At 49.8% G+C, this 140567-nt stretch overlaps 5 protein-coding genes across 6 annotated transcripts; 4 read left to right on the forward strand and 1 right to left on the reverse strand.

The window, feature by feature from the left end:
• The first annotated feature begins 27226 nt into the window (after positions 1-27226).
• Positions 27227-55793, forward strand: RAD54L (RAD54 like). Its single transcript, XM_075935909.2, has 18 exons — positions 27227-27331; positions 27422-27508; positions 30096-30215; positions 31286-31346; positions 33249-33384; positions 35379-35448; positions 38867-39155; positions 39728-39852; positions 41312-41462; positions 44966-45092; positions 47630-47704; positions 48189-48319; positions 49493-49603; positions 49983-50106; positions 51132-51210; positions 51304-51483; positions 52793-52956; positions 54605-55793. Exons 1-18 carry the CDS (start codon positions 27329-27331, stop codon positions 54804-54806), a joined length of 2235 nt encoding a protein of 744 aa, XP_075792024.2. The 5' UTR covers positions 27227-27328; the 3' UTR covers positions 54807-55793.
• Positions 55794-57036: 1243 nt separating this feature from the next.
• LRRC41 (leucine rich repeat containing 41) lies at positions 57037-70487 on the reverse strand. 2 transcript variants are annotated; one of them, XM_075935907.2, is made up of 10 exons: positions 70236-70487; positions 69586-69672; positions 68644-68714; positions 64580-65822; positions 62559-62804; positions 61262-61426; positions 60142-60240; positions 59373-59495; positions 58212-58287; positions 57037-57331 (listed from the first exon to the last, which is right to left on the reverse strand). In XM_075935907.2, the coding sequence occupies exons 1-10, from the start codon at positions 70345-70347 to the stop codon at positions 57097-57099; spliced, it is 2457 nt and encodes an 818-aa protein (XP_075792022.2). In that variant the 5' UTR covers positions 70348-70487; the 3' UTR covers positions 57037-57096. The 2 variants fall into 2 exon arrangements, with proteins under 2 accessions (XP_075792022.2, XP_075792023.2); XM_075935908.2 differs by having other exon boundaries at positions 69586-69717; positions 70236-70376.
• A 2-nt stretch (positions 70488-70489) lies between these two features.
• UQCRH (ubiquinol-cytochrome c reductase hinge protein) lies at positions 70490-73764 on the forward strand. The gene is made up of 4 exons (XM_075935910.2): positions 70490-70629; positions 71431-71460; positions 72364-72525; positions 73475-73764. The coding sequence occupies exons 1-4, from the start codon at positions 70579-70581 to the stop codon at positions 73505-73507; spliced, it is 276 nt and encodes a 91-aa protein (XP_075792025.1). The 5' UTR covers positions 70490-70578; the 3' UTR covers positions 73508-73764.
• Positions 73765-78652: 4888 nt separating this feature from the next.
• NSUN4 (NOP2/Sun RNA methyltransferase 4) lies at positions 78653-85934 on the forward strand. The gene is made up of 6 exons (XM_075935911.2): positions 78653-78809; positions 80616-81028; positions 81663-81817; positions 83204-83358; positions 84026-84150; positions 85435-85934. The coding sequence occupies exons 1-6, from the start codon at positions 78714-78716 to the stop codon at positions 85709-85711; spliced, it is 1221 nt and encodes a 406-aa protein (XP_075792026.2). The 5' UTR covers positions 78653-78713; the 3' UTR covers positions 85712-85934.
• Positions 85935-92534: 6600 nt separating this feature from the next.
• Positions 92535-137768, forward strand: FAAH (fatty acid amide hydrolase). The gene is given in 23 exon segments (XM_075935912.2): positions 92535-92743; positions 94828-94941; positions 97366-97509; positions 98836-98969; positions 99932-100138; positions 101403-101443; positions 102668-102792; positions 105376-105501; positions 106966-107063; positions 108185-108284; positions 111577-111617; positions 113429-113468; positions 114026-114134; positions 116895-117040; positions 117120-117245; positions 128178-128311; positions 128478-128567; positions 131915-132014; positions 132886-132929; positions 134741-134879; positions 137445-137550; positions 137553-137700; positions 137702-137768. Coding segments are annotated over 23 exon segments (2556 nt in total). The 5' UTR covers positions 92535-92566.
• Positions 137769-140567: the final 2799 nt, after the last annotated feature.

Raw genomic sequence — 140567 nt, forward strand, 5'->3', positions numbered from 1 at the left:
TTGACTGTGCACTGAGTGAAGAAAAACTTCCTTTTGTTTGTTTGAAACCTGCCGCCTATTCATTTCATTTGGTGGCCCCCTAGTTCTTATATTGTGGGAATAAGTAAATAACTTTTCCTTATTCACTGTTTCCACACCAGTCATGTTTTTCTAGACCTCTATCCTATCCCCTCTTAGACTCCTCTTTTCTAAGCTGAAAAGTCCCAGTCTTTTTAATCTCTCTTCATACGGGACCTGTTCAAAACCCCTGATCATTTTTGTTGCCCTTTTCTGAACCTTTTCCAAAGCCAATATGTCTTTTTTGAGATGAGGCAACCACATCAGTAGGCAGTATTCAAGATGTGGGCGTACCATGGATTTATACAGAGGCAATAAGATATTCTCTGTCTTATTCTCTATCCCTTTTTTAATGATTCCCAACATTCTGTTGGCTTTTGTGACTGCCGCTGCACGCGAAGTGGATGTTTTCAGAGAACTATCCACAATGACTCCAGCTCCTGCAAGCTACTGAGATCCACCTGTGAGCCTTCAGTTTCAACCAGTGAGATGCATCGCTCGGGATCGGGCCCCGAACAATGCCCTTTCAGCTGGTGGCCATTGCCCCTCCGTGCATATTACACCTAGGAATCAAGTGCCCTCAGCGTCTGCAGAAGGCGCAGGGTGGCATGTCAGAGAAGGGTGGCAATTAAAAGGCACGGAGCTCAAGTTGACATGGATTTTGTGCTCTCCTTATGCATAAAAGACACATGGGGGCTACGTCTAGACTGGCATGATTTTCTGGAAATGCTTTTAACGGAAAAGTTTTCCGTTAAAAGCATTTTCGGAAAAGCGCCTCTAGATTGGCAGGACGCTTTTCCGGAAAAGCACTTTTTGTGGAAAAGCGTCCGTGGCCAATCTAGACGCGCTTTTCCGCAAAAAAGCCCCGATCGCCATTTTCGCAATCGGGGCTTTTTTGCGGAAAACAAATCTCAGCTGTCTACACTGGCCCTTTTGCGCAAAAGTTTTTCAGAAAAAGACTTTTGCCCGAACGGGAGCAGCATAGTATTTCTGCAAAAAGCACTGATTTCTTACAGTAGGAAGTCAGTGTTTTTGTGGAAATTCAAGCGGCCAGTGTAGACAGGCCAATGGCGATCGGGGCTTTTTTGTGGAAAAGCGTGTCTAGATTGGCCACGGACGCTTTTCCACAAAAAGTGCTTTTCCGGAAAAGCATCCTGCCAATGTAGACGCGCTTTTTCCGAAAATGCTTATAACGGAAACGTTTTCCGTTATAAGCATTTCCGGAAAATCATGCCAGTGTAGACGTAGCCCAAGAGTGATGTTCAGATGAGGCACCCAACCAAACACACATTCTGTCTCTGTCTCTGTCTCTGTCTGTCTGTCTCTGTCTCTCCCAGCCAGGGGCCGAGCCACCCAGAGGCACATGGATCTGCATTGCAAACACCCACAAGGCCCAGGTGTGTTTGGATCTGGGGTTGACTTTGGAACTAGCTAACCAACCTGGGGACTCTTTGTTTTCCAAAGAAAGGCCTCTCAGGGTGGTCAGGCAAACAGCTCCGGAGAAGCTCCAGGCTTGGGGTCAGGCAGCAGAAGCCCATCAAACTGGTGGGAGGATGATGGGGGGGAGAGCGAGGATGAGAGGAGGGGCATCTTATTGTTAGTGTGTTTGCAAGTGGGGGGTCAGGAGGCAGAAATTGGAGCTGCTGATTGAAGGGAAGGGCTGTTCTGCCACAGCTTTCCTTAGGCGAGTCACTTGGCCGCGCGGTGCCTCAGTTTCCTCTCGGTGAAATGGAGATAACAGCCCTGCCCTTCCTCCCTAGGGCATGGTGAGGATAAACACATTAAAGACTGTGAGGCACTCACATGCTGTCTTAAAAGAGTCTGTATTAATAGGAGAAGCAATACGGAAAATGATTACACACACACACACCCTCCTCATTGTTCTCAGAGTTACGGTTCTTTTCCGAGGAGCCATTAATTTTTAGCATTGGTAATTTTCCCCCTGTCCTTACCATTTGCTACAAAATGCAACTTGTCATTTACAGTAGGTTCTGGCTCTCAGAGGGCTCTGAACCCAAGAACTTGTTCAGTTCAATTACCTCTGGGAGCTATAATACTCTGTGGAGTTTTATCGTCTCCGCGTTCCATATAGATCCATTTCTCCCCAACAGTTGACAGGTTTTTAACCAAGTAATTGAGTTGATTTCAGCTGTACCTGAAAATCATCCAGCCAGCCAGAGATAAGGTCAGAACAATGTAGCAGGTGCCCCACCATTTTTTCTGGCTATGAAAGATGCTAAGGCATTGTGAATAGTTCACTGCTCAATTTGTGAGGACAATAAAAAAATCAGCCAATTAGGGTTTTTTTTCCTCCTCTATAAGCACTTTGGAGCCTGCAGTTGTAATGACTATTAATCTAGTGCTTTTTTTGTAAGAAATCAACAAGAAAAGGACAGATCTTTATTATTATCTTTGGTTACAGAATATTCTTCAGTAGTTAACAGGTAAAGTCCAGGGTCTACTGAGATTAGCTGCAGATCTGGATCTCCCATGTTGCAGATGAAGCAGTATTGATCATGCTGTGCCTTCAGACTCCCTGTCTGAAGGGGTGTGACAGGGTGTGCATACCCAGCACTGGGCCAGAAGGGATTAATATCCTGTGGGCAGAGGAAGTCCCGCCTCCCAGCCATACTGGGCATGCTCCAAGTGTTGGGCTAGTATAAAAGGGAGCAGCTCAGTCTGTGCTGGATGTGGAGAGGAAGGAGCTGCTGCAGGAGTGCCAGAGACCCTGATGATGGCAGTGGGAGACTGGATCGAGCTTCCAGAGCTGGTGGCATGTCAGGGAGTGATTGGTCCTGTGGTGTCTGAGGACCCTGAAACCTTGGGGATCACCCCAATGCCAGAGATGGCAGGAAGTGGCCCGGGGAAGGTGTGTGAGTGACATCTCCCACCTGAGAGAGCTTGGTATGTTGAGGTGGGATTCCCTACTGAGTTAGTGGTGGGTCACTCTCCAATGGATAGGGCCCTGGGACAGGACGTAGTGGAGTCGGGTGGGCCCGGGCCTCCCATTAGTGCTGCTGCCTCAACCTCATAGACTCTGGCCACTAGGCTGTGCTGCCCCATGACCGAGGCACGGTCTCGTAGACTCCAGCCATTAGGTCATGCTGCCTTGGGGAGACAGATTGACTCAGGTCACTGAGGGTATGTCTACACTACCACCCTAGTTCGAACTAGGGTGGTAATGTAGGCAACCGGAGTTGCAAATGAAGCCCGGGATTTGAATTTCCTGGGCTTCATTTGCATATTGCCGGGCGCCGCCATTTTTAAATGTCCGCTTGTGCGGACTCCGTGCTGCGCGGCTACACGTGGCACGGACTAGGTAGCTCGGATTAGGCTTCCTATTCTGAACTACCGTTACGCCTCGTGGAACGAGGAACCTCGTGGACTGAAACGTGGAACAAGAAGTAACGGTAGTTCGGAATAGGAAGCCTAATCCGAACTACCTAGTCCTTGCCGCGTGTAGCTGCGCAGCACGGAGTCCGCACTAGCGGACATTTAAAAATGGCGGCGCCCGGCAATATGCAAATGAAGCCCGGGAAATTCAAATCCCGGGCTTCATTTGCAACTCCGGTTGCCTACATTACCACCCTAGTTCGAACTAGGGTGGTAGTGTAGACATACCCTGACAGACTGGCAGTGGTGAAAGTGTTCACACACACTCCCGTGACCTGTTCTTGGGATGGGGTGTACCTATACCGCGACAAGGGGGATGTACTGGTGTTGTTTGGTTTAAGACTCTCAGGGTATGTGCACACAGCAAAGAAAACCCTCTGGCTAGTCCATGCCAGCTGACTTAGGGTCATGGGGCTGTTGCACTTCTGTGTAGAATCCCGGGCTCAGGCTGTGCTCCTGTGTGGTTGACTCTCATGATCTGAGCCAGAGTAAGATGATAGCTGGTGGCTTTGATAAAGCTCCAGCTCCTGGAGTCAGGTGATCATGGGAGAATCTGAGTTTCCATTTTGTTTTTCCTTTAAACAACTGATTTTTAGCCTTCACTGCTGGGGAGAAAAACTTGACAATCAAACAAAAGAAATAAAATGAACTGCAGATGTATGATGAATTAATTATTATTTAAAAACCCGGGACTTTTTTTTTTAACTCGTAGGTTGTACCCACCTGAGGTGATAATACTGTGGACACAGAGAGCACACGAGATCTTTCACTGAGCTGGGAGAGGGCTCTGCCTTTGAACCAAGAGAGATGCGTCCTAGAGCCGCTGCATGGCTTATTTAATTTTTGGGTTGTCCACACAGCTGTTGCCGGCAAGAGTAATTCTCAGGTCTGACACTGGCTTCTCTAAATACAAAACACACTGCACCAGTATCTGTCAAACATAAGGGCTACGTCTAGACTGGCATGATTTTCCGGAAATGCTTGTAACGGAAAAGTTTTCCGTTAAAAGCATTTTCGGAAAAGAGCATCTAGATTGGCATGGACGCTTTTCCGCAAAAGCACTTTTTACGGAAAAGCATCCGTGGCCAATCTAGACACGCTTTTGCACAAAAAAGCCCCGATCGCCATTTTCGTGATTGGGGCTTTTTTGCGCAAAACAAATCTCAGCTGTCTACACTGGCCCTTTTGCGCAAAAGTTTTGCACAAAAGGGACTTTTGCCCGAACAGGAGCAGCATAGTATTTCCGCAGAAAGCACTGATTTCTTACAGTAGGAAGTCAGTGCTTTTGCGGAAATTCAAGCGGCCAGTGTAGACAGCTGGCAAGTTTTCCCGGAAAAGTGGCTGATTTTCTGGAAAAACTGGCCAGTCTAGACACAGCCACGCAGTTTATTTCCTGACAGATTTCAGCTGTACCCCTTAACTCTGTGGCTCTCAACTGGTGGTCCATGGTGACTTTTTTGGTGGTCCACAGGAACATTGTCCAAAGTCACATGGCGTGGGCAGGCACCAAAAATCTGTTAGTAAGAAATAAATTTCAAACCAAAATGTTCGTTGTCTGCTCTTTTTTATCATGTCTCAAAAAGGAGGTGGGCCACGAACATTTTTTGATTGGCCTGGTGGTCCGTGGACTGAAACGAGTTGAGAACCACTGCCTTAACTAAAAGAACATGATAGGAATGAGTGGGAGGTCGTCTAGGCTTCCGAGACCCCAGTACCAAAGTCCATTGCTGAAGTCCGAATTGCTATATTGTTGTGCAGCTTATATACAGTGTTTTCACCTTGTTTTGCAGTGTGGACATTTCTGGGGGTGTCCTATCACTTGTTAATGTATGGCTTAGCTGTTAACTATCAACCTGGTACTACTTGTCATTTGACCTTGTTTACATGATGGCTGTGTCTAGATTGGCAAGTTTTTCTGCAAAATCATCTGATTTTGCGGGAAAACTTGCCAGCTGTCTACACTGGCCGCTTGAATTTCCGGAAAAGCACTGACCATCTCATGTAAAATCATCAGTGCTTTTCCGGAAAGACTATGCTGCTCCTGTTCGGGCAAAAGTCTTTTTCTGAAAGACTTTTGCACAAAAGGGCCAGTGTAGACAGCATAGTGCTGTTTTCCACAAAAAAGCCCCCATGGCGAAAATGGCGATCAGGGCTTTTTTGCGGAAAACCACGTCTAGATTGGCCATGGATGCTTTTCCGCAAAAAGTGCTTTTGCGGAAAAGCATCCTGCCAATCTAGACGGGATTTTTCCGAAAATGCTTTTAATGGAAAACTTTTCCATTAAAAGCATTTTCGGAAAATCATGCCAGTGTAGACGTAGCCGATCAGTACATCTGGTTAAAAAAGATTGTGATATGTTCCTCCCCTTTTTCCTACCCTTATCTGTAATTTGTTTTCGCCACAATGGCACCACCGCCTGTCTTAAATGGCGTGTGTTCCTAGAGGCTTGCTTCTGGCTCATCAGATATAGGGGATGCAGGCCTCTACACCCCTATACTGTCCCATACAAAGTTCTTCCGCAATTAACCCCTACAACAGTGTGGACCCTTTCCAGAATGCAGGCAGAACATCTCCTTTCCCTTCACGAAAGGCAGCACCCTCCAGCAGTGACAAGAAGTGAGGCCTCTGGGAAGAACACGACGCAACATGGCTTCCCTAGAGGAGACGTCTTCCATACATATTCACACAGCTGCCGCCTCCTCCTTCAAGTCGGAATGCTGCTGCAAAACTCAGGTGTGGTTCAGCAGCTGGTCTGCTGGGGGCTGACCCTGGCCTACGACCACCCCCAGCTGCTCCCCTTTTTCATGACCTGCATGCCAGAGGTGCAATTAGTACATACTGATGTGCTGAGATGTAGGCGACCGGGTCAGAGAGGGGAGCTATACATGGGATTTATAAGACTTCCTTCTATGAATGCCTGGTTCTCGCTTCATAGGGAGCCATCTGGGGTACGTCTAGATTACATGCCTCAGCCGACAGAGGCATGTAAAATAGGCCACCCGACATAGTCAATGAAGCCGGGAGTTAAATATCCCCGGCTTCATTAAAATAAAAATGGCCGCCGCACTGTGCTGGCTCAGCTGATCGTTGGCACAGCACGCGAGTCAATTGGTTGATAAGGGAAGCTTTTGTCAACTGCTCCCTTATGACTCGTGCAATGAGGTTTACAGGATCATCGTGTAGTCTGATCTGCTTACTACATGCACTCAATTTCAGCCAGTCATTCCTGCTGCGAACAAGACTCTTCTTCCTTATTACATGAGCGAATGCGCTTCCGTCCTGTCTCTGACGGATGGCCTGGAGCAGACTTTTCAACGGACATCTGGAGTCATCAGAAGTCACCGGTGCGCCCTGACTGGTTTCTGGCTCCGTCAATGGAGATAACCGTTCGGCTGCGTGCGTTCATGCGTTTGCTCCCCCTGCTCTACAAATGGCATTAAGGCCATTGAGGACCTGCTGGTCCCATGATGAGAGAGGTGAGTAATTACTGAGATCAAGCTTGCAGTCCCCTGGTCTGAGAAGCAACCCTCCTTCTCCAACAGCAGTAAGACTGGGACCATCTCTGCTGATCCTCTTTGAGAGGCAGGCCGACAGCACTTCAAGAGAGCAAAACCGTGAGCTAGATTGCCTCCTGCTCTCAGATCAGCTTGGTAGAGGGGCGTTTGTGGCCCCCTAATTCTCAAGCTGCCCTTTCTAGAAACTTCTTATGTTTCTAGCCCTCCAGGCGGTGGAGAGAGAGTTTAAAAATGTGACCCCTAAAGGCTCAAGTGTCATGAAACAAATACAAAGCACCCCATTTGGGTTATTTACGATCTTGTGATTTTTTTCAGCCAACCTCACTTTTTGTTGAGGATGCCTAACTCATAATCTTTGATCAGTTGGGGCAGATGATTCTGAGCTCTGGACTCTAAGGGGGAATCTAATTCATTCTTCTTTGCTTACTAGTCAGTGGCCTCTGCATTTTGATTCCCTGGGCAATGGGATGTGAAAGGCAGCCAGGCCAGTGTCCCATTGTGGCTTGTAATGCTGGCTTATTTGCTCTGTTTGTGTTCATGCAACAATAATCTACCTTGGTGGGAATCTATAACCCCAAAGATTGCTCTGAAACTTAGAACTACGGCACCATAGCAGGGTTGCCAAGATGTGAAATCCCGGATATGAAATTACTGGGGTCCTTCGCAGCAATTTGTAGTGGATATTTGTGACAGACCCAGACCAGCTGGCTGCTGCAGACTAATGGAGAGAAAACATACTGAGGCTTGGGTGGACAATTTTCTCTTCCCTGAGTAGGCTTGGCCCTGTTTAGTGCAGCATAATCAGGCAGGCACCTGGAGTCAATTAGAGCTTGCTGGAAGCCTCAGGCTAATTAGACACCTGCAGCCAATTAAGGCCTGAGGGGCTGCTTTAAAAGGTCTCCCCCCAGGTAAGGAAGGGGGAAGGAAAAGAGTGAAGGACAGGAAGGAGGGAGTGATGTGTGGAGGAGCTGTGTGGGTGTGAGGTGAGGACTGACCAGCAGGTACCAAAGGAGAGGTACTGGGAGGGATTGTTTGGGGAAGAGGCGCAGGGAAAAGCTGCCAGTTGGAGAGAGGTCCCTGGGCTGGACTCAGAGTAGTGGAAGGGCCTGGGTTCTCCCCACAACATCACAAAGATCTGCCCCTGAGAAGGGAGACCAGGACTCCAGAGGGGATCTCACCCCAAAACGATGAACTGGCCTGAGATGAGTATGGCTCAGTAGAAATTGGCTCCTGCCTCTCGTAAAGAGAAAAGGCCATGTGGCGGTCCAGAGCGGGCCTCTGAGGCTAACATTATCCGCCAGCAGTATGAGCCCCACGGGGAGGCGGCCACAATGTTGCAATCGTGTTTCTTTTTATTGAGCTAAACTAACAAAGTCTCTATTTTTTCAAACTTTCAATGGCCCTAGAAAATGTTATCCAAGTCTGGTCTTTGCAGACAGCTCTCCTGAATAAGCAGCTGTCAGGCCTCCGAGAGGTGGCTCTGAGACTCTTTAATCTTTGGACAGGAGCATTCTCCTTGTCTGTCATGCTACTCGGAGAAATCTTGAGAGACATTATCAAATTAAGTGTGATTGCTTTATAATCTCCTTGCACGTCTCCTCTCCTCCTTTTTGTCAGCGCCGGTTCAAATGCATTCAGCATGGCCTACTTTGAAATAGCCTGATTCATGCAATCACTTTCGGCTGACAGAAGGATCGGCGCTCACCGTGGGGAAGTGGACCCGACTCATGCCAGCAGCCCCGTTTCTATAGCAGCCTGTGAAACCATTGCAAGGGTGCAGTAGGATTGTACCCCTAGACAGATGGAGCTTTTTAGGCTGGCAGCGGGGGATCGACCTAACCAGACTGATGCGCTTCAAAAGGATCTCAAAAAACGAAGTGATTGGGCAACAGAATGGCAAATGAATTTTAATGTTGATAAATGCAAAGTAATGCACATTGGAAAAAATAATCCCAGCCATAGATACAAAATAATGGGGACTAATTTAGCTACAACCATTCAAGAGAGAGACCTTGGAGTCATTGTGGATAGTTCTCTGAAACATCCACTCAGTGTGCAGCAGCAGTCGAAAAAGCAAACAGTATGTTAGGAATCATTAAAACAGGGATAGAGAATAAGACAGAGAATATTTTATTGCCTCTGTGTAAATCCATGGTACGCCCACATCTTGAATACTGCATACAGTGTGGCTGCCTCATCTCAAAAAAGATATATTGACACTAGAAAATGTTAAAAAAAGGGCAACAAAAATGATTAGGGGTTTGGAACAGGTGCCATAAGAGGAAAGATTAAAAAGACTGGGATTTTTCAGCTTAGAGAAGAGGAGACTAAGGGGGGATAGGATAGAGGTCTAGAAAATCATGACAGGTAATGAAGAAAGTGAATAAGGAAAAGTTATGTACTTGTTCCCATAATGTAAGAACTAGGGGCCACCAAGTGAAATGAATAGGTGGCAGGTTTCAAACAAACAAAAGGAAGTTTTTTCTTCACTCAACACACAGTCAACCTGTGGAACTCCTTGCCAGAGGATGTTGTGAAGAGCAGGACTTTAACAGGGTTCAAAAAAGAACTAGATACATTCATGGAGGTCAGGTCCATGAATACTTATTAGCCAGGGTGGGAAGGAATGGTATCCCTAGCCTCTGTTTGTCAGAGGCTGGAAATGGATGACAGAAAAGGGATCACTTGATGATTCCCTATTCTGTTCACTCCTTCAGGGGCACTTGGCATCGGTGACTGTTGGAAAACAGGAGACTGGGCTAGATGGACCTTTGGTGTGACCCAGTTCTTATGTTCTTAAGACCTCTCGATAAGCCTCTCTGCTCTGTTGAACTCCAGAAAGGCCCAGGATCAGTGAGTTGTCCAGGGGAGTGTGATGCGGAGAGAGGAATTGTGAAACACGGCGTGACATCAGAGAGGACAAGAAGCAATAATGTCATGTACTGGTGGGCTGTGCTTACCGCCCACTACTGGAGAGAGTTTGAACTGCAGATTGTGTCTCCATGGTCAAGTACTATTATCCCACCCATAGTATGTTGCTTAAGTAGCACTAGGCATGCTAGGGAGCTGCTCATCTTAGTGAGTGCATCTGGGTGATTTGATGCCCTTTATTTTGAAGCTCTGGTAGTGTATTGCTTTTTAATGACTTCCACTTCTCTGCCACCTCCCAGGAAGGCACACTCTGCTTCCTGATTAGCTCCCTGCTGATCCCTTTGAACTCATCTTTCTTTACTCAAAGCATCCCCACCAAGATCAAACCAGTCTTGGTTTAGGTAAAAGGCAAGCTGGATTTTTCTATGCAGAGCGTGTGCCTGCTTTGCCAGTTACCTTCCAAGACACGTACGGGTATGTCTAGACTACATTGTTTTTTCGGAAAAAAAAAACCCTGCCCTTTTTGAAAAAAAAACTTCACCTGCACCCACACAGCAATCACATTCTTTCTAAATTAAATCAAAAGAATGTAGGGGTTTTTCGGCATTGGTAAACCTCAAATTATGAGGAAGAACGCCTTTTTCAAAAGAGCTTCGAAAAAAGGCATGTGTGGATGCAGAAGAGGGACATTTTTCGAAAGAAGAGGCAATCAGAAAAAGCACAGGTGTCCTGATGGCCATTCTGCGAAGAGTAATCAGGGCTTTCTTTCGAGAGAGCGTCCATCGATCCGGTTTTGAGGTCGTTTGAAAGAAGCTTGCAATCTAGACATACCTGTAGTTTCCACCTTTATGATCAATGTGCCTGGAAAACATAACTGCCAAGACAGGTGAAACAGAAGGTGTGTTTTGGAATAAAAAAGTGCTTTTTCCTAATGCTGTGTGGGGCCTCACTTGGTAAAGGCTATGAATATCCCTGTGGCATCCTAAAGACTAAAAGCCACTTCATCAGATGAGTTAGAGTGGAAATAACAGAATCCAAAGAGATATGTAGCAGCAAAAGTATTTACCTGTAAATTGTAGGACCTGTTTTAATGAGACTAATAAAGTGGGCTGGATGTGTCCCGTTCATAGCTTTTGATGTGAACATGAGGATGTCAAAGGCAGGGGGAATTGGCTTTGTAATGTATTAACCGGTTAATGTCTGTATTCAAAGCCCAGGGTAATAGTATCAAATTTGCAAATGAATTCCAGCTCAGCAGTCTCTCTTCCTCTGTCATTGGTTAGTGAAATTCCTTTGTGGAGAATGGCTACTTTAAAATCCATGAATGATTTGCCCCTGTAAGATTTGCACGCTAGCCCATCCTGGTGTCATCGAGTGCACAAAGGCCTGTTTGTATATGCGAATGGAGAAGTTTGCATGCTCAGCCGAGACTGTTCAAATTTTGAGATCACTACCCAGGAGCCCAGCTTTTATATAGTGCTCTTTGGCCTTGCTCCAACCAGCAACAAGTTTCCATTTACTTCAACAAGAATCGGCTCAGCTAATGCTTAGTTCATGCCTCCACCGTTATATTTTTCTTTTTAATCCTGAATGTTCTTGAAACCTTTTCAGCTGGAACCCACTCTCCTCTCCTTCCCGGCAGTTTCATTCTTTACCCTGTTTAGAAGACAAAGGCTTCAAGGGACCATGGACAGCAGCCAGTGTGCTGTTTGCAATGCAGGACCTGTGCAGTCTAATTGCTGTGCAAATGCCAGCAGAAACGACACACGGATTCTTGACTGGCAGAGCATGCAGTGGCAAATGTAATCCCACCTTTCACGTAGCTCTACAACGGCCTAGAACATCGTTTCACTGCCCCAGAAATGCAATCACTGGAGAAGACAAAAGAGACTTTTTTTTTTGTTGCAGAGGGAGGACCTGGAAGTTTACTGCTGTCATGTACGTAAACTCATGTGGCTACGTCTACACTGGCATGATTTTCCGGAAATGCTTTCAATGGAAAAGTTTTCCGTTAAAAGCATTTTCGGAAAAGCACGTCTAGATTGGAAGGATGCTTTTCCGCAAAAGCACTTTTTGCGGAAAAGCGTCCGTGGCCAATCTAGACGCGGTTTTCCGCAAAAAAGCCCCGATCGCCATTTTCGCGATCGGGGCTTTTTTGCGGAAAACACTACTGTGCTGTCTACACTGGCCCTTTTCCGGAACAGTTTTCCGGAAAAAGGACTTTTGCAGCATAGTATTTCCGGAAAAGCGGCTGATTTCTTACATGAGATCGTCAGTGCTTTTCTGGAAATTCAAGCGGCCAGTGTAGACAGCTGGCAAGTTTTTCCGGAAAAGCTGCTGATTTTCCGGAAAAACTGGCCAGTGTAGACACAGCCATATGAGTTTACTGACGTCAATGGAAAAACTCCCACAGATGTCAATGGATTTTGGATCAGGCCCATACAGTACAAGCTCCCCAAAACTCATGATGGCGGGGCGGGGAGGGGGGATTTAAATATAATCTTGTCGTTAACATGTGGAAAGCGACAGTCTAGGAAGGAGTCCGGCAGAAAGGGATCTAGGGGTTATAGTGGACCAGAAGCTAAATATGAATCAATAGTGCGACACTGTTGCAAAAAAACCAAACATGATCCTGGGAGGCATTGACAGGAGTGTTGTGAACAAGACACGAGCAGTGATTCTTCTGCTCTACTCTGCATTGATTAGGCCTCAGGTGGAGTATTGTGTCCAGTTCTGGGCACCACCTTTCAGGAAAGATGTGGAGAAACTGGAGACAGTCTAAAGAAGAGCAACAAAAATGATGAAAAGTCTAGAAAACTTGCCCTAAGAGGGAAGACTGAAAGAACTGGGCTTGTTTTGTTTGGAAGACAGAAGACAGAGAGGGGACAAAATAGCAGCTTTCAAGTTCCTAAATGGGTATTACAAGGGAGATGGAGAACAATTATTCTCCTTCACCTCTAACGATAGGACAAGAAACAATGGGCTTACACTGCAGCATGGGACATTTAAATTGAACATTAGGAAAATCTTCCTGTCAGGGTCGTTAAGGTCTCAAATAAATTGCTTAGGGAGGTTGTGGAATCTCCTCCATTTGAGATGAGCAGGTTAGACAAACACCTGTCAGGGATGGTCTAGACCAGGCATGTCCAAAGTCCGGCCCGCGGGCCAATTGCGGCCCGTGTTCCGATTTAATACGGCCCCCGCTTCCTCCCCCTCTCCTGGCTCCCCGGCGCTCTTTTGAACTGGCGCACCCAGCGCGCCGCTTCCGGCCGCACCGCTGCCACCGCCCATGGCCTCCGCGGTCCTAGAGCCTGCCCTGTAGGGCACGTCCGCAGCCCCGCTCCCCCACTCGGCTGCGGGTTCGCCCTGCCCCCGGGCCGCCGTGAGGCCGGCGTGCCCTGCGCTCTCCGCCCGCCTCCGACCCTGCGGGCCCTCCGCCTTGGGGCTGAGAGTGCGGGGACGGCCCTCACGCATGTTCACTTCTTCAAATCTGGCCCTCTTTGAAAAAAGTTTGGACACCCCTGGTCTAGACTCTTGGTGTCCAACAGACTAGCCACTAGCACATGTGGCTATTTGGCCGGTTGAATGTGGCTAGTTCACTATAGCAGTAGTGGCTACTGCTTCATAGGGTTGCCAGATACTTTCACTAAAAATTCTGAACATGGTGGGGAAAAAAATTGATTGAGGAAAAAAAAAAAAAGCCACCGTGCCTTTAAATCCCCCAGGTTCCCCCACCAGATGCGACAGGGGAAGAATGTCCCCATCAGCCTTCCGTCTGAGAAAAACAGACAATACCGGACATTTTACATGTTTTGGCATTGGAAAAGGTTCAGAAAAGGGGAAAGAAAAATGATTCGGGGTTTGGAATGGGTGTGTCATGAATAGGAGATGCAAAGGAGAGTGTGACTTACCTGGAGAGTGAGGAAAGGGTTAAGCAACTCTGGAGATGCACCTGAGGGAGGGGGCTTTGGGCATTCAGCCAATGAAATGCAGATAAGGAATTTCAAATTGAGAGAAGGTTGTTTTTTTTTAAATGATGAGGGGTTTGGAACGGGTCCAATATGAAGAGAGATTAAAAAGACATGGACTTTTCAGCTTAGAAAAAATAGACTAAGGCGGGTGGGGGGATATGATAGAGGTCAATAAAATCATGACTGGTGTGGAAAAAGTGAATAAGGAAATGTTATTTACTTGTTCCCATAACATAAGAACTAAGGGTACGTCTAGACTACCGCGTTTTGTCGACGGAAGTTTTGTCGACAGATACTGTCGACAAAACTTCCGTCGACAAAGAGCGTCCAGACACATTGAGTTCTGTCGACAAAGCAAGCTGCTTTGTCGACAGAACTCCGTAGTCTGGACGCAGTGTTACAGGCAATAACACCTTCTGTCGACAGAGTTCTGTCGACAGAAGGTGTTATGCCTCGTAAAATGAGGTTTACCAGCGTCGACAAAACTGCTGAGTTCTGTCGACGTTATGTCGACAGAACTCAGTGGTAGTGTAGACGCTGGTATAGTTTTGTCGACAAAAGTCCACTATGTCGACAAAACTAGGTAGTCTAGACACACCCTAAGGGTCACCAAATAGAATTAATAGGTAGCAGGTTTAAAACAAACAAAAGGAGGTTTTTCTTCACTCAGCGCATGGTCAACCTGTGGAACTCCTTGCCAGAGGATGCGGTGAAGAGCAGGAGTTTAACAGGGTTCAAAAAAGAGCTAGATAAATTCATGAAGGATAGACCCATCAATGGCTATTAGCCAGGATGGGTAGGAATGGTGTCTCTAACCTCTGTTTGTCAGAAGCTGGAAATGTGTGACGGGAAGGGATCACTTGATAATTCCCTGTTCTGTTCACTTCCTCTGGGGCATCTGGCATTGGCCACTGTTGGCAGATGGGACACTGGGCTAGATGGATCGTTGGTCTGGCCCTGACTGGCCGTTCTTATGAGTTGCAGAATGCAGCTACCTTAACAATCCAGTTCATCGCCAACCGGCACGCCACACTTGGGCAGCTCATCTGAGGGATGGGGTGGAACGGGGAGCAGCAGAGCAGGCATGCCGTGATCGCTCACGACTGTCCTGGCCTTTCTAAGGTACACACGTCAGAGATTAGTGGCTGCTGACAGTAGCCCTCCAGGTGCAGAAAGCCCTGTCTGGCAATGATTTTTATACACACACACATGTCAGTTTCTATCAGCACCGCATAGGCTTTAAATCAGAGAGCAGCAGAATGTAATGGATTTTTTCCAATGTCAGATGATTTATTTTTTTAAAAACTCCTCAAACTTGTTTGGGTTTTTTCACCCAAACAACCCAGCAGCTTCTAGTGACCTTGTCAAGGTGGTTGGGTCTGAATTGATTTTTCCTGACAGCAGTCTTACCTTGAAGTCTTGCTAGCTTAGAGGCCTCTTCCGGAGGAGTACTGAACACCTGCAACTCCCGCTGAAGTCCAGGAGTTGCGGCACTTAGTACTTTCCAGGATTAGACCTCCAGAGATTCGGGAAGACTTTTTGATGGGGAAGTCAATCAGACAGCAGCGGTCACAGCAGTGTGAAGTTGTTCCCCCACAATCGCTAAAATTGAAAAAGTTCACGTAGGGTGATATTGTTCCTATAAAGCTTTTTGGAAAGTCTGCTTCGTGCGGGTGAACATGGAGGGTTTGACAGTCACAGAGAGCGGAGTCTTTATCCACAGGCCAGACAAAAGTCTAGCCCATGCCAACCGCTGCTGCGAAAACAAGCTCCCTGGCTCACCAGTCTGACCAAGTCATCTCCCTCTGCTACTTCAGCTCACACAGGTTTCTTGTCTTTACCTTTAAGGACCTTTACCACAGGCCTCTGCCCTACGTAGCTGGTCTACTGCAGTGGCTCTCAACCTTTTTGGCCTGTAGCCCACCCTGCTCAACGCAGACCTTTCTCAGGGCCACCAGCCAACCACCCATGACGACAAAATGGGTGCAGGAGCAGGCTGGGGGCGGAGGGATCTGGGTGGGAGGTAGGGTGCAGGTCCTAGCTGAGCCAATGCGAGCAGAGAGGAAAACCTCCAGGCGAGTGGTTTCCTGCACTGCCCTCCGTTCCCCTCGGCCACTTCTTTCTCCCGTGAGCTGGATCCGACCCACGAGGCTCACTCCGGCTATTCCCACTCCCCGCAGCAGGAAGCCAGCGCTGGCGCGCCAACCTCACACAGAGGAGGAGGGCCTGTGGTGGGAGCGCCGGTGCAGGCTCCGTGCTGCGGGGTTGGGGACGAGTCCCACGCCCGCGGCCCGGCCGCAAGATGGTGGCGAACCACTCGGGGTCCACGAACCACACTGTGAGAACTGATTCATTGCCCTCTTTGCACCCCTTGTGCTCCCAGCCCCTCCCCTTCATTATCGCTGTGCTTTCTCCACTGCCCCCACTTATGCATGAGACAAACTAGGGAACAGCTATACAGCCACCAGTTTCCTATTGCCTCATGAGATTGGGGGGGGGGAGGGCGTGGGGAGGGGGCTAGCCTACAGCACAGGCAACTCAAGTTCTTGCTCTGCTGCAGACTTCCTCGGTGACCTGTGGCAAGTCAGTGAGCGCCGCATGCTGTAAATCAGTGGGAATTAGGTGCCTCGATACCCTGGAGGAGTCTCAAAATCAATCGGGAGCTGGGCGCCTAAATACCTTTGAGGAGCTGGGCCTTAGCCTCTGTGTATGCTAATGACATTGCATGAAAGAGGGAGAGCCGCCCAGCTGCTAGGGGAAGAGGAACTCTATAACCCCGGGCAAGCTAAGCCCACAGATGCGCTCCCCACTTCCCTGTTCCTTCCCTGATTCCATCCAGCTGCCCCTTCTGGTCCCAAACCCAGACTGTAAGCTCTTCGGGGCAGGGACTGTCATTTCGCTTCACGCCTGCACCGCACGATAGGTCCTGATCACTGGCCTGGAGCCTCTACTGCAGGGTTACTCCACACGTGGCCCGTGGCTCATTTGTTTGCGGCCCGCAGGGCGGTTTGGGTTTACGCTCGATCCACGGGTGAGATTCTTTGAACATGGCCTCCACTGGGAACACACTCCACAATGGCGAGGCGTCTTCCAGGCAGGGTAGGCATTTGAAAGACGCAAGCGGACAGGCTGGCTGGAACAAACGGATACAGGATGTCAGTGTTTCTAGCCCCCAGGGAGGAAGTGCCAGGAGTGCCGGGGCTCTGTATGAAAGAAGCTATTTGCATATATTTGCATGTATATTTGCATGAATATGCAACCACACTTACGTTGCGGCCCTCGGCATGTGCTGTGAGTATCATTGTGGCCCCCGGGGCTTCCAAAATTGAGTAGCCCTGGTCTACCGTAATACAGTGTTTCTCAACCTTTTTTTTATAAAGCCCTTTTTAAAAATTTTTTAAGTACCTACAGTTTTCAGACACACAAAATTTTTGTCTACCATTGCCACACATTTGTTTAAACAACTTAATCATAGCAGGCGGGTGATGAAATTTTGGGGTATAAAAAGTACAAAAATAATAAAGTGCTGTAGAACTTAAAACAAAAATTCAGTTTTCTCCAACTTTCAGATGTGTTGACATCGCCCCCCCCCCCCCCAAGACTTCTCTGGAGTAGCCCTGAGGGTACTCATACCACTGGTAGAGAAACACTGCTGTAATTACATTGGGTCTTGTGAGGCTAAGAAGTGCTAATGGATACCAGTGGGGGGCTGGGCTCATGGCTCCAAAGACAATCACGCACCTTGCTAAAGCCAATGGAGTTGCCAAGCATTAGCTCAACAGAAGGAGCAATCAAGATCCTTTCTGGAGCAAGGATCACAGCGAACAGTGGAACTGACTGCCCAAGGACTAGGACACGCAGCTGGGCAAAGAGTAGCCAAGGGGGCTCTGGAGTTTCCCTATTTGCAAATGCAGGGGCTAGGATATCCCGGTGTAGCCCGTGAACGTGTTGGAGGCAGAAAAGCTTGCAGAAGGAATTGTGATTGAGACCCTATGAGGAAGCACAGAACGTCTTGGGCACGTGGGGACTTCTGAATAAGGAAATTGCCGGCTAGTTGTTTCTGCTCCACTCAAGGGCTGTGTCTACACTGGCCACTTATTCCGGAAAAGCAGCTGCTTTTCCGGAATAACTTGCCAGCTGTCTACACTGGCTGCTTGCTTTTCCGGAAAAGCAATGACGATCTAATGTATAATCGTCATTGTTTTTCCGGAAAAACTATGCTGCTCCCATTCAGGCAAAAGTCCTTTTCCGGAAAAACTGTTCCGGAAAAGGGCCAGTGTAGACAGCACAGTAGTCTTTTCCGCAAAAAAGCCCCGATCGCGAAAATGACGATCGGGGCTTTTTTGCGGAAAAGCACGTCTACATTGGCCACGGACGCTTTTCCGGAAAAAGTGCTTTTCCAGAAAAGCATCCTGCCAATGTAGACGCACTTTTTCTGGAAATACTTATAACGGAAAACTGTTCCGTTTTAAGCATTTCCGGAAAAGGGTGCCAGTGTAGACGTAGCCAAGGACTTTGTGAGCATTTCTTTGTAAAGAAACAAGATCACACTAAGCATATTCCTGACTCTGAGCATCCCTTTCACCTCCTTGCCAGACACCAGATATTAACAGACCACTGAGCTCAAAGGGGCAAGAGCAGGACAGGAGTAAGAACTAAATCAACAGAAATCCTGAACTCTGGTAAATCAAAGGATTCCGAAAAGGAAGCCATGTCACTGAATGCCATTCCAGGGCTGCTCTGCTAGCCTGCTCTAGAAAGCTACTGCTTCTCCATCTTGGCTAGTACAAATAACTGCGATATCCATGAGAAAATGTCATTTCCTGCAGCAGCTACAAAGCTGTGAAGTTTTACATTCACAGCAAGTCAGAGTGGTTTTTTTGAATGGCAGCTGAGCCTGTGAAAAGAAGTTTTTTTCTTTTTTCAAGTTCACATGTTGGCTTCTTTCAGCAGTTAATTATTTCTCTCTTCCTATAAGTGGCTTCAAGGGAAGGCCATTTGAGCTCTTTCTGACAGTGATGAAAAGATATTTCAACTCTAACTGACACCAAGGCAATGGGATTGCACTTAGATTCCTCCTGTGGCTTGCCAAGGCATTAACTGGTAACTATATATAATATAAGTAATTACTTTATCACCTGAATATACTCACGCCTTGCTCAGCCTTAATGCATGTCTGTCCTGATCCTGCAGAGATCTGGCTGAAAGGATCCAATTGCAAGACTGGGGCCTTAACGGAAGAAATCTCTCTCTCTTTCTCTCTGTAAGTAGCTTTATTTTTTTAATCGGACAAGGACAAAGATTTATCTCAATCTGGAGGCCTCTTTCTCCTAACATCTCTCCAGCTCTCTTTGTCTGAGTTGTTCTCATAGTGCATCTTGTCTGCCACCTAGATTGTACGCTTTCTGGGAAAGGAGGTCTTTGTTCTTTTTTAGACAGCACCTAGCACAAAAGGGCCCTAATCCTTGAATGGGGTTCCTAGAAGCCACCATAATAGAAAATAACGAGTAGTCGTGTGGCACCTTGGAGACTAACCAGGTCTAGGATCGTGAGCTTTTGTGAGCAAAACCCACTTCCTTGAATGAAATAATCTTGAGTGGAGAAAAAAAGAGGGACCCTCAGAATAAGAGAGGAAAGGTGAAAGAAAAAAAGAGTGCAGTCCTGGAGCTAATGAGGCTGAGGGGTCTGGACATGTCCCATGCTTTGTTTTTATGTTGATAGGATGTTGAATGGGAGGAAAGCTGGTGTTATAATATGCTAACCAATTCAAGTCTTTATTCAGCCCAAAGGAGACAGTTTCAAATTTGCATGTGAAGGTCAATTCTGTATTTCTTTCTCTGTAGCTGGCTTGTGAAAATCTTCTGTTGACTGAGCACGGCGTGAAGAAAGACTTCCTTTGGTTTGTTTTAAACCTATCTACTAACAACATTGGTTATTTACTGGTTCCCATAACATAAGAACTAACTTTTTCTTATTCATTTTCTCCACACCACTCACGGTTCTATAGACCTCTCTTCTATCTGCTCAAAGCCTCCTCTTTTCTAAGCTGAAAAGTCCCCATCTTTTTAATCTCTCTTCATATGGCAGCCGTTCCGAGCGCCCCATCATGTTGGTTGCCCTCTTCTGAACTTTTTCCAATGCTAAGAGATCTTTTTTTGAGATGTACATATTTATGAAGGAACAGGAGTGGAAAATAGAACACGTTGGCAAGGCGGAGGAGTTAATTTTGCAGTCCTTTTGGGTGTTTCCTATTGTGGCAGGGGCCCGTTTTTTCCTATAGCTGCCTCTGCATGTCTCCCCTTGGTGGGAAGGGCCTTGGGTAAAACACCCCCCATTTGCTGTGTCTGGGCAGTCAGCCTTCCCCTTAGCAGGGGGTTAGACATGTCATTTCCCCCTAGAGGTAGGGAGCTCAGCCTCACTTTCTGGAATACCTCACACGCCTGCTGTCTCATAACTTAGCCTTTCTGCATGACTATCTCCCCTCCACTTAACAGGAGAGACTTTTAAAAGGTCTCAGGCAGGCCTGAAGTGGAACCAGCTGACTCTGATTGGTCCAAGGTAGTCCTGTCCCTGCTGAACCTACTCTGCCTGAGAAAACCCCTTGGCAGCTGCTCCTGCTTGTCCTGCAGCAACCCACTTCTAATTAACAGGGGAGTTGGCTCTTTGCCCTTCAAGGGCTGCTTTTCTCCCCACTTGGCTGCACCCCTCGGCTGTGTCTAGACTGGCAAGTTTTTCCGCAAAATCATCTGATTTTGCAGAAAAACTTGCCAGCTGTCTACACTGGCTGCTTGAATTTCCGGAAAAGCACTGACAATCTCATGTAAAATCATCAGTGCTTTTCCGGAAATACTATGCTGCTCCCGTTCGTGCAAAAATCTTTTTCCGAAAGACTTTTGCTCAAAAGGGCCAGTGTAGACAGCACAGTACTGTTTTCCGTGAAACTGGTGATCGGGGTTTTTTTGCAGAAAACCGCATCTAGGTTGTCCACGGACGCTTTTCCGCAAAAAGTGCTTTTGCGGAAAAGCATCCTGCCAATCTAGACGTGCTTTTCCGAAAATGCTTTTAACGGAAAACTTTTCCATTAAAAGCATTTCCGGAAAATCATGCCAGTGTAGATGTAGCCCTCTGGTTTAACTTTGTTGCCCTATTTACAAAAGATGAACTGTACAACCTTGATGGGGCCTGAACTGTATTTTTAACTTAATTCCCTAGATTTAAAAAAACCCTAAATATTCCCCTCCTTCACACTCATAGGAAAAAAGGCGGCCTGCTTCTAAAAGGCACACATGGCTTTCCCACGAGTGCCTTCTTGGAGTGTCTGTGAACATTGCAGCCTTTCTGCTACGCTGTTCACTACGTGGCTTTATCACGGGTGTTGTGGCATGTTCACGAGAACTGTGACGATACTTCCAAATGAGCACGGCACATGGGAATCTGAGAAACTTACACGAGTCAACTTAATCGTAGCCAGGCGGGTGATGAAATTTTGGGGTATAAAAAGTACAAAAATAATAAAATGCTGTAGAACTTAAAACAAAAATTCAGTTTTCTCCAACTTTCAGATGCGTTGACATCCCGCTCCCGCTCCCGCTCCCGCCCCAAGACTTCTCTGGAGTAGTCCTGAGGGTACTCATACCACTGGTAGAGAAACACTGCTGTAATTACATTGGGTCTTGTGAGGCTAAGAAGTGCTAATGGATACCAGCACGGGAGCTCCTGGCTCCAAAGACAATCACGCACCTTGCTAAAGCCAATGGAGTTGCCAAGCATTAGCTCACCGTGATAGTTATGAGGACTTGACAAGAGATGGAAGGCTTCCAAGGTAATTTGACAAAAGTTGTCCCATCTCTTGTAAAGTGTAGATAAAAAGCATTTGTTGGCCTATTCATGCATAAAAATTCTGCTGTTCTGCTGATAAAAACACCCCAGTAACTTCATTGATGGCAGTGGAGTCACTGGGCAGTTATTGAGAGCAGTACAATATTTGGCCCAGTATCTCAGAAATGGAGAAATTTTGCAGTTAACAGAATGCCTGGCCTACAAATAATTTATCATTTGCCCCCTGTGATCCATGGAACAAATAACACACCCTTATTCCCCTCTGAAAAGTAACCATACCTTTACTTACAAGCATAATATATCTGCTCCCAAATCATTGGTGCTATTGGTTTGGTTTTCACCCAAGAAACCACAAATGCCCTTGGCAACGTACCAGAGGGACTGGCTTGTGTCTGTATTTGTACAGAGCCTAACACAATGAGGTCCTCGTCCTTGATTGGGGGAAACAGTGGGGGGAGGGGCTTCTAGGTGCTATCATAATGCAAATAAATAATAACCCCTGGCTATGTCTACACTCGTGGCTTCTTGCGCCAGAAATATGCAAATGAGGCTAAGTGTGGAATATTGCCGAGCCTCATTTGCATACCTAATGAGCATCCATTTTTGTAAGAAGAGGCTCTTGCTCCAGAAGGAGTTGTCTACACTGCCCCTTCTTGCGCAACAAAACCCCTCTTGCGCAATGCCGCTACACCGATTATTTTCAGGAAGAACGGCATTGTGCAAGAGTGTTTTTGTTGCTCAAGAAGAGGCAGTGTAGACAGCTCCTACTGGCAACAAGAGCCTCTTCTGCAAAAATGAATGCTCATTAGGTATGCAAATGAGGCTCGGCGATATGCCACACTTAGCCTCATTTGCATATTTCTGGTGCAAGACCCCGCCAGTGTAGACATAGCCCTTGTGTTTAGTACTCTAAAAAGGCCTCTCCTTACTCCACAGAGGGCCTCCTTGTGGGTATTCAGAGTGAGAGCTGCTTGCCTTTGTGACCAAACCCAGTATTTCAACACCTGTTAATGCTGCAGAGCCAGGACAGAGAATGGGATCTGGATTCAACAGGAATGTTTGCTGCACTGATTTTGAAGCTATAAGCTCCCTCCTCTCCCTGTTGTGGCATCACTCTGGGGAAGCATCAAACCCCCTACGCTCCCCATTTACCCTGTGTAATTTCTTAGTTGCTCCATTAATATCTGAAGGATACCCTGCAGCAGCAGATGTGCCCTGCCCCAGTGCCTGAGAACAGCTACTGGCGGTAGGATAAGAACCCCAGCCCCTTGACTGAATTTAACTCTTCCTCCCAAGTTCAAGCAGGCAGCAGTTTTGAGGGGGTAGCGTTCTAGGCTGGAGCGTTGACTGTCTCACGTTTATTTTCCTGCCGGCACCTGATTCTCGCTATTGACAGACATGCACTTGTGCTTCTTTAGCTGCGTGTGAAATTATATATGACACGGTGCATTACGGTTGCTGTTTCGATGGAAGAGGTTTTTCAGAGGTCATCTCTGCAGAAGGGTTTCTCAGCGTGCAATAAATCTGTCCAGACTTTGTTTTTGTACAGCGCCTAGCACAGTGAAGTCCTGGTCCATGAACGGGGGGAACAGTGGAGTACTCTTAGGTGGAGTGTTCCTGTCAACTGCTTGAAAATTCCAGGGCGAACGGATTTGGAGTAGGATGAAAGTCACACATTAAAGGGTGATAGAAATGTAGCCGTGTTAGTCTGGGGTAGCTGAAGCAAAATGCAGGACAATGTAGCACTTTAAAGACTAACAAGTCATGTGCCGAAAGTGTCCGTCTGCTATGTACATTGGACTAACATCTCAGACACTTCGCCAAAGGATTAATGCCCACAAAACAGATATCAGACAAGATCACAAAGAAAAAACAGTTTCTTGCCATTTTAACCAGAAAGGACACTCTCTCAATGACTTGACCACCTGCATTCTGCTACAAAGACCTTTTACATCTGCACTTGAAAGGGAATCCTCTGAACTGTCATTCATGTTAAAATTCGACACTCTCCGGGAAGGAATGAACAAACACTCAAACTATCTTACCCATTACCAAGATAGCTTCCCCAATTATCACCTCTAACACCATTAGCTCACAGACATCCCACTCTCCCCACCTCTAATATCATCAATTCACAGACACTCACCTTCCTTCCTTCCCCCGCCCCCCTGCATCCCCCTCCTGTTCTGAAATGTGATTTGTCCTTTTCATATGTGTTCATTTTTTTTTAATTGTATCCTTTGGTATAGATGGTTGTGACTATTTTCTTCCACTATTTGATCTGAGGAAGTGGGTCTGGCCCACGAAAGCTCATCATCTAATAAACCGTCTTGTTAGTCTTTAAAGTGCTACATTGTCCTGCATTTTGCTACACACTAAAGGGGGTGTAATTCCTGAGGAAGGTTGAATCAGGTACAGTGAGCCCTCGCTACTTCGCGGTTCGACCATCGCAGATTCACGACTTCGCGGACTTTTTTCATTACAGTACAGTTCTATTATAAAAGAAAATATATCGCGGATTTTCCGGAAATTTCGAAAATAGCCGCGATATATGAAGACCCCAAATACGTAAATATGGTGTCCCTACTTCGCGGATTTTCAGCTATCGCGGTTGGGTTTGGAACCTATCTACCGCGATAAACGAGGGTTCACTGTATTGATCATTGTTTAGGTCTTGTCCTACCCAGTGTACCGGACAGTAAACCAGCAAGCTTCACTCCACTACAGACCCCTGGCAAGACTGCTTGGCTCACAAGTAACATGGCCAGGTAACATGGAGACAGATTACAGAGTCCCAGTTGGGGATTTAACCACAAACCATCCTTCCTCCAGGCTGCTCTGCTGTCAGCGCGACAGGAGCCTGCTTCGGGCTGCAGGGAGTTCCTCGTTGGAGCAGCGCTTGCAGAGCAACTTCAGAGCTCTGCTTCTGAGACAGGCCACGTCTCTGCCCTGCGAGCGACCAGGATACTGGGCACAGCTCAGAACAGCACGTGACCAGGCGTGTGGGTGTGTAAACCTGCGCTAACAGGTACCGACTTGCAGAGGGCTTGGATTGACAGGCTCTGTCATGCAGCCAGGAAAACCCAGGGGGCCTTGCCTCCAGTTTGTTCTCCGATCTGCCCCTAGGGCGGGCTTGGGTGTCAGAGCCCCACTGCTCTCCCTGCTGGTAGTATTGGTTCTCCACCAATCCCCACTTGCCCCCTAGTTATGTCCCCCGGGGAGTGTTTCTCTCTGATGTGCCATGGCTCCAGCGGGCTCTCGCTCCCGGGGGTTGGCTCATTTTTATCCACCCCATTGGCGCAGCTTGGCCTGCTTTATTCCTCTAACAAATCTCCCTTTCCTTGGCCCAGCCCTTGGAGGGGTCCTGTGTCACCTGTCCCCCCGTCAGCCCCCCACCTCTCTGACTCTGCCCCCCACCTCTCTGTCTCTCCCCCCCAGGTCTGTCTGCCCCCCACCTCTCTGTCTCTCCCCCCCAGGTCTGTCTGCCCCCCCACCTCTCTGTCTCTCCCCCCCAGGTCTGTCTGCCCCCCCACCTCTCTGACACTCCCCCCCAGGTCTGTCTGCCCCCCACCTCTCTGTCTCTCCCCCCCAGGCCTGTCTGCCCCCCCACCTCTCTGACACTCCCCCCATGTCTGTCTGCCCCCCCACCTCTCTGACACTCCCCCCCAGGTCTGTCTGCCCCCCCACCTCTCTGACACTCCCCCCCAGGTCTGTCTGCCCCCCACCTCTCTGTCTCTCCCCCCCAGGCCTGTCTGCCCCCCCACCTCTCTGACACTCCCCCCATGTCTGTCTGCCCCCCCACCTCTCTGACACTCCCCCCCAGGTCTGTCTGCCCCCCCACCTCTCTGACACTCCCCCCCAGGTCTGTCTGCCCCCCACCTCTCTGACACTCCCCCCCATGTCTGTCTGCCCCCCCACCTCTCTGACACTCCCCCCCAGGTCTGTCTGCCCCCCACCTCTCTGTCTCTCCCCCCCAGGCCTGTCTGCCCCCCCACCTCTCTGACACTCCCCCCATGTCTGTCTGCCCCCCCACCTCTCTGACACTCCCCCCCAGGTCTGTCTGTCCCCCCACCTCTCTGACACTCCCCCCCATGTCTGTCTGCCCCCCACCTCTCTGACACTCCCCCCATGTCTGTCTGCCCCCCCACCTCTCTGTCTCTCCCCCCAGGTCTGTCTGCCCCCCCACCTCTCTGTCTCTCCCCCCATGTCTGTCTGCCCCCCCACCTCTCTGTCTCTCCCCCCCAGGTCTGTCTGCCCCCCACCTCTCTGACACTCCCCCCCATGTCTGTCTGCCCCCCCACCTCTCTGACACTCCCCCCCAGGTCTGTCTGCCCCCCCACCTCTCTGTCTCTCCCCCCCAGGCCTGTCTGCCCCCCCACCTCTCTGACACTCCCCCCCATGTCTGTCTGCCCCCCCACCTCTCTGACACTCCCCCCCAGGTCTGTCTGCCCCCCCACCTCTCTGACACTCCCCCCATGTCTGTCTGCCCCCCACCTCTCTGACACTCCCCCCCATGTCTGTCTGCCCCCCCACCTCTCTGTCTCTCCCCCCAGGTCTGTCTGCCCCCCCACCTCTCTGTCTCTCCCCCCAGGTCTGTCTGCCCCCCCACCTCTCTGTCTCTCCCCCCCAGGTCTGTCTGCCCCCCACCTCTCTGTCTCTCCCCCCAGGTCTGTCTGCCCCCCACCTCTCTGTCTCTCCCCCCAGGTCTGTCTGCCCCCCCACCTCTCTGTCTCTCCCCCCAGGTCTGTCTGCCCCCCCACCTCTCTGACTCTCCCCCCAGGTCTGTCTGCCCCCACCTCTCTGTCTCTCCCCCCATGTCTGTCTGCCCCCCCACCTCTCTGTCTCTCCCCCCAGGTCTGTCTGCCCCCCCACCTCTCTGTCTCTCCCCCCAGGTCTGTCTGCCCCTAGGTCTGTCTGTTCCCTACCCCTCTTGTCGGTCTGTCTGTATTTGCCCCCCCCCCCTGGCAGGCTGGGGCGGGATCCCGCAGCGGATCGATGGGGGGAGGCGGCTGGTGTCGGCGCTCGATTGGCCGCGCCTGGCGGGAAGCGGGGCCGCTCGGGATAGAGCGGGGAGCCCGGGCGCCAGGCCCCACCCCTTCCCTCGCGCCCAGAGCCCCCGGGGACGGGCCCCGCCGGACCCCCCCGCAGCGCCCGCGTGACCCCCCCGAGCCCCCGCCGGACCCCCCCGCAGCGCCGCCCTCTGCCGACCCCCCAGCCCCTCCCCGCCCGGCCCCCCTAGAACCCCCCCGATCTCCCCGTGACCCCCCCACAGCCCCGCCCCCCACTGATCCCCCCGGGCCCCCGCGTGATCCCCCTAGGGCCCCGCCCCCGCTGATCCCCCGCGTGACCCCCCCACAGCCCCGCCCCCTGCCGACCCGCTGACCCCGCCCGCCCACAGCCCTCCCTCGGGCCCCCGCGTGACCCCCCCAACCCCTCCCCGCCGGGCCCTCTTAGATCCCCGCCCCCCCACAGCCCCTCCCCCCGCCGGGCTGCTCCCCTCCTTCCCGCCCTCGCTGAACCCCCAAATCAGGGGTGACCCCCCCATACAGCCCCGCCTGCCCCGTGCAGCCCCTCCCCCCAAACCTCGCCCCCCCCCTCCCATACAGCCCCCAACTCGCCCACTGATCCTGGCCTTCCCCCCCCCGGGCTGGGGCGGATGGTGCTGCCGCCCTCTGGGAGAAGATGGTAAGAAGGGTCTGCCCCCCCCCGCAATCAGTGGTGCCCCCCCAGGCTGCTGCCCTCCTTCATCGCCATCTCTCTCCTTCCACCCTGCAGAGGAGGAGCCTGGCCCCCAGCCAGCTGGCCAAGAGGAAGCCGGGGGGCGACGGCTCGGAGGACGATGAGGACTGGCACCCCGAGGCGGTGAGCCCTGCACCCTGCCCCTCTGTCACCTGCCTGGGCGATGGTTGTTTCCTGTGCGGCGGCCCCTCTCTCTCCTGGGCTGGGCTGTAGGATCGTGCCCTCCCGTGGCTGGGCTGAGAAGTGCATCGGACCCGCCCTTCCTGCCCCAAACCCTTCCTGCAGCTTTCCCTCTTGGGTGCGGAAGGAATGGCTTGCCCGATTGGATTTCTCACTGAGCGATCACACAGGGGCCAATGCACCGCGTGGCGCGTGCGCCCTGTCTCGTGAACAGGCCTGGTTTGCTCAGTAGCCACCACCTTTGGTGACGCCTTGGCCTGCAGAGTGCAGGGTAGGGACTTCACACTCAGCAGAGCTGTGATTTTGGACTTCTCTCCACCGGGAATCGGGCTGAGGCTGAGACTCACAGCACTTAGACCATGGTCTTAAGTCCCAGTTATCTAGGCAGGTAAAACAAAATACAGGACTATGTAGCACTTTAAAGACTAACAAGACGGTTTATTAGATGATGAGCTTTCGTGGGCCAGACCCACTTCCTCAGATCAAATAGTGGAAGAAAATAGTCACAACCATGTATACCAAAGGATACAATTAAAAAAAAAAAGTGAACACATATGAAAAGGACAAATCACATTTCAGAACAGAACGGGGGGGTGAGGGGGAGGAAGGTAAATGTCTGTGAGTTAATGGTATTAGAGGTGATAATTGGGGAAGCTATCTGTAATGGGTAAGGTAGTTGGTGTCTTTGTTGAGCCCGACACGTAGAGTGTCGAATCTTAGCATGAATGACAGTTCAGAGGATTCCCTTTCAAGTGCAGATTTGAAAGTCTTCTGGAGTAGGATGCATGTAATTAGGTCGTTGAGACAGTGTCCTTTCTGGTTGAAATGGCAAGAAACTGTTTTTTCTTTGTGATCCTGTCTAATGTCTGTTTTGTGGGCATTGATCCTTTGACGAAGTGTTTGAGACGTTTGTCCAATGTACATAGCAGACGGACACTTTCAGCACATGATAGCAGGTGTTATCTAGGCAGGTGTTGCTCTAGACCAATGTTTCTTAACCTGGGGTGCATGCAGGGTGTGAGATGCCCTTTCTGGGGGTGCGAAACATGCCAGATTTTTATGATCTATCTTAGGTTTAAAGAACTGACCTACTTCAACGATTTTTAATAAGGGGTCAGAGAACATATTTTGAGAATCAAAGGGGTGCAGGCTGCAGTAAGGTTAAGAACCACTGCTCTAGACACACCAGCCCTGGGAATTTAGGCATTGGCAGGTGATCGTCATTTTGAGAGAGCATTTAAAAAGTTCCGTGGAATTCACTAGATCCAGGGTGAGATCCAAAGTTTAGATCCACTCACGTTTAGACTGCACGAGGCTTTGGGGCTGTTTGGCTCTGGACCAGACCTGAATAGTCAGTGTATGTGTTCTCTCTCCTTGGGTATAGACAAAACCCTCCACCGTCCAGGAAACCAGTGGATGTGGTTGAGGGAGGTGGAACTGCCAGAAATAAAGAATCACAGATTTTAAACCAGAAGGGACCGTTTAGATCATCTGTTGCAGAGATTCTCAACCTTTTCCTATCAGAGGCCCTCCCAACATTTCATTAAAAATGCCACAGCCCAGCTGTGCCTCAACTGTTTTTCTGCATGTAAATGCCAGGGGTGGCTTTACGAGGTAGCAAGCAGGGTCATTGCCTGCAACCCCTCGCTACTGGGGGCATTGTGCAGCTTAAATGTTTAGGCTTCAACTTCAGCCCCAACTGGTGGGGCTCAGGGCCCCGGGCTGCAGTTTTACATGATGGCTGTGAAGGGTGAGGCTTACTGGTTAAGGTTAACTGGTGAGGCTGGAGCAGGTGGGGAGGGGACTGCGCCAACCCCACGGGGGGCCCACCACAGGCAGGGGCTGCTCTGGCGTCTTGTCCAGAGCAGCTTCTGTCTGCGGCAAACCCAGATGCTCCACAGTCACAGGGACAACTCTGGCCGTGCTGGAGCAGCCTCTGCCTGTAGTGGAGGGGGCAGGGTTGCATTGCACCCCAGCAGCGAGTGGAGGGACCTCTCCAGCCGGTTTGGACCAGACCACCCACTCATCACCCTTTAATAGGTTACTCGGTTAAATATATTTAACCAGTTAGCGAATTAAACGGGATTTTTACATCCCTAGAGCCAGCGGGGATGCTAAAAACATTTATAATCAGTGTGCTAGCCAGCATGGGGATGCTGACTTTTTTCACAAAAGAAGTTTGCTAATTGAAAACAGGCCCAATGCATTTTCGCCCACCCCTGTTTCTGGTAGGTGCACCCAAATATTGCATGTCTTAGCAGCGTGGGCAGCATTAGTTTGGGAGGGGGCTGATGGTTATATTCACAATTAGAAAAGTATCACATTCACTTCTGGGTAAGTACAATTTTGGGGCCCTCAACCTTGGCAGTGTCCTTACAATGACAAGTAATGATGTTCCGTTTTCAGACTCACTCAGTCAGCTGGCTGCACTGTCTGCGTGCTTAGAGGCTTACAGAGCGTGACGGTGATACATTTCTCTTATGCTGAACTCTCCGAACCCCCGACAGCCTGTCCTCCTTCTCTTTCCTAGACTCCGAAGAAGCGGAAACCTGGCAGTGAGAACCAGAGCTGGGAATGTTACAGATCACCTTTCCGGAAACCTTTAGCCCAGTTGACCAATCGACCACACTGCCTGGATAGCAGCAAACATGTGAGTGGATCCCTTGAGGGCATGTTGTCGCACGTGACAATGAGTAGTTGTGCTCTGTTTGCCTGAGATCAGAAGGGCTTGCATGCTACTGTTAGGTATACACCTTGGGCGTGATCTGTACATGTGGCACTTAGGAAAACTTGCGTGGAGTGAACGGGAAAGCCACAGGAGGAGAGCTTTTGTAAGCTACACATCTTCTGGGTGTGGTGCACTGTCCTACCTACTGGCACCTACAACACTTGCAGAGAGAATAATGAGCCCACTCTACAGACTTAGCTGAGAGCCAGCTGGCTTTTAGCTCCTGCATTAATCTCCAGAGGTCCCAAGTTTGATTCTACCTGTCAGCATTCCCTTTGCATCATTATTTACATTATAGTAGCACCTAATAATAATATCATAAATATAGAGAGATATACAGGGCTCACCAGCCGCACGGTTCGGCATGCTGTGCATGCACAGACCGTGCTGCATATGCACTGAGCCGGCTTGTAATCTACTCGCCACGGGCAAGTAGATTACACTAATTGTCAAGCCCTGGAAATATACCATCTCATAGAGCTGGAGGGGACTCTGAAAGATCATCAAGTCCAGTCCCCTGCCCTCAAAGCAGACCCAGGTACCATCCTTGACATATTTGCCCCAGATCCTTTAATGGGCCCCTCAAGGATTGAGTTCACAACCCTGGGTTTAGCAGGCCAATGCTCAAACCACTGAGCTATCCCTCCCCCTCACCTGAATTCAGGGTCTAACTGGGCTAGGCACTTTATTCATGAATGAAGTCACACATAACTTCCTTCTGAAGCATATTCACTGGTGCAGTCAGGTAACATATTTAAACAAGATGTATATGATTCTGAGGTGTCTAATCAGATCAAGCGGTATTAGTCAGTTTCATGCTTTGGAGAGTCCAGTGGGAAAACACATTAAATATAGCTTAAAAAAATCTTGGTTAAAAACACCAGTGTGAATTGTCTTTGCAGGACCAGGGCCTTAACAAATGGCTTCTTTGTTCTGTAGCTGGCTCTGATAGCAAACAACTGTAATGTCTGTTTTTCTTTCTCCGTTCCTAGGAGGCATTTATCCGCAGCATTTTGTCAAAACCCTTCAAAGTACCCATTCCAAATTATCAAGGTAAAATCAAGGGTCTTTAACAGATCTGTATCAAGTCTCTCTCCAGTGAAAAAGATGACATTTTGATTTGGTATTTTCCTCCTTTTGTATATATGTGTTAGATTGAACAGAAAAATATAGCTACGGTAATGAAGCAGTCTTGTTTCTTACTAGCATTCAGTTTGGATAATCCTGCATTTCAGGGCTGGATTCTGGATTCTGACTGGTGCACATTTTACCAAGTGCCCAAAGAGGTTATAGTCTAAATAATACTCCTAGTATCACTAACAGGAGGATCAAGGTGTGTGAAACCAATACATGTGTGCCAGTTTTCTTTATACTTGGTTTGATACTTGAAGTCTCAAGATGATCTTTTTAACAAGCTTAAATACACTTGAACCTCTTTTATCCAGCAACCCTGGGAAATAGGATATGCCGGATTAAGGAAGATTTTGGACCATGGAGGGCTCTGGTGTGAGGCTTGGGAGGGAAGGAGAGATGGGGCTGTGGAGTCAGGGTGTGAGGGGGATGGGGTGCTTACCTGGCACCCCACTCCCAGGGCACATGTGGCTCTGTGTCCCCCTGCCGCTCCCAGGCACTCCCTCCCCTTCCCCTCCTCCTCCTCCCCCCCCATCCCTCCCTGCTATGGGAGTGTCGGGGAAAAGCCTCCAGACCAATGCTTCTCTGTGCTGCAGTTCCCCCAGCTAGGAGGAAAGAGGAGCAATAGTGCGCAAAGCCACTTCCTCCTCCCCCCGCCAAGGTCCAAGCCCTGGTGTTCCTGAATCACGAACACCCAGATTACAGAGATTCAGGTGTATTTGGATCACAGATTTTCTGATTGAAACAAATGGGACAATTTTCCCCCATTGATCCAAAAATAGGTCTCCCATTTTTGCTCAAACACCATTTTAAAAAAAGGCCACATTTGGACTGAGACCAAGAATAGAAATGAAGTTGTTAGCAGCTGAAAAAGTAGGTTTGAAAGGACATTGCAATTTAGCCTTCATTGTATCATGGTCCAAGACTGCAGAGCATATTTTTATGGTGGAATTGCTAGATGGCATTGTTCCACGTAGTTATCTTTTCTTAGTATGCAAGCAACATACTGTTTTTTAAGAAAAGCTGAATTGTTGTTTTGTGGTGAATATTCTTTGGGAGGAGCTGTTGCAAGCAGCAGCAGATTATGCTCCATTTTAATCTCCCTAACTAGAGTCGATCTGTGGAGCAGAATTTTTTCTTGGGAACCAGGCGTTGCTGTTTGGGCAAAGATTTCTGAGGGAGGGGTTTGCCCATGTGCTGTTTGTGCCCTCCTCTGTTCCATGACTGGTGTAGCTGTGTAAAGAAAAGAAACTACACTAAGAAAATGCCAGATTCAATCTCGCTCATTTTATTCTTAACCGGAAGCTAACCTGCATTTAGATCCCCCTCCACCAGCCAGCTCTGAGAGCTGCCCAGAGTGTGCCCCAAAGTGATCTGATGGCGATTTAAAGCCGGGAGCCCCGAGCTCTTCTGCGTCGCAACTGTCAGCTGCCCCCTTTGTCCTTCTCCCCCTGCCCCGCATGGGTGGGCCTGCTTTGCTCCTGCTTGTCCTTATACAAGACTTGGTTATGGCCTGGAGGCACCATGGGACACCTTCACTCAATGCTGTGGAAGTGCCTATAGAAAATTAAATGCATTTGCAGCACTGACAAGGGACGTAGCCAGCACCCCCACAGCCAGCTCGGGCAGTGTTACCCAGCGTGCAGAGAGTTGGGTTGTGACTTTGTACGTGCTCTCCCAGTGCTCCCCATAATCCACACACAGATTACTGCTGCTTCTGTGTGGGTGCAGTGAAGGACAGGAGTATCTGCCTTCCCTCTCAGCCCTTTGCATGACTCCCTTTTCTCTGGGAGTCCTTTGATTCCTGCTTGTGATCGGTTTCAGGGTCGCTGGGCTTGAGGGCCCTGGGCCTCAAACGGACAGGAGTCAGGAATGCGCTCCATGATCCTTTTGAAGAAGGGGCTCTTGTTCTTTATGAGCCCCCGCCGCTGAGTGCGCACGACCAGTTGAAAATAGACAAGTAAGTGACCACAAAGCGGGTACCGTAGCTCCAAGCTCATAATCTAGACTTCCATTCCCAAAAGGCCCTGATCCAAATTTGGATCAGCACTTTGGAGTTTTGGTTTGGTTCCGAGCCCTGTGGCTTTGGAGTGTCTCTGGCTCGTAGCAATAGCAAGGAAAGAACACATCTGCCGTGGATCATTAGTGGTGTTTAGCCAGGGGATGGACTCATGGATAAGCCCAATGTCCATTTTACACATCAGTCCATTCCTAAGAGGGCCTTATCCCTACAGAGGAGCTATTAAGAGAATGTCAGCTGCACATGCTCGGTCAAGGTATGCCACTGTTGAGGTACAAGCCAACAAAAATGATGGACTGCAAACAGGATTAGAATGGGAACCATCAGGCAACCTTGCCTAGTGTGATCACTGATGCTTCCATTGCAGGGATGAGTTTATTTTTGTTAGTCATTGCTTCATTTCCCATAACTGTATGTCAGAGTGGTAGGATGGTGTCACGTTACTGAATTTGAGGGAAGCAGCCAGATCACTGCTGCACTCATAGGTGGGGGTGTTGGCCCCAAAAATGCTATAAAAGGGGCCATGTGGGATGTTGAATAGAAGCTCACTGTCTGCTAATCCTATGTACGCTAGTCATGTGATGGTATAATGTCTGTGTGTATAGTTAGGAATCTGTAATCTGTGTGGATACTGAATATTTCTCTGCATGTGGTTGAGCATTGGGCAGAGCCTGGCCTATGGACATGCTAATTAGCGAGGCCCTGTGGGACAATGGCTCTCAGTGGGCCAAGGACACACTTTTTTTCCGTTAGCAATGAATCTTTAGATGTTAGATGCTAAAGGATTGGCCCAGCGTGATTTGTGGGTAAGATCCGGAGGGTAAATTGACCAGGGATCTGTGGCTGGTTTCTTGGAACCGGACAGAACTTGTTTGGGGTAGGTGGGATTGGGTGCTAAGACCCCCCACCTGTGTATGAGGCCCGGGGTCATCTGGGGCACGGATATTGCTGGGGTGTCGGAGGGGTTTTGCTCGTGAGGCTTCAGGCAGGCTGCTGAAGCGCTCTGTGGGACTGGTATGTGGCCTGTTTGGAAAGGTCACCAGTCTGGGGCTGTAAGGAGCCCTGAATTTGAGCAATTCGCCCTGAGCGGACACCCTCAGCTGTGCCCAGACCGGCCTGGTCCGTCACAGATGGTCCAGTGGTTAAGGCACTAGCCTACCACTGGGGAAACCCTGATTAAGTTCCTGTGGTGCCACAAACTGCTTTTATGACCTTGGGCAAGTCACTTAGCCCCTCTGTACAATGGGAATGATAGCATTACTCTGTCTCATGGAGGTGTTGTGAGGATAACCTGTAGTAAGGATTTGTGAGGTGCTCAAATCCCATGGTAACAAGTAACGAGGAGAGTTGTGTCCTGTGGCCTTCATCTCGGAGTTACAGGATATTTCTGGTTAGCACTGTTACAGAAATACTCAAGTCACAGCGCCTAGTCACAATGTGGCTGCCGCCTGACCTGGTCCCCACACATTTGTGTGTGCTGGTGGATGTGGGAGTCTCTGAATTGTGTTCCTCCTTTGCAGTCAGGGACACAGTTATAACATGGTGCCACCTACATTGCACTGTGGAACTGTGGTGATTGACTGTCAGGGGCAGCTACGTTTAACCAAGTTCCTAACGTGGCTGATTTTTGCAGGGCATTAGTGGGGTGGCCGACTTAGTCTGTACAGGATAAACTTAAACAACAAATACTCTGGTACCACTTTAAAGAGCCCACGAACACTCATGATCCCATCTCCATGTTTTGTTAGTCTTTAAAGTGCGACCAGACTATTTGTTGTTTTTTAAGTTTATTTTGCAGAGCAGATAGGATTGCTGGCAGCTGCCTCCCTGACAGAGTCCTCACAACAGCAGTGAGCCAAAAAAAACCCCCCCAAAAACTAACTGGACCAGGGCATTCATTCTATTCTCTCTCCTTTCTCGTTTGCCTCCTGCAGGGACAAAGTGCCTGTCCATGTTGTGGTGGACCCTGTTCTCAGCCGCGTTTTACGGCCCCATCAGAGAGAAGTGAGTTTCGTGGGAAAGTCCTTTCGACCTGTCCTTAATTCCCACCCCACGGGCTTAAGCTTTGCAGAGAATTCTAGGCAGGCGGGGGATGTACAAGGCTACACAGGACCTTCATGAGGAGGGTCTGTTTCTAACTACAGTAATGGATTTAAGATCATCTTTAAATACGCCAAAGACCTATTCCATCAGAGAGATTGTTCCTCGGTCGTGGCCCATTTCATTCCCCATATACTGGTGCTGAGGTGTAATAGTGATGGGCCCTGTATGAAACAGACAGGTTTAAGGTCATCTGGGTGTTAAAACTGGTATTATGGTAGATCACTATAGGAGATCAATTTAGGTTTGTGATTTCCAAGTAATAATTCATATTAGCTGGCGTTCGGGCCTGCTATACGCACATCTGATGTGTTTAGATTAGACTTGCCCAGCATCGATTTGTCTTTTAGTCAAGATACGTTCTCGCTCACCCACAAGTTAGGGAGTTCGTTTGACTTTCTGGCCAGCACTGTGCAGAAATCACTTGGCTGAATCTCTGGCATGTACGCTTCTGGCCTTAAAAAAAAAATCTGAATCTGTCTGCTTCCTGATGGTGACATTCCCCCCATTTATCTGTTACACCCGAAAAGTTGCCTAAAAACAACGTCATTTCACTCCAGGGTCAGCTCCTGGTGTCAGATCTGCTCGCTTTAGCAACTGATGTTTTCATTACTTCGGTATTGCCCTGCAGAACCATCATAGCTGTTGGGGAATGAACCGGATTCTGCGCCGGCTCGTGTAGCATCAGTAGAACTTTAAGGAACGGCCAGATCCCACAAGGAGCTCAGTGTAGAACAGGGTTTCCCAGGACCCAAATATGGGTCGCCAAGTGTCTTCCCCGGGTGGCTCTGCCCCCCGCCCCTGTTTTTGAATTGCCTTGGGTCACCAAGTCTTGCTGAATTGTCAAAATGGGTCCCCATCTGGAAAAGGCAGGGAACCGCTGGGGTAGAGCATCAACTAAAGCTCCTGGAGCCTTGGGGGACGTCTACACAGCAACATTATTTCAAAACAATAACTAGCGTCATTTCGAAGTAACTTGGTCTGCGTCTACACAGCAGGCAGATATTTTGAAATAATATCGGAATACCGTCAAGCTGGAGGACTTCGTACTCTGACTCCTGTAACCCTCCTTGCACGAGGAGTAAGGGAAGGCGGAGGAAGAGTGCGCTAGTTCGAAATACGTGCTGCGTAAACGCTCCCTATTTCGAAATAAGCGACGTAGCTCCATTTGCAGAGCTTGTTTCGAGTTAAGCCCTGCGGTGTCTTAAGTTCCAAGCTCTGTTTGCCTTGAAGCAGGGCCGGCCTGCAACATTTTGGCACCTGAGGCGGGGAACTCAAATGACGCCCCCATGCCCCCTCGCGTGGGCCAAAACTTTGCAAGGTCTCCATTCTGCCTTCTTCCTGTCCTACTCCTCTCCTGCTACCGCTCTGCTACCGACATAGGCACCAGCAGCAGACACAATTTCTATACTCGGGGTTCTAGTGGCGCCCCCCACAGTCTGGCACCTGAGGCGGCCGCCTCAGTTCACCTCACAGTAGGGCCGGCCCTGCCTTGACGCATACAGAGATGTTCTCCAGGAACACACTGAGGTAGGGTTTGTGTGAATGGCGTAGTGTCCCAGGCAGGAAGAGCCGAGCTTGGTTTACAAAGCCCTCGATGCCATATGTATAGTCCCTGTTCAGGACAGAACCACACCTCCAGGCCTTTTGCCATTGCATGTTAACTGGTTTGACGCTAGCTGTAAATCGGAGTGGGGAACCTCAGGCATGGGGGCCGGATGTAGCCCTGGCTTGCTTGGATCCAGCCCCAGAGGCTCAGAGCTCCCCCCAGCATTAGGGACCCCACACTGGCACTCCAGTCCTCCCCCCACCCCACTGCCCCACCGCAGGGCTAGAGCACACAGAATCTACTAACCTGGGCCCCCCTAGACCCTGGTGTGCAAGGGGAATGTGGGGAGGGCCTTTCTCCTTCTCCGTCGGGGGCCACTTCAATGAGAGGTATTTTTGCTTCTCACTTGTGTGTGCTCCCCCCCCCAACTGATTTTTCAGTGGGTCATTGGCCCCCCAGCCCATCTGCAAAGCTTTGCTCTGAAATCTCTGTTGCGAAATGTCCGCTGTCAGTAATACGTTTGGCTCCTGAGTCAGCAAGGGTAGCTGTGAGTGTGCCTTCCAGTGAAAAACACCTCCTACCCAGAACCAGCAAACCCCAGAGGTAATGTGCTTCAAATAAGCCCCCCCATGCAACAGGCTAGGTGCGTAATATGCCGTTGAGTTTCCAAATGAACACAGGACATGATCAGCAGTTGACTGGGATAACAAGAGGCTGGCTGTGAGCTCTTCCAAGCTAAGCAGGGTCACGGTGGCTGTATGCCCGGCCGCGAGACCAGCAGGAGCTGCGGGGGTTGGGCTAGGCAGTTCAGTAATGTGTGTTGTCCTCTCTGGGTGTGTCTAGACTACATGCCTCCGTCGACGGAGGCATGTAGATTAGCCAGATCGGCAGAGGGAAATGAAGCCGCGATTAAAATAATCGCGGCTTCATTTAAATTTAAATGGCTGCCCCGCTCTGCCGATCAGCTGTTTGTCGGCAGATCGGGGCAGTCTGGACGCGACGCGCCGACAAAGAAGCCTTTCTTGATCGGCACAGGTATGCCTCGTGAAACCAGGTTTACCTGTGCCGATCAAGAAAGGCTTCTTTGTCGACGCGGCACATCCAGACTGCCCCGATCTGCCGACAAACAGCTGATCGGCAGAGCGGGGCAGCCATTTAAATTTAAATGAAGCCGCGATTATTTTAATCGCGGCTTCATTTCCCTCTGCCGATCTGGCTAATCTACATGCCTCCGTCGACGGAGGCATGTAGTTTAGACGTACCCTCTGAGTCAATGCTGGACCAGTGAGGTGTGTCAGCCAGACGGTGCTTGGCTCCAGCTGCGTGTCTGTCAAGCTTTCGCGTGTCAGTAAGATACCATGGCCCTTTCTCTGGGGGAAATGGAGCCTCATTGTCCAGGTCAATCTCTATCTTACCATCGTCGGTATTCCTCATGCACCTCTGAGCAGTCAGATTCGGCCTGTCTAATATCTCTCCCGTGATTTCAGTTGGACACTTCACTTCCGGTCTCACACTGGGTGGAACATTGTTGTGCCTTGTTCAGCTGTTGTATAGTTCCACTCCAGAGGTGGCCGCATTTCAGCCCTAGCGCTCATCGTTCAGCCCTAGCGCTCATGCTTCCTCTGCATCGTTAATGTAGCGCGTGGTATTCCTTGGCGGGTGAATGAGCGACTGCGTGTGATCGCTTCCCTCCCCCAATGCAGTGCAGCTGCGTTACTGCGCGCGGCGGTCGTGCTGCGCTCGCCCGTCTGTTCTCATCAGCTTTTTGCGCAGGGGGTAAAGTTTCTCTGGGAATGCGTCACGAGCCGGCGGATCCCCGGGAGCCACGGCTGCATCATGGCTGACGAGATGGGGCTGGGCAAGACCCTCCAGTGCATCACTCTGATGTGGACGTTGCTGCGGCAGAGCCCCGACTGCAAGCCTGAAATCGACAAGGCCATGGTGGTCTCTCCGTCCAGCCTGGTGAAAAACTGGTACAACGAAGTCGGCAAGTGGCTGGGAGGAAGGATCCATCCGCTGGCCATCGACGGAGGCTCCAAAGACGAGATCGACCGTAAACTAGGTGCGAGGGCTTGTCTGTCTCTAGGCCTGTACGAGATCTTCCAGCCGAAGGAAGAGAGATTTCAACAGCTGGTGTAAAGATCTAGGGTCCGATTCAAAGCCCACTGAACTCATTGGGAGTCCGCTCATTGGCTTATGTGGATTGGGCTCCGGTCCGTGCACCTCTGTCCTCATTCAGTGGCTGCTCTCCTGGTGCAAACTCCCAGTGGGATTCACGTGGTGTGTTGGATTCATTTTGAGCCTTCCCGGGCTAGACAGAAGCCAGGGCAGGAGATGGGAGGCTGAGGGAGGGACCGTAGGGGTGGTGAGTGGGAGATAAAGGGAAGGGAGCAGAAAAGATGTGATGGGAGGAAGCAAAAGGCCAGTAGGGAGGGGCGCCCAGGGACATGAGAGAAGTGTCTGAGTGCTGAAGGGGGAAGTTCAAAGTGGGGGTTTGTGTAGGGCCTGCTCAAAAGCAGTTGGAATACCTGGAACGCCTCCCCTGGACTTCAGAGGACAAAGGATCAGGCTCAGCTGTTTTCTGCCTGGCTTTCAAATACTGTGCCCCTCACGTCTTCCTCTTCCTTCCCATAGCCGGCTTTATGAACCAGCGCGGCTTGCGAGTGCCTTCCCCTATCCTGATCATTTCCTACGAGACGTTCCGCCTTCACGCCGAGGTCCTGCGGAAGGGGAGCGTCGGGCTGGTCATCTGTGACGAGGTACAGAGAAGGCGGCAGGGGCTTCCGGGGTCCCTGCAGAGCCTGTTCTGCTTTCACATGGAGAAAGATCAGGCCTGGCCACATTGGCCTCCCTGTCTTTGAAATGCTCTTGGCTGCTTGCGCCCAGGCCCCGTTCAGCCAGAGATCCCCAGGGGCTGTATGGTCCATAGCACTGTGGGAAGCCGAGTTACAAGTTGGCTAAATGACTTACCCAGCCTCGCGCTGCAAGTCAGGTCTCCCGGCGCCCAGTCCTTTGCTCTGACCGCCGGATCACGCTGCCTCCCCGGAGGTTGCCTACAATCCTCAGGCTGGATCTGCGTTTCCCCACCTGCTATACTGAGGACAGCTCAGAACAGGTTAGGGAGCAAAGGGCCCGCTCCAATGGCCATTGACATCCATGGACGTTAGAGCAGGACCAACAGAGCATTGGATTCTTGTGTGCGTGAAGGGCCCACTTTCCTGAGCGCCGGGCTAGCAGGAGGGGCCGGATCCACGGGGCTGTACGTGCGAATCCTTGCCTGAAGGGGAGCCCCTAAGTGCTTTCCCCGCACTGCTGGGAGGGTCTGGCAGTACCGGGGCGAAGGCAGAACTGGGCAAGGTGAGCGATCCTAGCTAAGGAGGCCGTACTCCCCGGGTGCCGGAGTCCGCTCTGCTAGGCCTGGACTGTCGGGAGCTCCGGTCCCGCCAGTAAAATGTAGTTCCATGCAGACCTTTCCCCTTTTTGCTCTGCAATGCTGTGTCGGTGGCCAGCTGCCGTTTGGGCTAGAGCCTCGTTTCCAAGCAAAGGGAGCCCTTGTGTCCAGCCCCGTGAGAAGTTGTACAGCACCCTGCCCGTGCTCTTCGCGCATCCTCTGCCTCCCTTAGAGCAGCTTCATTGAACGCTGGTAACGCTCGGTGGCTAGATTCTGTATCCGCTGTAATGCAGACTGCCAACGAAGCGCACGGTTATCTGTGTAGGTATTTATACTGAGCCCCTCCCCCTGGTATCTGGGCACCTTGTCTTTCATCCCAGATTTTGCAGCATTACAATAACCATCTCAGTTCCCACTTGGAGGCAGGGGATAGTCTATTGTTCCCATTTTAGGAAAGGAAATGTTTGCTTGATTTGGGCCATATAATAATAATAATCAGGGCTCGACAAATAATGTGGCGAGTAGATTACAACCCAGAAGAGCCAGCGCAGAGTGATCTGCGCATGCGCAGAGCCCAGAACCGCGCAAAACCGCGCGGCTGGAGAGCAGGACTCGCCGCTGCTTGGCAAGCCCTGATGATGATGATGATGAGGCTAGTACCCAGGGGTAGCACTAGTCATAGAGCAGGACCTCTGTACGTGTCCAGAACGGACAGTCCTGTCCCGAGAAATGTCCCGTTAAAATAAATCCCCGCTGAGAGCGCACTCAGACCTGCTCTCCCACCGAGAGCCACAGAGTTCCCTGTTCACTTTCTTTTTCCTTTTTAGGGCCACAGGCTAAAGAACTCAGAAAATCAAACCTACCAGGCTCTGAACAGCTTGAACACCCCTCGGCGAGTTCTCATCTCCGGGACCCCGATCCAGAACGACCTGCTGGAATACTTCAGCCTGGTGCACTTCGTTAACTCGGGTATCCTCGGTAAGGCGCGGGAGAGCGTTAACCCCGTGCAGCGGATAGAACCCTCGAAGTGTAGGGCTGGGAGGGACCGCGAGAGGTCATCGAGTCCAGCCCCACATGCTGAGGCAGGGTGAAGTAACCCTAGCCCAGCCCCGTCGGGTGTTTGTCCAACCTGCTCTTAAAACACCCTCACGGAGGGGAATCCACAACCTTCCTTGGGACCTTATTGCAGAACTTAACTGCTGCTAGAAAGTTTTTCCTACTATCTCTCCTGCTACAGAGGAAGCCCTTTGCCTCTTGGCCTGCCCTCAGTGGACATGATCATTGTCCTCATTATAACAACCCTTAGCATGCTGGAAGACTCTTCTCAGATCCCTGCCCCCGCCCCCCAGTCATCTTTTCTCAGCTTAAGCGGTGACTCAAAAGGCAGGGTGACCTGACTGGCAGGGCCACCCCCACCTCCCTGTGCTGGAGAAGTCAGCAGGACCAGTCGTTGTGATGGGCCTGAACTAGGGATGTAAGCTACTAGTCGACTACCTGATAAGCATAAGCTGATGGGATAATTGAGTAGCCACGCCCACCTTGCTGCCTCTATCAGAGAGTGGAAGTGGGGGGGCGGGGAGAGGGAGGGAGCCCCAGTACCATCTCTGCAGGGGAACAGGGGAGGCAGAAGCATCCTTACTGCGGCGCCTCTCTCTTTGAAATGTACAAGAGCTGCGGGTGGTAGCAGGACAGCGAGCACCCCCTCCCCATCGACTAATTGAGTAGTCATTGGAAATTCTGTTGACTACTCGATTAGTTGATTAATCCACATTTAACATCCCTAGCCTGCACTGCAAAGTTCAAACGTGAATCTGGCCATTATCTTTATTTATCGTTCCTGTATTCCCAACCAGCCTGGGGCCCCTTTTTGTGTTACACACTGCACAATTCGTGGTAAGAAAGAACTTACGAGCTAAATAGAGTAGGCAGATGAAGGAGCATTTCTCCCATTTCACAGATGGGGACTGAGGCAAAGAGAGATGAAGGGACTTGCCCTGGGTCACACAGGGAGTCTGTGTCAGAGCGGGGAACTGAACCCCAATCTGAAGTCCCTGCATACTGCCTTAACAAGACCACCCTTCCTCCTGATTTATTAGTCCTGTGTTGGTGATGTCCCAGGTTTTGATTTGGGATTGTTTCCTTCAAAGATGAGGAAGCCTGTGATTTTGGGTTTCACCTTGTCACCCCATTTATATAAAGGGGAAGAGCGACTTAGAGCCAATTGGCATTGTGAACAGGTGAGTTCTGACATGTTGACCCCTGAAAGCTAAGCCTAGCCTCCTCCCCCATACATCCTTAGAGGGGGGGAAGGAGAAAAGCTTTGGAAACAGAGGCACGGTTTGATCGTTTCTATTTCCTCCTTGCTGGAGGATTGAATTCTTCTGGCTGCCATGTGCAGATTACAAGATTTTGTGTCTGGGTTCTGTCTTGCATTCGCTGCCCTTGTAGTCTGTGATTGAGTTTATTTGAAGAGCACAGCGTATAACTAATCTGTTGGAGTGTTATGTTCTTTGCTGCCTCAAGAGGTTCGGATTGGCTCTGACGCTGTCTGTTAGGAAGGCCAAAACTTATCCCAGGAAGAACTTCAAAGTGAAGAGCTTCAAATCTCATCAAACTCAGTGATTGAGCAACAAAATGGCAAATGAAATTGAATGTGGATAAATGTAAAGTAATGCCCATTGGAAAAAATGACCCCAACTATACGTACAGTATGATGGGGGCTAATTTGGCTACAACTACTCAAGAGAGAGATCGTGGAGTTATTGTGGAGAGTTCTCTGAAAACATCCACTCCGTGTGCAGCAGCAGTGGAAAAGCAAACAGAATGTTGGGAATTATTTAAAAAGGGTTAGAGAATAAGACAGAAAATATCTTACTGCCTCTGTATAAAACCATGGTACGCCCACATCTTGAATACTGCCTACTGATGTGGTTGCCTCACCTCAAAAAAGATATACCGGCATTGGAAAAGGTTCAGAGGGCAACAAAAATGATGAGGGGTTTGGAACAGGTCCCATATGAAGAGAGATTAAAAAGACTGGGACTTTTCATCTGAGAAAAGAGAAGATTAAGGGGGGATATGACAGAGGTCTATAAAATCATGACTGGTGTGGAAAAAGTGAATAAGGAAACGTTACTTACTTATTCCCACACTATAAGAACTAGGGGTCCCCAAATGAAGTTAATAGGTAGCAGGTTTAAAACAAACAAAAGGACATTTTTCTTCACTCAGTGCTCAGTCAACTTGTGGAACTCCTTGCAGAGGATGTGGTGAAGGCTAGGACTTTAACAGGGTTCAAAAAGAGCTAGATAGATTCATGGAGGTTAGGTCCATCAATGGCTATTAGCCAGAATGGGTAGGAATGGTGTCTCTAGCCTCTGTTTCTCTGGAGGTGGGTGACAGGGGAGGGATCACGTAAGGATTACCTGTTGTGTTCCCTCTCTCTGGGGCATCTGGTATTGGCCACTGTCACCAGACAAGATACTGGGCTAGATGGATCGTTGGTCTGACTCAGTATGGCTGTACTTGTAGCTCTGTCCAACAGCAAGGATAAATAAACTAGTTCAGCTTTTGCTGTTATTCCAAGGCCTCTGATCTCTTTGTGGTGAACCCTAATGAGGGGGCATTAAATGGATCCCTACCGGGCGCACAGAACTCTCTCACCAGTCCGAGAGCAGGTGTGGGCCGTGTCTGATTCTGCCCTCGGAATTTCATCAGAGGGAGGGTGGGATGGGATTGTATTTCCTCCTCTTTGTCTCCATGGCTGTGTCCAGACTCAGGGGTTTTTTCGGGAAAAGTAGCCTTTTTTCGAAAAAACTTCACCTGCGTCTAGACTGCAGCCGCGTTCTTTTGAAATTAAATCGAAAGAACGCGGCTTTTCTTTCGACGGCGGTAAACCTCATTGCACGAGGAAGAACGCCTTCTTTCGAAAGAGCCTCTTTCGAAAGAAGGCGTTCTTGAATGTAAATAGGGCTTCTTCGAAAGAGAGCATCCAGACTCACTGGGTGCTTTCTTTCGAAAAAGCAAGCCGCTTTTTTGAAAGTTCCGCGTGCCGTCTAGACGCTCTCTTTCGAAAGAGGCTTGCAGTCTAGACATAGCCCATGAGTTTGGAATTGGCTTGAGAACTTATTACAGGGAGGCAGTATGGTCAGTTGAGCTGTATCTTCAGCAGTTCGTGTAACCTCTTCATGCCTTGGTTTCCCCAGGTATAATAATAAGCGGTTGGGGGGGTTTAGCGTTCAGTATGCTTTGTAAATGTTGTGGAGTTGTGTTGCTCACATTCTCCCGCACTGCTTGAATCATTGCTGCTGAGGCAAACAGGGTGACGCTTGCGAAACTAGGGATCCAGTGTTTCCATCCAGGACCCAAAGCCTTGTGGCAGTGCAAGGGGCAGAGGGGAAATCCACCTTTCTGTCCAAGGCCCACATGCGGGAGACAAGACGCTGTTGTCACATTTGTCCTTTCCCCTCTCTTTGGGACAGGGACAGCGCAGGAGTTTAAGAAGCATTTTGAAATCCCGATCCTAAAAGGCAGGGATGCAGATGCAAGTGAAGGGGAGAGACACAAAGGGGAGGAGCGACTTAAAGAGCTGATCAGTGTCGTGAACAGGTGAGTTCGGACTTTTTCTCCCCTGAAAGCGAAGCCTAGCCCCCTCCCCCGATACGGTGTCAGGAAAAGTTCTGTTGTGAGTTTTACGCGTTGATAACTGACGTGCCAGTAAATCCCTAGTAACGCTGAAACCTAACGATATACTTAATCATAGAACACTAGAACTGGAAGGGACCTTGAGAGGCCATCAAGTCCTCTGCCCTCACAGAAGGAACAAGCGCCATCTAGACCAGTGTTTATCGATTTCATTTGGCCATGGAACCCCTAGGGTTGCCTAAAAAAAAAAAAAGGCCCCCAGCGCGATTTGAGAGGGACGGGGAAGAGTCCCGGCGCAAAAAAGCTTTGTCTTTTTAAGAAGGGCCTAGGAGTGCTGGCGCCTTGTGGAACCCTTACTTTTGCTTCGCTCCGCCGAGCACCAATTGGGAAACACTAATCTAGACCATCCCTGATAGATGTCTGTCTTAACTGCTCTTAAACATCTCCAGAGATGGAGATTCCACAACCTTCCTAGGCAATTTATTCCAGTGTTTAACCATCCTGACAGTTAAGAAGTTTTTCCTAATGCCCAACCTAAACCTCCCTTGCTGCAATTTGAGCCCATTGCTTCTTGTCCAATCATCAGAGGTTAAGGAGAATAATTTTTCTCCTTCCTCCTTGTAACACCCTTTTAGGTACTTGAAAACTGCTGTCATGTCCCCTCTCGGTCGTCTCTTTTCCAAATTAAAAAAACCCAGTTCTTTCAGTCTTAACTCACAGGTCATGTTCTGCAGACCTTTAATCATGTTTGTTGCTCTTCTTTGGACCTTCTCCAGTGTCTCCATATCTTTCCTGAAATGTGGCGCCCAGAACTGGATGCAGTACTCCAGTTGGGGACTGATCAGTGCAGAGTAGAGCGGAAGAATGACTTCTCGTGTCTTGCTCACAACACACCTGTTAATGCCTCCCAGAATCCTGTTTTCTCTTTTTGCTAAACTCTTCCAATGTGCAGTTATACTGTGCAACGGGACTGTCAGACTGACACTCCTGGCTCCCACTAACTCCAGTTCATTCAGATTACAAGTCATATGAAGATTTTTCTAATTGTCCCACGTTTCATATGCCACTTGGTGCCTTAGCATCCTGCTGTTTTTCTTTTATCGGCCTGATGCTAAAGATTGGACAATTAAGACAACTGTCAACTCTGATGATGACACATGAGGCAAACAGAACTCAGCTCATGGCTATGGTGGTTCTGTGGGGCTAAGAGGAATAACCCATGTTTGTGCCAGTTGGGTAAAAAGTTGCAGCCCGAGGAGTATTTTAATACCTAGTCCTTATCAGCCATATTTCATCAGTTGATCTCAAAGCATTTTACAAAGGAGATTGGTAGCACTGTCCTCATTGTACAGATGGGGAAACTGAGGCACAGAGAAGGAGAATAATTTGTGCCAGGTCACCCAGCAGGCCAGTAGCAGAGTTCGTAATAGAATCCAGGACTCCTGAGTCCCCATCAGTACTCTGCCCACTAGGCCACACTCTAAGATGGTGTAATTTTTTTTTCTTTTTTACCCCGTTACTTTTCTGATTATGAACTGTAAGTAACCACGCTAACGAAATCTTTGACAGGTTACTGATTGACAGCCGCAGCGCCTTCCCTAGAGTCTGCTTTGCATTCACAGTCTTGCTGGAGGCTTGGTTCTATCTAAGCTTTTGCAACCATTGCAAATACCATAGAGCAGTTCATAGTCACGGTAAATTGAATTCCACGTTGAACGCCCGCTCTGCAAAATCGGCCATGACCTTGATGCAGCCTGGTGGTAAAGAGACTGTGACACGTGCGTGCCGGAGGGGTAGAAGGTACTCCTCCTGAACCTGCTGGGCCTCTGCTTTGGTTCATGGTGCAGGGGATTTGACACTGCAGCTCTGGACTCTGTTCAGCCTCCATTGCTTAGGGAATTCCTGCCCTGTCCCCCAGGATGTGGACACCCAGGCATCAGCAACTCTGGGGAGAAAAAACAAGTGGTCCTATGGCACTTTAGAGACTAACAAATATATAGAGTGTCGCGAGCGTTCGTGGGTACAACCCACTTCTTCAGATGACTCATCTGAGGAAGTGGGACTTGCCCACGAAAGCTCGCGACTTGTGTATATAGGGACCAAGGATACCCCCAGCTGATCACACCTAGCAAGTTAGCAGGCAAGGCAGTTGCTTAGTTTGGGCATAGATTCTATAGGGACTTACGCTGTAGGGATGTAAAAATGCAGTTTCAAATGTAACCGTGTAACTGCTAAAAATCACAGTGGTTGCAAGCCCTGCATGCTCCCCGAGAGTAGGACTGGCAGGGGGCTGGCAGCCCCCGCTCCAGGGAGCCAGCGTGTAACCTGTGGGTCCCATGGGGCTGGAGCAGCCCCCCACCCAGGAGAAGGCAGAGAGCTGCTCTATCCCCTACCAGTTAAATTAACCTTTGACATCCTTATTACACAGCCATGTTACTCCGCCGCTGGCTTTTTGATTTCCATGTCACCTGTGTTTCTAATCCCTGTTTCCTTCCTTGCAGATGTTTGATCAGGAGAACTTCAGATATCCTGTCCAAATACCTACCTGTGAAAATCGAGCAGGTGGTTTGCTGCAGGTACGGGACAGTCTACCCAAGTCAGGGACAGAAAAGAAAGAACAAAAGTCAAGGCCAAACTCTCAAGGAATAGTTTGGATTTTAGGGTCTTGGGTTGTAGTGGCGTCTCATGACCAGTGTTCCCTGTAAGCTGTGTGCTTGTTCAGTTGTTCAGGAGAGAGTCCAGTGCTGCCCCGGTGATTAGCAGCGCACCTACAGCTAGGTTTGTGTTTCTCATGGTGGTGCACATTCACACATGCCTGGGTGCACAGAACAAAATTAATTCTGCACATAGGTGGGGGAAAAATTGCACATGGATGGAAACGATTAAAGAACATTGTTTGTGAAGGAATCTGTGGAGGACTAAGGCTCTGCCAGTGAGGGATGTGTTTTTGTGGCCCAGAAAATCTCCAGCTGAGATGGAGGAAGAGGACTGAGACTGGCTTGCAGATCTGCCCGCAGCTGTAAAGTTACCACCCTGTGCTAAGTCCTTTTTCTGTTTCAGGCTGACACCTCTGCAGGCTGAGCTGTACAAGCACTTCCTGAAGCAAGCGAAGCCGGCCGAAGAGCTGAAGGAGGGGAAGATCAGCGTGTCGTCTCTCTCCTCCATCACGTCCCTGAAGAAGCTCTGTAACCGTGAGTGAGGGGTGATTCCGTGCCATCCTGGTCGTGCCTGCGGCGCATTGGAGGCAGGAGCGTCACCAGTCCTGTCAGCCAACCTGTCTGCTCCAAAGAGCCTGTCATCTAATGACCCCATTGGCTGTCGTCTGGCCATCCGCTCCCTGCCTAAATTAGCCCCACATCTGGAGGGCTGGAACCTGTGACCCTCCTGCCTGGCAAGACAGGCCACTGTCTCTTGACCCAAAGGAGATTTCCTGTGGCTAAGAGAACTGAGAGGTCCAGCCATTAGAGGGCAACATTGCTTCACATAAATACACCCAGCCGTAGCGCTGGCTGGGAATGTTTCCATAGGATCAGTCCCAGGACTGGAAGAGACCTCAGGCGTCATCGAGTCCAGCCCCCTGCCCAAAGCAGGACCAACCCCGACTCCATCAGCCCAGCCAGGGCTCAAAACCTCTAGGGATGGAGATTCCACCCCTCCCTAGGGAACCCAGCCCAGCGCTTCCCCACCTGCCTCGGGAAATCGTTTTCCCTAAGATCCCACCTAGACCTCCCCCCTGCAACTTGAGCCCATTGCTCCTTGTTCTGCCACCTGCTCCCACTGAGAACAGCCTCTCTCCAGCCTCTTGGAACCCCCCTGCAGGAAGCTGAAGGCTGCCACGAAATCCTCCCTCCCTCTTCTCTTCTGCAGGCTAAACGAGCCCAAATAAGACAACTACATTTTGGCTAAACATGTTGTTGTAGCAAAATACTAATGTGTTGAAACAAAAACTGTGAAGCGGGGGCAGGGGGCTGGCGATGGGGGCAGGGTCGGACTCAGGGAAGGGTTCTGGGAGTGTGGGGCGGATGCTGGAGGTGGGGGATGTGTGGGAGTGAGGGTTGGGTGGTGAGGTAGGGCTTAAGACTGGAGGCCCCCCCAGCCACCGGGGCATTTTCTGTGCCCCCAACGCTCCCCCCGGCCAGAAGGGGCCTTTTTTTCCTGCCTCTTCCCCCGCCCCCAGCTCAGTAGCTAAGGGCTGGGATGGGGGAAAGAGTTTGGAGCAGAGGGGCTACGTACTCAGTGCGCCAGCAGGCGGGATGGTGGAAGTCCAGCCCGGGTAGCACTCCCTTGGGGGCGTGGCTGCCCCCCGTGCGGCTCTGCAAACTTCACAAGGCCACAGTGGTTTCCTGGTTTGGTTTGTTCTTCAGACCCTGCCCTGATCTACGAGAAGTGTGTGGAGGAGGAGGAAGGGTTTGCCGGAGCCTTGGACTTGTTCCCTGCTGGCTACAGTCCCAAGTCCCTGGAGCCCCAGCTGTCAGGTAACGGCACGGTACCGCCGCGGTGGGAAGTGACGGCGTGGGAGAGGGTGGCTGCCTGCGACAGGGTGTGTGGACTTTGACTCGGTTTCCCTGCTTTGGGGTGAGCTCGTAGGGGGAGGCAGGTTTCCTGCACAGCGCTGCGTGTCTGCACCCCAGCCCAGTTATTGGTCACTTCCCCTGCCGATCTCAAAACATTTTACAGAAGTGGGTGAACATTGTCCCCACTCCTCGGGGAAACTGAGGCACGGAACGATTAAGTGACTCAGAGGCAAAGCTAGGAATGGAGCCCAGGTCTCCTCCCTGTCCACTGGATCGTGCTGCCTCCCTACGCAGTAGCAGCGGGGTGTTTTAACGCTGTCTGACTTGCTGTTTGTGCCAGGAAAGATGCTGGTGTTGGATTATATCCTGGCTGTGACAAGGAGCACCAGCAATGACAAGGTCGTCCTGGTCTCCAATTACACCCAAACGCTGGACCTCTTTGAGAAGCTCTGCAGGACCCGCAGGTCTGTCGTGGGTCTTAGGCAGGGGTGGACGATACTTTTTAATGGGCGGGGCCACTCCAAGATTTTGGCACGTGGTCAAGGGCCCCATTTCTACCGCGGGGGTTGGGCGGCTGGGACATGGGTTGGGTGCAGAAAGGAGCTTTAGGGTCGCCAGGTGTCCGGTTTTGAACCAGACAGTCCAGTATTTGAGGGTTCTGTCCGGGAAACAAATTGAGAAAATACTGGACAGATAAAATGTCTGGTATTTTCTAATTAGGTCAGTTTTATTATTATTAGGAGTATCAGTTCGTAGCTGCGAACTGCCTGGCTGGTTGACACGCTCACCCTGCGTCAGTGTGTCTACTAGCCAGGCAGCACACAGCTACGCGGGGGGGTGCCAGAGGCAGGCTGGCTGGGAGGCCCTTACCTAAGCAGCTCCCAGCCAGCAGCCCTGCAGGAACTGGCTCCGGGCAGGGGGAGGGAGGGCGGAGGAGGCTTCATTGGCTGCCCCTGCCTCCAGCGAAATATCTCCGCTGCTATTGGTTGGAAACTGGCCAATGGGAGCTGAGAGATTTTGCTAAGGGGCAGGACAGAGCGCAAAGCCTCGCTCCCAGAATACAGCAGCCACGTTTAAAGTGGCTTCAGGGGCCCAGCGCGTCAGCCGCGGGCCGGATCCGGTGGCTGGGCGGGCCGGATCCGACCCGCTGGTAGTCTCTTGTCCACCCCTGGTCTTATGTAATTATAGCAGGCCTATCCTTGCCACACAAGCCTTCGCCTCGGGGGCCTGTCCTTGAGGTTCCTCCCTGCAGGACCTCCTCTTCTGACCTCTCGCCTCGGGGGAGGCCCTGAGAATGGCTCAAACGTGACCCCTCCGGTCTGGCTTCCATTGGGAGCCAGCAGAACAGCCCTGTCCGTTTCTATAGGCGCCTAGAGCCTGGCACAGGGCCAATGGCAGAACTGTTTCTGGGCTCTGATGGCTGTAAAACCAGGCAACGAAAAGGCTGTGGTGATCTGATCCCATTCACCATTGTGTTGTCCTGGGCCAGGTATTTATATGTCCGACTGGATGGCACCATGTCCATTAAAAAGAGAGCGAAGATCGTCGAGCGGTTTAACAGCCTGTCGGTAAGCAGCGCTCCCCGGACCCGTCTGTGGCCCTGCCCGTCTGGGCAGGTGTGTTCAGGTGGAGATTGAATCCAAGCATGTGTTGCCCCACAGAGCCCCGAGTTTATCTTCATGCTGAGCAGCAAAGCAGGCGGCTGCGGCTTGAACTTGATCGGGGCGAACCGACTCGTCATGTTCGACCCGGACTGGAACCCGGCCAACGACGAGCAAGCCATGGCGCGCGTCTGGCGAGACGGCCAGAAGAAGACCTGCTACATCTACAGGCTGCTCTCGGTGAGCCCGGAGTTACCGCCTTTTAACCTCGCGGGAGGGGGGTGGTAGCCCAGGCTGCAGCTGATGATCCTGTAGAATAACGAGCCCTGCAACTGGAGAGAGATGCTGTGATTGGAAGCCTTTCACGAGGGCTGCCTTGTGGTGCGTGTTGCACTCGATGGCATCAGTCCTCAAATCTGCTGCCATGGAGAGCTTCGCCAGTGATCTCAATGGGATTGCCGTTGGGCCCTGACTCTGTACTGGTGGCTGGGGCAATAGAAATGACCAAAACGTTATAAATACACCACTAATCTTTTAGAGCATAAGGATGGCCAGGCTGGGTCAGACCAAAGGTCCATCTAGTCCAGTGTCCTGTCTGCCCACAGTGGCCAATGCCAGGTGCCCCAGAGGGAGTGAACAGAACAGGAAATCAAGTGATCCCTCTCCTGTCATCCCTCTCCAGCCCCTGAAAAACACAGGCTAGGGACACCATTTCTACCTCTCCTGGCTAATAAATATCAATGGACCTAACCTCCATGAATTGATCTAGTTCTTTTTTGAACCCTGTTGAAGTCCTGGTCTTCACAACGTCCTCCAGCAAGGAGTTCCACAGGTTGACTGTGTTTTGTGTGAAGTAAAACTTCCTTTTGTTTGTTTTGAACCTTTTGTGGCAGGTACAGTATGGCTGTGGGCCGGCAACACTCCCATCCTTGTAGATCCCTACAGCCTCCCCTGCCGATGTGCTCCCATTGTTGAAGGGGCGTTGGAATTCCTACCTGTCTGTCGGCGGGGGTATCCGGGCCGCTGTGGATGCCGCAGCCCACAAGGCCAGGCCTGCCCTATTAACTGGGCCAACAACAGAATCCGCGAGTCTGTTTTCAGAGCTTTAAACACTCCCTTTCCTTGGCCGGCTTGCCCACTGGCTCCTCTGGTGCCCTGTTGTTCTTGAGGCAAATTCCCTGGAGGTCCTGGGGTAGCAGTGCTGTACTCCGAGGGGTTTTCCTGCACGTCGCCTCTTTCCTGCAGCCATCTGTGGCCCGGCCTGCAGCCGCATCACCCCATGCTGGGAGCCTGGGCTTGGGACAGTGCTTGGAGCCCTCCATATGGGCGCTGTTTGAAGTAGTGTTGATGACTTGTTCAGGACAGAATCCAAGAGACCTCTGCCCCCAGCACAGTGGCTCTGGGCAGCTGGAGGAGAAGGCGAAATTGAGGCTGTGGTCAATTATGGGCATTACCGACCTCCGTGGCACTTTATCTACAGATAAAGACTTAATCCCAGTTTTAGCCTTGTCCAGCTGCCCTTAATCTCACCGGCCGTTGTCTCTCGTAGACAGGGACGATTGAGGAGAAGATTTTCCAGCGTCAGACCCACAAGAAGGCGCTGAGCAGCTGCGTGGTAGACGAGGAGCAGGATGTGGAGAGACACTTCTCGCTAGGGGAGCTGAAGGAGCTGTTCACGTGGAACGAGACCACCGCCAGTGACACCCATGACAAGTAGGTTTATAAACTTAGGGACGGATTAGGGCAGCCAGTGACCGTGGTGTAAACAGTGGCCTCCCACAGGAAGGGGCGAGTGCCCCCCTGTGCATTTAAATCCAGGCAAGCCATTCCTTAACGGCTGAGTAGGGAACAATCGTGTCGTGCGGAGAGTGGAAGGAGTGGCTGATCCACTGGGGATTTTCCATCTCGGGATGGAGCGCTCGGAGCAGACCGGGGGGGCAGGAAAGGGCCAGGCAAGGCCGAGAGAGGGGTGATGTCCTTAAACGATGAAAGGAAATTGCAAAGCATTTAGGTCCTAGAAGGTGAAAGAAGGGCTTTTTAATGATCATTGACAGTGGGGTTCTAATGATCATAGATTCATAGGCGCCTAGGGGTTGCAAGAGACCTCAGGCTGTTGAGTTCAACCCTTTGCTTGAAGCAGGACTGATCCCAACTCAATCATCCCAGCCAGGGCTTTGTCAAGCCAGGCCTTGAAAACCTCTAGGGATGGAGATTTCCCCACTCCCTAGGCAACCCGGTCCAGTGTTTCACCGCCCTGCTAGGGAAACAGTTTTTCTTAGTTTCCAACCTAGACCTCCCCCACTGCAACTTGAGCCCATTGCTCCTTGTTCTGCCATCAGCCCCCACTGAGAGCAGCCTCTCTCCAGCCTCTCTGGTACCCCCTTCAGGGAGTTGAAAGCGGCTATCCAGGGGGCTTCAGACAGGGAATTCAAGTCTACAGCCATGTTCTGTGTCTGACCTGGGATCCTACAGGCGATTAGATCTGAAGTCTATAAGCAAAAGAGTATTTTAAATGAAGCATTTTCTCAACTCCTTCAGAGCCGCTGCTGGGTCCATGTGGTTCACCTCTTTTCCCGTTACATGCTCAGTGTTGAATTTGGATGGATTATAAGGGTTTCATTGTATGTATAAATATTCATGTGCGGAGGCTTGGGTGCTTTGGAAATAAAAGCCCCAGCTTTTCTAAATGGAATCATGGTAACCAAGCCTAAATGACCCAGTTATGAATAGCTTTTATAACGTGTGCATGCACATTAGATCATTGCTTTTCCTGGGCTTTTCGTGGTGCCACTTGCTAGACAAATGGGTGCAGGTTAACCCAAAGGTTAACACCTCTTAGCCAGAATGCAAAACGTTAGGGCTGTGTCTAGACTGGCGAGTTTTTCCGCAAAATCATCTGCTTTTGCGGAAAAACTTGCCAGCTGTCTACACTGGCCGCTTGAATTTCCGCAAGAACACTGACGAGCTCATGTAAGATTGTCAGTGTTCTTGTGGAAATACTGTGCTGCTCCCATTCGGGCAAAAGCCCTCTTGCACAAATCATTTGCGCAAGAGGGCCAGTGTAGACAGCGTGGTATTGTTTTGAGCAAAAAAGCCCCGATGGCTAAAATGGCGATCGGGGCTTTTTTGTGCAAAAGCGCGTCTAGATTGGCACGGACGCTTTTCCGCAAAAGCACTTTTTGCGGAAGAGCGTCCATGCCAATCTAGACGCTCTTTTCCGCAAATGCTTTTAATGGAAAACTTTTCCGTTAAAAGCATTTCCGGAAAATCATGCCAGTGTAAACGTAGCCTAGGATTCTGTACCTAGTCCGGCAGGTGTAACATGCCTTGGCCCACCCTCTAGAACGTCTCTTTCTTTTAGGTTTAAGTGTCGCCGCTGTGTGAATGGCCACCAGGTAAAACCTCCCCCTGAAGGCTCGGACTGCACCTCTGATCTCTCCCAGTGGAACCACAGTGCGGACAAGCGTGGGCTCCAGGACTCCGTGCTGAAGACCGCATGGGATGCTGCTGTCACCTTCACATTCCATCACCACTCCCACGAGGAGCAGCGAGGGATTCCCTGACGATGCATTTCCTATGGAAGTCAAGCCCACTAGTGTTACTTTGGCAGAGAGCTGAGAACGAGCCTGCCTGGGCTGATATCTGGATCCAGAACAGCAAGACAACGTTGCTGTTGTCTTCCATCTAGAAATTGGTAGGCCCTGAAAACTATTCAACCGTGCTTGGGACCGCAGGAAGCACCAAGGACTGTGTGCGCCACTCGGGTATCTCTAATGTGTACTGGAGACAGCTGTTTGTCTGGGATGCGATGTGCTTTGTTCGGTGTAACCGTGGAGTTTAATAGTGTCAGGACATAACGGGTTCTGCATCTGAGAGCCCACATGCAAGATCCAGTCCACAATTTGTATCCCTGTCTTTTTATTCAGCTAAGCCCTGTTACAAAAACCAAGGTCCATTTTTATGGGTAGGTTAATTCCTGGCTGCAGATCCGGTTTTCATTGTGCAACTCCCAGCTACTGAGGATTTTTCTGGCAGCCCTAACTCACAAGCTAGATAGTATTGAATGCCCAGGCACTGATGAGAGCTGGATGCCGCTGGCAGGGTCTACCTCTCTTATGAAATCTCTGTCGAGTAGACAGCTCTGGGAAATAGTCATTTACCCCAAGAACAATCCAACTTCAGCCATTTTTTAAAATCTTGGTGTAACTGTTGCTTCTGGATGGAGCAGCCTGAGATACCTCTAAAGGATCCTATTTTCAGAAAGTGCATGACTCAAGCCCCACGAAAATCACTTTTCACTTTGAAAATCTTGGCAGAAACAACTAATTTGTGTTATTTTTAGCGAGATCATCTTTCTACAGTGCAGGCAACACATAGCCCCTAATGTACTAAAATTTCTACTCAACTACGTTTTATAAAATAAAGTTGCTGAAGGACAAGCAAACTGTTCTGTTTGGGGAAAAAATTGTAAAATAAGTATGTGAGAGAAATAAATACAAATGAAGGAAAGCCAGGCCATAGGGAGGACTTCTCCCCGATGTAAAATGAGAGTGAGAAAAAGCGTTTTTGTTGTAGCAAAGTGTCTTTTGCAATGGGGATTTCTCTTTTCCAAAAATATGACTGGCCGGAGCATTGGGGCTACATCTGCACTGGCACGTTCTCCTGCAAAAACTCTTCCAGAAGAGAGGGTCTATGCTGACGTGTTTTTGTGCAAGAGCATCCATTCCAGTGTAGACGCTCTCTTGCGCAAGATAGCTGTGATGGCCATTTTAACCATAAGGCTTTCTTCCCCAAGAAATTCATGTTGCCTGTCTACGCTGGCCTCTTGCACAAGAGGGCTTATTCCTGAGCGGGAGCATCATAGTTCTGGCGCAAGAAGCACTGATTTCACACATTAGAATGTCAGTGTTCTTGCACAAGAACTTGTGGCCAGTGTAGACAGGCAGCAAGTTTTTGCGCAAGATGGCGCCAATGTAGACACAGCCTTGGGCTACGTCTACATTGGCCCCTTTTCCGAAAGGGGCATGCTAATTTGACAGGTCGTAATAGGGAAATCGGCAGGGGATTTAAATATCCCCCGCGGCATTTAAATAAAAATGTCCGCCGCTTTTTTCTGGCGGATCGGGGCCAGTGTAGACGCAAAGTAGGAATAAGAGATCTCCGGAAAAGGGCTTTTTTCCGGAGGATCGGGGCCAGTGTAGACGCTCTTTTCCGGCTTTTCTACATTTTCCGGCGGACATTTTTATTTAAATGCTGCGGGGGATATTTAAATCCCCCGCAGATTTCCCTATTACGACCTGTCAAATTAGCATGCCCCTTTCGGAAAAGGGGCCAGTGTAGACGTAGCCTTTGCTGTTTTAGTTACAGTCTGAGAGGGGAGTAGGGGTAGGGGAGTTTGTGTTCCGAGCACAAAATGAAAGATTGAGTCAGAACTGCTACGGGAATGCTGCAGTAACTGCTAGATTCCAGCAGATATTACTAACCATTCAGCAGCAGCGTCAGAGTCCTGCTGGAAGGTGAACAGGAAGGTTGGGTTAAAGGTGTCCTGTTCAGTGGACTAGAAGCAGGTAAGTTGCTGCTGCTTCCCTTCTCTTTATTCCTTTTTTTTATATAACCTCACTTGCTGAGTTTGTTTCCCTAATCCAGTTGCACTATGAAACTGACACGATTAATTCTTGCTTCGGAGGGAGGGATTGTACAAGATCTTCGACTCAGTACACTTTGATCTCAGCTGTGCCTACTCCTGCAGCATGTTCTGTGCACCGCGGGAACAGCAGTGCCAAAGTCTAGGAGCACTGTTCTATACGACTTTATTTTAAGTGTCACGCTGGTACAGCAGAGCGTGGGTGCGCGTTACATCACACTAATGTAGTCAGCGAAGGCCTGCGATGAGTCCCACGTGTTGCTCACCACGCTGCACACGGCTTTGAGACGACGAAGCGCCTCTTGAGCGGTTGCAGCATCTTGGTCCAACCAGTTCTGAAAGAGGCGGAGGTGGGTGAACTTGATCTGCCCGCCCCTCTGCAGGATGTGGCTCTCCAGCTTCTTTGCAAACTCCAGGAGCCCGTCCGGCTTGATGCAATTTGAGCTTTAAGAGGGTAAAACAAACAGTAAAATGCAGTTAAGATGAGGAGGGGGAGTAGGCTAGTGAGGGGGTGGCATGAGTGGCCCTCCTCCATCTCAGCAGGCTGCAAGATTGTCAGAACCAAGACAAAGTCTCCTGGGATTGGGTAAGTTTTGCTAATTACACTTGTGTACCTAGAATTTGGGGGGTGTCAATTTAACCGCTGGGATGCTTTGGCTGCAGCAGCAGCGCAGGGCTCTCGCAAAGTAGTGTGCCATCAGCGCCCACATCACTTCACACGCTCTTCCTGTGAGCGTGTCACTTTCATAACACCAGTAGGGGAAAAAAACCTCTGCAGATGAAAACCAGCCGAATCTGGTAATGCAGGATGCAGGCAAGGGGAAGCCAATGGCAGGCTGCCTACCACTGAGTTAAGATCTTAAGTGCCTGCAAATTAGAATTAATTTAATGGAGGAAGCATGCTTATTTGGAAGCATCAAGGTAACGGGCAGGCGGTGGATAACAGGTCATATACAAACACTGGCTCCACCTTGCCTTTAAAAGGGCTGAGCTGGCCATTCTTCCACCAGGGACCAGGAATTGAACAAGTCTGGTGGCTTTGTTGTTAAGCTAATTCCTAGCCCTTTAAAACTGAAGCTTAGGTGCCCCGCAATGGAAGATGTTCACATTTCTATTTCTCCCCTTACTGTGTAGGCCTGGTTACCTACCCTCGAAGGCTCAATGCCTGGGTTAAGCAGCAGCGAGTTAGCACACCCCTCAGTGCGTACTTTGGAGACTATCTGCTCAGCTAGCACACAACAGAGCCATGCTCAAGATTTACCCTGCTCTCTGGAGTGAGTTTAAAAAGGGACGTGGCGGTCCAAAGCTTGAGGCAGCAGCATACCTGACATCCAGCTGGCAGATGGCCGAGGAAGAATCTTCAGAGAAAATGTCAGCCAAGGCCACCAACCTGTGATTCCCTAAGGGTGGGAAAACAACCAATGACAGCTGGTGGTAAGCATCGAAGGAGGGAGGGAAGCGCAACTGTACTATAGCCCCAAGGGACTCGAGCAGCTTCAGCGCCGGCAAATTACTGCTAGAACCAGGACTGCAATCAAACAGCGCCGAATGGTAAAGTGACTGAGTTACACCGACTGTTGGGCTCATTCCCGCTGGGAGCCCAGCAGTGAGAGAGAGGTGTGATGGGTCCATTACAGGTCCACTGAGCCGTTCAATTCTTCATCCTCACTACCCCTTTAACTGTTACCTGAACATTATTAAAGTAACAAGGCCCTCTAGGAAATCAGGGAAGAGCCCTGTAAGTTTAGAAGGCTCTAAGTTGCACTGAGGAAGCATCTGCACTAGCTTTCACAGGCAGAGCGTCTGCCATGTGTGCCTGGGATTAGCTTTATTTCTAACTCCTCTAGAACCAGACCATTCACCTGTGACGGCTGGAATCTCACCTGTGGCAGTGGCCAAGCCCTACCACTTCAGAGAAAGGAGAAAAAAATCCCCCCCATGCACCTAGGCTATGTCTAGACTGGCATGATTTTCCGCAAATGCTTTTAACGGAAAAGTTTTTCCGTTAAAAGCATTTGCGGAAAAGAGCGTCGAGATTGGCAGACACTTTTCCGCAAAAGCACTTTTTGCAGAAAAGCGTCCGTGCCAATCTAGACACGGTTTTGCGCAAGAAAGCCCCAATCACCATTTTCGCCATCGGGGCTTTTTTGCGCAAAACAATACCGCATTGTCTACACTGGCCCTCTTGCGCAAAAGCATTTCAGCAAGAGGGCTTTTGCCCGAACGGAAGCAGCACAGTATTTCTGCAAGAACACTGACAATCTTACATGAGATCGTCAGTGTTCTTGCGGAAATTCAAGCGGCCAGTGTAGACAGCTGGCAAATTTTTCCGCAAAAGCAGCTGCTTTTGCGGAAAAACTTGCCAGTCCAGACGCATCCCTAGATAATTGTGTAGTGTACGGGTTACAATGTTTAACAGCTCAACCAGCAATGGCTCTACTGCCCTGGAAGTTTGGGGAAGGGGATGCCCTTTGGCAGTACATACCAAGTCTGTTCCCAGGCAGCTTGAGGCTCTTCAGAGTTGAATTGCTCTTCACTATTGTGATGATGTCAGATAGAAACTCAGGGGTGCAGTTTTCAAACAGCCGACAAAAGGAAAATGTAATTTCTACCAAAAATATACAGAGAGAGCTGTATCTTTTGCCTCTTTCACCAGCACCAGTAAACTATTTATTACATACTGCACGCAGCTTTGATGCTTTGTTTATTGTAACCATCATTGCTAGGGATCTAGTTACAACATGCTTAAAAATGAATAGTGCAGGCAGGACTTTGACCTGTGTTCTGTTAACCAGGTAAAACCTAGATCATAGCTGAAGCCTTTCCTGGCTACAGCCCTGCAAATTCACAAAGACCCATGGCTCATATTTACGGATACAAATTTGTATCTACATCTCTGCAAATTTGCAGATATCCGCTTTAAATCTACAGCCATCCACAGACGTGGCTATTCACATGTCATTTTAGCAGATACACAAATTTTGTGTTTGTGCAGGGCGCTAGATATGGCACCAGGCATATTACATCTAGCAGCCAAGACCGTAACGCCACTGTTTGGCATCGTAGACTGGCTTCAGACCCTTCCCTCTTCTTAGCCGCAACTCGGTGTGGTCTCATTTCCCTCCCAAGTTGAACATGCCCATCTCCTTCCCATACCTGTGAGAATACTGGTCCAACCCTTTATGGCCCAGGATCACATTGTGCCCCCCCCAGCAGTGATGCTGCCCACATGGGTGGGCAGGTGCTCGCTTTACCTTGAAGGACAGGGTCTTGGAACAGGAGGAGAACTTCCTTCTGGTAGTCGGCAAGGTTCACATCATGGAAGCTCAGTCTCTTCAGGCCCGGGTTACACTCTGCAAGACAGATAAGACCCCAATGAGCAGGGGTTGTGTGTCAAAAGAGACCGGCGCTATCTGCTGATGAAATCCCACCCGCTCAGCTAAATGTCCTGGATAAACAGCAGCTCACAAGTCACAAAACTTACATATTCAGGGCCAAATTCTGCCTTCAGATTCACGCAACACAGTAACTCCCATCTCCCCACTGGAATTTTCATCCAAACAAAACAGGATGAAAATCCCTACTGCTGCTCCCACTTTTCTGTATTAGGGTATCAGGCCAGCTGTCTGCGTGGCAGACACAAAGAAGAGAGCAACATTTTCAAAAGCACATAGGTGCCCAAATGACTTATGAAAATGGGACTGAAGAATGTCGGGTACGTTGGGAAACTTGATCCAGCATTGCTAGTCCAAAGCAAATAGTTTAAGCATGTCCACCCCAGATAGGTTCCCCAATTATCACTCCTAGTATCATCACCTCAGAGATACTAACCCTCCCCCTCGCCCCCCTTCTGTTCTAAATCTGATTTGTCGGTTTTCTAATGTGTTCACTTTTTTTCATTGTATTCCTTTGGTATCTATGGTCATGCCAATTCTCTTCCAGAATTTGCTCTGAGGAAATGAGTCTGACTCACGAAAGCGCATCACCTAATAAACCATCTTGTTAGTCTTCAAAGTGCTGCATAGTCCTCTTTTTTGTTTCAGAAAGATCAGACTAACATGGCTACATCTCTATTACTATTCCACCCTAAACAGGCTTTTCTGAGGCAGCTATGCCAGTACAGCCATGCTGGCAGAGCCCCCCAGTGGAGATACAGTTGATACCAGCCCGTCTGAACAGTTGTTGACGCAACTCTACGCAGGGTTTTGCCAGACACCTGCATGAGACAGCTTTGCCCATAAAACTTTGTAGTGTAGAGCTGGCTCTCTAGGCAACAAGCGTGGGAGAGGGACAGTGAAGCCAGAAACAAGCTGCTTGCACGAGACCACGGTTGGTTTTGTCCAAGAAGCTCACTACACAGTTTTATTGGGTTACCTCTGAGTGTCCGCAGAAGGAGCCCAAACTCCAGGGGGCAGGAAACTGTAGCGCTGTCCAGGGACAACTGCTGGAGAGATCTTGAGGCTTTCAGCACAGGCAAAAGGAGACTGGTCTGCAGAGCTTCTCGGGGGAATCGGATCTCTAACTGCTCCAGACAGCTCTCTGCGGGGAGGAGGAAAAGAGGTTCGTCTGCAAACACTTTCCCTCAAAAAACATTGATAAATTGCCTAGGGAGGTTGTGGAATCTCCATCATTGGAGACTGAGGATCTAGAGATGGTGCTTGGTCCTGCCACGAGTGCAGGGAACTGGACTTCCTTCCAGTCTTACGGGTCTATGAATATATTTGGTTCCCAAAGGAACTAAGCCATCCAGCGGGACTACTTGTCATGTAGCTTTGTAGAACGTGCCTGGCTGCAAGGAACAGCAGTGAACACACTGACTTTGGCTAACTATTTCCTTTGTGACTTAGGCACCTACATCTTACTGATTTTTTTCAACAGGACTTACGCTCCTAATCACACATGAAAATGTTACCCTCTTATCCCCAAATAGTGGAATTAGATTTTCATTCCAGGACAGGGGTTTTCACAGATCCCACTTTAAGCCAAAAACCTGAGGCTTGAGCTACTCTCAAAAGTTAGCTACGCTGGTCAAGGGTGTGAAAAAAAACACACCCTGGACTGACATAGCTACGCTGGCCAAACCCCCAGCATAGATGCAGCTGCTTTGACAGAAAAGTGCTTAGCTAACATTTCAGGTCCTACATCAAAACACGAGAAACGTCTGTCAGCAAGGTCTGCATCTACACACTGGGGCTATGGCAGGAGAGGCTGCAAAGCGTGGCCATAACCGGAGTTATACTGGACTTCGTGCCCTGAAGACCAACAAATCACTTGAAAGAAGGGGGGTACTGGCTTGCTTCCTTGCTACAGCACCTGGAAATCCAGGGGCTTGCCAATAGCTTTGCACTTGATCTCAGCTGTCATGATGAACAGAGTTTTTTCTTCTGACTGATGCTAACCAGCCTTCTGTTTTGTCGTCAGTAGCATGCAATGCACACACGGGAACAGGAAGCTGGCACAGACCCTGCAAATCTAGACCACACAGGTAAGAATACCTCCAGCCCCGATGCTAAGTTCTGCCTGGCCTTGGTAGTAGTTGATGTTTCATATCTTACATGACACTAAGACAGCGCCGGCCAGGACGTAAGCATCCCACCCTGTGTGCAAAGGAGGGTGAACTTACCGCTTTAAACACAGTGAGATCTCATTTACTAATCAGTCTATTGTCTACCTGGAATTTCTGCCTCCAAGGAGCTCCAATGCCCTTCCGGCCTGTTCCCCTCCAGCTGGTTTTTGAGATCAAAGCTGATGGAGAGCGTGTGAAGGCGAGGGTAGGCACTCAGGATGGACCACACAAGCTCCACGGAGGCGATGTGTGAAAACACGTCGCTTACGCGCACCACCTGGAGGCTGCCATCACTGCGGTGAGAGAGGGCCCGGAGCCCAGACAGGATGCAGAAGATATTAGCGCCCAGGCCTGAAACCAACATTTCAATAGCAGGCAAGGTGGGTGTTACACACACACAGAGCAAATCAATCAGCAAGGCTGGAACAATGACAGAGTTTGAATCGTCGACATTGTTCTAACCGACCCCAGGACCGGCCTGCGGAACGGTCTCCCCAGGGATGAGGTACAAGCCATCGCTTCAGCCACTTGAAAGTGGATGTTGCACGACAATAAGGAACAGGGAACAATCCTGCGCTTCAGGGATGGATTAGAGGAGTAAAAAATGAGTCACTCTAGGCCAGGGCTTAGCACTCCAGAGATTTTCAACATTCGACATAGGTCACTTGTCCATCTTCCCTAGCCAGTGCTACATCCCCAGCAATGGGGCTTCTGACAGTTCCTTTCGGGAACAATCTATAGTCTAAGCTCTTTTCCGGTCACATCTCCTCATACCGAACTCCACTGATTCCACCAGAGCCTAGTGGGGGTGCTCTACTGCAGGCAAGAGTCTGGAGGGCTAGGACCTCTCAGACAGTGGATGTCAAATCCCGTTTAAACCGGGAGAGGTGGGCTACAGCCTCCTCCCCAGCGTGGCGCACTGCTCCAGCTGGGTCAGGCTCTCCGTGTCTCTGCCCATGGCGCACAAAGCTGGACCTGCTGCAGGTGGGGTCTGCTCTGGTTGGACTGGAGCAGGCCCTGGTGGGAGGTGAGCTGCTGCTGCTCCAGCCCCCACTGGTTAACTGTAACTAGGAAGGGTGATGCTTACTGGTTCACCATTCCCATCCCTATATCAGACCTCACCATTGCTCTCTTTCACCCCCACGCCTCCTAGCTGGACTCATGGGTCCCTTTAATCTGATGGGTTTACATCCCAGTTCCTTCTCCAAAGTAAAGTTACCGTAAATGTACACAGGAACAAAAAACGATATGGGATGTTTTTACTATGCAGTGAAGAATCCCCTCTGGACCGCCTTCAAATATGATTTTATTATTAATTATGGATAATGTGGTACCAAGGAATAGGGCCCCATTATGCTATGCACTGTACAGAGGCTTTTCTTCCTCTCTCTCCTCATGTCATCTTCCTAATTCTCTACTTGCATCTTGGCACCTTTTCCTCTAACATACAGCCCCCCTCTAGATCGTCGCCTTGTATTTTAAACCTTGTTGTTGTCCCATGCACGTCCCTACTTAAAGACAGGCTTGCATGGTTTGAACTATCCTTGCTCCCTTTCAGGGTGAATTTGAGGGTATGTCTAGACTACATGCCTCTGCTGACAGGCATGTAAATTAGACCACCCGGCATAGTCAATGAAGCGGGGATTGAAATATCCCCGCTTCATTAAAATAAAAATAGCCACCGCGCCGTGCCGGCACAGCTGATTGTCGGCACAACGTGGCAGTCAAGACGCGAATCGGTCAACAGGAAAAGCCATTGTCAACCGATTCTGTAAAGCTCCTTTCACAAGGCATAAGGGAGCAGTAGACAACGGCTTTCCCTGTCGACCGATCCGTGTCTTGACTGCCACGTTGTGCCGACAATCAGCTGAGCCGGCACGGCGCGGCGGCTATTTTTATTTTAATGAAGCGGGGGATATTTAAATTCCCGCTTCATTGTCTATGTTGGTATATCTAATTTACATGCCTCTGTTGGCAGAGGCATGTAGTCTAGACATCCCCTAAGAGTGCCCGGTAATGCCTGTTCCACCCCACCAACATTTCAGAGCAGATCTTAGCCGCTTTTAGAATTTGACACCAAATTGCCCAACACACCTGAGAGTAAAAGCTCTGTTGTTGCTACTAACCATTGTAAGACAGAACCAGCTTTTCTAGAGATGCCCAAGAGCTCAACAGGTTACCCAAAGTCCGACAGGTGTCCCCGGTCAGCGGGATGGAGAACAATTCCAGGGCGGACACACTTCGGAAGCGGCATGCCGGTTTCAGAGGAAGGATCCCAACAGATCCTCCTGTGCAGCCAACGCCCTCCAAGCTAGGAGTGTCTGCTGCAGAAGGGGCCCAGCCATCAATGGTTTCCCCCTCCTGCGCACCGCTTTCGTAGAGGGACTCTGCTATTTCCTCCTCCTCCCTAGCAACGGCGAAGACAAAATCATAAAGGTCTTCCGGATCTGCGTGAGCTCTGCGGTTTCTCCTGGGGCAGCGGCGCTTCCTCCCCACTGGAGGCTTGAACCGTCTATAGGGCTTTTGGAAAGTGGGGCTAGCCGAACACCTTTCCGTGAGGGAAGAAGAAGAGTCTTTAACGTTGCAATGTCCGGGGGGTGCTTTGTAGCTTACATCAGGGCAGGCGAGGTTTTGCAAAGGATGGCTCCTTGAGCCACAGAGCACTGGGGTTTTAACAGTGCAACTACTGCTCCTGGACAGTTTGGTAGAAGCGTGAGAGTCAGGATCAGCTTCTAGAAGCAGTTTGGGTGAAACAAGTTGGACCGTCTTGCTTCTGGTCTCACGATCACCCCCCTGGCCTGGCTCTGATTGCTGGCCTGGCTCTGACTGCTGGGTGGATCCGCAGCACAGCTGGTTTGACCTGAACAGGGCATCATCCTCTTGAGTTAACAGGCTTTGGGCACCAGACTCCTCTCTGCAAAGACTGCAAGGGCGGCCCTGGTCCACAAGTGTCCTACCTGGGTGCCAAAACCCAGCACTCATGGTCAGAATGAGGACTAAAAGTATTTTGTCGGGAACAGGCCAGGAACACATGGACACCTGGCTGACCGCTCCATGGTGGATCAGACGATGGAGCAGCAAGCTCAGGGACTGTCTAATGGACAGATCGGAGGTCAGCAGATGACGGAATTTCAAGGTTCTCAGGGAGCTGGCCAGGTTTTCTAGCACTCTTTGGTTGGGCTGAGCAGTGAGCTCTGCTACCCCCTGCAGCATATTGCAGATGGTGAGCTGTGTAACATGCCGGGAGCTGAGGAGTAGGGGCGAAAACCGCTGGTCACTCAGGCGCTGATCTGAAGAAACATCCAAAACTCCATGCAGGACATTCGAGAAGAAAGTTTCAAGGAATTTCTTCCTCCAGCTTGCTATGTTCTGTAAAAATATCCCAGAGTTAATGGACTGTATCCTCATTTAAACAAGGTCACAGTGGGAAAGAGGGAGATGGAGGGGTGGTTGTTCACCTTTGGATGCCAATGCAGATTCCGTCCAGGTCAGTAAGTTGTTATCCTCTGACAAGTATTTAGTGGATTCAGTCATTTCACAAAAACCACCATTGCCACTTGTTGCTTTTAAAGTGACAGACTACCACGGCTACACCTCTGAGATTCTGTAACCACTTTCACAGATATCGGTCTCAGGCTATGTCTAGACTTCATCCCTCTGTCAGCAGAGGGATGCAGTTTAGACATACCCTCAGCAGAGATCAAGGAATTGAATGTGCCAGGGAGACTGAAATACAGTCTGACCCCAACAAGCAGTTCCTTCAGGAACGTTTGGGGGGACAGTGGTGGCTAACAAGCTTCTAATGCCGCAGCCTGTGCTACATGGATTCTGTGCTGCGCGCCAGCATTTGACATTCTGAAAGGTACTGGAATCCATCTTAACTAAAATCAGGAGGGCTCGGTATGTCAGAATGGGAAGTCCAGACACCGATGGCTTATTCCCGAGGGCTGTGTCTAGACTGGCGAGTTTTTCTGCAAAAGCAGCTGCTTTTGTGGAAAAACTTGCCAGCTGTCTACACTGGCTGCTTGAATTTCCACAAGAACACTGACTTCCTACTGTCTGAAATAAGTGCTTCTTGCGCAAATACTATGCTGCTCCCGTTCGGGCAAAAGTCCCTTTTGCGCAAGACGGCCAGTGTAGACAGCACAATACTGTTTTGCGCAAAAAAGCCCCTATCGTGAAAACGGCGATCGGGGCTTTCTTGCACAAAACCGCATCTAGATTGGCACGGACGTTTTTCTGCAAAAAGTGCTAGATTTTGCCAACTCTGCCCCACGACTCAGAATGCACCTGCTTGCTCTCCAGCCCAATATATTAAGCCCTCAAAGTGCTATAGCAGCCTCCTGGATGAAAAGATCTAGCTAAGTACCAAATAAGGGATGTAATAGTATAGTCAATTAATCGGTAAGCAAAAGCTTATCAGTTAATGCTATAGACTACACACATTTCTGCCCTGCCTCCGCCGTCGGCCAGTACATTTTTTTAGCAGGTTGGCCAGCAGCCTGGCTCAATTCCAGCTTCTGCTGGGTCCAGGACCTACCCCTGCTGCAGCTCTGCATTTAAAGTGTATTATGAGCTGGGTTGGCAGCTCAACTCAGTTCCAGCTCATGCCAGGTCCAGATACTCAGACACCCCGTAGACAGGGGCTGCTTCCACCCCGCACGGCTGCCTCTGATACAGTGGGGTGACAGGCAGGCAGTCCACAAGGGAAGCTGTTTTTTAAACTGGCTCCCCTCACAGACCAGCTCCCGCCTGACACTGTGCACTACTGCCTCTGATACAGTAAATGATCTGGAGAAACGGGTAAGCAGTGAGGTGGTAAAATTTGTGGATGATACCAAACTGTTTAGGATAATCAAGACAGAAGCAGACTCTGAGGGACTCCAAAAAGATCTCACCAAACTGAGTGATCGGGCAACAAAATAGCAAATGAAATTTAACATGGATAAGTGTAAAGTAATGCACATCGGGAAAAATAACCCCAACTATATGTACAGTATGAAGGGGGCTAATTTGGCTACGACAAATCAGGAAAGAGATCTTGGAGTTATCGTGGACAGTTCTCTGAAAACTTCCACACAGTGTGCAGCAGCGGTCAAAAAGGCAAATAGGATGCTAGGAATTATTAGGAAAGGGATAGAAAATAAGACACAGAATATCTTACTGGCCCTGTATAAAACTATGGTACGCCCACATCTTGAATACTGTGTACAGATGTGGTCTCCTCACCTCAAAAAAGATATTTTGGCCTTGGAAAGGGTTCAAGAAAAGGGCAACTAAAATGATTAGGGATTTGGAACGGGTCCCATATGAGGAGAGGTTAAAGGGACTGGGACTTTTCAGTGTAGAAAAAAGGAGACTGAGGGGGGATATGATAGAGGTCTATAAAATCATGAGTGTTGTGGAGAGGGCGGATAAAGAAAAGTTATTTATTAGTCCCCATAATAGAAGAACTAGAGGACACCAAATGAAATTAATGGGTAGCAGGTTTAAAACTAATAAAAGAAAGTTCTTCTTCACACAGCGCGTAGTCAACCTGTGGAACTCCTTGCCAGAGGAGGCTGTGAAGACTAGAACTAGAACAGAGTTTAAAGAGAACCTAGATAATTTCATGGAGGTTAGGTCCATAAAAGGCTATTAGCCAGGGGATAAAATGGTGTCCTTGGCCTCTGTTTGTCAGAGACTGGAGAGGGATGGCAGGAGATAAATCGCTTGATCATTGTCTTCGGTCCACCCTCTCTGGGGCACCTGGTGCTGGCCACTGTCGGCAGACAGGATACTGGGCTAGATGGACCTTTGGTCTGACCCAGTATGGCCGTTCTTATGATACAGAGGCAGCAGTGCGGAGTGGCAGGGGGGCTCCTTGGGAGTGTGGACAGAGCACACTGGCTGCTGGGCTCCACTCCTGGGGACTCCACAATAGTTGAGTAACTGATAAGAAATCATGAGGTTAACTGACTATTCAATTAACCAATATTTAACATCATTATTTTGAATACCGTGGTAACACATGAGTCCCTGATCTTATAGGCATTTATACATGTTTAACTTTAGACACGTCAGTAGTCTCACTCAAATCAATGGAATTACTCTCATGCTCAAAGTGAAACAGATGCATAAGCGTTAGCACGATTGGAGTGTAAACTTTGTGTCCTTACTAAATTGCTCTATCAGAACGTTTCCGACTCACCTCTGACTTGGGTGGTCTGATTTTCATCACATCATTCCACAGTTTGTGCCATACTGGCTCGGTTGAGAGTCCTGAAAAACAAACTTTGATTTTACACGAAATCCTCCACCTCAACAGCTTTGCTCAACTCTCCTCTCTCGGGTTTCACAGTGATGTTAATTTAACACAAATAAGATTAGAAACATGCGTTTTATTTTTGAGACTATTCAGAGCACTAGACTGATATTGATTTAAAATAAGACATTTTATGTTTGCTAGAGGTGCGATGAGGTTAAACTAATTTTTAAAACACATCTCCTACAAAAATAATCTTTTCCCATGTTATATATTACACATATTGTTATTCTTTTAGTTTTGGTAATTAATTAATTATTATAAAGTAATTAAACCTTTTCTGGGCTAATTCCTGCCTTAATATTAGGGATGTAAAATCCCATGTAATTGGTTAACCAGTTAATCATGAAATTTAAGCTGTTAACCTATGGCCCCTCCAGGCCCGCTGCAGACAAAGGCTGCTCCGGACAATATTACAAATTGTTAATATTTTTAGAAAGCCAAAGTTTGGGGTGAAATTTGAATTGATGGTGTCTTTTAAAAACTATACAGTTGGCGATTTTCACTGAATTCTCATCTATTTAAAGAGACTGAATACATCAGATATCTCCAGTCCTTTATATAATTATTTCTCGCCAGCAATGGTCAGCAGTCACTGAAAAACATTATCTTTAATGCTGTTCAGTGTTCTATAAGAAACATGTGGCATTCTAAAATCTAAATCCAGTTCCAATTAAGGAAAGCATCAACCCCCAAAAGCTTCTCATAGCCAATAGAAACTGTTATTCCTTGTTGACAATCTTGACAAAGAGGCCAAGAACCGAATGGACAATGGAAACCAAACAACCCTTTAACTACAGAAAAGAAATTTCTATAAATAAAACTGACCTTTTTTCACAGCAGTTTCCTCAATCCTTTCCAGGTAATAGATATTAAGCAACGGCAGGATGCCCTGAAGTATCTGTCCTGGGAGTGCTTTGGGGATGGAGGAAGAGAACAGATGCAGAACACTTTATAAGTCTGAAAAGTATGGAAAAGATTTAGAAAGACGACAAAGTAAAGCGGAGAGTAAAGTTCCCACTAGGGTAACACCTGGGTACATGCGTTATGGTCACACGAATGTGCGTTTTGGAGCTTGCACTTGAAACAGGGACAGGAACCCATCACCACTGTAGCCAGAATGATGCAGTGAAGCTCCACAGCGGAGCCTCCTGGGCATCACACCCTGCTCACCAAGACCCCAGGGTGCCCCGGTGACTTTGGTCCGCACACAGGATGCTCCAAGTGCAGCCTCGCAGATGTCACAGGCCTAGCTCCGGTCCCGCCAGACGCGCTGCCCTGGAGCAGGCCTGCAACCCCCCCCCCCCCCCCAGCATCCAGACACACTGAAGTTGGGGCATCCCCCGCCCCCCCCACGTACTGAGACACCCCCCCGCCGATCCCTCCCCCTCTGCACTAGAACCGACGTGACCCCCCCCCCCCCACGTACTGGGACAGGCCCAGGGCCCCCCCCCCAGCCGCAGGCGGCCCCCCCTTACCCCAAACCTCTCTCTCCAGGGCGCCCATGGCGGCGCTCACCACCGCCCCGCTCAGCTCGAAGAGACTGGGGGGGCTCCCGGCAGCGGCCTCTCCCTCCGCCCGGGCCTCCATGGCGGGCGCCGCCTTCCCTCAGCCCCGCGCGCTACGGACGGGGCCGCCCAGAGCACAGGGGACAGGAGAGCGCCGGCCCCGCCGCCATCTTGGGGGCGGGGCATTAGAGCCCGGCTTCCGCTTCCGGGTGAGTGAGGGGGTCACGGGGAGGCGGGGCTTCCGGCGGGTGACCCTGGTGAGTCCTTCTTGGCCTGGGAGAGAGCCCGGCCGGCGCGCGGCAGCAGGGCGGCGATGGGGCTGCGGGACGAGGAGATGCTGGAGGGCGGCAGCGGGGATCCTGAGGTAAGGCAGGTCCAGCCCGCTCTGTCCCGGCGGCTGCAGGGCCGGGGTTCGCCCCTGGCCCCCGGCACAGCCCTTTGCCCCTTAGCTGTGTCCCCTGCCGGCCCCCGTACCCCTGTCCGCGCGGCCCGCGTGCGGTACAGCCCCTCTCATAACTGTGTCCCCTGCCGGCCCCCGTACCCCTGTCCGCGCGGCCCGCGTGCGGTACAGCCCCTCTCATAACTGTGTCCCTTGCCGGCCCCCGTACCCCTGTCCGCGCGGCCCGCGTGCGGCACAGCCCTTCTCACAATTGTGTCCCCTGCTGGCCGCCGTATCCCGCTCATTCTTCTCCTCCTTACAATAATTGTGTCCTCTGCCGGCTCCCGTACCCCGCTCCCTGCGGGCGGAGCTTCCCGCTGTAGGGCCCGGAGTGTGAGGGGCGGCTCGGCTCCGTGTCCACCTGCCGGGGGCGGAGCAGCAGCGCAGACCCCCCCCCCCCCCGGTCACGCCAGCCCCCCCCGGGCGGGGTCCTGCTGGGGACGCGGACGCCCCCCCGCCCCCCCGCATCGCGCCCCGCGGCTCCCAGACGTTTCGGCGTCGCGCCCCCGTCTTGAGTTTTGGGGGAAAAAACCCCGCCCCGCCCCCCAACAACAAAACCTGTTGAGCAAACAAAACGGGGGGGGGGGGGCTGGGTCGCCTCGCGCCCCTCCTGGAACTTCCTCACCCCCCCCCCAGTTTGGGAGCCCTGCTCGAGATGTTACTGGAGGCTTTAAGGCTTTGTGGGGGGCACAGCATCACTGACCGGTGTCTGGTCTCTTCCCCCAGGGAGAGGAGGAGGAAGAGGCCGAGCTCGTGGTAAGAACTACGGAAGCGGAGAAAACTCTTCTACTCGGGGGGGGGGGGGGGGGATGCAAGAAACATAAACGTGTTAGAATGGACGTGAGCTGCGCTTGCTGTTTCTGATCAAACAAGCTTGTTCTTTTGGATTTTGTATTTGTTTGTCAGAAGCTGGGAATGGGAGACGGGGAGGGATCGCTTGATGATTCCCTGTTCTGTTCATTCCCTCTGGGGCACCTGGCATCCTGGGCTGGATGGACCTTTGTTCTGACCCAGTGTGGTCGTTCTTCTGTTAAGCTGATATCAAAATAAAAGAAGAAAAGGGGCTGATGAAAGAAAACACTTGTGGCATTTCATTGTTCTGTGCAGCATACAGGGAACAGAGTAGGCTAATATATAAGGAACTGGTTTTCAGTGAATTTGTAGGTGTACATCTGTGCATACAATTTTGTACCATGGCTATCATATAGGCATATCTGGTAGTGTACGCAAAATAAGTGCATGTTATGTTATATGTGCAAATGCATGAGGTGTTTACCAATGTCTGTCTATGAGCTTGCTGATTATCAGGCCTGCCTTATAATGTGTAGGTTATATGGTGATATGTTTTTTCAGTTTGAGAGCTTTAAAAGCTCCTGGCACCACTGCTGGTGGTGGTGCCTTTTTCTTGTCTCTTCTTAGAAGAGGTACAAAGCAGGGGCAATTTGTCCAGCTGAGGATATGTCCCCCAAGGTTAGGGCTTGGATGTGGATGTATAGCATTATATATAAATGTTACTTGTCAGCATACAGTAGAATTTGATTTGGCAATATTGTCTGAACTCTCAAAGCCTAGTCTTTGCATCAAACCACGTAGAATTAATAACTACAGTAGTCGGGGTTATTGGACTTTTTGTTCTCAACCTTTTAACTTGATCTTCAGGATCCTTTAACCACAATAAGGGAGCACTGTGAGCAGACGGAGAAGTGCGTGAAGGCCCGGGAGAAGCTAGAGCTCTGTGATGCGCGAGTGTCCTCAAGGTCCCACACACAGGAGGACTGTACGGAAGAGCTGTTTGACTTTCTGCATGCCAGGGACCACTGTGTAAGTACAGCAGAGGCTGATCTCTAGTCATTTCTGTTGGCTTGCAATCTTTAATGGGGGCGTGACTGAAATGCCTTATTTCTATAGTACCTAGCTGTTACCTCGCACTCTTCATCAGTAGATATCAAAACACTTTGCAAAGGAGGGCAGTATCATCATCCCCACTCTACAGATTTGGGTAACTGAGGCTCAGAGGTGAAAGTCACCCAGTAAGCCAGTGACTGAGCCAGAATAGAACCAGGTCTCCTGCTTCCTTATCCATCAGGCAGACTACTTATATAAAGCTCTTGATGTTCTAATAAATTTGATTGCAGTATAGGGTGAATAATCTACTGAAGCAAAGTCATGTATTTAATTTTGAAGAACTCTGGACCTTGATTCTATGGGGTCAATTCTTTTCTCTTAACTACTTATTTGTTCTTGGTTTTTTTTGTTGTTGTTGCAATTGTCTGATTATAACCATTACATTTATAGGACATCTTGTATGAGATAAGAATGCTCTAGGGGAATGGCTGTTTATTGTCAGAGGGCCCTGTGCTGGTTAGTATGCACTGCAGTACAGCTACTAAATACAGGTCATCTCTGAAGCAGGTGGATTAATTTAAAATATTAGCATTTAAGAACATTTGGCTTTACAAAAAATCCTACAAACAGACTGCTAGTTTGTCAGCCTATAGTAATTGGTTTGAAATACACTTTTGAAGCCATCATAAGTTTGTTTGAAGAAAGGCCAAGGTGGGACCATATTAGATCATTAGAAAATTTTGGATGGTCAAGGGACACACACTTCTCTGTGATTAATCCCCTAATTAAGTTGCCCCAGTTTTAGTCACTCTGATAGGAACACAGACAGGGAAGTGAAGAGCGAATGTGATGTTTGTCCAGTCCTCAAGACATTTATATTCAGTAAATTGGTCCGTTAGTGAAAGTTTTCTTCTTCCCTTTTTAGGTGGCTCACAAACTCTTTAAGAGTCTGAAGTAAATATTGGAGCAAGACTCACCACCTGCCTCTCTTGTTCAGCTGGAACTTGGTGCAGTTTCTTTTTGGATTCCAAGTGCTGCTTGCTGCCTATTGTTGTGAATGTACAGTATACAAGAACAGCTTCCTAGCTGTGCTGCAATGATCCAAGTGCCAACGGGTCACAGCATCAAAGTTCTGTGAAAAAATGCGCAGCTGTAAACAACATCATCTACTGTTTCTGTGGATTTTTTCCCTCCATATTAAACATATTCAAAGTTCCTGTGGAAATGGTTTCATTTTATGGCTGGATGATGATGATTGATATTCATAACCAGACAGGTGGGAGAGGAGGTTTTTTTCCCCTGTTGTAGAATTCCCTTGTGCATAATCATTGTCAGTAGCATGCCATCCCAGGATCAAATAGTTCATATGACCTTCTTGCTTGTTGGCGCTGTCAAGAGATTCTTTCTGAACATAAGAACGGCCGTACTGGGTCAGACCAAAGGTCCTTCTAGCCCAGTATCCTGTCTATTGACAGTGGCCAGTACCAGGTGTCCCAGAGAGGGTGGACCGAAGACAACGATCAAGCGATTTGTCTCCTGCCATCTCTCTCCAGCCTCTGACAAACCGAGGCCAAGGACACCATTTCTATCCCCTGGCTAATAGCCTTTTATGGACCTAACCTCCATGAAATTATTTAGCTTCTCTTTAAACTCTATTATAGTCCTAGCCTTCACAGCCTCCTCAGGCAAGGAGTTCCACAGGTTGACTACACGCTGTGTGAAGAAGAACTTTCTTTTATTTGTTTTAAACCTGCTACCCATTAATTTCATTTGGTGTCCTCTGGTTCTTCTATTTAGGGAACTAATAAATAACTTTTCTTTATTGGCCCTCTCCACACCACTCATGATTTTATATACCTCTAGAAAAGAGGAGACTGAGGGGGGAATATGATAAACTGAGGAGTCCCAGTCGCTTTAACCTCTCCTCATATGGGACCCGTTCCAAACCCCTAATCATTTTAGTTGCCCTTTTCTGAACCCTTTCCAAGGCCAAAATATCTTTTTTGAGGTGAGGAGACCACATCTGTACACAGTATTCAAGATGTGGGCGTACCATAGTTTTATATTCTGGGCCCTAGTCTTCCTGTATGTGGAGACTAGATTGTAAATCTGTCAGTATCTTGCCTTAATAAAAACATACAAGGTACTTATGTCCCTTCCCCTACAAGAGATGGATGTGCTACCTGCAGACTAACTTAAAGAAAAGAAACATGTGCAATACAAAAGGTTCCCATTGTTTTAAACAGCCCTCTGACTTGAAAACACTGTCCCTGGTATCTGTACTACAGCAAGAATTACAGGCAGAAATCATGTTGGGTATCGTGTCCGATAGGCATGTTCAATGCATTGATACAGCAGCATTTTCACCAGCATCTTGTGAATGTAATCACACTGCCCAAATACTTCCTAGCTTCAAGATAAAGGGGTGTTCTTTGCTTCTATCTATACCAGTGTTTCCCAATTGGTGCTGCGGGGAACCCTGGGGTTCCACGAAGCAAAACTAGGGCTTCCGCGAGGAGCCAGCACTCCCTGCCCCCTCTCAAAGAGAGAAGAGAGCCGGCTAGCCAGCAGAGTCATGGGCAGCCAGTTGTATGGGCTTGTGGTGCTCATGTTCCACCAATATTTAGAGCTGGAGTGGGCCCCGGCCCCCCAGCACGTCCTCCCACCCCAGGCACGTCCCTGCCGTGCCCAACCTTCACTGAGCTCCCCCTTGCCGGCTGCCGCTGCCCTGAGCGGTGTGCTCAAACCGGTGAGTGGGGAGATGCCTGGGAGTGACATAACGTCACGGCCTGGGATTTTAAAACTGCTGGGTGCTGTGTTGCGCCATGTGGCTGAGTTGCGGGTTTGGAGTCTGGGAACAGAGCGCAGAATTCAGCCTCGCAAAGTGGAAGGCAGAAGGAAGGGGAAGGGCTGGGAGAGGAAGGGGCTTGTGCGGGGGGTGGGGGGGAAGAGAGGGGAAGGGTGCAGGAGAGACAAATGCCAAGGGCCAAGTGCAGACAATGAGGAAAAAGGCAAGAGGGGAGGTGTCAGTGGGAGCAGGACAGGGTGATGCTGGGAGGGGAGAAGGTAAGGACATTGGGGGGGAGGGGGGGAGGTGCTGGGAGAAGGCTTGAAAGAAGGGGTGGGCATGAGGAAGGCCGGGATGGAGCAAGTCATGTGAGAGGGCACAGGGGCATGAGGGGAATGGGGACAGAGGGTGGTGGTGGGTGGGCATCAGGGAAAAAGGGAGCAAAGGGGGTGGGGGAAGTGAGGGAAGGGTGAGGCATCAGGAGGGTGCAGGGGTAAGAGAAGGTGCAGGTGTCAAGGGATTCTGGGGGTGAAGCAGAAGGGCAGACACCTGCAGTGGAGGGACCAGCATCAGAGGAGAGAGGCAGGGCAGGCGTGCAGAGGGAGGTGTTAGGAGAGGGGATGAGGAGGGATAGCTCATGATCAGAGTGGGGCTACTGGAGGAGTGGGCACTGAGAGGAGAGAAGGGCTGGTGGAGGGGGCAGGTAGCAGGAAGGCTGAGGGCAGTGAGAAGGGCAGGAGCCAGGACAGCAGAGGAGAGTGAGGAGCTGAGGGGCAGCAGGCACCAGGGGAGCTGATGGAACAAGGGGAGGAGACATGGCAGCAGAGGGGAAAGGTCGAGGTTTATAAGATATTTATTAATAACTTGGGTGCCGCAGTGGCACATCCAACCAAGCCCCATGAACTCAGTACTTGCGAGCTGGGCTTTTGCACAAGAGCATCTATGGCAGTGTGGACGCTCTCTTGCCCAAGAAAGGGCCGATGGCCATTTTAGCCATAAGGCTTTCTTGCTCAAGAAATTCATGTTGCCTGTCCGCACTGGCCTCTTGAGCAAGAACAGTTGCGCAAAAGGGCTTATTCCTAAGCCGGAGCATCATAGTTCTTGCTCAAGAAGCCCTGATTTCATACATGAGATCGTCAGTGTTCTTGTACAAGAATATGCGGCCAGTGTAGACAGGAAGCAAGCTTTTGCGCAAGATTGTGCCAGTGTAGACACAGCCAAGGGGAGGGCAGGAGGGAGGCCTCAAGGAAGGGGTGGGGGTGGGGTCTTGGGGAAGGAATGTGATTTTCATGCATTGGTGGGGATTTTCCTCCCCCCCCCCTTTTTTTTTTTTTTTGCTTGACAAACCTAGGGGTTCCTTGAAATTCTGAAAAGCTGAACAGGGTTCCTCAGCCAAATAAAATTGGGAAACACTGATCTATACCTTCCCTAAGCTTCGTTGTCTGGGAAAAGGCCAGGCTGATCCCAGTGTCTCCCTAGGTAAATGTGGCTTCCATTGTAGGAACTTAGGGGCCATCTACTTTACTGGGAAGATTGATACTGCTGCTGTCAATCTTCAGGCATTTGATTTAGCAGGCCTAGTGGGGAAATGCTAAGTTGAACACTGAGAGCACCCCTGTTGATGCTGGCACTCCTCACTGTCGCAAAGAGTACAGGAAGTTCATGGGAGCGTTTCTCCTATTGACTTCCTGCAGTGAAGAGGGAACCTTAGCTCAGCTTAAGGTACATACGGGGAGTCAATGTTTCTGTAGCTGGAATTGCATACCTTAAAAGCTGATCTCCCCCACAATGTAGACTTGTACTTCCACATTTTACCTCCTGTCTGGAAGGAACCTGTTCCCTTCTTCCTCACCCTGGCTAAACTAATAAAATAATGACTCTTTAAGGTGCCTCCTGCAGCTATTTGCAGTGCATGATATCAAACAGTGATTTAATTATTAGTCTTATTAACTAATCAGGATGCTTTTACTGTTAATTGTAGTTGATAATACTTGGTCAATCATTTTGCTGTGAGAATAATATATTGTTTAAACTAGAAGATTTACCCAGTGTTGCTCGGGTCCTTAAAGAAGTCTTGTTTTTCTTAATTGAGATGGAGATGGAGGGGTTTGGTATGCAGGTTGTCCCTAGGAAAAAGAACAACCGCATCCCTCTGTCACTGCAGCAGCTTGGGGGCAGGCAAGAACAACTCCTGCTGCCCCAGTGGGTTCCCATCCTGGTCCCCATATCTGCCCCCAGATTCCCCAATCCCACCTTCCATGGGTGCTAGTTCTATTCCTCAGGAAGCTAGTAGTGGCTGCCCTCAGGGTGTGGGGGAGGGGGGGAAGACGCCAAACCTCACCCACCACTCGAAGCCTCCTGCTCAGTCACCACCAGCTTCCCCAGCCCTACTTTTCCAGGGTGACAGCTCCATCCCTTGGGAAGCTGGTATTGCTGCCCCCAGGGTGGGCAGGGCTCGAACCCTCAACCAACAGTTCCTTGCTTCATTCCTGTGGTCATTCTGCAGTATGACTCCCTCCTACCAGACCCCTCCTTTTCTGTTTAATGAAAAACAATCGTATTCCAGGCACATCCTGTTGCCCTGGCACAACCATACCCAGACCTTCCCGTAAGTTAGGAGGAGAAGCTTGAAAGAGAAACCTCTGAACTGTCATTCATGCTTCTATTTGACACTTTATGCCTGGGTCTCAACAAAGATGCTAATTACCTTACCCATTACAAAGATAGCTTCCCCAATTATCACCTCTAATAACATTAGCTCACGGACATTAACTTCCCCCGCTCTGTTCTGAAATTTGATTTGTCCTTTTGATATGTGTTCACTTTTTTTGATTGTATCCCTTTGGTATATATGGTCGTGACTATTTTCTTCCACTATTTGATCTGAGGAAGTGGGTCTGGCCCACGAAAGCTCATCATCTAGTAAACCATCTTGTTAGTCTTTAAAGTGCTACATAGTCCTGTCTTTTTATTTCTCAAAGAGGTAGTAAGGAAGTGATGACTACACAGGACAATAGTAAAGAAAACAAGGAATTCACAGGACCCTGCGCAACATTGATGGCTCCTTGAGCAGCTGGGCTACTGCGCCATGGGTCCCCCTTTTGGGGGTGGGGAAGCAGGCCCAGCCGGGCTAAGGGATGTGCCCAAGGGCAGGCAGCCAGCGGGGGACAGCTGGAAGTGGGGGGCTCTAGCAGGAGACTCCCAAGCTGCTTGGCGGGGATGGGGAGTCCCCAGGGCGGGGCCTCACGCTTGGGGGGAGGAGTCTCAGAGCCCGGCGGGCGGGCGGGGCGGGGGAGGGAACTGACTCCCCGGCGGGGGCCGGAACCTGCCTCGGCGGCCCCAGTTCCCGGCCGGACCCGGCCCAGCGGCGCGCACCATGGCGGCGCTCACGGGCCCGGCGCGGCGGCTGCTGCCAGGGGGGCTGGCGGGCCTGGGGCTGCCCCCCCGCCGCTTCCGCTACAAGAAGAAATGGGTGAGAGGGGCGGGGGACCCGCGGCCGCCTGACCCCCCCCCGGAAGCGTTCCCCTCCCCCACTTCCCCCCGGAATCTGCCCCCCCGGAAACGTTCCCCTCCCCCACCGTTCCCTCCGAAATCTGCCCCCCCCGGAAGCGTTCCCCTCCCTCACTTCCCCCCCCCCCCCGGAATCTGCCCCCCCCGGAAGCGTTCCCCTCCCCCACTGTCTCCCCGGAATCTGCCCCCCCCGGAAACGTTCCCCTCCCCCATTATCCCCCCGGAATCTGCCCCCCCCCCGGAAGCGTTCCCCTCCCCCACTGTCTCCCCGGAATCTGCCTCCCCGGAACCCCCTCCCCCATTCTCTGCTCCTCCCCCAAATAACCATTCTCCCCTCCCCCCCCCCCAAAATCGTTCCCCTCCTCTACTGTTCCCCCTGGAATCTGCGCCCCCCCGGAACCATTCCCCACCCCCACCCATAACCATTCTCCTCTCCCAGGACCCCAAAATCGTTCCTCTCCCCCACTGCCCCCCCTCCTCCGTGATTCTCCCAGAATCGTTCTCCCCTGAATCTGCCCCACCGCCTTTCCCATCCCCCCCAGCAACCGCCCCCAAAACTGTTCCCCACCCCACCAATCTTCTCCCCCAAATCCTTCTCTTCCTCCCATTGACCTCCCCAAAAGCTGCCGCAACCCCCATTATTCACCCACTGAAATTTTTCCATCACAGCCTGGAACTCAGACACAATACGAGAGCCTGCTCCTGACCCAGCTTCACGGCTGCCTCACCAACTCCCTGAAATGTTTCCCTTCCCCCCCATCCCCGCTAACCTCCCTCTGTCTCCAAAAATCATTCTGCTCCCCACTATTCCTTCCACTAATTCTCCAAAATCATTTTCTGCCCCCCGCCCCCAACAAACCCCATGTCAATCCCCTGAAATCCTCCTGGCACACCCCTAAATTCAGTCTGCTTTCCACTTGTCTCCTCCTCTGCTCCCCCCTAATCCTCCCCTGAAATCATTCCCCCCTACACACTAAACCCTCCTTAATCATTCCTTCACACATCTGCTAATTCCAGCCACCCAAAATTCTCTCCCCTCCCCTTACCTCTTCCCCCTCACCCCTGTTAACCCCCTCAAAAATCTGTATCCTCAAGGGCACAGTGTTGACTCCTATCCAACTTCTCATCCACTGTTACCCCCAGGTCCTTTGCAGCTGAATTGCTACTTAGCCAGTCAGTCCCCAGCCTGTAGCAGTGCTTCGGATTCTTCCGTCCCAAGTGAACCTCATCAGATTTCTTTGGGCCCAATCCAATTTTTCTAGGTCACTCTGGACCCTATCCCGACCCTCCAGTGTATCTACCTCTCCCCCAGCTTAGTGTCATCCACAGTCTTGCTGAGGGTGCAACCCAGCCCCTCGTCCAGAGCATTAGTAAAGATGTTGAACAAAATGAACAAGATGTTGAAAAAGTTATCCAGACTTTCTTTACCTTATTTTCTCCATCTGTGCAATGGGTAGAACAGCTGCTTCCTAGCAGGGCTGTTTTGTGGCTAGGTTGTTTAGGACACAGTTTCACTACTTCCGTATTTGAGACTAATCAAGAGTATGGCTCTGCTTTACCGCACTAAACAGGGCACTTCTGCGAGCGCTTCTTCTAGGGAGAGTTTTAACTTCTCCCTGGGACAGGCACTCACAGAAGTGCCCAGTGTAACTGTGGCGAAGCAGAGCCATGCTCTTAAGCGTTCCCAATGACAGAAGGCCTGAAACATTTGTCACTGTATAAAAGTGTTTGGTTCTTTGATGTGCCTAATTTTTAAATTCCTCCAAAGGCTGCCACTGCCCCCAAGATCTCAGCCATCCGGATGGCTCTGCAGAACTTCGACATGAACTACAGCGTGCAGTTTGGCAGCCTGTGGCCCTCGATCCGCGTCAGCCTCCTCTCGGAACAGAAATACGGCGCCCTCATCAACAACTTCTCTCACGCCGACAGAGTCAGCCAAGAGCTGGAACTGCTAAATGCTGTGGATTTTGTTTATGAATCTCAGAAAACAGTTCAGCGCATGCAAGAGGATTTGCCTGTAGAACAAGTCCGAGCCGAGGAAGCAGCGCCCCAAGAAAGCCACACTGAGCAGTTGTCTGTGGAAGAAACACAGACACCAGCATTGCTTTCTCCATCCATCAGCCCCAACATCAAGTGTTACACGTTCTCCAGAGGAGATGTCAGTCGGTTTCCTCCTGCAAGGTATGTCTCTTGGAAGCAATGTGGTCTAGTGGCTAGAGCAGGAGATCTAGTTTCTAGTCCTGGATCTGCTACTGACTTGTTGAGCGTGTGAAGTCTTTGGCCTCACTCCTCCCCCACCCCCACCTCAAGAGAGAACTGCCAGCTGTTCAAAACAGCTGCCAGGTCCCTGTATGCACCGCAGCCAGCGTTGCCCTTGGTGGCGGGAGGAGACTTCACACGCTGCCCCCAGGCCATTCCCGTGTCGGGAAATGTCCTGGCTCCGCCCCTTCCTTACAAGGCTCCGCCCCTTCCAAGGTGACCTGGGGCCACTTCAAAAATTTGTGAAGTGGTCCCCTTTCAAAAATGAGTACCTAGTCCTGATCTAGTTCATCTCTGGGCCACCAAAGAACGTGTCTTTAAAGCACACTGCTCAGTGGATCTGGCCCGCGGAGTCTCTCTTGCCCACCCCTGACCTAGATCAACATCTGATTGTTCCCCATCTGGAACATTTTATTTTCTCTGGAAGCGTACTGTTCGTATATGATGCACTATGGCATTCCTGTGTGTTAACCTGAGCTTCCCAAGCTCTGTCTCTTGACTTCCGTTCAGTTTCTCCTAACACAGTTTGTTTTTCATCAACTCTTGGGGTTTCTAGACCCGACGCTTTTGGGACTCTCGACTACTATCTGCTGGATGCCGCGTCGCTCTTGCCTGTCTTGGCCCTCAACGTGCAGCCTGGGGACCTAGTTCTTGACCTCTGTGCCGCACCCGGGGGCAAGACTCTAGCTCTTCTGCAGACAGGGTGTTGCCGTAAGTAAAGATGGCTATTTAACCTCCCCCCCGCCTCTGCTTCTCCTGTCCACAGGTGGTGCTTCAGCGTAGGGATGGGGATGTCAAAATCCGTTTCAAAAGCTAACTGTGTAACTGCTAGAAATCTTAGTGGTTACACGCTGCAGCGTAAAGCTTTACACCCAGCCCTTGCCAGCCCCATTCCTGGGGGGGAGACTTTGCTGCCGCAGTGAAGCTGCTTCCCTGGGAGCAGAGCCGGTGAGAGCTGCCGGTCTCACTCCCGGGGAGGTTTCCCTGCAAGCTCTGCAGCCGGCTCCCAGGGAGCCAGTGTGCAACCTGCAGCAGGGAACCTGCAGCAGGGGGGCTGGGCCCGATGTGGACTCCTGCCTGCAGTGGATCCCGTGGGGCTGGAGCAGCCCCTGTCTGGGGTGGGTGGGGAGCCGCTCCAGCCCTAGCACAGGGGTGGGCAATACATTTTCAAAGGGGGCCACGTCTGAAGTGTCTGAAGTGTCTGAAGTGGCCTCGGGCAGAAGGGGCGGAGCCAGAAGACTTCTTGTGCTCCCCCCCCCCCACTCTGATTGGCCTGGGAGGGGAGCGCGAGAAGTCTTCCCCTTCCCCGCCCCCTTAAAACAGCTGGCGTTCCCTCTAGGCACCTAGAGGGAGGAGACCTTACGCGCCTTCCCTGCCCTCAGGCCAATCAGAGCCTGGGGGCGGGGGAGCATGTGAAGTCTCCTCACCCTGCAAGAGCGTGCGGCAGCTAGAAAGATATGCCGGTGGTTTTAAAACTGCCGGCGGGTCTCTCTAGCCGCTGTGTGCACCTGGCAAGGCAGAGAAAGGATGTGAGAGACTTTGCACGCTCCCTCCTCACCCACAGCAGCTAGAGATAAAAGCCGGCTTTTTTAAAAACAGCCGGCGGGTCTCTCTAGCAGCGCCGTGCACTTGTGAGGGTGGGGAGACTTCGCACCCTGATTGGCCTGGGGTGGGGAAGCGGTGGGGTGGCAGTGAGTGGGATCCACCAGCTTGGCAGGCAGGTCTGGCCCACAGCGGACCCTTCACCCACCCCTGCCCTAGCAATTAATTGGAACCAGTAAGCCTACCTGTTTAGGATGATGCTTAGCGGTTAACCTTTCACATCCCTCCTTCAGGAGCTAGGTGGGGTTGGATGGTTAATGGGTGATCTTTGCTCGCTCTCACAGGATTGAAGTAATCGATTCCTTACAGATCCCTCTCCCCAAGTTATACTGGCATGGAGTGAGATGCAGAGACCTAACCAACTGTTAATGTCAGGTGGAACGTTTCCCGTACGATTGCGCTGCTGTGACGACAGGGGCTGGCGATTTCAGTTTGTCTCTCGTTTTCTTCCCGTCTTTTCTCAAGGTGTGTTCCGTTGTGTGTCTCTCATGACAGGGCAGCTGGCCGCCAACGATATCTCGGCTTCCCGCAGTAGCAGACTGCGCAGAGTTCTCAGTAGCTACCTTCCCAAGAGCCTCAGCGCGGGCGTGCGTATTACGTCCTGGGACGGAAGGAATTGGGGGGACCTGGAGGGGGACACGTACAACAGGGTAAGTGACTAGAAAATTGGGAAAGGTAGGTCTGTCGAGTTGAATTTCCTGCCATTGGTAGAGGAAGATGTTAGACGCGTCTGAGGAAAGCAGTCATTTGTTTTTCCAGCAATGCATTGGGGGAGGAGGGGAAATTTGCTTCTTAACTCTTGCTCTGCAAGAGCGAACCTTTGTTTAATTTCCCTTAACTGATATAATTCCGAATGCGAGAGTATGAAATGATCAGCCCTTTTAAAATCTCTCTCTCAACATAAGAACATAAGAACGGCCGTACTGGGTCAGACCAAAGGTCCTTCTAGCCCAGTTGCCTGTCTGCCCACAGTGGCCAGCACCAGGTGCCCCAGAGGGGGTGGACCGAAGACAACGATCAAGCGATTTGTCTCCTGCCATCCCTCTCCAGCCTCTGACAAACAAAGGCCAAGGACACCATTTGATCCCCTGGCTAATAGCCTTTTATGGACCTAACCTCCATGAAATTATCTAGCTTTTCTTTACCTGCTCATCCCCTGGCCTCATGACAATCTGGTGCATGTACTGCACTCTTGCTATGGCGAAGGGAACTATATAAACTGCTGTCTGGCTCAGACTGTGTGCAGAATTAGGTAAAGGAAAAGGACTCGGAAGGACTGTCTCAGCTGTAATCAGATCCCCGCCCTCTGTCTCGCAGGTGCTGGTGGATGTGCCGTGTACGACGGATAGACACTCGGTCATGGAAGAGGACAACAACATTTTCAGTCGCCTGAGATCGAAGGAGCGTCAGATGTTACCGATGCTGCAGATGCAGCTGCTTCTGTGAGTGAGCTTGACCCTCGCTGATGCAGCCGATCTGTCTGCCCACCCAAGTTCTTACGCTGGCTGGTGGCAGCTGAGCATAGAAAACCGTTCTCCAGGGTGTGTCGGTGTGGGAGAGTGGCGTCGAATGAGGCGTTGTTCGGAGAATTCACGCCGTTTCCTGTAACTGCGGTGTCTGAGCGCCTCTCGGACGCTAGTGAACTTGTATCCTCACAACATCCCCGTGAGACAGGACGCTTTCGTATCCCCATTTTGCAGATGGGTGACTAAGGCATAGAGCAGGCACCCAGGGAGTCAGTGGCAAAAAACCCAAATATTGAAGCCGATCTTTAGAATCCCAATATAGTCCTCCTTTCTTTCTCTGCATCCTTTCTCAGCTGGACCTGTGTCCCAGGAGCATGTGGTTGAAATGAATCCTTGTCTACTGTTTAAGGCAGGACTACTCAACTTTGGAAGCCCCGAGGGCCACAGTGATACTCGCAGCATATGCTGAAGGCTGCAACTTAAGTGTGGTTGCATAGACATGCAAATATATGCAAATAGCTTCTTTCACACTGACAGGCATGAATACAAAGATTAAGGCAAGACTACACAACTCTCAGGCCCCATTTAAGTCAGTTCTGCTGGTATTACTAAATGCAACATTTACCCAATTTCCACTCATAGGACAGCACTTTTAATGAGCAATGACAGTCCAGGAATTTAACTACTAAAACGCATCTCAACAAAAGACCATTATACTGCTGACTTTTTTGTTGTGTCTTCCACCCACGGGCCATGTGTTGAGCCCTGAATTAACCCAAACTGCACCACAGGCCGCATGTTGAGTAGGCCTGATTTAAGGTCTCCTTTCCAGCCCGGTGATTCCTCCTGCTTCTGTTTCCATGTGGGCCAGATGCTGATCAGTGCAGTGTTACATTCTTGTGCAGCTGTGGTGATAGCGTAGAGCAGGGTTTTTCAAACTCTGGGTCGCGGCGTGTAAGGGCAAGCCTCTAGCTGGCCGCGAGACGCTTTGTTTACCTGCGCCTCCGCAGGCACAGGCGATCACTGCTCCCATTGGCTGCAGCTTGCCGTTCCCGGCCAATGGGAGCTGCGGGAAGCAGTGTCCATACAGCCATCTAAACTGCAGCATCCAGAAACTCCGTCCTCCTCTCATGCTCTATGCCTTAGTCTCCCCTCTGCATAATGGGGATTGTCTCATGTAAGACAATCTGTACATCCAGTCCCAGCGCGTTCATGCTCCTTGACACCCCATAATTGTCTTTTTCTTCCTCTCCCATCCAGCGCTGGGCTGCTCGCTGCCAGGCCGGGCGGGGAAGTGATGTATTCCACATGCTCCCTGTCTCAGCTGCAGAACGAGTATGTCGTGGAGAGAGCCGTTGAGATAGCAGAAATCGAACACAACATCCGTGTCCGCGTTGAAGATTTAAGCTACGTCAGGAGACTCTTCCAGGACACGTTTTCTTTCTTTGCAGACTGCAGGCTGGGCGAGCTAGTCCTTCCCCACCTCACGGCTAACTTTGGACCCATGTACTTCTGCAAATTACGCCGGGAACGGTAGGGGCGTCGGTTCCTTGACCCCTCTGATCTCTGGGGGAGGGCCACTTCGCCGTTCCCCCCACCGATTCTCTGCTGTGACATTCGAACGGAGGGGATCTCGCTCTTCCCAGTCTAGAATGAAATGCCCAGAGTTTCCAAAGAGAGATGAACTTGCTTTGTGAACGCACCCAACGGGATGTTTGCTGCCTTGCCGCAAACACGGAGAATAAATGATGCCGGCATGATGTTTAGAGTGTGGTGTGTCTCTGTTCCTGGAAACAGGACTTCCCAGGGCCTTGCTACAGTCTGTTTTCACCTCGATTGTTTTTCTTCTCCAACCCACTCAGTAACGTAACCATGGCGTGAGCAAGTGCGCAGAGCATGGCCGCAGGAGGCTGAGCCTCCCAAATTTTGCGTCAGGTTCTGCAGCCATCGGACCTGGAGCGGGTCGCTTTGTGTGTCATGTTTCCTCACCTGTAAAACTGCAGTGATCTCTCCCTGCCTCGCCTCTGCTGGCGTTTGGAAGGCAGCTCCTGTCCACACTCTGTAGACACACATGCTATTACATAAGCCCCCGCAGTCTGATAAGGATAGGACTAGATGAGTAATAGCTCTTGTGTAGCACTTTCCAGCAGTCGATTAGCAAGAGTTTTATAAAGACGGTTAAGTACCACTCTCCCCTTTTCTGGATCAGGAGAGTGATGTTTAACAAGTGTTAGAGTTGCCAGGACATGCAATGAGTTAACAGTAGACCTAGGGGTATAATTCAGTCCCGGGTCCTGTTGTGGTGGCTTGTTGACTTGCGGTAGGCAGCTGTCTGTATTACATCACCTAAAATCACCGCCTTCGTTAGCAGACTCAGCAGAGTGTCCTAGGAACGTTCCCACATGAAATTACTTTCTGCTTGTCCTAGGGATGGTGAGTATCGATTATTGCACAGTCAAGTAACCTCATGAATTCTTATCAGTTACTCAACTATTCTGGAGTCCCCGGGGGCCGGGCTGGCAGCCAGTGTGCTCCGGCCCTGCTCCCGGGGTGCCCCCTACCACTCTGCACTGCTGCCTCTGTATCAGAATTAAATTCTCTGTAAAGAATTAAATTCCATGGGGTGGATCCGAAGAGTCCGTCTTCCAGTGCATCGGGCAGGAGAATGATGGACAAACTAAAAAGCTCGCCAGGCAGAAACCGCTCCATGGAAACATGACAGCGGGGGAGTTCCTGCCTACTCCCCATTTCAGCCTTTAAAACTGTAAGACTCAAGTGGGCAGAGGCCCTGGGCTGCCCTTCAATGAGATGAGTTTCACCCATAACAACCTGGAACAAGTCTAGTTTGTATTTGACCGACTGTAGCTCAACCCTGCTAAAGTACTAGCTGCCTTTGGGCATAGCAGGAGGGGAGTCACTAGGTGGCGCTGTTTGTCAAGTTGTGGGTCATCAAACGTTGCTTTTAGTTTGGTGTACTGTAGAGCAGTGTTTCTCAACCTTTTTTATAAAGTGTCTCTTTTTAAAAAAAATTATTCATACCCCCCGTACCTACAGTTTTCAGACACACAATTTTTTTGCAACACATTTGTTTAAACAACTTAATTGTAGCCGCAGCTCCCATTGGTTGCAACGGAGCCAATGGGAGCCGCGAGGCTCCATGGCCATGGTGCCAGTGCATAAACAAATCACAGCAGCCAGTTAAAGTGTTTCTGAAAGTGTTTCTGCGGTACACTTTCAGAAACACTGCTGTACAGCAGTGTTTCTCAGCCAGTGGTACGAGTACCCTTAGGGGTACGCGAGAGATGGGGGGGGGAGGGGGAAGGGAGATGTCAACACAATTGAAATTTGGAGAAAACTGAATTTTTGTTTTAAGTTTTACAGTGCTTTATTATTTTTGTACTTTTTACACCCAAAAATTTCATTGCCCACCTGGCTACGATTAAGTTGTTTGAACAAATGTGTTGCAATGGTAGAAAAAAATTGTGTGTCTGAAAATTGTAGGTACTGGGGGTTCTTATAATTGTTTTTAAGGGGGTACTTTATAAAAAAAATTTGAGAAACACTGCTGTAGAGGGTTGCTTGGGGACAACTAGTTCAAGCTCTGTCTTAATCTCACTAACTAGAGTCCATCCTCTGGGCAGAGCCGATAATCCCAGAAACCAGCCTGAGGCTTGCCAGATAACTGCCGCAAACCAAGAATGATTGCCCTCCCAAACGTGGAAAAAACAACCTAAAAAAACCAGGGGACAGGGTTTGTTGTATTCAGATGTCATATTTTATAGCTACCCCACATCTACACAAGTTGCCCGTAATTTCGAAATATTTTTCGAAATAACGGGCATGCTATTTTGCCATCCCGGTAAACCTCATTGCACGAGGGATACGGGATGTCTCGAAATAGTGCTTTTTTCAAAATATTGGCGCTGTGTAGACACGTGACATTTAAAATAAGCTATTTCAAAACAGATTCAAAATAAGATACACAATCTGTGTAGCGCAAATTGCGTATCTTATTTTGAGTTTAGGGTTTTTATAGTTGTGCATTGAATTTTTTCTTCTTCAGTGACACACCTTGCATTTTAAAAATATCAAGTAGTTCTGTGGCACCTTAAAGACTAAAATTATATAGGATCATGAGCTTTTGTGGGTAAAACCACTTCCTTAGATGAGTAGGAGTGAAAATGCTTGTCTAATGAAGAGGGTTTTACCCATCAAAGCTCATGATCCTATATATTTGTTAGTCTCTACGGTGCCACAGAACTACTCACTGTTTTTAAAGTTACAGACTAACACTGCTAAAGTGGAAGGATGTATCGAGTGTGGTCCCATAGGGCTCTGGTACCATTCAATATTTTCATAAATGGCTTGGATAATGGAGCGGAGAGAAGACTTAAAAATGTGCAGATGACGTCAAGCTGGGAGGTATTGCAAGCACTTTGGAGATGAAAGTGGGTTGGGTGAAAATACCGGGACAGAAGGGACAGGAGAGGGTTTGTTGCTAGTAGATTATTACGTTGCAGTTTATAGAGCATGTGTTCAAAACAGAACTCCTGTGGCTTCTTGGCAGACGAGTTAAAAAAGAAGACAGAAAATGACCAGCAATAGGTGAAGTGACCCTTGACATTAATTGCACCATTGTGATCAGGCTGTAAATCTAGCCAGTGAGCAAGCATTGTAGTTGCAAGGAGGATATTGTTCTTCTAATTAGCCCCATCTCATTGTTCTTGCAAAGGGGCCTCTTTAATTCTTGAGGCTTATTATGCCATGCAGATGAAATCTTCGGCATGGGCCATCTTCAGAAATTGGACCCAACAGCTCCAGCAAAAATCTCTTCTGCTGGAGCAAAAGAAAAACTCCTTTAATCAGAAACAGTAGTAGGCTGTTATCGTCTATAGGGACTAGACACCAGAGGCAGCATATGCTGTCTACACAGGTTTTATAGACCACGTGGCTTAGCAGAGAAGCTTAGTCTATTTAGACATGATTATTTTAAAATAGTGGCCTGTTAGCCTTAACTAAGGAGGCATGTGGAACTGACCAGAATAACCTTGGAATAAAGGAGGAAGGTCTCCTTGGAGCTAGAAAGATGAATAATATTAAAGGGCAATTGGGCAAGAAAAACAAACACGACTATGGGGCTGGAGGCTTGGAATTAAGAGGAGTCATTAAGAACCTACTCCAAACCTCACTGGCATTATTGGGTAGCAGGTTTAAAACTAATAAAAGGAAGTTCTTCTTCACACAGCGTGTAGTCAACCTGTGGAACTCCTTGCCAGAGGAGGCTGTGAAGGCTAGGACTATAATAGAGTTTAAAGAGAAGCTAGATAATTTCATGGAGGTTAGGTCCATAAAAGGCTATTAGCCAAGGGATAAAATGGTGTCCTTGGCCTCTGTTTGTCAGAGGCTGGAGAGGGATGGCAGGAGGCAAATCGCTTGATCATTGTCTTCGGTCCACCCCCTCTGGGGCACCTGGTGCTGGCCACTGTCGGCAGACAGGATACTGGGCTAGATGGACCTTTGGTCTGACCCAGTACGGCCGTTCTTATGACTCCCATTGATTTCAGTGGACTTGCCTCAGTCCCTAAGACAACAAATGGGCCAGATCTTCTGCTGGTGCAAACCAATGTCGCGTCATCCATTTCAGCTGTGCTACCCTGATTTACATGAGCGGAGAATACGGTCCGGTTAGCTGGTCCGGGAATGAGTCTGTTATTGTGCTGGCACGTGCAGTGGTAAAAATGTGCAGATGGCACTAAGCTGAGAGGTGTTGCAAGCCCTTTGGCATTGAAGGTGGGTTGGGTGAAAATGCCAGGACAGGAGGGACAGGAGAGGGTTTGTGGCTGGTAGATTGTTATTGTGTGGCAGTTCTGTGTCTGCAGCAACTGGCTGGGACCTTCTTCAGCTCCCAAGTATTGTGGGGTCAGAGCTGCTTCTGCTCCAAGTGGCCAAACCCCTGTGGATGCACAACCCTACATGGAAACACCACCACCGCTTCCCTCGTAGAAACCCGTCAGCTGGTGGCACTGACTAAGCAAACAGGGCAGCCTGGTTTCACTGCAACCAGTCCTGGGCGGCTGTGATTTTAACAAGGGGGGGCCTCAGAACATCCCCCCTTTGGCTGCAGCGAAAGGAAAGGGGCTGCAAGAGCCTGTCCAGTTGCTTCCCCGTGTAAACGTGATTCAGGAAAGAGGCAACCCCTGTTGGCAAACAGACGTCTGCCAAGGTGCTTTGCGGGCCATGGTTGGACTTTTAACTTTGCTCCTGGCAGAAACAGGGCTGTAGTGATGTGGGGGAGGGGGGAGCTCTTCCAGCTGGACAGCTTCTACTGCAAACTCCCCAGTTTTAAAGACAGAGGCCGTAGTCATCAGGGAGAAGCTTTCCAGCAATGCAGGGAACGGTTCAAGCTGCCACCCCACCCCACCCGCACTGTAGTGTGAGACTTTTACATTGCCTCTGTCTAAAACGGGGGAGTTTGCATTAGCAGCTGTCCAGCGGGGAGAGCCCCTGCCCCATTATCACCACGGCTCACTAAAGCTCACGATACCATCTGTGTTCTTGTGGGTGGGTCTACACTGCACCACTATTCCAAAATAACTTAGTCTGCATATACACAGCTGGCTGGTATTTTGAAATACAGGCAGTCCCCGGGTTACGTACAAGATAGGGACTGTAGGTTTGTTCTTAAGTTGAATCTGTATGTAAGTCGGAACTGGCATCCAGATTTAGCCGCTGCTGAAACTGATCAGTTTCAACAGAAGCTGAATCTGGACGCCAGTTCTGACTTACATACAGATTCAATTTAAGAACCCCAGGCGTCCCCAAGTCAGCTGCTGCTGAAACTGATCAGCAGCTGATTCCAGGAAGCCCGGGGCAGGGGCTTCCTGTAGTCAGCCACTGGTCAGTTTCAGCAGCTGCTGACTTGGGGACACCTGGGGCAGAGCAGCTGGGGTGCTGCTGGGTTGGTCCAGTGGCGCCCAGAGCGGCGCTACGGGACCAACCGGCAGTGCCCCAGCTGCTGTACCACAGGCGTCCGGAGCAAAGCCGCAGAGCACGGGGGCAGCGGGACAGCCCAGACGCGCCATGGCTATCCTGCTGCCCTCGGGCTCCGTGGCTTTGCTCTGCTTTGCTCCCCGTCCCCCTGGTCTGCAGACATAAGTCGGATCCACGTAACTCGGGGACTGCCTGTAGTGTTAAAATACTGTCAAGCTGGAGGACTTCTTACTCCCACTCCTGTAACCCTCCTTGTACGAGGAGCAAGGGAAGTCGGAAGAAGAGTGCTCTATTTCGAAATAAGTGCCGTGTAGATGCTCCCAATTTTGAAATAAGATACGCAATTGCTGTGGCTCAATTTGCGGAGCTTATTTCGCGTTAAGCCCTGCAGTGTAGACACACCCGAAGGGTGCATTTACACGGCACCCTAAACTCGAAATAAGATACGCAATTTGCGCTGTGCAAATTGCGTATCCTATTTCGAATCTATTTAGAAAGAGCTTATTTTGAAATTTGGCGCATCTACACGGCACCAATATTTTGCAAGAACGCACTGTTTCGAGACCTCTCTTATCCCTTGTGCAACAAGGTTTACCAGGATGTCAAAATAGTGTGCCTGTTATTTCGAAAAAATATTTCGAAATACAGGCTGGTTTGTGTAGAGGCGGGGTAGCTATTTTGGGATACCGGCGTGCAGAGGTACCCTCAGGTGCACAGGACGATTTGCTGGTTTTTAAGCTCTTTCAAGGGTCAAAGACTTAGCAGCGTTCTCTATAACTTAGCACCTTAGGCTGTGTCTAGACTGGCAAGTTTTTCGAAAAACTTGGCAGCTGTCTACACTGGCCGCTTGAATTTCCGCAAGAACACTGACTCATGTAAGATCGTCAGTGTTCTTGCGGAAATACTATGCTGCTCCCGTTCGGGCAACAGTCCTTTTCCGAAAGACTTTTGCGCAAAAGGGCCAGTGTAGACAGCACAGTACTGTTTTCGGCAAAAATGGCGATCGGGGCTTTTTTGCAGAAAAGCGCGTCTAGATTGGCCACGGACGCTTTTCCGCCAAAAGTGCTTTTGCAGAGAAGCATCCTGCCAATCGAGATGCGCTTTTCCGAAAATGCTTTTACCGGAAAACTTTTCCGTTAAAAGCATTTCTGGAAAATCATGCCAATGTAGACGTAGCCTTAGAGCCTAACAAGTAGAGGGCTGTAGCAGCAGGCACAACGCACTTCCTCGGAGGGGTGCAGTTTCGGGAGCGGAGGCTCCCTGTGGAGGCCCCCTTGTGCTGGTCAGAGGAGCGAGTCCCGCAGGGCGGGATCCAGCCCGGGTTTTGCAGCCGCGCGTTCACACGGGGCAGGACCTCCCTCCGGGTGCCGGGGCGGAGCCGGGCGATCCCCGGCGCGCCGCGATGGGAGCCGGCGCCTCGCTGCTCTGCGCCCTGCTCTGCGGCTCGGCCGCCGCCGCCCTGCTGCTGCTGCTGCTGCGGGGCCGCGGGCGGCGGCGGGCGGCGCTGGGCGAGGCCCGCGGGCGGCGGGCGCGGGCGCTGGGGCGCATGGACGGGGCGGCCGCGCGGGGCCGGCAGCAGGTGGGCGCCCCGGCGGGGCGCGGGGAGCTCGCGGCTCCTGGTCCAGGACGGGGTACCAGGAGCTGGCGCTGCCCGCGGGGTGAAGCTGGCGGGGCAGCGCCTGCCCTGGTCCTCTGGGGGGGGGGCAGATCTACAGCACCCCCCTTCCCCCAGCTGCATCCCACAAGCTTCAATCCAGAGCCCGGTGCCCGCCAGGCTGCCAGCCCCCTTCCTGCCCAAGCCCTGGCTGGTGCCTCCCACCTGGCAGAAGCCCCGAGACCCCCAACCCCATAGGGCAGACTCCCTGAGCTCCCTGGCCCCGGCCTTGTTGGCGGTAACGGGGGCGGCAGAGGTGAAAGTGGCCGTAAGGACCGGTCGGCCCGCGTATGGCCAGCCTTTGGCTCCCCCTCTTGGTGGCCCTGCCCGTAGGGCTGTGGGTGGGATGGGGGGTAAAGGGCACAGCTGCCCTTGGGCCTAATGATTTCAAAGGTCCCAGGCCTCCCAGCTGCTGTGGCAGCCCAGCTCTGTCAAATCGCTGCTGGCATCCTGGCGCCCCAGCAGCGATCCCTGGAAGCTGGGCGCTTGGCCGACCACTGGGGAGAAATTCAGATGCTGCCCAGCTGATTAGCAGAGCACCCCCAGTTAGATCCAATTGGTGTGTGTGTGTATGGGGGGGCGGGGGTATGTACAGTGGTGCTGAGTATCTTGTCCCCGATCCAGCTTTGCACATAGGCATGGGTTAGGCCTACTAGCTGCAGCCAGGACTACTGAACATTGAGCAGGGCCGACTTATCCATTAGGCACAGTGCCTAGGGCCCACCATACTTTTAGGGGCCCACGAAAACGTTTCAATTTCTTTTAAAACCAGAAGAAAAAAAACCCAAACTTTTAGGGTCGAAGAAAATGTTTTAATTTTTTTCTCCCATCAGACAAAAATGAAACTTTTTGGGCCCATGAAAATCTTATTAAATTTTGCCTAAAACAGGAAAAAATAAATAAAAATGTGGAAGTATTTAAAGTTATATGAAAAATCATTTTTCATTTTTTTTTTTAATGGAGGAAGGAGCCCAGGAAGGCCAAAGTGCCTAAGGCGCACAAAAGTCATAATGCGGCCCTGACATTGAGGTGGTGTGTGTGCTCAGAGTGCTTTGCTGGGTCATGTGCTTTGCTGAGTGTGTGACTCAGCTGTGATTTGTTTTTGGAGGAGGCTGGAAGGTGAGAGGAGGGGCTGGGGGAAGTGGCAAGGTCTAGTCTGCAGGAAAAGCAGCACTCATGAGCTGAACAGTTCAAAGGCACTTCTGTTTTTATTTGCTTTTCTCCATCCTGCCTGGGAGTTTCTCATGATCTTTGAGAGGAGCCTGCAGGCCTTCTAGCTCTCTTACCTCCCAATAGCCACCCCAGAAGTGACCTGTGAGTCAGCTGTTGCTTTTCTGGTTTCTGCTCTTATCCAAGGGTCATGGCCCCCATCTTGCCATTTGACCGTCACCCTGCAGAGTCCTTCAACACCAGTCTGGGTCATGTGTCAAGAATCACGGTTTGGGGCTTTTTTGCTGTAGCAAGACTAAACAAAAAAGTGGTTTTCATTTTTTTTTAAAATATAACTGCAGAGACAAGTTCATTTGAATTTTTTAGATGTTCTTTAGGCCAGTGTTTCTCAACCTTTTTTTTTTTATAAAGTACCCCTTTTGGGAAAAAGTAATTATAAGTACCCCCAGTACCTGCAGTTTTCAGACACAATTTTTTTTTCAACACATTTGTTTAAACAACTTAATTGTAGCCAGGTGGGCGATGAAATTTTTGGGTGTAAAAAGTACAAAAAATAATAAAGCGCTGTAAAACTTAAAACGAAATTTCAGTTTTCTCCAAATTTCAGTTGCGTTGACGTACCCTTCCCCCCCAGACTTCTCTCAAGTACCCCTAAGGGTACTGTATCACTGGTTGAGAAACACTGCTTTAGGCAAATGGTAATTAACATCGATTATACACATCGATTGCAACACCTGCTGCTAAAATAACCCACTCTGGGGCAGGGGCAGTCGTGGTTTGAGAGCCCAGCACTCCATGCGTATAGAGATGAACATATTCCCTGTTTAATTCCTCCTCAGAGCCCTGGTGTAGATGCAGAATCCATCCTCTCTTTGTCCTTGGTGGAGCTCTCTGAGAAACTGAGGCGCGGTTCTCTTTCTCCAGACTGGGTCTTCTATGCCTACGTGGATAAGGTGAGGGATGCACGGCTCGTGGGTTGGTGTGGTTTTGTCCTGGGAGGTGTGAAAAGGTAGCATCGCTCTGTGCAAACAAAAGATACACAAGCCTTTCCAAACAATTCACGGGGAAACAACGCAGATGCTCAGAATTACAGTTTGAGATGTCTGCAGAGAAAAGCGAATACAGTAAAAGCTCGGTTATCCAGCCTGTTAAAGCCATGGGGCGTGCGGGGCAATTGAATATTCTGGTTAACTGAGAGCTATACTTTACCAATGGAATGCCAGTTTTCAAAGAATTAGAATACAATAAAATGATTGAAGTATAATATAGTGCGCAGGTACTCCCTGCATTGCGGTGTGGCTGGTTTTTTGAAGCATTTAGGTGTGTACAGGTAGGCTGTGTCTAGACTGGCCAGTTTTTCCGGAAAATCAGCCACTTTTCCAGAAAAACTTGCCAGCTGTCTACACTGGCTGCTTGAATTTCCGCAAAAGCCCATTGCTATCAGGGCCGGATGGAGGCATGGGCAAGCCGGGCAGCTGCCCAGGGCGCCAACCGATGGGGGTGCCTGATGGCAGCTGTAAGAGGCGCATGGCATCCCTTACAGCTGCCATCAGGCACCACGCGCCCGGCTCCCACAGCGCCGGCCCCGCGCGACAGCCAGCAGCTCCCTTCCTCCCAAGGCTGCGGGGCCCTGCATGGCCGGGCACACGCGCCAGCAGCACTGGCCGGACCGGGCTGGGCAGCGCATGCGCCGTGTGCTCCGGGGGTGGGCCCCGGGTTGTGCGCCAGCGACCGTGGCCGGCCTGCGCATGCGCTGTGCACCCTGGGGCGGGCCTGCGCACACTGAGAGGGGGCGGGCTCGCGCCCCATGGGCAGGCCTGCGCATGTGCCATGCGCCTAGGGGTGGCGCCACATGCCCGGGCCCAGGGCGCCGAAAGGTCTTGGGCCGGCTCTGATTGCTGTATTCAAGTCTCCTTTCAGTGGTAGATGGCTACCTAATTTCCACTGCCTTACTCTTTGTCATCTGTAGATCTTCAAGCAGATCAGTATCATTGTCCCCATTTTACAGATGGGGAAACCGAGGCACGGTTTCATCCATTTGGTGAACTTTTTTAAAGGCTAAATAAAGCATCAAGCTTTTCATTGTCTTCCAATACCACGTATAAGGTTAAGATTTTGGCACCGGGATTTTTTTTTAAATTCATGGGCAGGATGGGGACCGTAAACAATCACAGAAGCCAAGCCCCCATGCCAGTGCAGGCGGACAGCAAGAGTCAGAAATCACCGAGCTCTGCTAAAATCACAGAATCCATGGTTTCTGGGGCAAAATGGCATCCTTAATCCTGGCAGAAGGAAGGAGAGTAGAGGTGAATGGGCGAGGAAACGTATTTAGAATTTATTTTAAAAAATAAAATAGTTCATGGCGAACACGTAATTTGAAAAAATATAATCACTGAAAGTTATCCAAATAAATTTAAATGCTGTTCTGTACCAGATCCTTAGCTGGTGTCAATGAGAAAATTAGCAAACCAGCTACATGGCTCATGGGTGTGACAAATCAAAACCTCTGAGTGACTTAATTAAGCCCGCCTGTAGACAGTGCTGGGTTGACAGAAAAGTTCTCCCGTTGATCTAGCTACCACCTCTTTGGGAGGTGGATTTACTGAACTGATGGGGGGACCCCACTTAACTGTGTCATTTCACACCCCCCCAAGTAATTGTCCTCGGAAAAAGCTGTCCGAATGGGGAAACACATTGGCTGTGTCTACACTGGGCCACTTATTCCGGAAAATCAGCCGCTTTTCCGGAATAAGCTGCAAGCTGTCTACACTGGCCCTTGAATTTACGGAAAAGCAACGATGCTCTACTGTACAAAATCAGTCGCTTTTCCAGAATAAGCTGCGAGCTGTCTACACTGGCCCCTTGAATTTCCAGAAAAGCAACGATGCTCTACTGTACAAAATCAGTCGCTTTTCCAGAATAAGCTGCGAGCTGTCTACACTGGCCCCTTGAATTTCCGGAAGAGCAACGACGCTCTACTGTACAAAATCAGCCGCTATTCCGGAAAAACTATTCTGCTCCCGCTCGGGCATAAGTCCTTATTCCAGAACACTGTTCCGGAAAAGGGCCAGTGTAGACAGCCCAGTAGTAGATTGCGAAAATGGCGATCGGGGCTCTTTTCCGGAAAAGTGCATCTACATTGGCCACAGATGCTTTTCCGGAAAAGCAGCCTGCCAATGTAGACACTCCTTTTCCGGAAAAACTGAAAACGGAATAGTATTCTGTTTTAAGCAGTTCCAGAAATTCATGCCAGTGTAGACACAGCCATTGACTTAGGTATTTTCTGCTCTCATGTAAGCCACCTCAGAGCACAGCCCGATTGTGAGGTTATGTCTAGAATGACCATCTCTTTCACTGGCTTTGTTGGCTTTCCAAAGGCCCTTCAAGTGACCAAGGAAGTCAACTGCGTGACTGATTACCTCCAGGAGTCCGAGTTCTGGCTTCAGGAAGTGAAAAGGCACGAGAAGAAGGGCTTGCTCTACGGAGTCCCAGTCAGCATAAAGGACTCCATTAACTGTAAGGTATGGCAGGCGTCAGTTAACGGCTTGAGAGCTGCAGGATCGTAAGCCCAATGGAACGTTGTGAGCAACACACTGTCTTGATTGCTTATCTCCGGGTGTCTATGTATTCATGATTTGTCGTGTCAGTTGCAGCCTTGAGGTCAGGCATATTCTGTCAGGTAATGGCTGGATGGGTTAAGACAGGTGGTCGCAAACATTTCCATAATGTATTCCACTCCGTAATAGAGAAATCCTCTCTAGAACACAGCTCTTTCAACACAGTACTGTGAATTGCTTGCATGGGAAAGCAATATTAGGAATTTATTTAGATTTAAATAGTTAGAGCCCTGCAAATCCCGCAGATACGGACTTTATATCTGCGGATATCCAGGGTTCATTTTTTGCAGATGCAGACACCCATTTTGTATCTAGAACCTTGAAAATGTGTAGCTGTCTGCTTTATAGCCACAGGTATCCGCACCTGTGGATGTGGATATCCGTGGATCATTTTTGCAGCTGCGGATACCAATTTTGTATCTGTGCAGGGCTCTGTGAATAGGCATGGCCGGACTCAGTTTTTATTTGTTTTCATAGTAATATCAAATGTCGGTTGATTTTTAAGCATTCTTTTTTTAAGCATTCTTAAGCATTCTTTTTTTTTTTTTTTTCAAATACCATTTTCACATTCGTGCAGAATTATGGTGTTTTTTTCCCCCCTATTTTAAATGTTCATCGTTAAAGGCGATTGGGAAGCTCAGACAATGTGAGACCCAGACAGTAATTACTGAATGATAGTCCTGTAAAGATTCAAGAAGTGAAAGCATATTGTAACAGTTAAAACACAAATTGTCAGCATCGTGTCAAAATGTACAAAGTGAATACCCTTAACTCAAACTTATAAGATCTTATGCAGCAATTGATTCAGGTTTTGGTTTTAACTGTGCCTATCTGTAAATTTCATTAATTGTTGTTGGAATTTTTTTCCCTTGGTTTGCGTGTGCAGTGAAATCAACATTACTGAAATGTACCATTTTTAAAAATTCGAATCCTTCCAAGCAGATGCTAATATCCTTCCTTGTGATGCAATACTCTCCTGTTGACTCCTCCTCCTCTCCCCCCACTTTTTTTTGTGGGGGCTTCTGCACAGCCATGTCAGTTGGAAGTACACAAATACACACTTTAGGAGAATATACCTGAATACAAACACTGTTATGCATATAGACATCCATACACACTTACACGGTTTGATTAAGTAACTGTGCCAAATGTTGCTGCTTAAGCATGAGAAAAGTACCATCTTGCATTTGGAAGTTTGAATCTACCGTCCTTTTCTTTGTTTTTTTTCAGGGCCACGATTCCACCCTGGGTCTTGCGAAGTATCTCAATAAACCCGCTGCTGAAGACAGCGTGATAGTGCAAGTGTTAAAGAGACAGGGGGCGCTTCCGTTTGTGAAAACCAACGTTTCCCAGTCCCTGTTGAAGTAATTGGAATCATTTTATTTGATCTGACCCATTTTTGTTGCTGTAGGAAGTCATTGTCTGTTTTCTGGGCAGAATTATACCTACCTAGAGCTGGTCACAATGTCAATGAAAAAACATTGATGCCATTTCTAATTTGAATGAAAAAAGTAGGGGGCAAAACCTAATCTCCCCCACATTTTCACCTGCTTGTTTCAACTAGTTTTAGAGCAGTGCAAAAATAGTTTATTTGAATTTCTGCAAGTAAGTGGGTATCATTTTCCCTCTTCCCCCCCTTCCCCAATTATCAATCATCTATAAATTGAACTAGAAAAGATCAAGTTAAGATCAAGATCAAGTTAAGACTTAGGCTGTGTCTAGACTGGCAAGTTTTTCCGCAAACTCATCTGATTTTGCAGAAAAACTTGGCAGCTGTCTACACTGGCCTCTTGAATTTCCACAAGAACACTGACGATCTCATGTGAGATCGTCCGTGCTTTTCCGGAAATACTATGCTGCTCCCGTTCGGGCAAAAGTCTTTTTCCGAAAGACTTTTGCGCAAAAGGGCCAGTGTAGACAGCATTGTACTGTTTTCCGCAAAAAAGCCCCGATGGCGAAAATGGCGATTGGGGCTTTTTTTTTTTTGCAGAAAACCGCGTCTAGATTGACCACGGACGCTTTTCGGCAAAAAGTGCTTTTGCGGAAAAGCATCCTGCCAATCTAGACGTGCTTTTCCAAAAGTGCTTTTAACGGAAAACTTTTCCGTTAAAAGCATTTTCGGAAAACCATGCCAGTGTAGACGTAGCCTTTAGTGTGTAAATCTTAGAGCAGTAGCTGTGTTAGTCTGTAGCTTTAAAAACAATGCTTACCAGTTAGCCATTCACATCCCTTTTGAAATCAACAGAACGGCTGCCGTTGACGTCTCTGGACGCTGGCTCAGGCCTTGAGTGAGCCGTGTGTGTTCTCGATGTTCTTTCTCTTCTAGCTACGACTGCAATAATTTACTCTTTGGCCAGACCGTGAACCCTCGGGACCACACCAAAACGCCCGGCGGCTCCTCCGGAGGAGAAGGGGCGCTGGTTAGCAGCGGAGGCTCCATTCTGGGTGTTGGGACGGACGTAGGAGGAAGCCTCCGTATTCCAGCAGCTTTCTGTGGGATCTGTGTGCTCAAATGCACGGGGGGCAGATTGAGGTACGGTGCATCGCTGGGGCGGGCCGGCTGGCGGGAACTCGTGCATCAGTGGAGACCATTCCTGTCCGGCTGGAGTCGTGGACTTCAGTGAGACCACAATTTAGCCCCTATGTCTACAGGAGGGGTCTCCAGCCTTTTTAAGCACAAGATCACTTTTTGAATGTGAATGTAAATGCAATCCAGGATCTACCTAAGACCCAAACACCCTTGCCCCGCCTCTTTCATGTCTTTTCTCTGAGGCCCTGCCTCTGTTCACTTCGTCCTCCCTCCCTCCCCCATCCTCCCTCCTTTTCACCAGGCAGGGGCAGAGGGTTGGGGCACAGGATCTGGCCTTAGGCTAAAGGATTTTGAGTGGTAGTGGGGCTCTGAGCTAAGCCTGGGGCAGGGAATTGGAGTGCAGGAGGGGGGTCAGAGAGCAGGCTCTGGGAGGAAGTTTGGGTCCAGGGATATAGGAGGCACCTGACTGGGGCAGGGGTTCAGAACTGGCTCCAGATGGACACTGCTTACCTCAGGTGGGGGTGCAGTGGGGCTAAGGCAGGCTCACCTCTGGCCTGGCCCTGCACCACTCCCAAAAGCAGCCAGCAAACTCCATCCCAATCCCTGATGTCACCCCCCTCCGTTCTGTGGACATAGAATACAGGGTGAGAGGGGGGCACCCTGACATCAGCGCCCCCTCCTCTCCCGTCCCTGCTTTGCACAGAAAGCAGAAGGCTCTGGGGGGCAGAGGGGAGGCAGCCCCAAGGCAGAGAGCAGGAGATGCACAGCAGTGGGGGAAAGCTGCCATGCTGTGCTTGACAGCCTCTTGGCCACACCAGTCAAGATCACCTGTCAGAGGCTCCAAGATCTCCAGTAGATCCCGATCGACTGGTTGGTGACCACTGGCCTACAGTGTCTAACACTGTCTCACAACTTCACTATGTCAGCACGTGGAGTGGGCGCATCTTCGTAGAATCCTAGAACACTAGAACTGGAAGGGACCTCGAGAGGCCATCGAGTCCAGTCCCCTGCCCTTATGGCAGGACCCAGCACCGTCTAGACCACCCCTGACAGGGGTCTGTCCAACCTGCTCTTGAATATCTCCAGGGATGGAGATTCCACAACCTCCCTAGGCAACTTATTCCACTTGGGGTCCAGTTCGTATCAAGGATGAACAAGTCATAGAAAGGTGGTTGAGCATCTCTGCTGGTTCTCCACATTGCGTGGCATCATCCACAAATGTTAAAACAAATCTTCCCCATTGTCTGTCTTTATATTCTTCCCACAGCAAGAAAGGAATGGTCTCCAGTATTCCTGGGCAGAAATCAGGTAGGACTTTGTCTTTTGGTTATTGGAGAATCTCTTTCTTTGGTTCTTGCTCCTCTTAAATGAGATACATGGGGATGGGGCTCGGTGGAGGGACATACTGTCTCTTTTGGGTAGGAAGAAAAGCCACTCACGGAGCGAGAGAACTTTACTCCGAGACGTTCTCTGGAGATGAACTGGGTTGTATTCAGGTCAAGAGGTTGGGGTTGCTTGTAGCTAGTCCATTAACACCCCCAGAGGCACATAATCTACTCAGTTGCATGGGAGTTCACATAAAGCAGCAGACCAACGGGTCATATGATGATGGAGGATAGATATAAGTGTCTAGACAGTGAGGCTGTGTCTACACTGGCCACTTATTCCGGAAAATCAGCCGCTTTTCCGGAATAACTTGCCAGCTGTCTACACTGGCCCCTTGAATTTCCGGAAAAGCACTGACGATCTAATGTAAAATCATCAGTGTTTTTCCGGAAAAACTATGCTGCTCCCATTCGGTTAAAAGTCCTTTTCCGGAAAACTGTTCCGGAAAAGGGCCAGTGTAGACAACCCAGATTTCTTTTCCGCAAAAAAGCCCCGATCGCGAAAATGGCGATCGGGGCTTTTTTGCAGAAAAGCGCGTCTACATTGGCACAGACGCTTTTCCGCAAAAAGTGCCAATGTAGGCGCGCTTTTTCCAAAAATGCTTATAACGGAAAACTTTTCCGTTTTAAGCATTTCCGGAAAAGGGTGCCAGTGTAGACGTAGCCTGAGAGTCCAGCCTGCAGGACAAGTGGCTAGAGAAGATATATCTTTGTGTGGACTCTAATTGTGCATTCTGCACTTTTAGGAAGCACCTGGCCCATGCCTCGGATGCTTTGCTGGGTTTTTTCATGGCTTGTTCTGAGACCATCCAGAGCTGTTATCGTGAGAACTGAGAGGGCGGGAAGGAATTCTGGCTAAGAGATCAACCTTCATGCTTCAGGGCATAAGTCCACCTCTGGTTGCTGGGGTCAGGAGGAAATATTGCTTGGGGACAGATTATTCCATTTATGCCTGCTACAGGGATTCTTGCACCTTCCTCAAATGCAGTTGGTACTGTCCACGGTCAGAGACAGGGTCCTGGAATAGGAGGATCCCAATCTAATTCGGTCTGACAATTCCTAGGCCCTCTGAAGATGCCCACAAGGGCCATATGTTTGATTGCACGAACCTTCTGTACATGTTTGTTTGTTTGTTTGTTTGTTCCAGCTGTCGTAGGGGTCGGGCCTATGGCGAAGGACGTGGATAGCCTGGCCCTGTGCATGAGAGCGCTCCTGTGTGAGGACATGTTCCGCCTGGACCCCACCGTGCCCCCCATGCCCTTCAATGGGGAGGTAAAGAACCAGACACGTCTCCAACGGAGGAGAAATGTCCCAAGTGTGTCCCGTTCATGAACAGCTCATTATCCTTTATCTTGAAATACAGAGCAGCAACAGTCGCTTGCATTCTGCTGAGGGGATCTCAGAGAAGAGCAACGAGAATTATGAAAGGTCTAGAGAACATGACCAGTGAGGGAAGGCTGAAGGAATTGGGCTTGTTTAGTTTAGAAAAGAGAAGACTGAGGGGGCACATGAGAGCCGTTTTCAGGTATCTAAAAGGGTGTCATAAGGAGGAGGGAGAAAACTTGTTCATCTTGGCCTCTGGGGATAGAACAAGAAGCAATGGGCTTAAACTGCAGCAAGGGAGGTTTAGGTTGGACATTAGGAAACAGTTCCTAACTGTCAGGGTCGTTAAACACTGGAATAAACTGCCCAGGGAGGTTGTGGAATCTCCTGTGGAGATATTTAAGAGTAGGTTAGATAAATGTCTATCAGGGATGGTCTAGACAGTATTTGGTCCTGCCATGAGGGCAGGGGACAGGACTCAATGACCTCTCGAGGTCCCTTCCAGTCCTAGTATTCTATGATTCTATCTCAGAGCACTCTAGCAAATTACACCTCCCCCAACTCCGTTCCCTCCTGTGAGGGTCATATAATATCATTTTCATTGTACAATGGGGAAACTGAGGCACACAGCAGGGGAGTGACATGCTTGGGACATGCCGTGCCATCGGTGGTCAGGTCAGAAGCAGACACAGGTTCTCCAAGTCTCCAGCTTTACCTGCAAGACCATCCTTTGCATGAATTTCATAGCGGATGCACATTCGGGTACGAGTTCTCCCTCTTGGCATAAGCCTTTGGTGTTCAGAGGTCACCAGGGCCAAGCTCTTCTCGGCCTTGGTGAGGTCTCCACTGGAGAATTGCATCTAGTTCGGGGCGCCACTCTTTGGGAATGATGTGAGCTCATGGAAGAGAGTCTAGAGGAAAAGCTATGAGGAAAGTTTAAAAAAAAACTGGGCATGGTTAGTCTTGACAAAAGTTTGCAGAGGGCGGAGCCAGTGAAAATTTTCATATAGGTTGAGGGCTGTTAAAGAGGACGGTGATTTAGTTCTCCTTGTCCATTGATGGTAAGATGAAGTAATTGACTTAATTTGCAACAAGGGAGATTGAGGTTAGATACTAGGTTAAATGTTCTAACTCTCAGGGTAGTTAAGTTCTGGAATAAGTTTCTAAGAGATATTGGACAAATGCAAAGTGCTCCACTTAGGAAGGAACAATCTGTTTCACACATACAGATTTGGAAGCGACTGTCTAGGAAGGAGTCCTGAAGAAAGGGATTTAGGGGTCATAGTGGACCACAAGCTAAATATAAGTCTACAGTGTGATACTGTTGCAAAAAAAAAGCAAACCTGATTCTGGGATGCATGAACAGGTGTATTGTGAGCAAGACACGAGAAGTCATTCTTCCGCTCTACTCTGTGCTGATTAGGCCTCAGTTGGATTATTGTGTCCAGTTCTGGGCACCGCATTTCAAGAAAGATGTGGAGAAACTGGAGACGGTCCAGAGAAGAGCAACAAAAATAGTTGAAGATCTAGAAAACATGAGCTATGAGGGAAGACTGAAAGAACTGGGTTTGTTTAGGCTGGAAAAGAGAAGACTGAGAAGGGACATGATAGTGGTTTTCAAGTATCTAACAGGGTGTCACAGGGAGGAAGGGGGAAAATTGTTTTCCTTGGCCTCTGAGGGTAGGACAAGAAACAATGGGCTTAAATTGCAGCAGGTTTAGGTTGGACATTAGGAAAAACTTCCTGACTGTGAGGTGGTTAAACACTGGAATAAATTGCCTAGGGGGGTTGTGGAATCTCCATCCCTGGAGATATTTAAGAACAGGTTAGACACACACCTGTCAGGAATGCTCTAGATGGTGCTTGGTCCTGCCATGAGGGCAGAGGACTGGACTCGATGACCTCTCGAGGTCCCAGTTCTAGTGTTTTATGCTTGTGGAATCTTCAACCTAGGCAGTTTTTAAGAACAGGGTGGACAAATTCCCGGTAAGGATGGTCTAGGTCAGGTGTGGGCAATAATTTTTGCCTGGGGGCCACTTCAAAAAATTGGCAGCCCTGTGTTTCTGTGGTCCGTATCCATGAGTATATGGGCAGAGGGAGGATGTACATACTGGCACACGGGGAACTGCAAGTCTTGCCCATGTGGATTGGTTTAGTAGGTGCATGTTCTTGGCTTTGCAGCGTCAGACTGTCATTCTTGGTAGGCCATGTCGTCACTCTGCAAGAGATCGATGTTGCTGTGATTGATCTTCTGGGGTTTGATTTAGTGAGTCTGGTTAAGACTCACTAAATCAAACTCAGAGGGCACCCCCATCAGTCCTGTACTTCTGTTTTTGCCAGGAGTAAGGGATACCGACAAGAGCATTTGCTCCTGTCGGCCTCCCGCTGTGGGGACGTGTCCAAGCTCAGCTTAAGGTAAGCCAGCTCCAGCCTACGTGTTCTATGTAGCTGGAGTTGCTGAACTGCAGGGTCAAGGGTAGACTTGGCCTAAGTTCCAACCACAACCAACCTTCCCTTATCCCTTTCTTCCAGGTGTTCTCCGGCTCACGGCCCCTCCGCATCGGCTATTATGACACAGATACTTTTACAAGGCCGGGTCCTTCCATGAGACGGGCAGTTTTGGAGACCAAGCAACTTCTGGAGAAGGCAGGCCATACGGTATCTCTAACAATAATACACTTACGTGTCTGGCGGTAGCTCTTATGAGCCCTAGTCATGGACGAGGATCCTATGATGCTGTGTAAACACAGCACAAAAAGACAGGCCCTGTTGCAGCGCTCTGACAATCTCAGGCAAGATACAGATAGGGCAGCGCAAAGAAACAACGAGACATTATTGGTTGGCACACCAGCTGCCTGTTATCAATGTGCATGTCAGTCCCTCCTTGTTTCTTCCATGCCTAGCTACAAAGAGCACAGTTCCTGGCTTCAATGCATAAAGTCAGCTCTGAACAAATAGTATTTTGCCTTGGGTTTAAACAGGGGCAGGACTTTGTCCTGATCTCCAATACAAAGCAGCTCCCTTGACCTCAGCAAACATTTACAGCAAGAAATAAACTGTCACATGTCTAGTAACTTGTGTATCTGGGGGTGGGGGTTGATTGAGAAATGCAATACAGGCTGTCCTCGCTATAGGTCCAAGATACGTTCCAAAAAACTTGGATGTATAGCGAAACAACTTAAAACGCAATACAGGCTGTCCTCGCTATTAGTCCAAGATACGTGCCAAAAAACTTGGATGTATAGCGAAACAACTTAAAGCGAGGAAATTTTTCCCTGTGGCTGACTTCCATTTTGTGGAAATTGTTTTTTTTTTTGGCACGACTTAAGAACAGGGAGTGGGAGGACTTACAACGTATCTGTTCCTACAAGCGTCAACGCCGTTAGTGCAGAAGGGATGTCTAACGGGGCAACTGATAGCGGAAGAGCCCTGTTTTTTAAGTGACCTGTTTAAAACTCTCCAGTCCCTGATGAAAGGGTCCGGCTGAACGTAATAGAAATTGACAACATTAAAGCTACCCTATAGAATTTGATAGAAAATTATATCCCTGGAATCGAATTATGTAGCAAAGTTAAAAAAGAAAAACCTACAGAGAGTACTGCAGACTTAATAGTGCAGGTCTCTGCTTCTTGTCGGGTGTCGACCGTGAGTTGGAAGAGGCGCTGCCGTTGTTGGCTACCGATCTGCTTTTCCTTGGGCCAAACTCTCTGTGGGTGTAAGCGAGTCCAGCGACTCCATCACTGTGTACTCGAGTACTCTAAGTTGATCGGGCTCCCCCCAGGCCTGTGCAGAGTAACTGGTTTCTGAAATAGCAGCTTTCTTTGTCCTTGGCGGGGGCGGGGTAGGTTTGGGGGCTGGAACATCGGGATTGGCTATTCCTGGGGAGGAATCGCTGACTTCTGCTCAAGGAACTCAACTTTTTTAAGTTTAAAATCCCAGCGACCCATGAAATCGGGGCGCTGCCAGTCGCTCGTGCCGGTAAACCCTCAGGCCACAATTGAGTAAATTGTGTTAATGGGCAGGTGTAGGAGTTCCTGACCGTTCCTTGGTCCCCGTTTTATGCCATTCGCTGGATTGCATCACTAGAGTATCTCTTACCCGCTCTGAATTTCTCCCTTTTAGCTGGTGCCTTTCAATCTCTGGGATATTGAGCATTTTGTGTTTGATATTTCTTTGAGAGGTTTGTTTGCAGACGGAGGCGCCACCTTTTTGGATCGCTTGTAAGTATTCTCTTGAGTGACTACGTGCATGTTTATTTCTAGAGACACGGGAATTGTGCATCTAGAGTGGCATTACAAATACAAATGGGAATGAAGGTGGGTTTATTGGGTAAGGCCAAGTGACAAAGGAGGGCGAGTAACAAGGACTCTGTAGAAGTGGGGTCAGTGCTTTGCCACTGATTCTGCATGTGACCTTGGGCAAGTCATTTAACGGGTCCGTGCCTCGGGTTTCTATTTGTAAATGAGAGATGATTCTTTCCTGTCTCTCAGGGCTCATGTGAGGATGAAACCATTAACCGAGAGTGAGGAATTTTGATTCTGGAGGGATGGGGAAGTGGCAGGGCAAGAGGCGGGGGCCGGCTAGATAGAAAAGCAACATCTGCTGCGTATTGAGAGGAGCTGATGTGAGTGGTGTTGGTTGCTTAAGAGCAGGCGTTTGGGTTCATGCTTAGGTTGTCTGATTGGTTCAGAAAAGTCAGGTGTGCAGAGGCCAGTGGTATAGAGGAATAGGGCTCGTTAACCTGCCATGCAGGGGAGTTGATGGGGTGAACACTGAATACAGCCAGTGGTTTTCAAACGACCCAGTCCTGGGGGGTGGAATGTGGGGCACTGGGTCTGGTGGCTGGAGGGGGATCGGGTGACCAGTGTGGGTGCTAAGGCAGTCCCTGCCCGTCCTGCACTGCGGAAGCAGCCGGCAACAGGCCCAGCTCCCAGGAGCTGGGTGGGGAGGGAGAGCACACAGGGCTCCGTGCACTGCCCATGTGCCGAGCACTGGCTCCACACTCCCATTGGCTGGGAACCTGCTGCCGGCTGCTTCTGGGGCGCAGCCTGGTCTGTGGTACCAAGAGAGGCAGGAAGCTGCCTTAGTCCCCCTCCCTCTCCCCCCCGGCACTGCTGAATGAGCTGCTCAAAGTAAGCCCCTCCTGCCCTAGGCCTGACACCCCCCAAAGCCAGAGTCCCCCCCCCATGCCCCAAAGCTCATACTCAGCCCCACCTCAGAGCCTGCACTCTAGTCAAATGATGTTGGGTCGCAGCATCAACAGCTTTTCTTCAACTGGGTCGTGAGGGGAAAAAAAGGTTGAACCCCCCTGTACTAAACTGAGCGTCTTGTTCTCTTTCAGCAAAGGGGAGCTAGAAGAGCCCAACATTAAGCAATTCCTCCTGTTGTGCAAAGCGCCAGGCTGGCTTCGAAGCCTCGTGTCCTGGGTTGCCAAACCAATAGTAAGGCTCCTTCATGTCTCACCTCCTCGGCATTTATTGAACAACCAGGGAGCCTGATTCCCGAGCGGCACTGAGCCCCGTTTGCGCCCCTCGGCCGGCGTGAAGAGAGCTGAAAGGGGTGAATCATTTCGGCCCACGTGACAGCCCCGTTGAGCTGCCAGCGTGGTGTGAGCCGGAACTTGGCCTTGAGGAGTTTAGCAGAGTCGGCGGTGGGGGAAGGGAGGGACCTCTGACAGCCCAGGGGCAAGATGAACCCCCTGCACATGCTGCTTTCTATTTGCAGAAAAAGCACTCAGTGATTTGGGGGCGCGCCTAAGAGACCTGGGTTCGATTCTGAGGGGTGGGGCTCAGTTCCCAGCGATACAGGGGCGACGGCATCCCCTGCCTGAGAGAAAATACACTCGCCATTAATGAGATACGGCAGTCGGAGGGGGTGGGGCAGACAAGTAAGAGAGATGCATTTTCCTCTTGAATCATCCCTTTTCTGTCTACTGCTGCCCAAAGGCCTCCCTCTTTAGGCACCGCCTCAGCTGACGTGGGTTCCCTACCCGCCCAAACCACTCCCCGCTCTCTCACTGTGTCTAGGCCACCACGGGCTGGACATCAGGGGTGAGGGGCCTACAACCCAGGGCCAGATTCGGCCTCTGGCTTGCCTCAAGGCTCTCCGAGCATTGGGGAGCCCCTCCCTGGAGGCGAGGGGGGCCCCACAAAATCGACTAGCCTGGGCCCCCCTAGGTTCTGGTGTGGGAGGGGAATGTGGGAAGGCTCTTTCTGCTTCTCAGTCGAGGGCCATGCTGGCGAGGTGGTTTTTTGTGCAGCCCCCATCTGATTTTTCTGTGGGTCAGTGGCCCAAAAAAGGTTCTCCGCCCCTGCGTGTACATCTTCACTCAGCTCATTTGAAGAGGTGACTCCGATACAAGGCTCATCTTTGTCGTGAGATTATTATTGTTCATCTGGATTCAGCAGTGCCCACAATATGCCTGGGCGTTTGCCACAGGCACCATTTCAGAGCTGGGCATGTCAGCAGACCCACAGTCTACACGGCGGGAGGAGGAAAGAAACAGCCACAATCTGCAGATGGCAGGTTGTCTGGAGAGCCTCGTCTGGGTTCTAGCTGAGCTGTGCCCAGAGCCGAGATGGCATTTCAGACAGTCTCTGGATGGGAACCCCCTTCTCGCGCTGTAAAAAGCCCGGCTCACTCCGGTTCACATTGCAGCAGGGAGATGCTGAAAGTAGCAGCGCGGCCGTGGTGGCTCAGGCAGGAGCTTGGAATCGGTAGGGGGCTGCTGTCACACGGCTGTTGTTGGCACGCTGGCTCGATCCAAGCTAGTGTGGGTACCTCTGCCAGACTGGGATGTGCACCTCCCAGCTGCAGGAGTGAGAGATGGGGTGTGATCCGGGCTTACTGTCTTCCAAGTTGGCCAGGAAAGGCAATTTCTTCCACTTTGCCATGTCTATGAACTAGAGCCGAGCGACACATTGACTGACCATTAGGGCCGGTTGGACGGGGAGGTGAATGGTTTGTTGATTGACAAGCGTAGGTAGGAATTCCAGGTAACTTACTGGACATATTGTAGTCACTCGCCTGCAGGGCTGGCGGAGAAATACACCCAGTGTGTTCACAGGTACTTGGTTTAAAAGTCTCAGAGCGGTGGCCGTGTTAGTCTATAACTTTTAAAACAACAAGAAGTCCTGTGGCACTTAGGGTATGTCTACACTACCCCGCTAGTTCGAACTAGCGGGGTAATGTAGGCATACCGCACTTGCAAATGAAGCCCGGGATTTGAATTTCCCGGGCTTCATTTGCATAAGCCGGCCGGCGCCATTTTTAAATGCCGGCTTGTTCGAACCCCGTGCCGCGCGGCTACACGCGGCACGGGCTAGATAGTTCGAACTAGCAAGCCATCGTACGAGGCGTACAGATAGTTCGGAATGGCTTGCTAGTTCGAACTATCTAGCCCGTGCCGCGTGTAGCCGCGCGGCACGGGGTTCGAACAAGCCGGCATTTAAAAATGGCGCCGGCCGGCTTATGCAAATGAAGCCCGGGAAATTCAAATCCCGGGCTTCATTTGCAAGTGCGGTATGCCTACATTACCCTGCTAGTTCGAACTAGCGGGGTAGTGTAGACATACCCTTAGTGACGAACAAAAAAACATAAGACCATGAGCTTTCCTGGGTGAAACCCACTTCATCATCTGATCACCCACAAAAGCTCGCGGTCCTATTTAGTTTTGTTTGTTTCTATGGTGCCAGAGGACCTCCTGAGGTACTTGGTTTGTCACTTGGGGGCATGGAGGAAGTTAATGGACTGAATTATTCATTATTCAGCATCATCTGAGCTGTTAGATGTTTCCCTGCAGCTATGTCAAAATTTAGGTCAAAACCTGGCTTGGTCTCACAGCTGTTGGTTGGTGAGTTGTAGAACAGTGACATCTGGGGGCTCCGTTACGCTAGGTGCTGTACATATGAATAGTAAGGGTACAGGCGACCCTCGCACTTACAACCTAATTGGTTCCTGGAGAACCCTCATATGTTGAACCCTTACTTCCCATAGGCACAATGTTATAAATGGTGGTTCCATTCCTGGAAACCCATTTCATACCCTACAGATACCAAAACTGACTACAGAAATGGAGGAAAACTAAACTAAATAGTTCAAATAATGCTCAAAAATAATTAAAAAGTGAAGACGCGTTGTAGGTCAAGCAGCCGCTGCAGACTGACGAGTCTGACTGACTTTGTACATTTCCTGTTTTGGGATGATGTGTGAAGTCTGCGTCGTGCACCGTCATAAATACAAACTGCGCACGTAAATTGAGGGGGTTTAGGAGCTCTCTCACATGGAAAGAATGGTTGTAAATGCAGGGAGTTGTAAGTCGGGCGGTTGTAAGTCGGGGGTCGCCTGTATATTTAAACTCGAGCCGGAAATCACACCCGCACCGCAAGTGTGGATGGACCCTCTCAGAGACGTGCTCTACATGGACCTGGCAGACAGGGCGAGAGCTGTGAAGGGGTCGTGTCCCCGTTTTGACCAGTCCGAAGGCACACCTCCAAGAAGGGACTCCAAGAGTCCATGTCTGTAGGCCCCCGTCTCTAAGCACGCCCGTACGGTATTTCCCAGAGGTGGGAATGGAGCCCAGCAGTCCTGATGCGCAGCCCCTGCTCCAACCTCTGACAGGCACGCTGCAGCTTTATTGGTCCAAACTGACGTTTGTTGCGACTAGAGTCATCAACAAAGAGAGCCTGTATTCTGTGTCATCTTTTTTTCCCCACCTCCTTGTTTCCCTTCCAGATGCCTAGACTAGCAAACATCATGAGAAGCATGAAGGAGAGGTAAATAACTCGGCGTCTGGCCCAATGCATGCGGGCTTTGTTCTACTTTTCTGTGTTTTGAGATGAAAATTGAACATCAGGGGATTGTACCTAAGCAATCAAATGCGCCCCCGAAAGCACCTGGCAGTGGTTACTGTCAGGACAGGACACCGGGCTAGCTGGAACGTCGGTCTGACCCAGGGTGGCCGTTCTTATGTTCAGCCTTCTCCGGCTGCTCTCTGGGCCACTGCCCTTATATTTCTGCAGCGATGCATGCTGGGGCGCGGCCACTGAGGCACCCTTCCCTCGTGCCCCAGGCTTTCCCGGCTTGCTCTGTGTCCCAGGGCCTGCACTCGGGGGTACCCCCATCAGGCGGAACCAGGACTGTTAGGGACACTCGACACCAATCTGGCCCTGAAATGACAATTCCCTTGGGAAGGAATCAGTCCAGTCCACAAAGTGCCAACCTGTCACCCTCTGCATCCACAGAGGTGGAGCATTTCCCGGGATATTACAGGTTGGTCCTCCCTGGTCCAGCATCCTCAGGACCTGACTGAACCCGGATGAGGGGGTTTTCCGGATTGGGGAGGTCATGGCTGGCCCCGCCTGCTGCTGGTCCCTCCCTCTGCCTCTCCCGCCAGGCTTCTTGGCTCCCCCTGCAGCCCAGCTGAGTTGCTGCTCCTCCCTCTCCCCCCACAGCCCAGCTGAGCTGAGCGCCAGCTCCAGCTGACCACGCACTGGCTTCCTAGCCCCTCTAGCTCCTGCAGTGCACTGGGATTCTCTGGTACTGGGACACCCGAAGTCCTTCTGAATCAGGGACGTTGCCGGACCAGAGAGACCCGGTGTATAAAGATACAACCTGTAGAGCACAAAGCCGGGGTCCTCCTATGAAAGTGGTATAGCTACTGAGAGAGGCAAATGGACAGCCGGTACACCCAGGTTCCCCCACTCGAACTGTTCATGGATCCTAAGCTCAGAAGGGACCATTGTGATCGTTATAGTCAGACTTCACCTCGGCGTGGTGGAATTCGGGGGGTTACTCTAATTCGGACGGATAATAGCAAGGATTTTAAAGAATTTTTCCTTGTAGCCAATTTAAATGTTCAAAGTTGCAGGAGATAATGGGGTGGAGTTTGGATGCTCTCTCTTTAACGAGGGTGATCCTCAAGATGTACAAAGTTCAATCTACAAGCACAAATTGACAACACCACCTGTCGAAACATACAAAGTCAATAGCCTTAAATCAAACTTGTACATTCCCAAGTGGCATGTTTCTAACTCGGCCGTTCTGTGCAGCGAAGTGACCACTGCCGGAAATATTTTCCATCGGCTGGTGTGGTTTCCGTGGAATCATTTGCCAGTGTTTGCAGATGGAAAAAGTAGACTCTTTCCCAGCCTATTTATAACGCAGGCTTTAGAACTTCCCCAAGCTAATTCCTACAGCAGATCTTTTAGAGAACCAACCCAGCTCTGTTTAAAAACGGTCAGTGAATGGAGAATGGCCCTTGCAGGTATTGCCAAAGCATTGTCCAGAATGCGCTAGCTTTTCCTTTGATCGTTTCGCCTTTTGACAGGCTGTATCTGCAGCCCAGTTCTGAAACCCCGGTGTGTGATATAGAATGGATGAAATTCTGGCCTCGTTGAAGTTGATGGCAAAACTCCCATTGATTCACCCTGTATCTTTAGCCAGCCTCAGTCAAACTGCAATCATTCTCCCATATCTCTTCCTTGTGCACTATTACAGCAGAAAGTCGGGTAGGAAAGCCAGTTCTTTTCCCCCCGTCTCTCGCAACCGAGGTTTGTTCATTTCATTTTCTTTCTGACATCCTTAGGTCGGTGAAAGAACTCTGGAAACTTCATTGTGAGATTGAGGTAAAGCACTGTCAGGAACAGCTGGTATGGCTCTTTGATTCTTTTTTGGCAGGCCTGCTTTGATGCTCACCGAGGTCCGTAGAAATCCAGTTACTCAGGTCAGAAGACGGGGAGAGGGCAGACGAGGGATCCCGGTTCGAGTCCTGACTCTTCCATTGGCTTGCTGGACGACCTTGGGAAACCACTTGATTGCTGTGCTGTTTCCCGGGAGTGTTGGTGTTCACCCACTGTTGGAAACTACTTTGAGATGGGTGGTTGAAAGGTGCCAAGTGAAATATGATGGACGGGCTTTGAGAAAAGCCTGGAAAACTGCTGTTCTGAAACTGTAATAATGGGATGTCCCAGAACCTCCCCTACACACGAACACTTATAACGGTGTTTCATGGCAGAGCCCCACTGAGGCTATGCTAACTCAGAGAGACCATTGGTGTGTGCAGGAAAGGGTAGTTGTTTCATAGGATCCAGCAGGGACTTGGATCTAGTCCTGGGTTTATAGTTGCCTGTATGTTCTTGGAAGGGTCATTTTAATGAACCCATTGAGGTGGTTTTCTCCGTAGGAGTACTGCCAAAGATTCATCGCCGAATGGAGGAAGCTGGATCTGGATGTGATGCTGTGTCCGGCTCTGGGCCCTGCTTTTCAGATTGGATTTCCTGGGAAGCTCTCAGGTAGAACTCCTCGGGAGTCCTGGAGTCTGGCCCATCTCGGCTCTTTGGGTTGTTCAAGGAACTGACTCCTCGGTTATTGTTCTCTCTGTCTCGCAGTTCGCTGTGTATTGTCTGGAGCGTAGCCTACCCCTCAGAGCTGCTGTCTGTCCATCTCCGATCTACCTAGCACTAGGATATTTTTCACCAGGGAAAAACCAGGCTGTTCGCAGCCCCCTGGAATCACAGACGTCCCCTTGGGATTTTCCCCCGGAGTGAGCATGCCACTGACCGCCCACCCTCTGGGGCTCCCACCACTCTGTCCTGTTGGACCAGATCCTCTGGTCTCCCCCAGGCAAGGCACAGAGTTGGGGCTACCTCGCCCCTACAAAGCAACACAGATGCTGAACCAGTCCAGCTATAAGGGCTCAACACTCATAAGAACGTAAGAATGGCCGTACTGGGTCAGACCAAAGGTCCATCTAGCCCAGTAGCCTGTCTGCCGACAGTGGCCAGCACCAGGTGCCCCAGAGAGGGTGGACCGAAGACAATGATCAAGCGATTTGTCTCCTGCCATCCCTCTCCAGCCTTTGACAGACAGAGGCCAAGGACACCATTTTATCCCCTGGCTAATAGCCTTTTATGGACCTAACCTCCATGAAATTATCTAGCTTCTCTTTAAACTCTATTATAGTCCTAACCTTCACAGCCTCCTCTGGCAAGGAGTTCCACAGGTAACCAACCCCCATAAGGGACCAAACCCCCAAATAAATCCACCTTCCTTTTTGAAAAAGTTTTCCACAGAGAAAGCTCATAAGTAGGTCTGCCCACTTTATCAATGAAAGATACACACACAGTTGTTCCCTTCTCCCCCAAATCCCCCTTCCGTTAACAGTTATTTACACTGCTGACTGATAAAAGTGTTTTTATCAAGTATGAAAAGTAGGATTTAAGTGGCTGCAAGTGAAACCAGTCAGATCAAAGTGAAATGAACAAAAAACACTTCGCTAGTTCTGATCTGCTAAGAAACCGGCTACGTGCAAATTCCTACGCTAACCAGCTGTTCTTATCTCGGGTAGATAGGTTCAAGTCAGAGTTGCTCTTTACTCTGGCCTGGGTCTACAACTTCTTCGAAGTTCTAGGGTGGGCCAGGCAATTTCAAAGGGCAGCAGAAGGCAAAGAGGAAAATGGATTCCCATTGCTTAAATAGACTTTTTCCCCCCCAAGCAGGAATGGTTTGTTCCGCCTCCTCGGCCCCATGGAAAAATACAAATTTCAAGATGGATTCCAATACCCGATGGCATGGTCACATGTCCCTCTAGGACCAATCATAGTTTGGGCTTATAGTACAAAACCATTCACATGCCGCTGATTTGAGTACTGAGTCCTTAAGACCCAGAGCATCAGTGATGGCCCTCAGCACATTTAGAACTATCCACAGATCCACTCTTCATATTTCTAACTTCACAGACAAGAACGATACATGCACAAACATAGGACATACACATTCAGCAGATTGTAACATTAGAATGGATAGTAACATGATCTGTTTTGCATAAGTTGTACATATTCATAAGCTAATTTGCATAAAGCATGTGGGGGGTGGGTCACGACACCCTGCATTAGAATATATCCTAGCACCGAGAGTGTTCTCTCTAGAAAGCGCTGCCACTGCTAGGAAGTTGAACTTGCTGAAAATGGGTCTAGTTCTGATATAGATTGGACCAAACCACCTGCAGTGTTGTTTTGGAAAGCGAGAGTGAGGCTTTGTTTTATGCCAAGAGTGATTTTTGTCCTGTCCACACCGGTAACTCAACTGGTTTTGATGTTGCTTCAGGAGGCACTGGTGAAAAATTCCTTTCAAGGCTGGTTCCATTTCCGAGTGTTAATGCCGGAGGCTGTAATGTAGTCTCGCTGCAGTGGTATCTTTGCAGAAGTCTCTGATTTTTTAGGACACTTGTCCACCTGTAAGGCAGACCGCAGCCATAAAGCACTTTGCAAAAGGTGTAGGATAACTTTTTCAAAAGCTTCCTCCATCCTGTTTTCAAAAATGACGCTGGAGACCAAGTCCCAATGAGACCGAGCTACGTAGATCCACATCCTCAAAGATATTTGGACACTTAAGTCCCACTGACTTCAAAGGGACTTAAGTCCAACTCCTCACAGGCATTTAGGTGCCTATGCCACTTCTGAAAATGGCATGAGGGTCACTTGCACGCTTTTGAAAATTGTACACCTGTCAATAGCCTTCCCATCACAGCCCAATGCTTTCATGGTACTGTAGTTCTTACAGAGAGTGACATAGTCTGTGTATGGAATAGTTTGGGGAGCAGAGATCTAAGTTCCATGATGATAGGGAAGGGTAGCTGGCAGATGTTTTAAGAAATGTCTTCTGGAAAAACAAACTCCCCATGAGAAGACAGCAGTAAGGGAGAGTCTGTCAGGTCTTTTATGGTCCAGCATTCCTACCATGCAGCGTGTGAGGAGTTAGCACTGAAATCTTCCCTAAGCTTGCAGAGTCAACGCCTCCCTCATAAAGGGAGTCGATCACGAGTGGAAAAATCTTTGCTCTTGGTGTTGTACCTATCGCATCAAGAGGCACGCGTGAAAAAATCCTTTCAACGTTTCCAAGCATTAATGCCGGAGGCTGTAACGTAGTCTCGCTGCAGTGGTGTCTTTGTAGAAGTCTCTGATTTTTGAGGACACTTGTCCACCTGTAAGGCAGACCGAGGAATGAGTACAGCTTGGTAACCTGAATGTGCAACCTCTTACTGTGTCCCACAGTGGCAGCAAGTTACACTATTTTGTATAACTACTTGGACTTTCCCGCCGGGGTTGTGCCGGTCACTACGGTGACAGAAGAGGATGAAGACGAGCTGAAGAACTACAGAGGACACTATAACGATTGGTGGGACAAGCTCTTTGTAAAGGTCAGGCGCCACCGTTCTCAGTGGTTTCCCCTTGACTTTGGCCATTGGTCTCTATCCCTCTCTGTGTCTTTCCCGGCAGGCTATCCGGGGAGGCGTGGGGCTGCCCGTGGCGGTGCAGTGCGTGGCTCTGCCATGGCAGGAGGAGCTCTGCCTTCGGTTCATGAAGGAGGTGGAAACGCTGACCCGGAAGAAGCAAAGAAACTTTTGACCGATGGGCAGGACAGAGCGCTGCTGTGTTACGACATTGCTCGTCGGCTCCAGCCAGCCATCTGCGTCAAGCAGGGATGTTCATGGCGCAGCCGTTGTTGAATTAAATAACTTTCTGGTGCTTTCTGTTCTCCAGCTAATCACTATTTCCAGCACCTACCAGGCGGCGGGTGGGGGAGACGCGCCCGGCTGGGGTGATGCTCGCATCAGCACTGCCATTTTAATGCAATACATTGCACTTGCATAGGCAAAAATTTCTGAGCGTTTGGCGAGCATTCGCTAACTGCAGCTGTGTCAACACTTCCTGCATCGATGGGAGGGGTTTTTCCATTGCTGTACAGCCGGTCCCCGAGTTGCGAACGGTCGAGTTACGACCGTTCGCATTTACAACCAAAGCTTCCATGGAGTGGTCATAAAGACGGTCCCCGAGTTATGAACGCTACCCGCGCTTACGAACAGCGCGATCGCTATGTAACTCAGTGGGGTCCAAGTTACGAACAGACCGAGTTACGGCCAAGTATTTGGTCCGTAACTCGTTCGTAACTCGGGGAGAGGCTGTAGTTGATCCACCTCTTTGAGAGGCAGTAGCTAGGTCGACAGAAGGGTTATAAATTGTGTCTATACTGGGCGTTAAATTGTCCTAATTATTGTGACTATTCACAGCCCTGGGCAACAGAGCTGGATTGATCTAATTTTTGAGTGTTGACCAGGCATCAGACTCCTGAGAAAGTATTGTTACCATAGGCAGAGAAACTGAGGCACGGAGCTGTTTGTAAGCTGGTCCAGGCCTTGTAGGGTCTGAATTTCACTGCAGAGTTAAACTTCCAGCATTTTCCATTGTGCCCCCGCCCCTCCCGCGGCCTTCCCGTCCACGCACACAACCCTCTCACCTGAGTTTGGTACTTCACGCCCAGGCGGGCTGGCCTGGCAGAGGGCGCAAGTTAGAGTGTGGGTTCTGCTTTTAGTCGGGCTGGTAACGCACCCGCTATGGAGTGAAGATGCAGACAACACTGCTCCAGTGCTGCTAGTCCTCCCGTGCCTTCCTACAATTCCCCCTGTATGCTCAGAAGGGCAGAGGAGTTCTCACCCAGTTCGCTGGGAGGGAGACAGAGAGCAACTTGAATATAAGCAAACACCATAGGTGTGCAGGGGCAAGATTAGAAAGACAAAGGCACTAAATGAGCTCAATCTAGCTAGAGACATAAAGAGTAACAAGAAGACATTCTACAAATACATTAGAAGCAAGAGGAAGACCAAGGAGAAAGTAGGCCATTGCTCAGTGAAGGGGGAGAAATGATAACATGAAACTTGGAAATGGCAGCGGTGCTTAATGACGTCTTTGTTTTGGTTTTTGTCAAGAAGATGGATGGTGACGGGATGCCTAACGTAGAGAATACTAGTAGGAATGGGGTAGGTTTAGAAGTTAAAATAAAAGAAGTTAAAAATCACTTTGAAAAGTGAGATGTCTGCAAGTCACCAAGGCCTGCTGAAATGCATCCTAGAATACTCAAGGGGCTGATAGAGGAGGTATCTGAGCCTTTAGCTATCATCAGAAGAGATTCCAGAAGACTGGAAAAGGGCAAATATAGCGCCCATCTATAAAAAGGGAAATAAGAACAACCCAGCAAACTACAGACCAGTCAGTTTAACTTCTGTGCCAGGGAAGATAATGGAGCAAGTACTTAAGGAATCCATCTGCAAACATTTGGAAGATAAGGTGATAGGGAACAGCCAGCATGGATTTGTAAAGAACAAATCGTGGCTAACCAATCTGATAGCTTTCTTTGATAGGATATCAAGACTTGTGGATAAGGGAGAAGCAGTGGACATGGTATATCTAGATTAATAAGGCATTTGACACAGTCTTCCATGACCTTATTAATAAACTAGGGAAATACAAACTAGATGGGGCTACTATAAGGTGGGTGCATAACAGGCTGAACAACCATTCTCAGAGAGTAATTATTAATGGTTCACAATCATGCTGGAAGGGCATAACAAGTGGGATTCTGCAGGGATCTGTTTTGGGACCGGTTCTGTTCAATATCTTCATCAATGATTTAGATGATGACAGAGAGTATGATTATTAAGTCTGTAGATGATATCAAGCTGGGAGGAGTTGCAAGTGTTTTGGAGGATAGGGTCAAAATTTCAAACTAGAGAAATGGTCTGAGGTAAACAAGATGAAGTTTAATAAGGACAAATGCAAAGTGCTCCACTTAGGCAGGAACAATCAGTTTCACACATACAGAATGGGAAGCGGCTGTCTAGGAAGGAGTACTGCCGAAAGGGATTTAGGGTCATAGTGGATGACAAGTTTAAACGTGAGGCAACAGTGTGACAGTGTTGCAAAAAAAGCAAACAATTCTGGGATGCATGAACAGGAGTGTTGGGAGCAAGACATGATAAGTCATTCTTCCGCTCTGTTCTGTATGGTCAGGTGTCAGTTGGAGTAGTGTGTCCAGTTCTGGGCACCACATTTCAAGAAAGATGTGGAGAAATTGGAGCGGGTCCAGAAAAGAGCAACAAAAATGATTAAACATGAGCTCTGAGGGAAGACTGAAAGAACTGGGCTTGTTTAGTTTAGAAAAGAGAAGACTGAGGGGACATGATAGCGGCGGTTCAAGTATCTAAAAGGGTGTCACAAGGAGGGAGAAAAATTGTTCTCCTTGGCCTCTGAGGACAGGACAAGAAGCAATGGGCTTAAATTGCAGCAAAGGAGGTTTAGGTTGGACATTAGGAAAAAGTTCCTAACTGTCAGGGTGGTGAAACACTGGAGTAAGTTGCCTAGGGGGATTGTAGAACCTCCATCACTGGAGATACTTAAGAGCTGGTTAGACAGACACCAGTCAGGGATAATCTAAACCAGTGGTCCCCAACACGGTGCCCGCAGGTGCCATGGCGCCCGCGGGGGCATTTGTGTGCACCCGCCAAGTGCTTGGGGCTGGCCTGGCCCTGGGCATGTGGTGCATGCATGGTGCCGTAGCCGACCCTGGGCGCATGTTGCAGGGTGAGCGCCGGCCCCAGGAGCGCCGCGAATTGGCCACCCGCACTCTGTGCACACAGCGCTTGGAGGGGGGGCGCCAGCGCCGGACATGCGGCGCTTGGAGGGGGGGTGCTGGCTCCGGGCATGCGGCGCTTGAGGGGAGGGGTGCTGGCCCCAGGTGTGCGGCGCATGGGGGGGGCGACAGCCCCAGGCGTGCGGGGAATGGGGGGACACCGCCCCTGGGCGCGCGGCTATGGGGGGCCCCCACCCCCGGGCGTGTGGCTATGGGGGGGTCCCGCCCCCGGGCGTGCAAGTGTCCCCGCTCTCTGTCGCCCGGAAGGTGAACGGCCACGCCCTCTGGCACCTGGTAACCTCAAATGGTTGGGGACCACTGATCTAGACGGTGCTTGGTTCTCCCATGAGGGCAGGGGACTGGTCTCGGTGACCTCTCGAGTTCCCTTCCAGTTCTGTGATTCTGTGACTGACTTCTCGAATGCTACACAAGGTTGAAATGTGCAGCCCGCGTATCTTCTTCCCTCTGTAGGTCCATCAGGTGTCCCAGGAATTTCTTCTGTCCGTGGGCAGAAATGAAAACCTAGCCCATCTCCAAGGCAGGTCACGTCACTCGTTATTGGTCCCTGATGTGCTAGTGGCTGGCTCAGGGTGCTCCATTCGCTGCAGATCTGGCGCCTCTGTCTGGCCCCTCTGAGAATAGCTCATCAGGGCGACCTCCCGTCTTGAAGTTGTGCTCTCCTGCCGCCTCTGCCTCTGTCTGCAGCCCCTGTCTCTGCCGGGGTGCTGTGGTCCCCTGGTGACTCAAGGCATTATTGTGATTTCCCCTTCCAGGCATAGGAAAGTGTCTCCTCACACACAGACACAAGGGCTGTGTCTACACTGGCCACTTATTCCGGAAAATCAGCCGCTTTTCCAGAATAACTTGCCAGCTGTCTACACTGGCCCCTTGAATTTCTGGAAAAGCACTGACGATCTAATGTAAAATCATCAGTGCTTTTCCGGAAAAACTATGCTGCTCCCGTTCGGGCAAAAGTCCTTTTCCGGAAAACTGTTCCGGAAAAGGGCCAGTGTAGACAGCACAGATTTCTTTTCCGCAAAAAAGCCCCGATCGCGAAAATGACGATCGGGGCTTTTTTGCAGAAAAGTGAGTCTACATTGGCACGGACGCTTTTCCGGAAAAAGTGCTTTTCCGGAAAAGCATCCTGCCAATGTAGATGTGTTTTTTCCAAAAATACTTATAACGGAAAACTGTTCCGTTTTAAGCATTTCTGGAAAATCATGCCAGTGTAGACGTAGCCCAGCAGTTTCCTTACTCACTCCCTTGCTGGCTTCGCTTCCCCAGTGCCTGGTTGGGGAGCCAGGCCTCGCTCTCTGCTCCAGGGACTCAGTAGTCAGCAGTCGAGACTTGTTCCACCCCAGACCTTGCTGCATTTCCCTGAGCCCTTTCCCAGCCTTCTGGCTCGCTCTCCTTTCTCCGACTGCTATCTTCCCCGCTCCCTCTACCCAGCGAGTGCATCCCAGCCTTTCCCAGCAGCCACTTCTGTTGGCAGTCTGCCTACGCAGGAAGTCGACATGGCTTTGCAGGGTTTTGTTCGATAGCCTGAATCACGCGGAAGCTGGGGAGAGAGGGCTCAAACACGGCCAAAGACAGACCCTTTGTCAGTCTGGCTAGCCACTAGCCTTTTGACTTCTGAGCCTTACCCATGCTGTTTATACAAGAACCAGGCCTACATGCCTCCCTGTCAGACAAAAGCCATTACTCCACCTCCATTCCTCTGTTGCTGTTCTGGAGGCTTGCAGGCTCTGTTAGGGGGGCGCCAGCCAGGTGGGATGACCCCCCACCCCCGGTGTTTCTGCTCACTAGCTGAATCAGCAGGAAGATGTTAGTAAATGGAGAAGCTGGACCTGAAGCAGGACACCATGTAACATCCAGCATCTTTGTTTATCAACCACTCCCTGCTGCTAAGGCTAGTGAGGCAGAGAAAGGGTAAAACCTGGTGACATGCAGGACACCATAGACTTGTCCTGGCTCTCAGTGATCAGCTAAGCTGCAAATGCAGGAATACAGTGCAGTTTGACCTTGTGACACAAAGTGGGGATTTTATGCACCTAGTTGCATATGATTTCTAATGTCCTAGAGTAACCTCTTGTGTGTGCCTCAGTTTCCCAGGGCACCAATACCTAGATGGGGATGGGAATTTCAGGTGTGATAGCCTCCTGCATGTACACAATGGCCCATGCCCTTCTTAACCTGAGCCTGGGGTGGGGGTGGGGGGTGACCAGCTGACACCTTCAGCCTGGGAAGCAGGACAGAGGCCGGAGAAGGACCCTGGCTTAAGGGCTGGACTCCTCCTCCAGCTGGAAGTGGGGCACTGGGCTGGCTTGGAATACAGGAAGGGAGCCAGGGCCCTAGCTCTAAAGTGCTCTCCCCCCGAGATGGAGTGTGCTGACGGCTTCTGCGTGCTGTGCTGAGAAGCCTGTTCTACGCTGTGTCCCTGTCAACTACTAAACCTTGTCTTCTCCCTGCTGGCGGAGAGCCCCATCTGGCTGCGGATGGGGGAGGTGAAGGACCCTATGGCTTCCTCACACCTTGGTGACACTGAAACGCCCTGACACGTAGGACACCGTAGCTCAGCAGTGACAGAAACAGGACAGGTCAGTGCTGCAAATGCAATCTGGGAACATGCCTGAGCAGGGATCCCATGCAGTCTGACCTTGTTGTGTCAGTGGGACCCTATAGCTGGGTTTTAAACCTCTGGACAAGCCTGGACATAACACAGATGCTAGGAGAGGAAGACATCTTGCTCTCCCATGCCATAGAGCTATGCTCTAGGGCCGTGGTCACCAACCAGTAGGTCGCGATCTACCGGTAGATCTCAGGGGCTCTAAGAGTACACCTGCGCAGTACATTTACATTAGATTTCCTCATGTAATGTAGGTGGGGCTTCAAGGAAGGGGCGGGGTGGTAGATCTTCGCCTGTTCTGAGACTTAAAAAGTGATCTTGGGTGTAAAAAGGTTGGAGACCACTGCTCTAGGGAGACACCGGGGCGTACGTATTTCAAGCCACATGGTGTGAGTTCTATGCCCAGTCCTGTGAGTTCTATGCCCAGTCCTGTGAGTTCTATGCCCAGTTCTGTGAGTTCTATGCCAGCAGTTGACATGGATTCTTGAGAGGTTGGTCCAGGATGAAATTACCCCTGTAGAGGAATAGCACACACTGAAATGAGATTTAAGGGGTGAATCTCAGCCCCATGACTACAATCTCCATGGGATTCTTACACCCCTATTGGAAAATAGGGGTGCCAGCTGTCTGGTTTTTGCTTGGACAGTCTGTTATTTCTGGCCCCCTGCCCAGTAAAAAAACCCAGAAAATACCGGACATGTACAATGTCCAGTATTTTCTGTTTCTCTTGGATGGAATGTCGGCGGGGACATTTTTCTCCTGCTGTGTCTGACAAGGGTGGAGGGAGTGAGGAGATATTTAAAGGTGCAGTGACCTTTTTTTTTTTTTTTTCTCCTGACATGTTCAGGATTTTTTTGTTAGTATCTGGCAACCCAATTTGAAAAGGGCATGAAAAACGGCAACCTCTGCATAATCCCTGCAGGCCTTGGCCCAGCAAGGCACTTCAGTAGCCACTTAACTTTAAACACCTGAGTTGCCACCTTTCAATTCACCGGGACTAAGCAAGGGGGGAATTATAGAGAAGCACCCAAAGAAAGGCTCTGCCGGACCCATGCTGAAACCAGTGAATGGCACGTTGGATTAAGGTCTAAAAGATCCATGTGGAAATCCTGTTGTAATTCTACCTTGAAAAATACAGGTTGCACCTCTCTGTTCCAGCAATAGCTGTGGTCCAGCATGATTTTAGTGAGCCGGATGTCCACTTCTCATGGATGCGGCCACATTTCCTGCAGTCCCATAAAGTTTGTTTATAGCCACCAGTCCTGGCTCTCAGTGTTCTGTGCTGTTCTTTAGCTCTAACTTACTCCTACATGTTTTCTAAGAGCCCAGCAAGTCGTGGAAGTGACAATACTGACCTCCTGAGGTCCAGCAAATTCTCTGGTCTGGCATCAGTCAGGTCCTGAGGATGCTGGACTGTGCGATGGCTGTGAGCTACAACAGCAACCTGGAGACTGATATACAAATGGAAAGCCAGCCTCCCATTGTGCTTCCAAATTCCTTTTTCTATCCCATCCTGCCATAACAAGCAGCATCTGAAATGAAGCTTTACCCAGAGCAGCTGATCCAGAGCCAAACACGGTACATTATAAGCTAATGAACTGTCTTCTTTTTCTTATTCCTCCTTACACAAATACCCCATTTCAGTACAGCTATTTGAATGCGATGCTGGCACTGAAGTCTGAAATAAAAGCCTCTTACTCCGCTCCACACAGGGCGTTTGGATCTCTGGCGAGTCTGAGACGCAAAGAGGAAATTCAGTTTTAAATTAGCCTGGTAACAGAGCAATCCCAGCAATTGCCAGACTCGGGATCAGCAGTGATAGGATTTTGTCTGTGGATGGTTCACTGCTCTCTCTTAAGTTTTTATGAACCAGGGGGCAGATCCTTGGCTAGTTTAATTTCAGTGCTCCTATGCTGATTTACACCAATGGAGGATCTGCCCCATTGAGTATTAACAAATACCAATTTGCAAAATAGACACGTTTAGCCTCTTTGTGCTACTCATGTGTTATGAGTTGTGTGTCGTGTGTTGCTACCTCTTTCTCAAAGGGTATGTCTACACTACAGCGTTATTTCGAAATATCTTAGTTCAAAATAACGCATCGACACACAAAATGCATTTCGAAAGAGCTTTTTGCTATTTTGAAATAGCGCGTCCACACTGGTTGGATGCTGAATTGCATTTAAGGCCGGCCGGAACTGGCATCAGGTCAGAAGTTACCTTGTGTCTAGGGTGGCCAGCAGGGAAGAGCTGGAGGACCCCTAGTTTGAAATAAGCATCTACACAGTGCTTATTTCAAAAGAGCAATTTCGAAATTGGCCCTGTTCCTTGTGGAATGAGGTTTACCAATTTCAAAATAAGCCCTCCGCTATTTCGAACTAATTTCGAAATAGCCATTGGCTTGTGTAGATGCTAGGAAAGTTATTTCGAAATAATGGCTGTTATTTCGAAATACCTTTGCTGTGTAGACATACTCTAAAGGCTACGTCTACACTGGCATGATTTTCCGAAAATGCTTTTAACGGAAAACTTTTCTGTTAAAAGCATTTTCAGAAAAGCACGTCTAGATTGGCAGGATGCTTTTCCGCAAAAGCACTTTTTGTGGAAAAGCGTCCGTGGCCAATCTAGACACGGTTTTGCGCAAAAAAGCCCTGATCGCCATTTTTGCGATCGGGGCTTTGTTGCACAAAACAATACCACATTGTCTGCACTGGAGCTCTTGCGCAAAAGAATTTGTGCAAGAGGGCTTTTGCCTGAATGGGAGCAGCATAGCATTTCCTCAAGAACACTGACAATCTTACATGAGATCGTCAGTGTTCTTGCGGAAATTCAAGTGGCCAGTGTAGACAGCTGGCAAGTTTTTTCGCAAAAGCAGCTGGTTTTGTGGAAAAACTTGCCAGTCTACACACAGCCACCGTGTGTCTGCCTGGATGCATTACTGGGATCTGTCTTTTCTGGGCCAGCACCATGACAGCTGAGCTGCCAGCTGCTTTACATAGAGATAACAAAAGGCACACATGGATACAAGGGAAACAAACCAAAAATGACCACTCAGGGAGATGAAGAGGGAACACAGAGTGTTACAGAAAAAAATTCCACTCAAAACAAAGGACATTCTCACCTCTGCCTTAGCTATGTTTTTAGCTGCAGTATTGAGCCCAGAATTTGATCATCAACAGGCAAGAGATGGAAACCCAACACTGATTGTATAAAGTTTATTATTATTGTCCTATTCCAGCTTGAGGAAGAAGCGGATGTAGCTTGATTTCAGTTAGTGAGCTTGACCCAGTCGGGCTCGGAGCAGAAAAGTCATTTCCAGAGAGCGTATGAGGGAAATGATCACAAATATAAATTCATAATGTAATACAGGTTGGGGAAAATGGCATGCATTTTACTCTGAGTATTGAGACGTGCTTATCAATTTATATCTCGCCACAGCCATCAATGCAAATACTGAGACAAACATTTGTCGTAGAAGATGCATTTAAGAAATCAAATTTTCAAATGTAAAATATGGTCTTTACATTTCCCCAAGCAACCTCACTGATTTATTTCTGGCAGTCATTCCTACAGCATCCCTTTTAGACTGAACCAATCAATGCCGAAGTGCAATCGCTGGGCCACTAATCAGCATGTTGTACATGCTGACTGTTGTTGAAGGATAGTATTTATTTGAGCAGCACACAAGGATGCACTTGGTTTTCCCTGTATAGGAGGTACGCTCTGTGCCCCTAGAACGTTAAAATACTTGATGAAGCCAAAGATACCTTTCAAAGCAGGGAGAGTATCGTACATGTCTACCTCTATCATTATTATTGTGTTACAATAGTGCGTAGGGGCCCTCGTCAGAATTCAAAGCCTGGTTGTGCTGTTCACACGGTAAAAGGCAGTTCCTACCCTGACGAGTATCTAATCAAAATAGGAGTAGGAGAAAATCAGGATTGTTATCTCAGTTTTACAGATGAGAAACGAGGCAGAGAGATTTAAGTGATTTGCCCCAGCTCACATCAGGAGGCCATGGCACATCTGTAGAGTCCCAGGTCTGTAACTTAATCACTAGGCCATCCTTCTCCTATCGCTATCTGCTGCACCCTTTGCCTTAATGCACGTCTCTGGTCATTTTCCACTACAGTATGGCTGTGTCTAGACTGCAGCCCTTTTCCGTAAAAGGGATGCAAATTAGGCACATTGCAATTGCAAATGAAGCGGGGTTTTAAATCCCCCCTGCTTCATTTGCATAAACATGGCTGCCGCTTTTTTCCGGCTCGCAGCTTTGACGATCTAATGTAAAATCATCAGTGCTTTTCCAGAAAAACTATGCTGCTCCCGTTCGGGCAAAAGTCCTTTTCCGGAAAACTGTTCCGGAAAAGGGCCAGTGTAGACAGCCCAGATTTCTTTTCCGCAAAAAAGTCCCGATCGCGAAAATGACGATTGGGGCTTTTTTCCAGAAAAGCGCGTCTAGATCGGCACGGACGCTTTTCCGCAAAAAGTGCTTTTCCGGAAAAGCATCCTGCCAATGTAGACGGGCTTTTTCCGAAAATTCTTATAACGGAAAACTGTTCCGTTTTAAGCATTTCCGGAAAATCATGCCAGTGTAGACGTAGCCTTCCTGCGTGTCAAAAGCTCTAGTCTGCTGACATTGAGTAGAGATTCTCCTTTAGTTTATTAGGCCTCTGTGCTTTGGGAGCAGGGTCATCTGTGAGTTCTAATCTCACTGATGCAATGAAATTCTAGATGACTGTGGATTTGTTACACAGTGTCATTAAACTTAATTGAAAGCATTGGATCAGCAATGAAATATCAGTGAGCTTGGCTATGGCTCTGTCATTAAAATGTGAATGCAATGAGGCAGCACTGACACAGCATCATGGCCTGCTCGGCAGAACGATCCCTGCGGTCTAATGAGTCAGCTGCCTTGGGCGTGTGGAAATATCGGGGGGGGAGGGAGTTGCAAAGGGCTGCAGGAGTGAGAAGGGGTGTTGGCTTGTAGGACAGTATCTCAGCCGGGAATGGAGAGCAGGCACGTTGTGGAGGGGTGAGGGGAAATCACTCACTCTTAGTGTAGCAATATGGCCCTCCGGAGGGAGAGGTGGGCTTTCAGGATCATCATTGGCAGTCATGAACCAAAGGACATTGGGAGGGAGCTGCCTGCCTGTCTCTTTCCACCCCTTGCATTAGTACCCCTTGGTGATCATGGCATAAATACTGTGTATCTAACATGCTCTGTGTCTGCCCCTGTTCCCAGGGCCACATCTCCACCTGTGGCTTGGGGCAGTACCTCAGGTACCGGGAGCAAGAGGACAGCATCTTAGTGAAGGTGCTGAGGAAGCAGGGAGCCATTCCATTTGTGAAAACGAACATCTCACAGCGCTTGATAAGGTAATTGGCCAGCTCTCTTTGCAACAAGTATTGCTGCTCTTCTACTCCCCTCCCCTTGCCAGGGCGATCAGTGTGGGAGAAGGGCCTTAGAAGTCAGCTGAAAGACACTCATTGCCTTTAGATCTGGCCCTCAATGCTCAGAGAGAGACATACGCCCTCTCTAAAGGCCAACCTGTGATTTCCTGGCCTACGTCGTGAACGAGCTCTTCATGAAGGGTCTGTTTTCTGATGGCGGTGCTGCTTTACTTGAGCAATTGTAAGTCTGTAAGGCCCGTCATGTGACAAGGGATGGGTGTAACTAACGACAGAGCGCTAGGTCTCCGATGAAGCCCTGGAGTCAGGGCCGACTTATCCATTAGGCACAGGAGGCCCAGTGCCTACGGCCCACGATACTTTTAGGGGCCCATTAAAATGTTTTAATTTCTTTTAAAACCAGAAGAAAAAAAAAAGAACTTTTAGGGTCGAAGAAAAAGTTGTAATTTTTTTCTCCCATCAGAAAAAAATGAAACTTTTAGGGCCCACCAAAAATCTATGACATTTTGCCTAAAACAGAAAAAAAAAATGTTGACGTATTTACAGTTATATGAAAAATAATTTTTAATATTGATGTTTCTGGGCTCGCCGAACCGCGGCGAGCCCCGCTCGCCAGCCGCGCTGTCCGGCGATCTGCACACGTGCAGATCATTCCGTGCATGCGCAGCTCGCCCGAACCTGGCTCTTCCAGGTTGCAATCTACTCGCCCCGGGCGAGTAGATTACATTATTTGTCGAGCCCTGGATATTATTATGGTGGGAGGGGCCCACGAAGGCAAAAGGGTCTAGGGCCCACAAAAGTCATAATGTGGCCCCGCCTGGAGTGAGTACAAGAGAGAGAGGCTCACGTTGTCATTGCCTAACAGTGCTGTGGGCCTGACTGCTCTGTCTTTCACGGAGTTGAGCCTGCCTGCCTGCAGCACAGGGACCCTAAAAACCCTGCATGCTGCATTCCTGGCTGGCTATGCCTGGTGCGGGGTGGCGGGGAGGAGGCAGTTCTGCATGCCTCTTATTGCCCTTATATAAATCCATGGTACGCCCACATCTGGAATACTGCATACAGATGTGGTGGTCTCATCTCAAAAAAGATATACTGGCATTAGAAAAGCTTCAGAAAAGGGCAACTAAAATGATGAGGGGTTTGGAACGGGTCCCATATGAGGAGCGATTAAAGAGACTGGGACTTTTCAGCTTAGAAAAGAGGAGACTGAGGGGGGATAGGATAGAGGTCTATAAAATCATGAGTGGTGTGGAGAAAGTGAATAAGGAAAAGTGATTTACTTGTTCCCATAATATAAGAACTAGGGGCCACCAAATGAAACTAATGGGCAGCAGGTTTAAAACGAATAAAAGGCAGTTCTTCTTCACACAGCGCGTAGTCAACCTGTGGAACTCCTTGCCTGAGGAGGCTGTGAAGGCTAGGACTGTAACAGGGTTTAAAAGAGAACTAGGTAAATTCATGGAGGTTATGTCCATCAATGGCTATTAGCCAGGATGGGTAAGGAATGGTGTCCCCAGCCTCTGTGTGTCAGAAGGTGGAGATGGATGGCAGGAGAGAGACGCTTGATCATTACCTGTTCGATTCACTCCCTCTGGGGCACCTGGCATTGGCCACTGTTGGTAGATAGTACTGGGCTGGATGGACCTTTGGTCTGACCCAATATGGCGGTTCTTATGTTCTTATGTTGCTGTTCACCCTGCCTCCCTGGGCTGGAGCCATGTCACCATGAGTGCAGGGAAGCTCTGTCCTTTCACTCACCTGCAGGCTGTTCCCCTGCTGCTCCCATTGGCTGGAAGGGGCAGTGCCTGCAAGCACAGAGTGGTGTGGGACCACCTGTTCCTTGCCACCAAACAGCTGTGCCAGATAAGTACCCCAATCCCCTGCCCCTTTCTGCACCCTCCCTCTTTCCCAGACCCTGCACCCCACCCCCAGCTCACGCCTGCACCCTGCCTTTCTCCAAGATCCCATACTCCTACCCCCAATCCGCTCCTGCACACTGAACCCCTTATTTTTGGTCCCAGCCAGAAGCCATGGGGGGCCCACAAAATCTATCCCTGGGCTCCCAGGAGAGTAAATCCGGCCCTGCCAAGGGGGCAGTGTTTAATTTGTAAGGGGAGAGTTGCTGGAGCTCAAGCAATTTTTTTTCATTCATAACTGATGCAGCAAAGGTGCCGGGACTATGAATTGTCAAGCCCAGAGGTGCGGGGGCTCAGCCCTGCCAAGCCCTGGCACAAATTAAACACTACCCTGAGGTCACTACTGGCTCTGCAGGGTTCAGGCCCTCCAGCTGCCCCAGAGATCTCTGGGTGATGCGAGTGTCACTCTAGCCACAAGAGGTTGCAATACTCTTAGCTACCACCAGGGGGCTGTTTGGAGCACATTGGGCAGTGTTTCTTAAACTTTTTAAGACCGAGGAACACCAAACAATAATTTATTTTTTTTATGAGGAACACCAAGGATTTTTGGTTGAGGAAAAAAAAAAAAGAAGAAGAAGAAAGGGCATGGGCGGAGGGGAAGGAAAAGTTATTAAGAGGAAAGTTATTGAGCAAAAAAAGAAAAAAGGTCACCTGCCCCTTTAAGGGCGGCCATTTTGAATTCTGTTGTTCTCCGCAGCACACCTCTGACTGGATCATAGTTTAAGAAACACCGACATAGGTTACGTCTATCCTGAACGTGCAGCCAGGCTTGTGTGCTGTGTTTGTCCATGCTGCTTTGTAGTCCTCAGTTTTCAGCAGCTGGACCCAGCTCTTACAGCTGTGCTTACATTCTGCACCACGCAAACCTTCCGCCTCGGCTCGCGCTGCATCCACATTGCAAAAGGTCAGGGCTTGGATCAAGTCGCAGTGGGACTCGGGATGCGATCCACCCCCCAGCGGGGTATTGAAGCCTCGAAACTGCAGATCTGAGTCCCACAGGTGTTGGCATAGATGGAAACGGGGCTTGTGCTCAAACCCGAGTCATAGCTTAGGCTTAGTATGCAGTGTAGACCTGCTCTGAGACTGCAAGGGGCAGAAGAAAGAACCTTCAGCTGGGCTAGTGGGGTTCAGCCACAAAGCATGGGCCAAATGCTATTTTCCTTCCTTCTGCTCCACTTTGCTATCTCAGGCTCCACCACTGTGCTGGGCACTAGTTGCCAGTGGCCCAGTACTACTGGGCTTGTTAGGCATATCCAGGCATTCATCTAAGCAAGGAGCCCGCCAGTCAGCCAGATAGTCCCACCGACTGATGCCATGAAGAAGAATACCCTGGTACCGTAGGCACTGCTGCAGTGAGGCTAGGAGGCAGGCTTTTCCAGCGTGAGCCCATCTGTAGTTCTTTATTTCTTGATATGAGCAGGACAGCTTATACAGTGGTCAGTGCACAGGACTGCACGTCAGCTGATCTGGGGACTGCCACTGGGGGATCCTGGACGGGTCTCCAGGGACCTCAGGTTTACATGTTTGCAAAGAGCATTGATCTCCTTGGCTGAAAGGGGCTATCTGAGGTCTGTGTTGTTTAACGAATGATAGACGCAGGCTAGGCATCAGCACTGGATCATCCTCACTACCTCCTTTCTGTCTCCCTTCCCAGTGAACTGGACATGGTGGATCCCAATTCCTGCTCCCAGATCAATAGCTACAGACTCCCCTTCCTCCTCAAGAAGATTCTGGCTTTCTTCACCAAACCCCTCGTAAGTTACACCGTCCCTTGGAGTCCAGCGAAACACCACTTGGAAAATCTAAACAATGGGCGTGGTCCTCTACCCGTATAGGCACGTGCACAGTCTCCATAACCTTCAAATCGGAGTTCCTCACAGCCCCAAGGGCGGCAGGACAGGGATCCCACTGTAGGTCAGCTGAGTCAGGGGTGACACTAGAAGTCAGTAGCAGAGGTGGGAACTGAGCTTAGCTCTTCTGACATCTGAGGCCACTGGGCTATTTTTCCTCTCTTTGTGAGCCTCTGTAAACATAAATGTTGTTTTTCTGGTTGATTCAATACTCAGCGGGTCATATTTGCCCTCGGCAGAGGCCTACTGCTAAGCCAACCCATTGCTAATGTGCAACTTACATGATTAATAGGGTTTGTGCTGGCCTCTGCATTAGGCAGGATGCAACCTGCTTCCCATTCTCTTCCAAGCCACAGCCTTAAGGGAAGGCAGTGTCTCTAGTGGCTAGAGCAGGCACAGAGGACTCAGAATTCCTGAGTATCATTCACCGTTCTGCAGCTGATCTTGGGCAAGTCAGTTAACCCTTGTGCCTCAGTTTCCTCATCAGCAAAATGGGGCCAACAATACATGCTCACATCGAGATCGTCAGTTGTAACAGGCTGGGCGAACACAGTAGAGTGTCAGAGTAAGTATTTTGATTTTTCCAGAATTAATTTTTTGGGAAAGATACACAGAACCGATCATTTGCAGTGTTTGTGCTTGCTTGACAAAATGTGCTAGTATGTCAGAAGCTGTTTGAACATAACATCTTCCACTGAAAACCTTTCTTGATGACCTGATCTGATTCTGGCTTTCCAGTGGTGATGCTTGTTGACTTTGCTATGTTTCTTTTCAGTTCCCTCGATTCGCTAGTTATTTGAGTGCATTGCGTGGAGTGTGGTAAGAGGCTATTTTTCAACTTTAATAACAGCAACCTGTTTGAGTACCTAGAAAATGGTGATTTCACAGGACAGTTTATATCCATTATAGAGCTGGAAAGCTCTTTCCACCATAAGTCCTCTGTTTCAGAATGACTTCAGCATGCAGACATCTGGGCTTAGTCTACACCACTCCCCGCCATCGATCTAAAATAATGCAACTTCAGCTACACTAATAGCATAGCTGAAGTCGACATACTTATCGTGGTGTCTTCCATGTGGTAAAATCAGCCACTGATGCTCTCCCGTCAACTCCACCTATTCTTCTTGTCCTGGTGGAGTACTGCAGTCATGGGAGAGTGCTTGGAGGTCAATTTATCATGTCTAAGCAGGCGGGATAAATCAACTGCTGGTGGATCGATTGCCACAGCATGGATCCATTGCGTAATGAAGATAAGATCATTTTGTTCCTGGGAAATCGAAAATCGATGGGAATTATATGTTCTTTCAGAGAATCAACAGGGGTGAATGAATGGATTGAGAAGTTGCTAGTGCCATCTGTCTGTACAGTTGAAAGATTGCAAGTGCTCCTTAGAGCAAATATAAAAATTGCTAATATCAGCTGCTGAGAGTAATAGTCCTGAAAATAATTCTTACTCATTTGCACGACATCACAGAAGGGCTTGTGTGTGTGCAGAGGGGATAAACTACTGGTTGTTATTGCTCTGTGCTCTTTGACTTAAGTACATCATGTCGAAGTTCCTGTTGTGGCTTCATTTTGAAGGCAGCTGCCATAACATGTAACACATTCTAGAAAAGCTGGGGGTTGAATGGAAGAGAAACTGAGGTAAGATTGTGTTGGAGGAGGATTCAGCTGAGAGGAAAAAAATTAAATTTGCAAAGAAAAATATAGGGACACTTCAGATTTGATGTGTGTTTTCTAATTAAAAACCAAGGAATCCATGGAGTAGAAGAGCGTAAAGAAAATGGACCAAATTTTATTCTCCTTTGTAACTCTCCCATTGGTGAGTAAGGCCAACTGGTTCCTTGTAGAGTGTATGTTATAAAGTGCATGGCAGAAAGGAGGACAGATCTTTTGGGTAAATAGGCACAAATTCAGTGGAGCCAAGTGGGCATTTGCTCAGTATTTGGCCCACAATGTTCACTCCAGCGATAAGACATCAGAACAACCATCCTCTCTGCTCACCACCCATCCCACCCATGATGTTTGGGCGAAAGGTTCTGGTAAGGATTGAAGCTGCCAATGGTCTACAAAGACCCGGGGGGCTGAGAACCGATGAGCAGAGGCTGTGTTCACCTGATTGAACCGAGGCCTGGTCTACAATACAGTGCACAGTCCACCTAAAATGTCATTCCCACTGATGGGACTTGCCTACTTAATAGCTTCATCTCCACAAGAGGCATAGCGCTGAGGTCGATGTAGTTGGGTCGACGCTGTGTCGGTGTAGGGTCGGCATTGCTTCTATTGACTGGTGCTGCCTTTCAGAAGCCATCCCACAATGCCTCACCCTGGCAGTACAGTCGGTGCAATAGTAACAGAGATGTAGTCTGGTCTTGCTGAAACAAAAGACAGGACTATGCAGCACTTTGAAGACTAACAAGATGGTTTATTAGGTGACGAGCTTTCATGGGCCAGACCCACTTCCTCAGATCAAATTGTGGAAGAAAATTGGCATGACCATATATACCAATGGGACCCCTAATATAATTATCTCATAGACACTAACCTCCCGCCATCATTCCCCCTCTGTTCTAAAATCTGATTTGTCATTTTATAGGTGTTCACTTTTTTTGATTGTATCCCTTTGGTATTTCCTCTACCATGTTGTACAATGTCTTAAACTTCCCTGCTGGTGTTGTGCCTGTCACCACCGTTATGGAGGCTGATGAGGAAGAGCTGAAGCCTTACACAGGGCACTACAGTGACCCCTGGGATAGAAGACTAAGACAGGTCAGTTTCACAGTGATACATTCCTGTTGTTTTCTGACCTACATGGGCTAGAGTTTGGTGGGCAACACAGCCTTCTTTCAATAGCTCTTGCTAAATCTCAAAATTTCACAGGGGACTGATTCCCTATATCCAGTGGAATCTATGGCTACGTCTACACTGCAGGCTTCTTGCACAAGAACTGTTGTGCGCAAGAGTTCTTGTGCAAAAGGTCTTTCACAAGAGTGTGTTCACACTGCCACGTGCTTTTGCGCAAGAGATGTGCTTTTGCGCAAGAGCGTCCGTGGCAGTGTGGATGCTCTCTTGCACAAGAAAGCTCTGGTGGCCATTTTAGCTTGCGCAAGAAAGTCATGTTGCCTGTCTACTCTGCCTTCTTGTGGAAGAGCTCTTGCACAAGAGGGCTTATTCCTCGTGGGGAGAGGAATAACTCTTCTGGAAGAAGCCCTGTTTTTCTACGCTGTACTGTAAATTGACTTGCGCAAGAACGCGTGTGCAGTGTAGACACCCAGCAAGTTTTTGCGCAAGAACAGCTGCAGTGCAGACTTAGCCTATATGGGTGTGTCTAAACTACATGCCTCCGTTGACGGAGGCATGTAGATTAGCCAGATCGGCAGAGGGAAATGAAGCCGCGATTAAAATAATCGCGGCTTCATTTAAATTTAAATGGCTGCCCCGCTCTGCCGATCAGCTGTTTGTCGGCAGATCGGGGCAGTCTGGACGCGCCGCGCCGACAAAGAAGCCTTTCTTGATTGGCACAGGTATGCCTCGTGAAACCAGGTTTACCTGTGCCGATCAAGAAAAGCTTCTTTGTCGGCACGGCGCGTCCAGACTGCCCCGATCTGCCGACAAACAGCTGATCGGCAGAGCGGGGCAGCCATTTAAATTTAAATGAAGCCGCGATTATTTTAATCGCGGCTTCATTTCCCTCTGCCGATCTGTCTAATCTACATGCCTCCGTCGACGGAGGCATGTAGTCTAGACACACCCTATGTTTCAGAGCAACGGTTAATGTCCACTGTGGTGTATATACATCAAGCTAGTACCATGGTTCTCAAACTTTTTGGCTTGTGGCCCAGCTGACTCAATGCAAACCTTTCTGTGGACCACCAATTGCTGATGGAAACTCACTGTTAATTACATAATTATGTCAGAGCCCGTTTGCTAGAGCTGCAGCGAGGGAGAATGGTTTAATTTAAATTATTAAACAGATTAAGCATTTTAACTTTCTCATGTTAGTTAATCAAACTTCATTTTAGATAAAGTAAAATATTCATTTATGTCCAACACAAAAGGTTTCAATGTTTTCTTTATGGTAGAGGTGAAGGAACCTTTTTTGGGCCAGGGGCCACTGATCCACAGAAAAATCAGTTGGAGGCCACACAAATGAGAAGCAAAAAACTCCTCCAAAAATCCCAGCCCTCACTGAGGTGGCCCCCAACTGAGACACCTCACTCCTCTGGCGCTCCAGCCCCATGGGGTCAGGGGAAGGGGCAGGGAGAAGTGAGGTTCAAGGCTTCCCATAGGCCAGATTTACTTTTCTGGGGGTCCAGAGTTAGTAGATTTTGTGGACCCCCTTAGGCTCTGGGGTGGGGACAAAAATGAGAGGTCAGTCTTCAGGACAGGACTGCCAGTGAGTGGGATGGGGATGGGGTACAGGATCTGGGTGGGAGGTGGAGTGCATGGGAGGGGGAGGGTGCAAGGTCTGGGTGGGAAGTAGGGTGCAGAAGCAGGCTGGGAGAAGGGTATCTGGCCGGCATGAAGGGCAAGAGCAAGGGAGGGTGCAGTATGTGGTCAGGAGGGTAGATGAAGGAGCAGGGTGGGGGTAGGGTGTATGGCCAGGGAGGAGGGGATAGGAGCAAGCAAGGGTGAAGGAGAGAGTCTGGGGTAGGGTGTCTTGCCATAGGGGAGGGAGCAGGAGCAGGCTGGGGATAGGGTGTCTGGCCAAGGGGGAAGAGGGCAGGAGCAGGCTGGGGTTGTGGGATCTCGGGGAGGAGCCGTGTATGAGAGGGGTAGGGCATGGGGTCTGAACATGGAGGGGTGGGGGGTACACACTTACTTTCGCACCCTGCGTTGCTCCTGGTGGGGGGTACACACTTACTTTCGCTCCCTGCGTTGCTCCTAGGCACATATCCTGATCACGGCCTCCTGCTGCTCCCATTGGCTGGATTCAGGCCAATGGGAGCAGTGGGGAAAGCCTCCCACAGCATGGCCATGCGCTGCTGTTCCCCCAGCTGGTTGGCATTGAGTCAGGTGGGCCACAGGCCAAACAGTTTGAGAACCACTGCTTTAGGGGGTAGAGCTTGCACGGGGGGGCTTTGGGGGCTGGGGCTTTTGGCAGACCTGCAACATTTATTTGCATATTCATTATTTGCATAATAAATGTTGCCGGTCCGCCAAACATTTGTGAATGGGTTTGCTGGTCCCCAGTATCAAAAAGATTGGGAACCACTTCCTTAGTCCACTCGTGGGTTCTGTGGAAGGATCCTACCCTGGTTCTTTCACAAAGAGAAGGAGGCTCGATAGGTCCTCCAAGTGTGGGCCATTCCATGGCTTCTCTCTCATCTGGAGGCTGTGGCAGGTGACGTGGGGTTGCCCGTGGCGGTGCAGTGCGTGGCTCTGCCGTGGCAGGAGGAGCTGTGTCTGCAGTTCATGAAGGAGGTGGAGAGACTGGCCCGGGGCAGAAAAAGCAAATGGGGGATGGCTTACAGCATGGAGGATCTCAGGCTGATGTGGTACCGGAAGTATCCCTAGGAGATTTGGAGAAGGACGTGCAAAGAGCGCTATCTCACATAGCGCGGTGGAGCGATGTGCAGGCCTCCTGCTCGACTGCAAATGAATGTGCAAAAACCACTAGCTCAAACGGATCTGGTTGCTGACGTGCCTTCTGCCTGACGCACAAGATGCACTCTGCCCCCATTAAAATACAGTCACCTCTGGGAGCCACAAACATTATTTCACAGCACCAATGCATCTATAGTTGGGACCAGCCGTGAAGAAGACGACGTGCAGCTGAAAGAAGAATTTGGATCAGCTGACTAGAATGACCCACATTTCTGTTTGCGTAGGATGCCAAAACCCACTCCCCAAGGCTACGTCTAGACTGGCAGGATTTTCCACAAATGCTTTTTACGGAAAAAAATTTCCGTGAAAAGCATTTGCGGAAAAGAGCATCTAGATTGGCATGGACGCTTTTCCGCAAAAGCACTTTCTGTGGAAAAGCGTCCGTGCCAATCTAGACACCGTTTTGCGCAAGAAAGCCCCGATCGCCATTTTCGCCATCGGGGCTTTTTTGCGCAAAACAATACCGCGTTGTCTACACTGGCGCTCTTGCGCAAAAACATTGGTGCACGAGGGCTTTTGCCCGAATGGGAGCAGCATGGTATTTCCTCAAGAACCCTGACAATCTTACACGAGATCGTCAGTGTTCTTGCGGAAATTCAAGCCGCCAATGTAGACAGCTGGCAAGTTTTTCCGCAAAAGCAGCTGCTTTTGCGGAAAAACTTGCCAGTCTACATGCAGCCCAACAGTTGTGAAAAGTGATAAGGTTTGGTGATGAGAACTCATGGTTAAGACCTACATTTTAGCTCCAAATATTGGCACCCTCAGTAGCACAGCGCCTCCTGGCACAGAACTGGGGTGTTTGTTCAAAGCAGAATCTATGTAGAGAGAAACTGAATAAATCCCTGTTTCTAGTTATTAGAGCACCTGGGATTTGTGAACGTTGGAAGGCTTCTATGAACAGCAAATGGCTAAATCTCTCATAATGACCCTCTCCTCTTCGGGGAAGCTTTCAGCACACGAAGGCGATGTCTACACTGCCAGTTTTTGCAGCAGAAAACATGCTAATGAGGGACTCCTTTGCATGAGTTGCAAGCTCATTTGCATATTTTCTGCCAATCCGTTTTTGTGCGAGGGTTTTTTGTGTAAAAACAAGCAGTGTGGATGTTTCCTTTTGGCACAAAACCCCCTTTTTGAGCAAGATCGGCCTACCTCCGTTTTTGAGGCATAAGGCAAAAAGGAAATTTCCACACTGCTTGTTTTTGTGCAAAAAATGTGGGTCAATTTTGACAAAATTGTTAAAAAAAAAAAGCTTGTCTCCCACAAATTTAACATTTCAAAACCATGTCAAGCAAACCACCTACACCCCTTGCTGGCACTGTTTGGTTTTGAAACTCAAAATGTGCTGGTTGGACAGTTTTGACTCTTTCTTCCCCCATGCGGTGCTTGAGTGGAGAAATATGTTGAACCCAACCCTTTGCCACAAATGGTTTCCATTTCGAGGAAGGGACATTTCCAAACACACACCTAGAAAATCCTTATTGAGGTCTAGTTGCTTTGTAAGTGCTAACGTAACACTGATAGGCCCCCGGTGGTCTGCAGGCGGAATCAAACCTGGAATCTTTGGAGTTTAGCGCATGAGTCCCGGGGGAGGGGTGTGAAGAAATTCCAGGGGGAGCGAGGTGACCCAGTCGCCCTCCATCAATCCTTCCAAGTTTTGCTGCTATTTTTATTTTTCGGCCTCGGACAGTTTTTTTTTTTTTTGCTCAACAAATTTTGCTGCTGTGGGGGTGGTGTGAGGGTTTCTCAAAAATCGAAAAGGGGGCGTAATGCTGAAAAGTTTGGGAACCATTGCTACCGCATGAGCTAAAAGCCAGCAGACTCATTATTAAAAAAGGAGACTCGTTATTCTTTCTGTAAGCAATGCCTCTAGGTGGGACAGTGCCTCTAGGTGGGACAGTACTTCACACCCAGAAGGGGTGTGTGTGGGTCACACTAATATTATAGGCTAAATCCTGCCCCAACCTCGGCCTGTGGTTCAGCGATTGCTATAAAGTTTAGTGAACCCTGATGATTTAATTAAGACTTTTCTCCCACTTCCTCCAGTCTGCCACAGGAACGCAGGGAGGAAGCAACCTTTCTACTTGCTCCCTCTGTGCCCTGTTGGTCTCAGTGGGCACGCCGTGTGCGTGGGGGCTGTTCTCATATAGGAAGTGGGAAGCCAGGAGTTTCCACTTGTGGAGTTGCCTGTGAATTTGCCCAACAGGAGGGGTTTGGTCGCTGCTGGAAGACGCAGAAGGTTAGGTCCTCCGAACCAATAGATCTCCTAAGATCCACGCTGATTCTCCCCAGATCCGTGGGACTGGATCCCTGTGTTTCCCTGCCAGCATGGCTCTGGGAGGCGTCATTCCTTTAGGAGCTCTACTGGTTGCTGCTGGAGGGGATATATGGGTGATCACTGTGGTACTCATGTGGGATGCCACTCTCCCAACAGCCCTGCCCGAGCTGGCACCCAGCTGAGCCTCTATCCTCCAAGCCACCCAGAGCCACAGGACCTGCCCATCCACCACACATGTTGCTTTCAATAGAGGTTTGGATCCTCCCCTGCACTGCAATCAATGCCGATTCACACCAGTTGGGGATCAGGCCCTGAGCCTGTCGTTAGTTTGTGCAGCGCGCCTGCAGAAAATTATTGCCTCCTTGTGATACACACCCCCTTGCCTCTTGCAGATTAACTTGGGACCTAAGTTTTAGCTGGGTAATGCCGGCATGGCAGCAACCGGAGTCCAAACAACTTTGCATGTAATGTGAACATTAAAAAAAAGAAAGGGAGAGGAAAATAAAATGTAAGTAGCTAAAAATATTCCTGTAGTTGTTTTACACAGCTGAATGAAGATAATTGTATTGGCAATT

Source organism: Pelodiscus sinensis, chromosome 9, assembly GCF_052426305.1.
Source record: "Pelodiscus sinensis isolate ZL-2025 chromosome 9, ASM5242630v1, whole genome shotgun sequence".
NCBI classification, from domain to species: Eukaryota; Metazoa; Chordata; order Testudines; family Trionychidae; genus Pelodiscus; species Pelodiscus sinensis.

Excerpts from the sequence above, each read along its gene's own strand:
- LRRC41 (XM_075935907.2), bottom strand. The coding sequence starts at position 70,347 with ATGGAGGCCCGGGCGGAGGGAGAGGCCGCTGCCGGGAGCCCCCCCAGT. Across the intron at positions 69,673-70,235 it reads CCTGGAGAGAGAGGTTTGGG|CACTCCCAGGACAGATACTT; the intron begins GTAAGGGGGGGC and ends CCATCCCCAAAG. Across the intron at positions 57,332-58,211 it reads ATCTGCCAGCTGGATGTCAG|CTCAAATTGCATCAAGCCGG; the intron begins GTATGCTGCTGC and ends ACCCTCTTAAAG.
- UQCRH (XM_075935910.2), top strand. The coding sequence starts at position 70,579 with ATGGGGCTGCGGGACGAGGAGATGCTGGAGGGCGGCAGCGGGGATCCT. Across the intron at positions 70,630-71,430 it reads GCGGCAGCGGGGATCCTGAG|GGAGAGGAGGAGGAAGAGGC; the intron begins GTAAGGCAGGTC and ends CTCTTCCCCCAG. Across the intron at positions 72,526-73,474 it reads TGCATGCCAGGGACCACTGT|GTGGCTCACAAACTCTTTAA; the intron begins GTAAGTACAGCA and ends TTCCCTTTTTAG.
- NSUN4 (XM_075935911.2), top strand. The coding sequence starts at position 78,714 with ATGGCGGCGCTCACGGGCCCGGCGCGGCGGCTGCTGCCAGGGGGGCTG. Across the intron at positions 81,029-81,662 it reads AGTCGGTTTCCTCCTGCAAG|ACCCGACGCTTTTGGGACTC; the intron begins GTATGTCTCTTG and ends TGGGGTTTCTAG. Across the intron at positions 83,359-84,025 it reads AGGGGGACACGTACAACAGG|GTGCTGGTGGATGTGCCGTG; the intron begins GTAAGTGACTAG and ends TCTGTCTCGCAG.
- RAD54L (XM_075935909.2), top strand. Across the intron at positions 31,347-33,248 it reads ACCCATTCCAAATTATCAAG|GGTCGCTGGGCTTGAGGGCC; the intron begins GTAAAATCAAGG and ends GATCGGTTTCAG. Across the intron at positions 35,449-38,866 it reads TACGGCCCCATCAGAGAGAA|GGGGTAAAGTTTCTCTGGGA; the intron begins GTGAGTTTCGTG and ends CTTTTTGCGCAG.